General features: G+C 45.1%; 1 protein-coding gene across 1 annotated transcript; it reads left to right on the forward strand.

Moving 5' to 3' along the window:
- The first annotated feature begins 38,185 nt into the window (after positions 1-38,185).
- Positions 38,186-80,936, forward strand: TRIM29 (tripartite motif containing 29). Its single transcript, XM_032229924.1, has 9 exons — positions 38,186-39,028; positions 56,632-56,727; positions 62,051-62,284; positions 63,047-63,245; positions 68,026-68,112; positions 69,113-69,214; positions 72,445-72,546; positions 74,162-74,238; positions 80,874-80,936. Exons 1-9 carry the CDS (start codon positions 38,186-38,188, stop codon positions 80,934-80,936), a joined length of 1,803 nt encoding a protein of 600 aa, XP_032085815.1.
- The last annotated feature ends 27,720 nt before the right edge of the window (positions 80,937-108,656 follow it).

Raw genomic sequence — 108,656 nt, forward strand, 5'->3', positions numbered from 1 at the left:
AAATGCAACTAGCAGTCAGCTGCAGGACTGCACTCTAACCTCCACGCCACCCGTGGCTCTTAAGTTCCCTTGCTAACAATTTGAATGTAGGCCCCTCTTGATCTTGAGGCCCTAGGCTGAAGCCTAGTTAGCCGATAGGAAAATCCAGCCCTGCCTGCAGGCCACACTCATAGTAAGTGCTCTGGCCCACGTCAAGTTTGCTCCTCCATTCCTGGACACCAAGTTTTCCCCTCTGAAATGAACTTCCCTATTTTCCAATTCCAGTCCAGTTCAAATGTTCCAATTCCAATCCAGTTTCTATTGAAAAAGAAAAAAATTCCCCCTTATTATCCCCTTATATTAAACTGAGCTTGCTCAAATGCTGAAATATAAGCTAAGCGGAGAACATGGAAGGAGGGAGAGAAGAGGAGGGGAAGAGAGGGGAATAGGAGAGGGGGAAAGTAGAGGTGAGGAAAAGGGTAGGGAAGGAGTGGAAAGAAGAGGAGAGGGGAAGTAGAGAAGAGAGAGATGGCAGAGGGAAGAAAGGAGGTAGGGAGGAGGAGAGAGGGAGAGGAGGTAGTCTCGCGGTGGAACGGGATATAATATGGTGTATGGAAAGCAGAAGAACAAATGAGAATTATTGTGGGTAAATGGTGAGAAAAATCGATACAATATTGGATGAAATCTAATAGTCATTGTTAAGATTAATGGTATACTTGTGGATATTTATATGAAAATAAAAATTTAAAAACTTTGGGGAAAAAACGAAGTGAACTTTCCCAGATTTCAACTGGCTTCCAAGCCAACACCCCAATGGAGCACTCCACTCTCCTCTGGATAGTATCCTTGGAGACCTTATCAGCCGAGCCCCTGAGTATGTCTGGATGATTAAAACCAGACCCAAGAAATGTCTCCTCTCCTGTTTTTCCCAGGCTCTTCCCAGCCTGCCACCTACACAGGGCGACCAATGGCTGCCCTGCTGGAGAACATGTGGCCCGGGATCTCGTTGCTGTATTAGGTTTGGGGGAGTCCCTCGCCTCAACATCTGGATCCAACTAGCAGCAGCCAATGCGGTTGTGACTGGAACGGAGCGGGGCCTTCGTTCCTCCATCCTTACGCCCAACGAGGTAAATGCCTTTCCAGCTTCTAAGAGATAAAGGTGAGTTCCAGAGCAGATGCTTTCGTGGCTGCTAGTAAGGACACAACGGAGATAAAACACAGAAAGAGGAGGGGGTAAGAAATCCAATTTGGGGTGTGTGTGTCATGACGTGCAATAGAGAAGCAGTGCATTTTGCTGTACTAATTCCAGCCAGTTGGAAAATCTCTGGAGAATCACACACCGCACATTTACGACCAGTTGCAAAGAGGATGCGGTGAGCCAGAATGGCAACTTTGAATGCCACCATGAAGTTAGCCAGTTTGGTCTAGTTGTTAAGGCACCCGGCTAGAAATCATGAGACATCATGAGTTCTAGCTCTACCTTAGCCATGAAAGCCAGCAGGGTGGTTTTGAGCCAATCACCAGGAGAGAGTAAGTTGCAGTGCCACCTTAGGCATGAAAGCCAGTGCTGAGCCAATCACCAGGAGATAGTGAGTTCTAGTTCTGCCTTAGCCATGAAAGCCAGCTAGGTGACATTTGGTCAATCACCAGGAGATGGTGAATTCTAGTTCTGCCTTAGCCATGAAAGCCAGTTGAGTGAGCCAATCACCAGGAGACTGATGAGTTTTAGTGCCATTTTAGGCATGAAAGCCAGCTGGGTGAATTTGGGCCAATCACCAGGAGATGGTGAGTTCTAGTTCGTCTCTCTCTGTCTCTCTCATCTATCCATCTCTGTCCTATCTATCTCTCTCTCATCTATCCATCTCTCTCCTATCTCTCTCATCTATCCATCTCTCTCTCATCTATCCATCTCTCTCCTAACTCTCTCTCATCTATCCATCTCTCTCTCTCATCTATCCATCTCTCTCTCATCTATCCATCTCCTATCTCTCTCATCTATCCATCTCTCTCTCTCTCTCATCTATCCATTTCTCTCCTATCTCTCTCTCATCTATCCATCTCTCTCTCATCTATCCATATCTCTCCTATCTCTCTCATCTATCCATCTCTCTCTTATCTTTCTCTCATCTATCCATCTCTCTCCTATCTTTCTCTCTCTCTCTCATCTATCCATCTCTCTCATCTATCCATCCCTCTCCTATTTCTCTCTCTCATCTATCCATCTCTCTCTCTCTCATCTATCCATCTCTCTCTCTCTCTCATCTATCCATCTCTCTCATCTATCTATCCCTCTCCTCTTTCTCTCTCTCATCTATCCATCTTTCTCTCTCATCTATCCATCTCTCTCTTTCTCTTCTATCTTTCTCTTTCTCTCATGTATCCATCTCTCTCTCATCTATCCATCTCTCTCTCTCTCTCCTATCTTTCTTTCTCTCATCTATCCATCTCTCTCTCTCTCCGATCTTTCTCTCTCTCTCTCATCTATCCATCCATCTCTCTCTCTCTCTCTCATCTATCCATCTCTCTCCCTCCCTCCGTCTCTTCCAAAAGGCTACTATCCATTGTATTCGAGCCATGTTACCTGCCATAAAGCAAAGCCTGGGGTGTCAACGTCCATTTATAACCTTGTTTTCTGCTAGCTCAGGGGAGATTCCGGCTTCTCCATGAGGGCTGCAGTGGATGCATTTCTGCTCTCGATCCCTGGCTGCAACGCCTGACTGCTCCGCTGTCTGGAAAAGGGCTTTGCAGAAAAGCCACCAGTTGGACATTGGCAGGCTGCTTGGCTTAGAAAGAGCAGCTGAAATATTTGCACGTTGTTTTCCCTGGGAGAGTCCTGGGGGGTCTTTTGGTGTCTTTGGGGGCCACAAGAGCAAAGCAAAATGGGAGATGAGCTGGCTCAAAGGTGGTGGAGATTTTGGAGGCTTTGTAGATTGTGAGTTACTCATAGTTGCCTTGATGATTGTGTCACCGGGAGCCGGAAGGGAAATAACCCATTGTTTGAGAGATTTTGTTCCTAAACATGCTTAACGCAGCTGCTAATTTGATCCTTTCTTAGTGGGTTTGCACCATATCACAAGGTTTTTCACCCAGGGCAAACTCAAACACTCAAAGAGCCATTTGGACGCATTTCCCAGAGAAAATAAAACACCGGGAGCCACAAAGGTCCTAACCGGAAGCCCCCCGTTCAATTCTGGAGCTGACCGGAAGTTCAGTTCCCCCGCCATAGAGTCTCCTCCTAGCGTGACGTCCTTTTTCCTCTACCTGTCATAACCGAAAGCCCTATCAATTGTGGAGACAACTGGAAAACCCTCCCCTTGCCATAGAGTCTTCTCCTGGTGCACTCCCCCTCCCGGAAGCTCCTCTCAAAATTGTGGCACCGACCGGTGATGGAGCCACAGCAGAGGGATGAAAGAGCCACATGCGGCTCCAGAGCCGCAGTTTCCTGACCCCTGACCCAGGAAATAGATGGAATAAGTTTACTGTCAGTTGGAATGTACACTAATCGGCATGCGTTAAAATGAAATTTCTTTGCATAATACAATATAAAATAGAATATAGAATAGAATAGAAAATAGAAAATAGAATAGAATAGGAATTGGAGTAGAACAGAATAGAATGAAAAATAGAATAGAAAATATAGAAAATAGAATGGAATAGGAATAGGAATGGATAGCATAGCATAGCATAGCATAGAATAGAATAGAATAGAATAGAACGGAACAGAATAGAAAATCGAATAGAAAATATAAAAAATAGAAAATCAAATAAAGAAATCAAATAGAAAATAGAATAGAGTAGAAGAGAAGAGAACAGAACAGAATAGAAAATAGAAAATATAGAAAATAGAATAGAATAGAAAATACAATAAATATAGAAAATAGAATAGAATAGAATGGGAATGGAAATAGGAATAGGAATGGATAGAAGAGAACAGAACAGAACAGAATAGAAAATAGAAAATATAGAAAATAATAGAATAGAATAGAATAGAATAGGAATGGGAATAGGAGTAGGAATGGATAGAATAGAAGAGAACAGAACAGAATAGAAAATATAGAAAATAGAATAGAATAGAATAGAATGGGAATAGGAGTAGGAATGGATAGAATAGAATAGAAGAGAACAGAAGAGAAAATAGAAAATATAGAAAATCAAATAGAATAGACTAGGAATAGAACAGAATAGAAAATTGAATAGAAAATCGAATAGAAAATAGAACAGAACAATAACTTTATTGCCGCTTTGAATGTACATTAACCGGAAGACATTAAAATGAAATTCCGTCGCCCGCAGCTTCCAAGACCTGCTCCTGTTGAATGAGTTGGCTAAAAAGGGAGCACAGAGGCATCCACACCATTCATTCAGGGTTAAGTCAACTTCCTACAGATAGTCCTCAAGCTATGACTGCAACTGAGACGCACATTTATATCGCTAAGTGAGACATTTGCTAAGGGAGTTTTGCTTCATTTTATGACCTTTCTTGCCAGGGTTGTTAAGTGAATCCTTGCCGTTGTTAAGTTAGGGACACGGTGGTTCAGGGAATCTGGCTTTCCCACTGACGCTGCTGGTCAGATGGTCGCAAAAGGAGATCACGGGACCCCAGGATACTGCAACCGTCGTAAATATGAATCAGTTGCCAAGTTTCTGAATTTTGAACATGTGACTGTGGGGAAGTTGTAATGGTCATACATGTGAGGACCGCCTGTAACTTCTCAGTACTGCTGTTGTAACTTTGAACAGTCGCTAAATGAATGATTGTAAGTCAAGGACTACCTCTATGATTGAAATCCTCCCTCCCTCCACCCTTCCTTTCCTTCCTTTCATTTTCCTTCCTCCCCTTCTTATTCCCTCCCTCGCTTCCTTTCCTCCTTCCTCCCCTCCCTCCCTCCTTTCCTTCCTTCCTTCTTTCCTTCCTTCCTTTCATTTTTCCTCCCTTCTTCCTTCCCTCACTCCCTTCTTCCTTCCTTTCCTTCCTATTTTTGCTTCCTTCCTTTCATTTTTCCTCCCTTCTTCCTTCCCTCACTCCCTCCTTCCTTCCTTTCCTTCCTATTTTTTCCTTCCTTCTTCCTTCCTTTCATTTTCCTTCCTCCCCCTCCTACTCCCTCCCTCACTTCCCTCCTTCCTTCCCTACCTCCTTCCATCCATCCTTCCTTCCTTCCTTCCTTTCCTTCCTATTTTTTCTTCCTTCCTTTCATTTTCCTTCCTCCCCCTCCTATTCCCTCCCTCACTTTCTTCCCTCCTTCCTTCTTTTCTTTTGCTTCCTTCCTTCCTTCCATTTCCCCCCTCCCTTCTTCCTTTCATTTTCTTTCCTCCCGCTCCCCTCCCTCCCTCCCTTTCTTCCTCTCTCTCCCCCTTCATCTATCCTTCCTTCCTTTCATTTCCCTCCCTTCTTTCTTCCTTTCATTTTCCTTCCTTCCTCCCTCCCTCTCCTCCTCCCTCCTCTCTCCCTTCCTTCCTTCCTTCCTTCCTTCCTTCCCTCCCTCCCTCCCTCCCTCCCTCCTTCCTTCCTTCCTTCCTTCCTTCCTTCGCAAACTCCAGCCCGGGTGGCTCTGCAGATCTTCTCGGCTGAGCTCAGCAGGGTTAAGTTGCTGCAAGTGGGCGGCCCTCTGCCTGCTTCAGTTCCAGCTGGATCCTCTGCTTTCCTGCCCGATCCCAGATCTGAGTCCTCGTTTCCCCCCTCCATCCCATCCCGCTCCCTCCAGGTTATCAACTCTGTGCAGCCTCCAAGACCCCATCAGGGTAGCGGTGCCACAAACCGCCTCAAATCAAGCCAGAGGCAAGCAACTACCCCGGGGGGGGGCGGGGGGATTGCGCCTCTCAGCTGGCTTTGGACCTCTGCCCCCCCCACCCTCAGATTTGCCAGAGGCCCATGCTGATGCCATGGCAGATGTTTCTCCCCCACCCCCACCCCAAACCACAGCAGCCTCCTCTTCTCTCCTGCATCCAAAGCCCCAAGGACGGGCGCTGGAGGTCGGCCAGCAAACCGCACGCTGGCCCCATTACCCTCACCGGCCAGCTCGACGGCTCGTGGCCCTCGCTCTGCTTCTGCTGCTGCTGCTGATGTGGCAGTTCAGAGCTGGCGCCCGGAGGCCACTTGGCTGCAATTTGCTCGGCCCGGATGCCAAGTGTCCTATCCAGGGACGGATCGAAATATAAGCCAGGGTAGGAAAGCAGCACCGAACCAGGATCGCCCCGTCTCCTCCCTCCACCCCGCTGAGGAGACAAGCCAGGAATAACAACGTTTGCAACCATATTTCTCTCTCTGATTTTTCCCTCCCAAGGTTCATAACTCAGCGGGGGAGTGGAGCGTTCTCATGTTCTCTGCTGGTTTCCCGAGATATGCCCGCCTCAAATCAGTATTCTTTCTTTTGCCGTTGTCCGAAAATAATGGACGTTCCTTCTTTTGTAACCCAGAAGCCATCGTACTTATCAATAGCAATAGCAATAGCAATAGCAATAGCAATAGCAATAGCAATAGCAATAGCAATAGCAGTTAGACTTATATACCGCTTCATAGGGCTTTCAGCCCTCTCTAAGCGGTTTACAGAGTCAGCATATTGCCCCCAACAATCCGGGTCCTCATTTCACCCACCTCGGAAGGATGGAAGGCTGAGTCAACCTTGAGCCGGTGAGATTTGAACAGCCGAACTGCAGATAACAGTCAGCTGAAGTGGCTGCAGTACAGCACTCTAGCAATAGCAATAGCAATAGCAGTTAGACTTATACACCGCTTCATAGGGCTTTCAGCCCTCTCTAAGCGGTTTACAGAGTCAGCATATCGCCCCCACAGTCTGGGTCCTCATTTCACCCACCTCAGAAGGATGGAAGGCTGAGTCAACCCTGAGCCGGTGAGATTTGAACCGCCGAACTGCAGAACTGCAGTCAGCTGAAGTAGCCTGCAGTGCTGCATTTAACCACTGCGCCACCTCAGCTCTTGGGCAGGGGGTTGGACTAGAAGACCTCCAAAGTCCCTTCTGTTATCGTATGTAATTCATTGGTTAGTGGGACGTGTTTTGGATACCTTCACCCAAGTTACCTAAATTGGGGGGAAGCGGTTGTTGATTTTCTTGAAATGTGGAGTTCCACTTGGTGCCCTTTGAGATGATTGCTTGGAAGGCAGAGAAGTAGCTTCCTCCTAAGCCAAGGTTGACTGTCCTTTGCGAGCTCATCATTCTTTTTTTTTAATTTTAATTTTATTTTAAACACATAAGCACATCAACAGAAACAAACACATGACTTAAGAACAACATAGGAACAAGAAATTCCATCGTATATCATACAGCACTTCCGTATCGGTTTCTTTGCAGTTAGTGTTTTCCCTTCTATACATTTCTATCTTGTGTTCATAATCTCCTTCTTCGTTATCCATTTTTATGTACAATTCTTTATTTATTTAATATATATACATTCACATAGTTATTCTTTTTCTTTGCCATTCTTATATTATTATTACTCCATTGAAAAGGTTATAAGGTATAGTTTGGAATGCTTTGTTTACCATCCTTCGCACCTGCTATGACACCACCTTATTTTCTCTTTCTTTTCTTTTCTCCCTCCCTTCCTTCTCTACTTCCTTCCTTCCTTCCTCCTCTCCCTCCCCTTCTTCCTTCCCTTACTTCTCCCCTACTCTTACCCTCTGTCTTCTCCTTCCTCCTTCTCTTTCTCTCTCTTCCTCCCTCCTTTTTCTCTTTCTCTCCCTCCCACCCATCTCTCCTTACCTCTTTCTTCTTCCCCTACCTCTCCTCCACATCTCACCTTATTTTCTCTTTCTTTTCTTTTCTCCCTCCCTTCCTTCTCTACTTCCTTCCTTCCTCCTCTCCATCCCCTTCTTCCTTCCCTTACTTCTCCCCTACTCTTACCCTCTGTCTTCTCCTTCCTCCTTCTCTTTCTCTCTCTTCCTCCCTCCTTTTTCTCTTTCTCTCCCTCCCACCCATCTCTCCTTACCTCTTTCTTCTTCCCCTACCTCTCCTCCACATCTCACCTTATTTTCTCTTTCTTTTCTTTTCTCCCTCCCTTCCTTCTCTACTTCCTTCCTTCCTCCTCTCCATCCCCTTCTTCCTTCCCTTACCTCTTCCCTACATCTACCCTCTGTCTTCTCCTTCCTCCTTCTCTTTCTCTCTCTTCCTCCCTCCTTTTTCTCTTTCTCTCCCTCCCACCCATCTCTCCTTACCTCTTTCTTCTTCCCCTACCTCTCCTCCACATCTCACCTTATTTTCTCTTTCTTTTCTTTTCTCCCTCCCTTCCTTCTCTACTTCCTTCCTTCCTCCTCTCCATCCCCTTCTTCCTTCCCTTACCTCTTCCCTACATCTACCCTCTGTCTTCTCCTTCCTCCTTCTCTTTCTCTCTCTTCCTCCCTCCTTTTTCTCTTTCTCTCCCTCCCACCCATCTCTCCTTACCTCTTTCTTCTTCTCCTACCTCTCATCCACATCTCACCTTATTTTCTCTTTCTTTTCTTTTCTCCCTCCCTTCCTTCTCTACTTCCTTCCTTCCTCCTCTCCATCCCCTTCTTCCTTCCCTTACCTCTTCCCTACTCCTACCCTCTTTCTTCTCCTTCCTACCCTCTCTCCTTCTCTTTCTTTCTCTTCCTCCTTCCTCTCCCCCCTTTTCTCTCCCTTCCACCCACCTCTCCTTATCTCTTTCTTCTTCCCCTACCTCTGAGAATGAGCTCATCATTCTAAGGAAGAAAGCTAGGTTTCGACATTTACACAGAGCCCAGCTGAGGAGAGTTGGTTTTGGCTCACTACAATGCAGGGAATTTGTACAGGCAGCCTGCAATTTAAGAAGGAGTTTCAATACAACTCAAATTTATATGCAAGCCAGAATGGCATAATTGTATAATACTGTGAGTAAACTCCAACCATTGTGCAATTTGACCTGAATCATTGTGTAATAAACTCAAACCATTGTGCATTTGACCTGAACCGTTGTGTAATAAATTCACATTTTCTTATAATACGCTGAGTTCTTAACTCTGGTTGCCCTTAAACCAGAAGGTTTCCTAAAGCTGGGATTTGCTGCATTGCAACTCGTAAATTATAGTTTCTGGAGGCGGCTGCAAACTTGTTTTGCTTTCTAAAACTTCTCTGCAAATGATGAGAAGAGGGAAATTATTAAATGCGGGGAATTGTCATGTTTGTCTAATTAGTTATGTTGAAAAGGAAACTGGTTTGATTTAGTTTTTTCCCCCAAGAGTTGAGCCTAGAAAGGGTGGCTGGGCCAGACTCACCCAGCCGGCTTTCATGCATAAAGCAGGACTAGAACTCCCAGTCTCCTGATAAGTGGCCCAAAGTCACCCAGCCGGCTTTCATTCTTAACATGGGACTAGAACTCATAGTCTCCTGGTGATTGGCCCAAAGCCATCTTTAATGCCTAATGCAGGACTAGAACTCCCAGTCTCCTGATAATTGGCTCAGTCACCCAGTTGATTTTCATTCTTAAGATGGGACTAGAACTCATAGTCTCCTGGGGATTGGTCCAATGTCACCCAGCCAGCTTTCATGCCTAATGCAGGACTAGAACTTTCAGTCTCCTGATAAGTGGCCCAAAGTCACCCAGTTGATTTTCATTCTTAAGGTGGGACTAGAACTCATAGTCTCCTGGTGATTGGCCCAAAGCCATCTTTAATGCCTAATGCAGAACTAGAACTCCCAGTCTCCTGATAATTGGCCCAGTAACCCAGTTGATTTTCATTCTTAAGATGGGACTAGAACTCATAGTCTCCTGGTGATTGGCCCAAAGCCATCTTTAATGCCTAATGCAGGACTAGAACTCCCAGTCTCCTGATAATTGGCTCAGTCACCCAGTTGATTTTCATTCTTAAGATGGGACTAGAACTCATAGTCTCCTGGTGATTGGCCCAAAGCCATCTTTAATGCCTAGTGCAGGACTAGAACTCCCAGTCTCTTGATGATTGGCCCAAAGTCACCCAGCCAGATTTCATACAAGACAGGACTAGAACTCCCAGTTTCCTGGTGATTGGCCCAAAGTTACCCAGCCATCTTTCATTTTTAAGATGGGACTAGGACTCCTAGTCTCCTAGTGATTGGCCCAATGTCACCCAGCCAGCTTTCATACTTAAGACACGGACCAGAACTCCCAGTGTCCTGGTGAGTGGCCTGAAATTACCCAGCCAGCTTTCATGCTTAAGACGGGACTAGAACTCCCACCTTTCTGCTTTTGTGGCCTGCTGCCTTCACCGCTGGACCAAACCGGTTCTAATCAATGATTAAGTCAGCGGTGATGATGTCAACGAACCGGAGTTTGTCCCCGAAGTGTAAATCCGGCACTTTTGCAGAAGCGATAAGGTTGAAAGGAGAACGGGAGGCCGATCCAGGCGGGATCTGTATAACCTCTCAGGGAAACAAAAAAAATATATCACAAGACCTCGCAGTGTTCCCGAGCAGGGATCGGCATGCCAAAGTACAAAATCTTTCCCCCCACCTCCCCCTGTTGGGAAGTCTGGTTACAAAGATCGCCAGGCTGGGGGAGGGGAAAGAAAAAAGCCCACATATTGTTGCCGATGGCCAGAGAGCCTACAAGGAGTGGGAGAAAAAGGCATGAAAGGGAATGAACCAAGTCCTTTATTTGAAGATTATTTATCCCAGAGCTTGGAGAGGTTGGGGAGGGGGGGGGGGAGAGGGAAAAACACTGGCTTTATTTTATTTTTATTTTTTTTAAAAAAGGAGCTGCAACCGGTAGCCGAAGCGGGGAAGACCCTGTCCGAAGGGGCAAGAACCCAGATTCTTACGACCAGGAGTCAGAAGTTGGAATGTGGTTGTGGGCTGGGATTGAACGGAGGGAAAACATCCTATTTGACTGTTGTGTGTGTATAAGGGGGAGCGGGTGAGAGTCAGGTACCGAAGCGTAGTACATACAATTATCTACTACAGTGGTTCCCAAACTTGGCAACTTTAAGACTTGTGGACTTCAACTCCCAGAATTCTCCAGCCGGCTCTGCTTTAAGACTTGTGGACTTCAACTTTAAGACTTGTGGACTTCAACTCCCAGAATTCTCCAGCCGGCTCTGCTTTAAGACTTGTGGACTTCAACATTAAGACTTGTGGACTTCAACTCCCAGAATTCTCCAGCCGGCTCTGCTTTAAGACTTGTGGACTTCAACTTTAAGACTTGTGGACTTCAACTCCCAGAATTCTCCAGCCGGCTCTGCTTTAAGACTTGTGGACTTCAACTTTAAGACTTGTGGACTTCAACTCCCAGAATTCTCCAGCCGGCTCTGCTTTAAGACTTGTGGACTTCAACTTTAAGACTTGTGGACTTCAACTCCCAGAATTCTCCAGCCGGCTCTGCTTTAAGACTTGTGGACTTCAACATTAAGACTTGTGGACTTCAACTTCCAGAATTCTCCAGCCAGCTGAGCTGGCTGGAGAATTCTGGGAGTTGAAGTCCACAAGTCTTAAAGTTGCCAAGTTTGGGAACCACTGATCTACTACAACGTCCTACCTGTCAATGAATACTTCGGCTTCCACCGCAACAACACACCAGCACACAATAGAGCACACCGACCAGCTGGTCTTCACATGTGCCGCAGCACCGAAAACCCAAAGACCACATGCCTGTTTTCAGGCTGTTTTTCATGGCCCCAAAATGGCTTGGAAAACACCCTGTAAAATGGCCCATTTTGGGGGCATTTTCCAGCCACTTTTCAGCATGAGAAATGCCTGAGAAATGGACAGTTTTGGGACATCTTTCAAGCCATTTTCAGGCCATTTTTCAGGCTGTTTTTCACAGCTTTTTCTCAGCCCGTTTTTGGCCCCAAAATGGCTTGGAAAACACCCTGTAAAATGGCCCATTTTGGGGCCATTTTCCGGCCCATTTTCAGCATGAGAAATGGACAGTTTTGGGGCGTTTTTCAGGCTGTTTTCCAGCGCTCTGGTGCCCACGGAGACCAGCATGCATGCCGGAAACCAGAAGAGCAGCTGGCACCACCACCTGTGCCCACAGAGAGGGCTCTGCGTGGGACCTCCAGCACGCGTGCCATAGCTTTGCCGTCATGGGCCTGTAGGCTAATGAATAAAGCTGCCATATCAAAAGGAGGGAAACATGGTCTCCACATGTAGCCAAGGTTCGGGAGGTGAGATGAACGCCGGGGCCTCACTCACTCTACATAGCTCGACTTTCAACAGTTCACTTACTGACCGTCCAAAGTTACAACAGCCCTGACGAATGGGACTCAAGCCTGTTTTTCACACTTAGAGACCGTTGCAGTGTCCTACGATCCAAATTCAGACGCTTATCCTATTCATGACAGTTGCAATGTCCCATCCTTTCGTGTTGTTCCTGACAAGTTCCTGGGGAAGCCAAATTCCCTTCTCAATGGGTTGACTAATTTATCTACTCCACAGCGGTTCACGTGGCGAGAAAGGGTCGTAAAACGGACCGAAACTTCCTTAAACAGATGTCTCACTTAGCAGCAGGAATCTTGGGCTTCTCTTCGGGTTGTACGTCGAGGAATAACTTTGGCCCCTTCCATTCAGCTTTTTTCTTTCTGCAATCGGAGAGAGCAATTTAGACCGGCTGCAATTAAATTGCTGGACAAGGTTCACCGTCTTGAACACTCAACCTTTGTCCACCTCAAGTTTTTTCTCAGCCCCAGCTTAACTTGTTCAAGGTGCAGCGCCCTTCCCCCTGCCTCTTTTCTCACCCCCCCCACCCAAATCTCTTGGGTGGGGGAAGGCAAAGAGCAGCTCAGGGAAGACAAAACTGCTGACCCATTGCCATGGAGACATTAATTCAAGGCGAGTTCAAAGAAATTCACTTCCCAGTTGAAGCTAACAAGCTGAAATTGGAGCTTGGCCTAGGCAGGAGAGAGAGCGAGAGAGAGGGAGGGAGAGATAAATGGGGCTTTCCTTGGATAAAGACGACCCAATCTTTGTAGGTCAGGGAGGGAGGGGAAAGAGGAAGAAGGAAAAAAAAAAGAGAGGAATATTTGAAGGGTGGATTGGTGGAGCGAATCCACAGCTACAGAAGCCCAGAAGTTTGAAACTAGCAAAATAGTTTTGCGAAGCTTCTTCTCCAGTAACATTATACTGCAAACTTAGAGCGTGCAAAACCTTTGCCAGACCAATTCTCGAATACAGCTCGTCTGCCTGGAATCCACACTGTATTTCGGACATTAATACAATCGAGCAAGCCCAGCGGTATTTCACGAGAAGAGTCCTCCACTCCTCTGCTCACGACAGAATCCCTTAGGCCACCAGGCTCGAAATTTTGGGCTTGGAGAACCTAGAACTCCACCTAAGCGTAGTACCCAAAATTATCTGCTACAACTTCCTACCGGTCAATGACTTCTTCAGCTTCAACCGCAACAATACATCAGCACACAATAGATACAAACTCAAGGTGTCAACCGCTCCAAACTCGATTGCAGAAAATACGACTTCAGCCACAGAATGGTCAATGCCTGGAATGCTCTACCTGACTCGGTTGTTACATCCTCAAACCCTCATAACTTTAACCTTAAACTGTCTACCGTGGACCTCACCCCTTTCCTAAGAGGTCTATAAGGGAGGCGTGGATAAGTGCCTACCATCCATTCTGTTGCTGAAGTCGTATTTTCTGCAATCGAGTTTGGAGCGGTTTACCTTGAGTTTTGTATCTATTGTTTGCCCGAGTGTCATTGAGATTGAAGCTGAATTAGCTGTTGACAGGTAGATGCTACAGAAGAAAATTTTGTGTCCTGTGCTTAGGTCAAACCGTTCAGTTCCAGATTGTCCAAGCCCAAAATTTTGAGCCTGGTGGCATAAGGGATTCTACTGAGAGCAGAGGAGTGGAGGCCTCTTCTCGTGAAATGCTTCTGGACCTGCTCTGCTTGAGCAAAGGGTTGGACCAGAAGACCTCCAAAGTCCCTTCCAACTCTGTTATTCTGTTCTGGTTACCAATCCATCAGATGCTCTCCTTCTCCTTCTCCTTCTCCTTCTCCTTCTCCTTCTCCTTCTCCTTCTCCTTCTCCTTCTCCTTCTCCTTCTCCTTCTCCTTCTCCTCCTCCTCCTCCTCCTCCTCCTCCTCCTCCTCCTCCTCCTCCTCTTCTTCTTCTTCTTCTTCTTCTTCTTCTTCTTCTTCTTCTCCTTCTCCTCCTTCTCCTCCTCCTCCTCCTCCTCCTCCTCCTCCTCCTCCTCCTCCTCCTCCTCCTCCTCCTCCTCCTCCTCCTCCTCCTCCTTCTTCTTCTTCTACGTGTCAGCTACCAACAGGCTAGGCTCACATGTGCCCTGCAGGTTGATGGATTTTACACCTGGAGAAACTCAAAACTCACTCTCATCCACGAGTGTGGACTCGTGAGGACCAGCAGATGGCGCTCAAGAGACGCTCCTGAATGGCTTCCTTGTTTGTGTTGATTTTCTCGTTGGCGATACTTGATAATGCGGTTGCAAACAATCCTATTCCTTGACAAAAAGACCAAAAACTGCATTTTGGCTGCTAGTTTAGAAGAGGAAACAACTATAGAGTCTGCTTCATTATTCCCACAAGACGGAAGGACGAAAGCTAGATAGAGCCTTGAGTCAGAATGTGAAAAAGAACGGATAATGCGGAATCTTTAACTTTTAATAAATTTATATGCCGCCCAATCCCGTAGGACTCCGGGCGGCTTACAGAAACAAGATTAAAATAAGGAGTTAAAAATAGAAAAAGGGAAACAATTTAAAATAGAAAAAAGAGAAACAATTTAAAAACAACGCACCATACACTCAATCTGAGTGGGGCGGGACCTCATTCATGAGGTCAACAGCCCCAGGCCTGCCGGAACAGCCAGGTTTTAGTGGCTTTTCGGAAGGCCGAGAGAGTGGGAAGGGTCCGGATCTCTACGGGTAGATCGTTCCACAGGGTTGGAGCAGCTACAGAGAAGGCCCTCCCCCGGGGAGCCGCCAGCCTCATTGTCCGGTCGACGGTATCCAGAGAAGGCCTAGCCTGTGAGTTCTTATCGGCCGTTGGGAGGTATGTGGCAGGAGGCGGTCTCTCAGATATCCAGGTCCTAGGCCATGTAGGGCTTTAAAGGTAATGACCAGCACCTTGAAGCGCGTTCGGAGACCGATCGGAAGCCAGTGCAGCTCGCGGAGGATAGGTGTAACATGGGTGTATCTAGGTACACTCGATATCGCTCGCGCGGCTGCGTTCTGGAGTGCAGGAGGAGTAGCAACTTGTGAATTGGCTGTGCACATCGAAGACTCCAGATATGATTTCTGAACTACTTGAAAGCAAATTGCGTTGATGCAACTCTTTCCGCTTAAGGCACCCAGAATAAAGTGGTGGGAGGGATGGATGGATTTGGTCTGTAGTAGTTTCTACTCAGAAGGTGACAACGTATAACTTTTGTCTTGTTGTGGCCTGGGAAGCTAAGCAGGGTCAAGTCAGGTTAGTACGTTGGATGAGAGTGTCCAGGCCAACAGGTATTGGAAGAAATGTCCATCTGGGTTCAGTTCCAAGTGGGGGAAAAGACACAGGATTCATGAACGTTGCTTGGAGAGATGGTTTATCGATGATGGAGAGGACCACAGGATTTGAGGTCTTGGGGGAAAAGGGAGGAGATGCTGAGAGTATCCTGAGTTGTTTTTTTTTGTTTAAGATTTTTTTTATTGTTTTAGTTCAACAAAAACACACACACACAAAAAGAATCATCTTTCGTTACATCCTGTAGAAAGCATATCGATTGGTTACAAACATATTCCATGCGTTTCTTCCACAATCCTTACATATACTTCATTCAAATCGAGTTGTACATTTTAAGTCAAGAAAGAAAAAATATGTATTTTACTATCCCTGTACCACAATTCTCATTTGGTTACCATTATTTAAACATGTTTTTAACTAGAATCATTTATATTTAAAGATCCAACCACCTACTAGCATTCATTTGCAGTTTCAATAGATCTCCAATAACATTACGCCTTTATGACATATTCTAAAACAAATTCAGTTAAGTAAGATATCTAAGCATCCCCCCTCCCCATAAAACATATTATCCATGAACATTTCCTTGTTATTATTGTAGTTGACTAAATGTTATTTACTGTTTATCCTGGTTTTATGCCCTCTCTGGGGTTTTGAATTTGAGCTTGTATTCTGATTGGTTGCCAGACTCCCATGGGGCCATTCAGGAGCAACTCTGTAGGATGTCCTGTGTCCCAAGCTTGGTTGAGCCTTGCTAGATGATGATGTAATGAAAGGGCTTTGAGGTTCCTATTATGGCTCTGTCTGAAGGAGGTAGATCTTTCTTATGTAGAATACACTGGCTCAGGCCTTAAGGGTCCATTGACAAAGGTGGGGACGTGAGAGTTTCTGCCTGTCTTTTAGGGGAAATACTCTCCCCTTTTAATATATCCTAAAATATTTCATTCTTCTAGGAGAGGGGGTGGGTGCTAACTTCCTACATAGGTTAGTGAAAAAAACTCCCAAATCCATCTTGGATGAAAGGAATGGCAAACCATTTCTCTACAAACAGGTCCATGTGGTCATCAGAAGCTCGGGAGGTGCTTTCATTTTGTTCAGTAAGATCCACCACACCTTAATACGATCCCCAGTTTTGAGGGAGGAAGGCTCAGATAGAACATCACCAACATTATGGGTGGAGCTCAAGACTGTTTACCTGCAGGGCAGAGCTGTGTGGGAAGGAGGATTAAGTGGTTGGTCAAGGACATCTGAATGCTCAATCAAAGATTAGTGTCAAGGTTCCGTTCATTTCTTCCTGGACAAAGTAATCCACCTGGAGCTTTGCGGTAGCTCTGGTTGGTTCTTGCGTGGGTTCCCGAGAAGAAAGTTCTCAGCATATTCATAAGCTAAATATAAACAGGCTTCTGAAGGTGGAGCTAACATTCACTCTTGCCCCATTTCTCGTTACATAAATCAAGTAGCAATAATAATTCTCCTCCTTTAGCCAGCTCTTCATCCGATGATGGGAATTTGAAATCCAGAACATTTACATTTCTGCAAATCCTGAATGGTTCCCAGGGGAAGCGGCTGTCTCAAATTCTCGGGAGAAAGTGGAGGATCTCGTACCACCTTCTAGACAGGTTCCCCTCGCACATATGTGCTAGTCGTTCCTGACTTTAGAGGGTGTGTGTGTGCTCATCTCCGAAGGGCCAGCGCTGTCCGAAGACGTCTCCGCGGTCATGTGGCAGCATGACTAAACACCGAAGACGCACGGAACGTGTTACCTTCCCACCAAAGGTGGTTCCTATTTTTCTACTTGCATTTTACATGCTTTCGAACTGCTAGGTTGGCAGAAGCTGCGAAAAGTAACGGGAACTCACTCTGATATGCGGCGCTAGGGTTTCAAACCACCGAACTGCCCGTGGCACGACATAACCGCGAACGTCAAAAGCGCGCCGACAACACCGCGGTGCTAAAACAGCAATGTCAAAAGCGCGCTGACAACAGCGCGATTTAACTTAAGGTAAGGTTTAGGGTTAGGTTTAGGGTTAGGTTTAGGGTTAGGTTTAGGGTTAGGTTTAGGGTTAGGTTTAGGGATAGGTTTAGGGTTAGGTTTAGGGTTAGGTTTAGGGTAGATTTAGGGTAGGTTTAGCGTTAGGTTTAGCGTTAGGTTTAGGGTTATTTTTAGGGTTATGTTACAGCGCGCTTCTGTCGGCGCGCTGTTGTCGGCGCGCTGTTGTCGCACGGTTTTGACGGTGCGGTTTTTTAACCTACTTTAGTCACACGCGCTTTAGTCTACCGCGGTTTTGTGGTGGAACCCGAACTGCCAACCATTCTGATCGACAAGCTGAGCGTCTCAGCCCCTGAGCCACTGCTAGAATCGACGATTCTAGCTAACATATATCGCGCATCACAGCTGATCATCACCCAGCTGATCGTTGAAAATTACCAGTTCACGCAAACCGATACTATTTTATGCTACCAGTTCGGGTGAAATGATTCTGAATGGTACTATTTCACTCCTGCCCCCTCTCCCAGCAATGTGGAGGAATTTATCTCCATGTTCCAGATTTTTCTGTTTCTGCATAAGTGCTTGGCAGTTATGAATTTTTTTAAAAAAATAACTTTTTTTGAACTGTTTGAATTTAAAAGCCTTTATTTTTATTATTTTTTTTTAAAAAGACATTCTTCCTAGATTGCCCATGCTTGGCCATCTGTGATGATACGGAGATCCAAGCTGGAAGAAAATCAGGGAGGGCCAAATGCGATTCCTGCAGCCCAGTTGACCTTGGCAATTCTGAAGTCTTAGCTGCATAGAGCAGTGTTTTTCAACCTTGGCAACTTGAAGATGTCTGGACTTCAACTCCCAGAATTCCCCAGCCAGCAAATGCTGGCTGGGGAATTCTGGGAGTTGAAGTCCAGACATCTTCAAGTTGCCAAGGTTGAAAAACACTGGCATAGAGCAAACTCAATGTAACATAGACCTGGCCTGCAGAACCCATCAGAGGTCCAGAGGTCCTTCTTTTTGAGCTCCAACAGAGACAGGTTGCCCAGAGCGAAGGGCAGGTACGAAAAGTAGGGCAGATTTCCAGCCCAGCTGGTTCCCTGAATGAAAAACTGAACTGAGATCCTTTTAGAACTTTCCGTTTTGTCCATATATCCTGAAAACACGAAGAGGAAAACTGCCAGTTTCATAATGGAAGAAGGATTCCAAAGCGAGTAAATTCCCAGCAGCTGGATTCCTCTTTATTTAGCGCGACCCGGCTTCCTGTCCACAAAGAGTCCCTTGTGGAGATTTCTGATTAATACATGAGAAAGAATTTAAATGACAAATGAAGGCAGATCTAGCACGCCTCCTCCTGCAATTCAAAATATGGCCATGTGGAAAGGAACAAGAATTGCGACCGAAGTTTTTTTTTTAAACGTTCAGGTTGCTACGAAATACCCAAGTTGAGGTTCGGCTTAGCTTGTGGTGTCAACCAAACCATGATGAACATGGCATGCTGTCGTTCAAAGAAGAAATGGTTCCAAATAGCACCCAAAAGTAAATCAGAATCCAAGGCAACGTATTGCTCAAAGTTCCAATTTATTAAGAGAGCCATGCTGGCACATCTGGGAAACTCCGAATCTGAAAGCTTTCAAGTTTTCCCCACCTAGTTGAAAGTTCAAGATCTTGCCCCCACACCCCCAAGTCCATCCCATGGTCCAATCTCCCACTGCCAGGCTGGCAGTTCCACCCATCCAGTTCTGGTCAGGCGCAGAGGTGCAAAGACGAAAGATGACCTTGGCTTTCTGGAAAGGATTTTGTTATGGCTACCTATCATCTTAACTCCATACAATCCCCCCTCCCATTTTCCCACAATAGAAAATGCAAGTAGAAAAATAGGAACCACCTCTGGTGGGAAGGTAACAGCATTCCGTGCACCTTTGGTGTTGAGTCTTGCCGGCCACATGACCATGGAGACGTCTTCGGACAGCGCTGGCTCTTCGGCTTTGAAACGGAGATGAGAATCGCTCCCTAAAGTCGGGAACAACTAGCACATATTTGCAAGGGGAATCTTTACCGTTAGCCAATGTTTTGTTGTTGTTGTAATGAAAGTAAGATATAACCAGTTAAAGGCATATTTATCTCTGTTTTAAACTTTTGATTTGATGTATCTTAAGTAATAAATTGTAGAGGATATATGGATTTTATTTTATACTTATTAATGTTTCGGAGTTACCATCCAAGTAACAATTGTATGAATATAGCAATCAAAGAGTGAATGTTATATAGTGTGTTTTATTCAGGTAGTTGCTGGCATATTACTGTATTGATCTGCTTCATTCTATTTTTGTTTTATTTATTTTTTTGCTGATCAATAATTGAACAAATTACTGATTGATTGATCAAATTGGTGACTTTTCTAATGTGAAACCTGACTTTCCTCTTTTGGTTAATCTGTGCCAAGGAGGACACCTTGTGGTTGATGTGCAGCATTGCAAAGGATCTTGCAGTTAAGGAAGGTCCCTATCGTTTATGTGCTGGATCTATAGGAAGCCCTTGACTTATAACCATAATTGAGATTGGAATTTCTGCCATAAGGTCGTGAGTTGAGTCAAACTCAACTTTACAACAATTTCTATGCCAATTGTTAAAAAAAATCATGGAGTTGTTAAGTGAATCCAGTTGCCCCAGTGTTGTTGCATATCACAATCACGTGACTGCAGAACACGGCAATCAGGGCTGGGTTCCTGCCTGTTCTAACCTCTTCTATAGAAGAGGTTCCACAAATCTACAGTGCCATTTAGAACCGGTTCCAGCTCCCTCCCCCCTCCCGTCTGCACATCATCAAGATGAAGAGCGAGAGGAGGAATTCTGGGAGTTGAAGTCCACAAGTCTTAAAGCTGTCAAGTTTGAACACCCCTGGGTTTTTTTTTTCTAAAGCGTTAGGGATGCAAGGGTCTTGTAACTTGACAGCTTTAAGACTTTAAGCTCCCTCTCCCCACCTGTCTGCACCACACTGGCCCCGCCCGCCGCTCACTGATTGGTTGGCTCACCAATCACCCCGCCCACCTCTAAAAGTCCTATCTAAACCTTAAAGTCTTAAAGTTGTCAAGTTTGAACATCCCTGGTTTTTTTTCTAAAGGGTGAGGGGTGCAAGGGTCTTGTAACTTGACAGCTTTAAGACTGGCACACTTCAATGCCAGAGTTCCTGAGCCAACATGACTGGAGGAGGAATTCTGGGAGTTGAAGTCCACAAGTCTTAAAGCTGTCAAATTTGAACACCCCTGGGTTTCTTTTTCTAAAGGGTTAGGGGTACAAGGGTCTTGTAACTTGACAGCTTTAAGACTTGCACACTTCAATGCCAGAGTTTCTGAGCCAACATTTTGGTTGCTAAGCAAGAGCGTTGTTAAGTGAGAAGTTGGCCACGCCCACCCAGTCACATGGCTGGCAAGCCACTCCTACCCGGTCACATGGCCAGCAAGCCACTCCCACAAAGCAGGCCACACCTACAGAAGAGGTTCTAAAAATTTTTGAAACCCACCACTGACGGCAATCATGAGCCAAAGGTTCTGAACTGATGCTCCAGTTTAATGTATCGGGCCCATTTGATTTGCCAACATAATTCAAAGAATTGCTCTTCAAATGCACGGAGGTCTTGCCCTCAATCCAGCTGAATCAAACAGCCTCCTTCCATGGGTTGTTGGGTTGACATTCTTCTCACATCAAACTGGTGACGATGAAGGTGCGTCCTCAGCTGACACCGGAATCCGCACAGCTTAAATGTTTCAATTGTTCCATGCAAGTAACTGTTGAACAGAAACTTCTTAAAATCACTTGGGTATTAAAAAGAAAAATTCCAGGAGGCTCCAAAAAACGATTACCTTCTTTCAAGATGTGCTTATTTATTTTGGCGTGGCTTTTGAAGAAGTTCAAAAGGCTTGTCATTGATATTGACTTGGTAAGCTTCTGGGTTCACAGAACCTGTTAGATGACAAGGTCCTCTTCGAACACGATGGACGAACATCATTCTGGGTACAAGTCAAGGGGATGGTTGACACTTTGAAATCCTACGTGACCTGGGACCAAGTTACCTGTGGGACCATCTCTCCTCACTGGTTTCTGCCCTATTAACATCTGGCAAAGCGGGACATGGTCTTCTTGGGTGAAGAGGTCTCATAGAGGGATCTTGGACACATGTTATGATGTCTTCCTTATGGGACAGACTGTCCCAGAGATATAAGAACATAGAACAATATGGTTAGAAGGCACTTTGGAGATCTTTTAGTCCAACTTCCTCGCTTGAAGAGGAGAGGTCATGGTCCTCTCATACTGATAGTCCCTTTTAGGAAGTTAGCACCCACCCCTCCCTCTCCTAGAAAAATGAAATATTTTAGGAAATATTAAAAAGACCAAATATTATATTTCCCTGGATGAGAAAAGGAGAAACGTGTTTTAAAGACAAAGCAGCTCCTTGCCCCCCCTCCCTTGTCAATGGGCCATTAAGGCCTGAGCCAGTGTATTCTACAAAACAAAGAGCTACCTCCTTCAGGCAGAGCCATAATAGGAATCCCAAAGCCCTTTCATTACATCATCACCCAGCGAGAGTCAACCAAGCTTGGGGACTCAGGACAGCCTACAGAGATGCCCCTGCGTGGCCCCATGGGAGCTTGGCAACCAATCAGAATGCAAGCTCAAATTCAAAAACCCAGAGAGGGCATCAAACTCAAGGATTCTCAGCATCTCTTCCCTTTTTTTCAAGATCTTCAAGGCATGTGACTCCCTTTCCTCCTTCGCAGGACCTCAAGCCATGTGGTCCTGTCCACCATCAATACACCTTCTTTTCAAGAAACTTCCATGAATCCAGTGTTTTTTTTCCCGCACTTGGAACTGAACCCAGAAGGACACTTCTTCCAACACCCTGAAAACCGGCATTCAGTGGTCTACTCCTCCTTGAATCAGAGGTTCTACTTGAATGTTGAATGAATGTTTAATAAATTTATAGGCCGCCCAATCCTGGAGGACTCCGGGCGGCTTACAACAATAGAATTAAAATAGAAGTTAAAAAACACAAAAAACACAGCTAAAAAGACCACAACACACACTCAGTCTAATCGGGGCTGGAACTCAAACATGAGTTCAACAGCCCGGGGCCTGCCGGAATAGCCAGGTCTTAAGAGCCTTACGGAAGGCCATGAGAGTGGGTAGGGTCCGGATCTCTGGGGGCAGTTCATTCCAGAGGGTCGGAGCGGCTACAGAGAAGGCCCTCCCCCAGGTAGTTGCCAGCCGACATTGTCTGGCTGACGGCACCCGGAGAAGGCCCTCCCTGTGCGATCTTATCGGTCGTTGGGAAGTATGTGGCAGAAGACGGTACTTAGTGATGGTGACCAGCAGACCCATCTCTCTCCTTCTCCAATCCCTGATTGCCCTCAACAGGATGACCTGGCTGTCCTGCAGTTTTGTTATCCTCTCATCTCCAGGAAGAGAATTTCAGAAGCTAATGACAGGTTAGGGGGAAAAGCATTCTTGGTTTTGATGGTGCTGCCAGAGACCAGTGGTGGGATTCAAATAATTTAACAACCGGTTCTCTGCCCTAATGACCAGCTGGGTAGGCATGGCTCAGTGGTTCTGTGACCATGTGGGCATGGCCAACTCAACGTCACTCACGCCAATGGTTCTTCATCTTAGCTGTGACAATGTAATAAGGGTTAACCAGAGAGGCAGTTTCTGTAAGCAGAGCAATAAAGATTAGGCTAGAAACAACACCAGAATGTTTCCTTCCTGCCTTCCTTACAAGATTAGCCCTGTAAAGTGGGGAAAAAACTCAAAAGGAGATTTCTTCCAACAACCGGCTCTCCGAACTGCTTAGAAAGTTAACAACCGGTTCTCCCGAATAGGTGCGAACCGGCTGAATCCCACCAGTGTGCCAGACTGTTGGAAGGAGAAGGTGGGAAAAATATCTTGACCCAACACCAAATCAAGAGAATGGGACGACTTCCCTTCTCCTCCTTCTACAAAGAACGGCTGTTGAGATAAATCACGGCAGAGCAGGTATAACCCCGGGGGAGTCGTATAGGGGGGTCTGGGTGGATTCAGAAGCCGGCCCCTCCCTTGCCTTGATGTAGGCCAGGCGTCTCCCTGGGGCTATGCTAGTGTACAAATTTTGGGCATCAGCGAGTCCCATGACGCTCCGTGGAGTTGAGTCTGGACTTGATGGAGTGTTTAAGTGATTTGTAATTAGCTGCAAAAATAAAAAAAAATAGGCATCCACTCCTCTTCACACAAACACAGCCGGGGGACGAGGGACAGAGAAAAATAAATCAAGTGGGTGGTGGAAGATAAAGAGCAGAGCTATTTTTAAAAGTTTTTTTCTTGTTATTCTGCTCTCGGCTCCTGAAATGTCCAGCAAGTGTGAGATTGAAGGATGTTTTAGGGGGGTCTCTACTCCAACCCCAAATGTTGCAAAGGTCAACTGCAGGCCTTATTAGGCAGCGGGGACGGCAAGAAGGGAAGCTGCACTGTGAAGATGTGAAATAGTGAAGTTGCATTGGCACCGATGATGTTACCTAGTTGAGTCACGAAACAAGAAAGCAAGAAAACAACCAGCCTCAGAGAGCACCAAGGACTCCACCATCCTTCTCCTCCTTCTCCTCCTTCTCTTCCTCTTCCTCCTCTCCACAAACCCCACTCCTTTCTAGCTCTGATGATGTTACCAGGATGGGTAATGAAACATCTGTAGGAAAAGCACTAAGCTCAGAGAGTACCAGGGACTCCACCATCCTTTTTCTCCTCATCCTCTTCCTCTTCCTCTTCCTCCTCCTCCTCCTCTTCCTCTCCACAAACCCCACTCCTTTCTAGCTCTTATGATGTTACCTAGATGGGTAATGAAACATCTGTAGGAAAAGCACCAAGCTCAGAGAGTACCAGGGACTCCACTATCCTTCTCCTCCTCCTCCTCCTCCTCCTCCTCCTCCTCCTCCTCCTCCTCCTCCTCCTCCTCCTCCTCCTCCTTCTCCTCCTCCTCCTCTTCCTCTTCTTCTTCCTCCTCCTCCTCCTCTCCACAAACCCCACTCCTTTCTAGCTCTTATGATGTTACCTAGATGGGTAATGAAACATCTGTAGGAAAAACACCAAGCTCAGAGAGTACCAGGGACTCCACCATCCTTCTCCTCCTCCTCCTCCTCCTCCTCCTCCTCCTCCTCCTCCTCCTCCTCCTCCTCCTCCTCTTCCTCTTCTTCCTCCTCCTCCTCCTCTCCACAAACCCCATTCCTTTCTAGCTCTTATGATGTTACCTAGATGGGTAATGAAACATCTGTAGGAAAAACACCAAGCTCAGAGAGTACCAGGGACTCCACCATCCTTCTTCTCTTCCTCTTTCTCTTCCTCCTCCTCCTCTCCACAAACCCCACTCCTTTCTAGCTCTGATGATGTTACCTAGATGGGTAATGAAACATCTGTAGGAAAAGCACCAAGCTCAGAGAGCACCAAGGACCCCACAGTTCAACCCTGAGCTACGAATAGTCTCTTCTATAGGAACCGAAGTGCAAAGCAGGCTGGGAGCTTCTATTTTCTGGGGAGTGCGCGGGACAGGTCTCCGGTCATTTTTTGCCCCCCAACCCGTATCCCAACCAATCCCTGAAACTGGTGTGAGCCAAAACATGGCTGTTCTACTGTGAAACCGAGGACGCAGTGACCTGTCTTAAAGTTGGATCTGTTTCGGCGTGTTTAGACTGCTCTGCTTTGACATCCAAACAACTTTGATATGTTCAGATTGGCCACCCCCAGTTGGGAACAAGTTGAGTTGTTTGGAGCCTTGAAATGTTTTCAACACCTCTACAGGTTGGAAAGTAGGGTGTCGGAAGGAATTTTGAGAGGAGGGATAAGCAGGATGATACCTTTGAAGGAGCGCCAAGCAGAAAGGCCAATCAAAAGTAGGGACAATCATTCTGGATTCAAGAGTTTTCTTCAGGCAGAGGTGGGTTCCTACCATTTCGGGGTGGTTTGGCCGAACTGGTAGTGGTATGCTGGCCTGGATCACAGAACCGGCAACGACCCAGGCTGGCCATGGTTCCCCGCTCACCACTGTTGCCATCTTTTTTTTTGAGTTTTGCTCATGCACAGAACAATTTCCATAGAACTACACACCCACATGTGACACACCCACATGTGAACCGGCAGTAACACCGGAGAGAACCCACCTCTGTCTTAGGGTCTTTAGTAGTGGTCTACAGAAGTTTGATCTGTTGAGGTTCTCCAAGAGGAGAACACCCAGAGAGTGGCTTGGAATCGCTCTGCTACCATGTTCTCCCAAAAATAAGACAGGGTCTTATTTTCTTTTGAGCCCTGAAATAAGCACTTGGCCTTATTTTTGGGGAGGCCTTTTTATTTTTGAGGTGCAGGAAGTGGCGAGCGTGGTCACCTCATGGCTGCTGCCGTGTTGCAATATTTTCGGAGAGGGCTTATTATCCGGGGAGGTCTTATTTTCAGGGGAACAGGGTAGTATATAAGGCATGGATAAGATAATATGCTTGAACTACAGTGGTTGACTTTTCATTTCCATCTCTAGATGACAATAGATCTTCGGACTGAGGAGATAAGTGAGAAGACAGGAGACCAGAGTCGGATACCTCAGCAGCATTGGAAGCTATCCTGGCTCTTCTTCCCGCCTTTCACCATCTTCTTTAAAGGACAAGAGGACAACTCTGTAGGTTGTTATGGTCTGCCTGGAAGAAAACTGGAAAAAAAATTATGTAAATGTACGACATAAATAAATACATTTAAGAGGGCACGAGGGCACAGATTGGGATGAAATGTGCATTTTAATTAAAGGCAATAAGTGCACATTTAGAAATAATTAGAATAATTGGAACAGAAATAGAATAATGTCCCCGTAGCAGGGGAAACTATGACCTAGGTACCCACTCAGTTGACCGCCCAGGTGTTAGCTCTGAAATTATGTTTTTGCACTTTTGCTATTCATGGGGAAGTTCAAGTCTTCTTCTCTGGGGTGGCTTTACCTGTAAAGAGACCTTGGCTGGAAAGTCCTTCAAAATAGAAGAAGGTATTTAAAAGGATAAAGTTCTCTAGAAATAAACATCATCATCTGAAAAGGAGTACAATCTCCTGCCATCTTTATGCTAGCTACGGGAGGCCCCCCATGTCTACGTCTTCCATCCCCCTGGCCACTGATGTGCCCCAGAGATGGATAGGAGTTGGAGTTCAAGAAGACCAACAGGAGTTGGGAGTCCAGCAATATTGCAAGGACAGCAGGCTGTTCCAACTTGGGTTTAGATTCAACGAAGTTTCCAAAGCAACTCCAGTGTGCTCTCTTTCCCCATTCTTGCTACGTCTTCCTAGTCCTTCTTGCTTTGCTTATTCAGAGGTAGTTCAATATTATTTTCTGATTTAAGGGAGGGAGTCCCCCCCCCCCCCCCCCGCTGACTGCTAGAAGAGACCAGTAAGATCTGGGTGTTTTCATCCAAGGATGCTGCCTTGCTGGGAAGAAAGTCATCAGCCGTGCTTGCCTGCTCTTCTGCCAGAAGGTTTGGCCCGAACATGCTGTTTTCCTTTGATGAGTGCCGTTCCCACTGGAAGTTGGCTTCTCGGGAGGCTTGCTCTTGGGAAATCTCCAAATAACTGAACATGTGGAATGAGGCCCGACACATCTGAGAATTAGGGAGGTTGAAGGATCATCTAACACTTCTAACTGGTATCAGAAAAGATTTGTGATGAACCAGGCAAAAGCAATGTCTTTTCTGAAGCCCTTGATGGTCTGTGAGCCAGTCGATTGGCTTGCAGATGTTTCATGACCCAAAACAGGCAACAACAACAGTGCTCTGATGATGTTCCCAAGTTGGGTCATGGAACACCTGCAAGTCAGCTAGCAGCTGCCTTCCAGCATTGATGATGTTCCCTAGTTGGGTCATGAAACATCTGCATGAAAACCACTGAGTTCAGAGAGCACCAAGAACCCCAAAGTTCTCATCCTCCTCTTCCCTCTCCTCCCCCTCCTCCTCAACCCCCCTCCCTTCTAGCACAGATGATGTTCCCTAATTGGATCATGAAACATCTGCAAGCCAGATATCAGATACCTTCCAGCATTGGTGATGTTCCCTAGTTGGGTCAATGAAACATCTGCATGAAAAACCCAGAGCTCAGAGAGCACCAAGAACCCCAAAGTTCTCATCCTCCTCTTCCTCCTCTTCCCCTCCTCCCCCTCCTCCTCAACCCCACTCCCTTCTAGTACTGATGATGTTCCCTAGTTGGGTCATGAAACATCTGCAAGCCAGCTACCAGATATCTTCCAGCATTGGTGATGTTCCCTAGTTGGGTCAATGAAACATCTGCATGAAAAACCCCGAGCTCAGAGAGCACCAAGGCCTCCACAGTTCAACCCTGAGCTACAGATGTTCTCTCCCATTAGAATCTCTATTTTGATATCTAGATAAATGTTTTTGTGGGTTTAAATTGGTGCCAGCTTGGTTTTTCTTGGTTCATTGCATGCCGAGATCCTCAACCAGCCTTTAAAAAAAAAAAACGCATCTCTTTTTTTTCTGCATTTCTTATCATCTGCATCTCCTTCCCTTGATAACTTTCTTCTTCTACTTTCCTTTACTGTCATCTGCACCTCCATAACTGTCTGGTTTGGCTCTGCAACCCAACAAGACAGATGGAGACTTCAGAGGAGAATCAGAACGGCAAAAAATACAATTACTGCCAACCTGCCTTCCGTTGAGGATCTGCACGCTGCATGAGTCAAAAAGGGGGCTGTGAAAATATCTACAGACCCCTCGCATCCTGGACATAAATTGTTTCAACTCCTACCCTCAAAATGACGCTACAGAGCACTGCACACCAAGACAATTAGACACAAGGGCAGTTTTCCCCCCGAAAGCCATCACTCTGCTAAGCAACTAATTCCCACAACACTGTCAAACTATTCACTAAGGCTGCATTACTGTTACTATTAGTCTTCTCATCGTTCCTATCACCCACCTCCTCCCACTTATGACTGCAGGACTGTAACTTTCTTGCTTGTATCCTTATGATTTATATCAATATTGATTGTTTCCTGATTGCTTATTTGTCCCCTATGACTTTCATTAAGTGTTGTACCTTATGATTCTTGATGAATGTATCTTGTCTTTTTATGTCCACTGAGAGCATCTGCACCAAAGACAAATTCCTTGAGTGTCCAATCACACTTGGCCAGTAAAGAATTCTATTCTATTCTATTCTATTCTATTCTATTCTATTCTATTCTATTCTATTCTATTCTATTCTATTCCACTCTACTCTATTCTACTCTATTCTATTCCATATCCTATCCTATTCTATATTCTATTCTATTCATTCTTTATTTCTTATTCTATTCTGCTCTACTCTATTCTACTCTATTCTATTCATTCTTTATTTCTTATTCTATTCTATTCTATTCTATTCTATTCTATTCTATTCTATTCTATTCTATTCTACCAAAGACAAATTCCTTGTGTGTCCAATCACACTTGGCCAGTAAAGAATTCTATTCTATTCTATTCTATTCTATTCTATTCCACTCTACTCTATTCTACTCTATTCTACTCTATTCTATTCCATATCCTATCCTATTCTATATTCTATTCTATTCATTCTTTATTTCTTATTCTATTCTACTCTACTCTATTCTACTCTATTCTATTCATTCTTTATTTCTTATTCTATTCTATTCTATTCTATTCTATTCTATTCTATTCTATTCTATTCTATTCTATTCTATTCTATTCTACCAAAGACAAATTCCTTGAGTGTCCAATCACACTTGGCCAATAAAGAATTCTATTCTATTCTATTCTATTCTATTCTATTCTATTCTATTCTATTCTATTCTATTCTATTCTATTCTATTCTATTCTATTCTATTCTTCTGTTTCTTTACCAGACGATCTGTTTCCCTTTTCTCTTTTCTTCCTCCTACATCTGCTGGCCTTCTGAGCTTTATCTTCAGTCTCCTCTCTAATTATTTTATTGAACCTCAACATCAAAAAAAAAGCAGAGGAAGAAGAAAGAAAAGAGAGAAATTACTTAGAGAGAGAGAGAGGAAGGAGTGGGTGGGAACGCTGGTGCTTTGAGTCAACTGTACCGAGAACCGTTCTCTTGTCTGAACATGTTTTTCCCACCCAGGTTCCCAAGTATTTCTTTCATAGAGTGAAATTACCCCAACGAAGGGTGTGGCAACCTCATAGCCCTCTTTCTGCATCGTCTAATCGTTTATGCTGTAGGAAGTTAGCACCCACACCTCTCCCAGAAAAATGAAATATGTTGGGAAATATTAAAAAGGCAGAATATTTCCTCTGAAAGGGAGGAAGAAACCTTTGTCAACGGGCCATTAAGGCCTGAGCCAGTGTATTCTACATAACAAAGATCTACCGGCAGAGCCATAATAGGAATCCCAAAGCCCTTTCATTATATCATTACCCAGCAACAGCTCAACCAAGCTTGGTACTCAAAGTTACAAAGCCTACAAAGTTAGCTAAGACCTGACCACCAATCAGAGTGCATTTCTTGCACAGGAATGGGAACTAAGGCTCTCCCAGCATCTCTCCTTTTTTCCCCCCCTTTCAAGATCTTCAGTGCATGTGATCCCCATTCCCCCCCCCCCCGGACTTCAAACCATGATGTCCACCATCAATAAACCTTGGATACATGGGAAAAGATATGGGTAAGAAATGGAAAATTTACACAAGCCCAGAATTTGAGAGAAAACTTTTATAAGATGTTTTATAGATGGCATTTAGATCCTGAAAAAACTGGCCTTTATGTATCCGAATTTACAACCTAAATGCTGGAGATGTGATTGTCTCGATGCTACATACTATCATATATGGTGGACTTGTAAAAAAGGAAAAGCATTTTGGGTAAAAATATGGTGGATTATGCAAAATGTTCTTTAAAAAAGGATAAAGTTTACCCCTCAGTTATTTTTGTTAGGTATAATTACTGATTTTACAGTTATAGAGACTAACTTGATTTTGCATTTAATAACCGCAGCAAGACTGTTGGTGGCGCAATACTGGAAGAAGGAAGATTTGCCTACTATTCAAGAACGGACATTAAAAGTAACAAACTTAGCAGAGATGGCTAAAATATCAGCATATCTCAAAGGCCACTCAAATGAGAGATATAAACTGGAATGGAGAAGATGGATTGACTATACTCAAAATAAATATGAGACTAAGAAATTCCAGATAGTTTATGACTGAAGAAACAAGGAATGATATAATCTGTTTAGAGTTACCCTAGCAAAGAGGAGTTAAAGCTCAAATGAAAGATGATACTAACTTTTTTGTAAGTTTATTTTAGAATATCTTTGTTAAAGATTTATACCCTGTATTGGTTCTGGGAAGTCGGGGAGGGGGGGAGGTTGGGGGTTGGGGTTGGGGAGGGTAGGGGGGGGGAGATAAACATTTGTAAAAGTTTTTTTTTCCAAAAATTTTCAATTAAAAAAAAAACTTTTCCAAGCAACTTCCATGAATCCAGTATCTTTCCCCCACACTTGGAACTGAACCCAGAACAACATTTCTTCCAACAACACTTATCTTCTAAATGGCCCCCTGACCCGCCATCAGCACTTGAACCCGAGTAAGGCTGTGTGCCGCCCCTCTTATTTTTAGCACTTTGAGTCTGAGTTAAGCCCCCCCCTCCTTTCCGCTTTTCCTTTCAAATCAAACAGAAATGGGCAGCTTTTCCTTGGGGTACATTCAGACTCCCCCTTTTTAGCATTGGGGCTGAGCGCCGGCGATGGATGGGAGGGGTGTCAATCCGGCTGTATTAATACTCTGGTTAGCAGCATTCTGCATCGATCATCCGTGAAAGATGTAAGAGAGCAATTAAAAAAAGAAATATTCATATCTGTTTTCATTTACTACTTCCCTTAACCTATGGAGATTCTCCGTGCAACTGAAGACAAGCAGTTTCCCCCCATAAATTAGCTGAAACATGCAAATGACAACAGCAGCTTTTTAAAATATAATTTTCCTTGAAGCGAGTCTTAAACATGAACTTGGAGATACCTCCCTCCCTCTCTCGTTCTCCTTCTCTTGCTCCCTCCCTCCCCTTCCTTGCTGCCTTCTCCTCTCCTCCCCTCCCCTTCTCTTCCTTCCCCTTCCCTCCCTCCCTCCCTTCTCCATCACTGGAGGCTTTTAAGAAGAGATCGGACCATTTGTCTGGAATGGCAAAAGATTTCCTGCTTGAGCAGGGGGTTGAACAAGAAGACCTGCCAATTCTGTTATTTGTTATTCTGTTATCCCTTCCTTCCTTCCTTCCTTCCTTCCTTCCTTCCCACCCTCCCTCCCCCTCCTTCCACTCTCCCTTGCCTGATGGTTTTTTCTTTCTTTCTTTCTTTCTTTCTTTCTTTCTTTCTTTCTTTCTTTCTTTCTTTCTTTCTTTCTTTCTGTCTTTCTGTCTGTCTTTCTGTCTTTCTTTCTGTCTGTCTTTCTGTCTTTCTTTCTTTCTTTCTTTCTTTCTTTCTTTCTTTCTTTCTTTCTTTCTTTCTTTCTTTCTGAATATGCAAAGAAAAGAGCCACAACTTAAATATTCATAATCTGGATAAACATGAATGCAATTCTAACTGCTGTCAAGAAGGTCTAAAGTTTCTTCTTTATACTTTTTTTTCTTCCTTTTCCTCTTTTATTTCATATTATATCTTTTCCACTTTAAACTTTGCATTGTTTTTACCTGGTTAAAAAAAAAAGATATATATTTTGTACTAAAAGATAAATTAAAATTCAGAAAAGCCCACGTTCGACAGCCAGTTGAACGCAGCAAAAGCTGAATCCTCGTCCTGGGCCACAAACCAAGTAAAGGAAAAGTGAAAACAGGCCTAACGTGTTTGTGGGAACGGTTTTCACCAAGCCTAAAGCCTGGGTGGTTCTTGTGGGGAATTCCGGCAAAGATTGATGTGCGTTTGTAATAAGCAAAATATCTTCAGTTTTTCAAGGGTAGAAGCCCAAGGGATCCCCAAGAGAGAGAGAGAGAAACTTATGCAAAATTAAAACAATGTTAAAGTACAATAATACAATAGCAGAGTTGGAAGGGACCTTGGAGGTCTTCTAGTCCAACCCCCTGCCTAGGCAGGAAACCCTATACTGTTCCAGACAAAAGGCTATCCAATATCTTCTTAAAGACTTCCAGTGTTAGAGCATTCACAACTTCTGGAGGCAACTTCTGTTCCACTGATTAATTGTTTTCACTGTCAGGAAATTCCTCCTCAGTTCTAGGTTGCTTCTCTCCTTGATTAGTTTCCACCCATTGCTTCTTGTTCTACCTTCTGGTGCCTTGGAGAATAGTTTGACTCCCTCTTCTTTGTGGCAACCCCTGAGATATTGGAAGACTGCTATCATGTCTCCCCTAGTCCTTCTTTTCATTAAACTAGACATACCCAGTTCCTGCAACCGTTCTTCATATGTTTTAGCCTCCAGTCCCCTAATCATCTTTGTTGCTCTTCTCTGCACTCTGCACTAAAGTATTGTAAAGCACAACAACAAGGACCAGTAATAACAGGAAGAGTAATGGATAACAATAGCAACAGTTTGGATGGTTCTACACATAGTGCAGATATAAAGTCTTAGTAAGACCACACCAGTGGGGACTTGAGAGGCCGCCTGCTGCCAATTACCTCCCATAGACCCGTTAGATCGCACAAGGTCGGCCTCCTCCGGGTTCCGTCCACCAGCCAATGCCATCTGGCTACTACCCGGGGGAGGGCCTTCTCTGTAGCAGCTCCAGCCCTTTGGAATGAACTCCCCGCGGAGATCCGGACCCTCACCTCTCTCCAGGCCTTCCGGAAAGCCGTCAAAACCTGGCTGTGCTGGCAGGCCTGGGGTTGATGAGTTCCCCTCCCCTCTCGACTTGTATGGCTGTATGACTCTTGTGTATTTTAATTACGTGTATTGTGTTTGTATCCCCTTTTCCCCTTTTGAGTTGTTCGCCGCCCTGGGTCCCTCCTGGAGAAGGGCAGCATACAAATAAACTAAATCTTAAATCTTAATCTTAATCAGTGGTGAATTTCCAAATTTTTTACTACCAGTTCCCTTGTGTGCTCTGGTGCGTCCGGGCGGGTGGGCGGACCTCCTTCTGCCGCTACTATAGGTTCGGCTGATCCGGGCCGAACAGGCAGCAACCCGCCTCTGGATTACACCTAGAGTACTGCATGCAGTTTTGGTCATCACGCTATTAAAAAAAAGAAAAATTGTAGAGAAGAGCAACCAGCATGATTTAGGGGACTGGAGGCTAAAACATATGAAGAACGGTTGCAGGAACTGGGCATTGCTAGCCTAGTGAAGAGAAAGACCAGGGGAGACAGGATAACAGTCTTCCAATATTTGGGGGGCTGCCATGGAGAGGAGGGGGTCCACCTATTCTCCAAAACACCCAAAGGCCAGACAAGGAACAATGGATGGAAACTGATCAAGGAGAGATTCAACCTAGAACAAAGGAGAAATTTTCTGACCGTGAGAACAATCAACCAATGGAAAAGAAGTTGCCTTCGGAAGTGGTGAGAGCTTCATCCCGGGAAGCTTTTCAAGAAGAGAAAGTAGAGAAGGGAGGGAGGGTGAAAAGAAAGAGGTAAGGAGAGGAGGATGGAAAGGAGAGAAAGAGGAGGAGAGAGGGTAGGAAGGGGAAGAGGAAGAGCAGGAGTAGGAGAAAGGTGCAGGAAGAAGGGAGGGAAAGGAGAGGAGGAAGGAAGAAAGTAGAGAAGGGAGGGAGGGAGAAAGGAAAGGGAAAGGAAAGGAGGATGGAAGGGAGAGAAAGAGGAGGAGAGAGGGTAGGAAGGGGAAGAGGAAGAGCAGGAGTAGGAGAAAGGTGCAGGAAGAAGGGAGGGAAAGGAGAGGAGGAAGGAAGAAAGTAGAGAAGGGAGGGAGAAAAGAAAGGGAAAATAAGGTGGTGTTACAACAGGAGGAAGGGATGGTAAACAAAGCAACCCAAACTGTATATTATAACCTATTAAATGAAATAATAAATGTATAAGAATGATAAATGTTAGAACACCTGTAACCAAACAACATGCTGTATGTGATGATGGGGTTTTGTGTGTGTTTTTTTCATTGTTGTGTGTATGTGTTGTCTATGTAATAAAAATTAAAAATATTATTAAAAAAAAGAGAAGAGACCAGGCTGCCATTTGTCTGAAGTGGTGTAAGGTTTTCTGCCTAAGCAGAAGGTTGGACTAGAAGACCTCCAAGGTCTATCTTAGCAAAAGCGGGGAGAACGAATACAACTCTATAACCCCTTAGTAAGACTACACCTAGAGTAATGCATCCGGTTTTGATCAACACACGATAAAAATATGTTGAGACTCTACAAAGAGTGCAGAGAAGAGCAACCAGGATGATTTTATGGGACTGGAGGCTAAAACATATGAAGAACGGTTGCAGGAACTGGGCCTGGCTGGTCTAGGGAAGAGAAGGACCAGGGGAGACAGGATAGCAATCTTCCAATATCTCAAAGGCTGCCACAGAGAGTAGGGGAGGTCAAGCTATTCTCCAACTGATGGAGTATAGCTTGAAGGCCAGACAAGGAATAATGGATGGAAACTGACCAAGGAGAGATTCAACCTGGAAATAAGGAGGAATTTTCTGACAGTTAGAACAATCAACCAAGTTGCCTTGGGAAGTTGTGGGAGCTTCATCACTGGAGGCTTTCAAGAAGAGGATGGACTGTCATCTGTCGGAAATGGTGTAGTGTCTCCTGCTTGGGTGGCAGGTTAGACTAGATGGCCTAGAAAGTTCCTCACAACTGTTGTACTGTATATTCTGATGATCAAAACTTTCTGGAAGTTTTTTTTATTGTTAAACAGAGCAAAGGAGAAGAACTTCGAAGAATTTCATCTCTGAACTTTCCAACTGAAACCCCATCCCCCAAACAATGTGTTGGATTAGACTGAATTTACGGTATCTGATTTTGAACAACCCAGGATGTAGTGACCTAGTCCTCGAAACAAAGACCCTGAGAAACACTGTCTATTTATATTTGGGAATTTGAAAACCCCATTTTTCTGCCCCAGGAAAAAGACCTCTCTAAAAGATAGAATCCCCCAACCTGTTCCTTAAGCAACTGGGCTACTCTGAAACCTGTCTGGCATCCTTTGACATTCCTCAAGTAATCTACAGATGCCTTAAAAAAAATTGCAGCGCTGAGTTTAGTTTTCGGCAAAATCTGGAGGCAACCTTGACTGAAGGTTACACAACCTTGATAGACAACACCTCGCCTTGAAGGCAGCCCAACACAAAAGTCACACAGGTTTCTTTCACTGAAAGAAGGGCCGCGAAACACCCTTCTGGCTGACTACGCATCGGATTCCCACATGCTTTCTTCTGGCCCGCAGCCTGGCGTGACTAGGCTTTTATTGCCTATGATGATAAATGGAACATTTGCCCAGCGATTATGATAATGACAGTATTGTATATATATATTTTTTTTTACAAAGAGAGGAAGCTTCCGTAGCGCCACAACCAGGAGGCGTTGACCGGGGCATTTTGTCACTCTCATTCCTAGCACTTCACTCCACCCCACAGCGTCTAGACATGTCTGGAGTGGAAGGCAATGGGAAGAAGGAACATCAGCGCTGGCGGAGACGTGAGCCACGGGGTGGCGGTTGACAAATGCCTGCTCTTGGCAACGGGAAAGTCAAGCACAACGAGTGACATTCCTCTGCAGTGCTTCTTTGGCTAATTGTTCAGAGAAGGAGCAGAAGTGTCTCCCTGGACGGGCCCTCTAAATCTTAGGTGTTTTGCATACTTGACTGAGCCGGAAGATTAAGTATGACTTATAGACAATTCTCCCCACTTCCCCCACACCCATGGAGTGGGATGACGCAATCATTTGATAGGATGCTAGCCCGGTGGCACAGTGGTTAGAGTGCGGTACTGCAGGCTATTTTCTGCTGATTGCCGGCTGCCTGCAATTTGGCAGTTCGAATCTCACCAGATTTAAAGTTGACTCAGTCTTCCGTCCTTCCAAGTTTGGTAAAATGAGGACCCCGATTGTTGGGGACAATATGCTGATTCTGTAAACCATTTAGAGAGGGATGTAAAGCACTGTGAAGCGGTATATAAGCCTAAGAGCTATTGCTATTTCTTCCTTCCTTCCTTCCTCCCCCACTCCCTTTCTTCTGTGTTGGCACAGTGGCTAGTATTGCAGTCTAATTCTTCCAAATGCCAGAAGTTCAATTCTCACCAGCTCAGGGTTGACTCAGCCTTCCATCCTTCTGAGGTTGGTAAAATAACAACCCAAAATTGTTGAGGGCAATATGCTAACTGTGTGAACCACCTAGAGAAGGCTGTAAAGCATTGTAAAGTGGTATATAAGTCTGCTATTGCTATTGACTTTATTTAAAGCACTGCCTAAATCCACGTAGGGCTGATGTGTTACTTTAGGTGATGGCGAATTGTTGCGAGAGTTTGATTTTTCGGTAGCCAGAAAGTTGATGGGAAAAGACTTTGGTCTCTTCCCTCTGTGAGTACATTTTTTCAAGCTTTTCCATCTCAGGATAACAGGTGCTTTCTTTTCTACATTTCCCCTTGGAGGGCCTGATTCTGGCCAAGCCAGGATCAAAGAAAGTAATGCAGTGAAAGCTGATTCCTTGAAGCCAGTCTAATTTGGCTGAAGGATATCTTGATGAAGAAGCAGGGAAGGTCACCCCAGCTAATCCTAGGTATTATTTTCAGGAAAAGATGAATGTGTCTATGTCACTCATGAGGTCAGGGCAGTGGAGATAGAGGAGGTGAAAAGGATGCTCTTCAGTGTCTCTGCTGTCCCACAAGATGAGTCGTACCAGGTCTTTGTGGTGAACATGAAGCTATATTTTCAACCCTGCTCCTCTGTCTCCGGCCCTTCCTTGTTGATTTAAATAGAAACAGCATGAGAGCTTGCAATTATATTGCGGAAATAAAATAGATGAGGGTTAATTTTGAAGGTCTGAAAAGACAATACCTGAAGGAGAATATCAGAGCCTGAGATGATCAACTTCTACTAAGTTTTTGGTTATCGCGGAGAACCCTGATGGCATCTGGCGCTGAGGGTGCCATTCTCTCCTTCTTGATGTTTAGCAACTGGTTTCTTATTTTCTTCATGAATTTTAATTGCAAACTAAATTGCTTATGTTCATGCGTCCCGCTTAATAAAACTTGCCTGGTGGATATTTTCACCTCTCTGGCTAATTCTACTTATGCATTCCTGCTGTCAAGAAGTAGTTATTTTTCGAAGCAGGTAGAAGGCCTGCTGGCAGCCTCATAATGAAAATAATTTTTGAAAGAGAAGAAAGAAGGAGGAGGGGAAGGAGGGAGAGGAGGGGGAGGAGGGGGAGGAGGGGAGGAGGAGGAAGAGGAAGAGAGGAGAAGAAGAAGAGGAGGGAGAAAGAGAGAAAAAGAAGAGGAGGAGGAGAAGAAAAAAAAGAAGAAGAAGAAGAAAAAGAAGAAAGAAGAAAGAAAGAAGAAAGTAGTATGACACATAAATAGCTTTTCACTCCCTCACCTGGTTAGACAGGTATATTTTTGGGTGTGGAGCACCTTCTATAATTAAGCAGGATTCCTTGATGCCTTTTGTAATATCTCTTTGCCTGTCTTCTCTCTGGCACTACCTGTATAATCTAGGTGTTTCCTTCTCCTCCCCATTTTCCAGGTGTGGCATTTAGGTAATGCTTTCCCTGCCTTCCTTTTTCATTCCTCGCTGGGATCAAGGCCTGAGAACTTGACTGTTTCTGTATTAAAGGCGCAAATTAGGCTGCCGTTTGATTCTTCTATCCTTCACAGAGCTGTGGAGAGGAAGCCAGAAACCCAACGCAGGGGGATAAAGACCCACGAGATGGAAACGCCAAGAACAAACGGGACCACAGGCAAACAGGAGGAAGCCAAGACCCCCACTTCGCCCAAGAAAGAGACGGAAGAAGGGAAGAAATCCAGCAGTCCAAACAAAGCTGAGAAAGAAGCCAACAAAAACAATGTGGCACCGAACCAGGAGACAACCCAACTCAAGAATGCTATGTATGCTGGAAATGACTGGAAGAGACCCATCATCCAATTTGTGGAGTCGTCTGATGAGAAGAGGTCAACCTACTTCAACATGGACCTCGCGGATGCCAAGAAGTCAGGTTTTCCCGCCGTGGGGGAAGCTCGGAGGTCCCAGGTCACTTTTCCCGAGCGGGGAGATTTGAGGAAGCCCCTGTTCAACGTGGAGACCAAGAAAGCTTTCAGCGGCGAAGGAGAAGGGAAGAAGTCAATGTTCTCCAGTGGGCAGATTGCAGATCTAAGAAAACCCATCATCACCCTGGGGGAAACCGGAGAGACCAAGAGGACCAACTTCAACCGGGTCGGTAGGGTACCTACTGGAAGACCCCGGGTGGTTCTGGAAGAGGTCCTTTGCGACTCTTGCATCGACAACAAGCAGAAGGCGGTGAAGTCCTGCCTGGTGTGCCAAGCCAGCTTCTGCGAGCTTCACCTGAAGCCCCACTTCGAAGGGGCAGCTTTCCGAGACCATCAGCTCCTGGATCCCATCAAAGACTTTGAAGCCAGGAAATGCCCCATTCATGGCAAGACCATGGAGCTTTTCTGCCAGACTGACCAAGTCTGCATCTGTTACCTTTGCATGTTCCAAGAACACAAGAATCACACCACCGTGACAGTAGAGATTGAGAAATCGGGAAAGGAGGTATTGTAATTTTTCCTTTTGGCCTACGGTTAACCTGACTTTCTCTTTCTTCCCTCACCCCAATTCTTGCAAGGAAGCATTTTTACCCACCCGGGACCAAATAACCTAGGTTGAATGCTAAGTGGTAGTTAGCCACTTAGGTTTCCTGTCTCTGGGCTCTACAAAGAGCTAATTGACCTGGCCATATCCATCCCTGAATTGCTCAAGGTGCGCTGATTTCTACCTGGGCCTGGTGACATGGCTTGCATCTAGAAGCATTTCATTCCAGGTAATTTTACCCTGCGTGAATGGTGGCTTTGGCTTGTCCTCCTTCTCAAAGGGTGCCTTGAGGCTGCCATAGCCATGCAGAGGACATGCCTGTGCGAGCCAAACCTGGTTTTCAGGAAGAAAGGCGGCCAGGGCTCACTTTTATTTAAGCCAGTTAATATGCGGTTCTTGCCACAAAGATCCTGAGCTGAAGTTATGACCCTTGAGTTGAGGTGGAGGGAAATGGGGTGGGTTTTAGACAGCGTAGAGTTGCTTAAAACCGGAACCTCTTTGGAAAGGTACCAGCAATGTTTCGGGTGGGTTTACAAAGAAGTTGGTGGGAGACAATAACTCGGCTTGAAGAGATAAGTAGAGTTTTAGCAAGGACTGAATGAATAGAAAGTAGGTTTTTTTCCAATATTCCATTCCATGCCATGCCTCCCCTTCCCCTTCCTCTTCCCCTTCCTGTTCCCCTTCCCCTCCATTCCCTTCTCTTCCCCTTCCTTCCCTTCCTTCTGTTCCCTTCCATTCCTTCCCTTCCTCTCCCTCCCCTTCCCATTCCCTTCTCTTTCCCTCCGTTCCCTTTCTGTCCTCTCCCCTCCTCTTCCTTCCCTTTCCCTTTCCTTCCTTTTCTTTTCTTTTCCTTTCCTTTCCCTTTTCCCCCTTCTTTTCCCTCCCCCTTCCACTCCCCTTCCCCTCCCTTCCCTTCTCTTCCCTTCCCTTCCCCTCCCTCCCCTCCCTTCTCCTTCCCATTCCCTTCCCTTTCCCTCCCTTCCCTTTCTGTCCTCTCTCCTCCCCTCCCTTCCCTTCCCTTTCCCTTTCCCTTCCCTTCCCTTTCCTCCTTTCCTTTCCTTTCCTTTCCCTTCCCTTTTTTCCCCTTCCCTTCTGTTCCCTTCCCCTCATCATCCCAAAGAATCCTCTTGCAACCTCTGGGTTTCAAATGTGAAACATTCAACTTGCATAGGACAGAGGAGCCATGCATATAATATTCATTTGTGAAAAGATGGTTAGGGGGAAAAAAATCTCATTCCCCCTTAATCCCTACAGAGATAATCGACTGTGGACTAATTATTACTTTGACCTCTCGGCCAAAATACGCACCACTAGAAAAGTAATTCCAATTTTTTAAAAAATAATGATTATGATTATGGCTCAAATCATGAAAGACCCCATAACTTGCTTTTATTTACCCCCATATCCATAATCCCCTTCCCCCAAACCTGCTAGCAAGGCCTCCGCCCAAGGAGGCATGCTGGGACTTGATTCTTGCTGGATTGTTCTGGAAATCTATCGGTTGATAACGCAGATATGGACAGTGGAGGGGGGGAAGCATGGGTTGTTTTTCGCTTCATCCCATCTTGAAATCCACACGAGGGACATTTCCGTGAGCATCACCGCAAGCTGCTTGAGTGAGAGGTGCTTGAGAGGAGGAAATAATTTTCGGTTTCAGTGCTTCTTTCACGACGAGAGGCAACATGCTTGAACCACTTTAAAACAATCGCAGAGTAGATCTCAGCATGCGTCGTAAAGCCACAAGTATTCAAATTATGTCTTTCTTTCTTTCTTTTTTTTCCACTTTCTTCCCACGTTACATTTTCCGATTTGGCAGATGATCTGAGCGTCTCATTCTTTCTCTCCACTCTTTTCTCTCGTCCCGTTTGATTCTTAACAACGGCCAAGTTGAGAACCAGCCCACGCAGATGCATTTTAGGTATGGGGTATACGTTGGGCAGCTTTAAGGGGGCTTCATATCTTTTAAAGCAAGCACCTGCTTTAAATTGGATAACCTAGAACTATGCCGATTAAGGGCTGACCTAAGTGTGTAGTACACAAAATTGTCTGCTACAACATCCTACATCTCAATGACTACTTCAGCTTCAATCTCAATAATACTCGGGCAAACAATAGATACAAACTCAAGGTAAACTGTTCCAAACTCAATTGCAGGAAATACGACTTCAGCAACAGAGTGGTCAACGCCTGGAATGCTCTACCTGACTCCGTTGTTACATCCTCAAATCCCCATAGCTTCAATCTTAAACTGTCTACTGTTGACCTCACCCCATTCCTAAGAGGTCTGTAAGGGGCTGTGCATAAGTGCACCAGTGTAGCTATCGTCTCTGTCCCACTGTCCTTGTTTATTTGTACTCATTTCCTGTGTTCATGCCCATGTTTATACTTATACCTGTTATCTCGTACATGTTCGACAAACTAAATAAATAAATCTCCAACCTTGGCAACTTAAAGACTTGTGGACTTCAACTCCCAGAATTGAAGTCCACAAGTCTTAAAAGTTGCCAAATTTGGAGACCCCTGGCTTTAAAGAACCCATTTCTCTAGGCTTCGGTTGACTTGGCCTCAGATTCGGTTTGCTGGCGATTTATTTAGTAAACCACAGTTAAAGAAACTGGCTTGTAGTACGACCCGTGAACCCATTGACCCACTTGTGAAAAACCCATAAGTGTTTGCAATTCCACCAGACTTTTTCCTTTTCCGTCTTGTCATCAGTGATGGATGCTTTAAGGATTAGGAGAGGCAAATTACTCCAATTTGCTTGAATCTGGCAGGATTACACGGATTTTGGAGTCTCGTGGATGGCAGAGGAAGCATTTAAAAAAGTGTCATGTTACTGTACCAACCCAACTTACATTTGAAACATTTGTTGGTTTCTTTTTGCCTGTTTTCCATTCTTGTTGAGCGTATAACCTCCTTTGAGTTTTAAAAAGCTTTCAGCTCCACTCAGTTAAAGGAACACTGAATAGAATAGAATAGAATAGAATAGAATGGAATGGAATGGAATGGAATGGAATAGAATAGAATATGAATTATGAATAGAATATGGAATGGAATATGAATTATGAATAGAATAGAATATGGAATGGAATGGAATATGAATTATGAATAGAACAGAACGGAACGGAATGGAACAGAATGGAACAGAACAGAACAGAATAGAATATGAATTATGAATAGAATATGGAATGGAATATGAATTATGAATAGAATAGAATATGGAATGGAATATGAATTATGAATAGAATAGAACAGAACAGAACAGAATTGAATTGAATTCTTTATTGGCCAAGTGTGATTGGACACACAAGGGATTTGTCTTTGGTGCAGATGCTCTTAGTGTACATAAAGAAAAATAAAATGGAATACATTAATCAAGAATCTTAAGATACTTAGTGATAGTCATAGGTTACTAATAAGCAATCAATTTATACTAGGAAACAAATAAAACAATATAAATTGTAAAGATACAAGCAACATGGTTATATTCATAAGTGGGAAGAGATAGGTACTAGGAAGGATGAGAAGAATGATAGTAATACAGTCTTAGTAAATAATTTGACAGTGTTGAGGGAATTATTTGTTTAGCAGAGTGATGGCGTTGAGAAAAAACTGTCCTTGTATCTTGTTTTTCTTGTGTGCAGTGCCCTATAGTGTCATTTTGAGGGTAGGAGTTGAAACAATTTATGTCCAGGATGTGAGGGGTCTCTAGATATTTTCCCAGTCCTCTTTTTGACTCGTGCAGTGTCCAGATCCTCAATGGAAGGCAGCTAATGGAAGTTTTAAAAACTCTTCCTCCTCCTCTTTCTCTCTTTCCCCCCCCCCTCCTCCTCCTCCTCCTCCTCCTCCTCCTCTTCTCCTCCTCCTCCTCCTCCTCCTCCTCCTCTTCCTCCTCCTCCTCCTTTAAAAAATACTGCTAAAATATGACAAATCCTTAAGAACACACCCGTTTCTTTAAATAGCAAAGAAATTGTAGTACAAATCTGGCCAAATTTCATTTGACGGAGAAGTTTCAGATTTCCCCTCCTGCCCCTACATGTACTGCTAGTAGGTACACCTACGTGGTTTAGTCATGCACATCTAAACAAGCCAGGGCTCTCTACCTGTGGTGGACAATCTTATGTGGCTGTGGGGCACACACCAGGGAGGGGAAGGTGTTGATCACGCTGGCTAGACCTACAATGTAAATATCTCACTCACATCTAGCTTCGCCCAGCCTATTACTCATGGTTAATTGAACCTCAATTTGCTGAATTAATCCAAGATGCTGGGTTCACACACCACCCTGAACATTCAGCTTGAATCAAGCTTTGCCCAACCCAGCTGGTTGCCTAGTTCTGACATGGAGAGACTCAGTTTCTAGCGGGACCAGGATTTCCTCTATTTTGGGGAATTGGGGGAGAAGGACTTTGGGGTGTTTTAAGTTACCAACAGGTTTTTGTTGGAGCTATTTTTAAGAACTATTCAACCTTCTAACTTAGTCAGAACACCATGTCAATGATTTAACAGAATAACAGAGTGGGAAGGGACCTTGGAGGTCTCCTAGTCCAACCCCCTGCTCAAGCAGGAGACCCTACACCATTTCAGACAAGTAAGTTGCCCCATCTCTTTTTAAAAGTTTCCATAACTTCTGGAGGCAAGTTGTTCCACTGGTTGATGTGTCCTAACTGTCAGGAAATTCCTCCTTAGTCCTAGGTTGCTCCTCTCCTTGATTAGTTTCCATCTGTTGCTTCTTGTCTCACCTTCAGATGCTTTGGAGAATAGTTTGATCCCCCCTCTTCTTTGTGGCAGCCCCTCAAATATTGGAAGACTGCCATCATGTCTCCCCTAGTCCTTCTTTTCATCAGGCTAAACAACCTAAACATCCTTTAACCATTCATCATAATAACAACACTGAACTGAAACAAATCGAATAGCAGAGTTGGAAGGGACCTTGGAGGTCTTCTAGCCCAACCTCTTGCTCAAACAGGAGACTCTATGTTTTGAGACAAGTGGATGTCCAGTCTCTTCTTCAATGCCTCCAGTGATGGAGCACCAGATCCAAGTCATTCCACTGGTTGCTTGTTCTCACTGTTAAGAAGTTTTATCTTAGTTCTAGGTTGGATCTCCCCTTGATTAATTTCCATCTGTTGCTTCTTGATTCTTTGTAGAGATTTGAACGTAGTTTCCATCATGGTCTATCATGGGGTTGTTGTGTTGCACGAAGCATACCCCAATGTTTTGGTGATGAAAATTACTTGGAAATTTAATGGAGGACCCTAGAGGTGTAGTTTTCGCTCACCTCAGCAACATTCCCAGAGTTATTTTGAGAAAAGAGGAGGAATTTCTATGCAGGGGTTTCTGCAGAAGGATCGACAAAGTGAAGATGATCTCAGCAATGGCATGATGTGATGCCCCGATCCATTTTTGTTTGTCAGGGTCTATAACAAGACTGGAGGCTTCAATAGCATGGTCATAGCTAGCTTCTTTGTGATTTTTATACACAACATAGACACTGTGGATGTCACTTTTTTTTAAGATTTGCTTTTGGGGGAAGGATGGGGACAAATATAGAGCCGAGGTGGCGCAGTGGTTAAATGCAGCACTGCAGGGTACTTCAGCTGACTGCAGTTCTGCAGTTCGGCTGTTCAAATCTCACCGGGTCAAGGTTGACTCAGCCTTCCATCCTTCCGAGGTGGGTAAAATGAGGACCCGGATTGTTGGGGGCAATATGCTGACTCTGTAAACCGCTTAGATAGGGCTGAAAGCCTTATGAAGCGGTATATAAGTCTAACTGCTATTGCTATTGCTATTGCTAAATGTCAAGATAATGCTTACGGAAAAGGAAATCCATGCAGCATCATAATCATGAATGAAGGCAAATACATGTATCCCAAATTAATGTTGCAGCTTCCAATCTGGGTCGGCCACCAAGACCAGAAGTTTAGACTTTCAAACTTTCAGATTTGTGCTGGAGCCCAACCTCAGGGAATGTGTGTCTCTCTCTCCAGAATCTGTGGGGTTTTTTTTGGCTCTTCTGTGCATAGAATATGAACTGAAGAAGCTTCTTGGATGAGAAGCAAAACATCTTCCAGGAAAAACAGAGAAAGTCCAGGTGACTTTTGAAACCATGACCCGGATGACTGAGAATCTCCATCACCCAAAACAGACATTCTGGTGAGAGAGAATTCCCCTGAAGATGGACTTCAGAGTCCAACATCTCAGAAGACTAAAACTCTGGTCCAATGTGGCCAACTCACATGGGATCCTGTGTCCTAAATTAGCCTGTTGACTCTCCACCCCACCCCCCACCCCCAATTTTCTCAACCTGGGCTACTTTGAGATGGGTGGGGATTTCGGTGACTTGAAGCCCACCCATCTTAAAGTGGGCCAGGTTGAGTAATATTGCAAAGGCTCTCCAATTTCTGGGCTGCAGAAGGGGAGACAAAGAGCTGGAAGGCCACAAAAGGCTTTGGAAAGAGGGCCAGGGTGATGTGGGAATGTGTAGGCGGGAGGCCGTCAGGGTAGCAATTAAAAAAGAATTAAGTAATTGCACAGAAGGGAGAGAGAAAGAGAGATCTCGAATTTCTGGTTCCCCAACAACAAAAAGAGAGGCCCTCGCTTGGTCGTCTTCTGGGGCCAGGCGCTGGGGACGATGACCCAGCAAAGGCAGCTGTGGAAGTTACATTTTTAGGTAATTGGAGAAAATGATTCAAACACCCCAAAGGAGCTGAATGAATGAAATAGAAATGAAAGAGTATCCCTTTCTCTTCTCTTCCCCCAACTTCTTCTTCCAAAACAACTGGCTCAACCGAGGGCTCCTTAAGCAAGGAGGATTTGGCCACTGGGGACCTTGGAACGGAATTATGGTTGTTGTAGTCCAATGCCCTTGTTGAATGTTGGTAGACTGTCTAGTGGAGCGAATAGAAATCTCTCTCCCTCCCTCTACCCCTCTCTCTTCCTCCCTCTCTCTTTCCTTGCCTCTATCTCCCTGTCTCTCCTCTCTCCCTCTGTTTCTCCCTCCCCTCCCCTCCCCTCACTCCCTCCTCCTCCTCCTCCTCTGTCTCTCCCCTCCCTCCCTCTCCTCCCTTTTCTCTTGTTCTCCCTCTCTCCCTCCCCCTCCCTCTCTCTCCTTCTCCCTCTCTCTGTCTCCCCACTCCCCTCTTTCTCTCGCTCTCGCTCTCCCTCTCTCTGTCCACCTCTCTCTTCCTCCCTCTCTCCTTCCCTCCCTCCCTCTTCCTCCCTCCTTCCTTGCCTCTATCTCCCTCTCTCTCCTCTCTCCCCCTGTTTCTCCCTCCCCTCCCTCCCTCCTCCTCCTCCTCTGTCTCTCTCCTCCCTCCCTCTCCTCCTTTTTCTCTTGTTCTCCCTCTCTCCCTCTCTCTCCTTCTCCCTCCCTCCCTCTCTCCTCTCTCTTCCTCCCTCCCTCTGTCTCCCCACTTGCCTCTTTCTCTCGCTCTCGCTCTCTCGCTCTCCCTCCCTCTCTCCTCTCTCTCCCTCCGTTCTCCTCCTCCTCTCTCCCTCCCTCCCCTCTCTCAATCTAGTGGGCATGATAGACCTGATTCCATGGGAGTGTCAATTGCTCTTCAGGCTCCAGAGGGGACAATCTCCTGCTGAGGTTCCATCTCACTTGCTCTCCATGGGCTCAAGTTGCTCACTCGCCATTACAGGTTCGCCTTCAGAATTCCAATGCCAGGGTTGAGTGGGGAAAACAAGAGCCGCCTACCTGTGGCTCCAGTCTGTGACATCAAGCTCAGGGCATCCCCGTCTCCTCTTGATCCATCTCCTTGAATGAATCTACAGTTGGAGCGATTCCCAGGTTCTCAGGGATGGAAAGCAATAGCAATAGCAATAGCAGTTAGACTTATATACTGCTTCATAGGGCTTTCAGCCCTCTCTAAGCGGTTTACAGAGTCAGCATATCGCCCCCAACAACAATCCGGGTCCTCATTTTACCCACCTCGGAAGGATGGAAGGCTGAGTCCACCCTGAGCTGGTGAGATTTGAACAGCCGAACTGCAGAACTGCAGTCAGCTGAAGTAGCCTGCAGTGCTGCATTTAACCACAGCGCCACCTTGGCTCTATCTAAGATGGGAATCTGAATAAATGCACAAGGTAGAAAACAGCAGTGTCTCTAACAGGTGTACGTGGGGAAGGTGATGGACGATACAAGAAGGGACGTGGTGTTTGGAAGTGGTTTAAGCCATCATTTCTGGGTTCACCGACAAATGCGCGCTCGACAAAAGTGCACCGACAAAACTGCGGTGAGAAAACCGCGAGGTCGAAATCGCGTCCACAGAAGGGCACCGACAAATGCGTGCCGACAAAAGCGCGCCATCAACAAACAATGTGAAAACAACGTAATAACCCTAACCCTAACCCTAACCCTAACCCTAACCCTAACCCTAACCCTAACCCTAACCCTAACCCTAACCCTAACCCTAACCCTAACCCTAACCCTAACCCTAACCCTAACCCTAACCCTAACCCTTACCTTAACCCTAACCCTAACCCTAACCCTAACCCTAACCCTAACCCTTACCTTAACCCTAACCCTAACCCTAACCCTAACCCTAACCCTAACCCTAACCCTTACCTTAACCCTTACCTTAACCCTAACCCTAACCCTAACCCTAACCCTAACCCTTACCTTAACCCTAACCCTAACCCTAACCCTAACCCATGTGTGAGCAGGCCCAAATTGTTGGGGGCAAGAGGCTGACTCTGTAAACCACTTAGAGAGGGCTGTAAAGCACTGTGAAGCGGTATATAAATCTAAGTGCTACTGCTAAATGTATGAATGCCTGTTGAACAAACCATGGTTAAAACAAACAGGATCATGGGATGGCTGAACTAAATCCTGGGCCTGCTCACACATTTGTAATCTGCTTAATCTATTGCATAATGAACGGTTGTGAGGTCCATAAACCAAAATTAATCAAACAGGGCTTAGTGTGACATGTCAAGTCAATAGGATTTCAATTTGGACAACTTATCTCTAATCTCTTTGATATATTCTACAATCTTGAACTAGGCCAGGAGTTGGATTCTGCCCCCCCTTACCTTGGTAATGTCCCATTTGGTCCTTATTCATCCTTTCTAATATCTCTGAATTTAGTTACAATCCTCACAGCAGTTAGAATTGTACGTTTTCCCAGCAAACATACCTGGTGAACAATAGGTTGTTTTTAGTGCAAACTACTTTTGGGGCAAAATGGTTTCAAGTTGTAAATTGGGAGACATCAGTTTTCCGGAAAAGAAGTTCCTTGTAGTGATGAAAACCTCTAATATTAGATTTCCTTGTTTTTCCTCCTTCCTCAATTTAAGAGGCTGAAATGGTTCCTACAAAATTACACACACACACACACACACACACACAAACACACCCATTAGAGAATCTAGCAGAGCAGAAATCTGAAGCTAAGTGCAATATTTTAGAGCAACTAAGAAAACAGAAAACTGAGCTTCAAAGCAATGCTTAGAAGGGGAAAAAAATCCGAAACTAACAGAAAAATATTTTCATTTCCATCTTATTTTGAAAATAAGATGCCGTAGAATTCCGGAACGTTTATAGTGGCTCCAATGATGATTTCATCCCATTTCGGAATATCTGAAAATGATATGGAAAGATTTGGCTTTTAGACAACTTTTTTACCTCCATTCATTCCTTCAGGAAATTCATTCATGGAATGGAAGGGATGTGGCAGCTCAGTGGCCAAGACGCTGAGCTTGTCGATCAGAAAGGTTGGCAGTTTGGAAGTTCGAATCCCCAGCACCGCATAACGGAGTGAACTCCTGTTACTTGTCCCAGCTTCTGCCAACCTAGCAGCTCGAAAGCACGTAAAAATGCAAGTAGAAAAATAGGGACCACTTTCGGTGAGAAGCTAACAGCGTTTCGTGCGCCTTCAGCATTGAGTCATGCCGGCCTCATGATCATGGAGATGTCTTTGGACAGCGCTGGCTCTTCAGCTTTGAAATGGAGATGGCACCGCCCCCTAGAGTCGGGAATGACTAGCACATATGTGCATGGGGAAGCTTTACTTTTACCTATTCATTCATGCCCCATTAATTATTGGTCTCTTGCCTTGATCAAGGTAGAAATGAAATATGTGACAATAGTAGCATTCATTTTCTTGGAGGTGCTGTCTCTTTATGATTACTTACACTCATGTATATTATTTGCTGCTTCTGTGCTCAAAGGCCACTTATTCAGGAAGACACCTGTTAAAACCTGTGTGAAATAGGCATGCCAGATCCCTCCTACCTTGTCCTTCACCCACGGAGGATCTCTCTCTAAAGCTTGTGAACCAACACTATACCCCTGAGTGTTGCCTAGTCTTTAGAAGAATGGTAAGCCAACAGCTGACGTGTATGCCAAGGCTAGGTCACCTGATGTTCTCAAGAAGAACGGAGCTCCAGTTCCCACGATGGTGCTGTGTGAACATACCCTGGGAATCTGGCTAGAAAGAAATTCAATCCCGGTGAATTGCTAGGAGGAATTTCAAAGGCAGCCATTTTCTGCATCTCTTTGGGTTTCAGGAGGACCCCACGTGATCTTGCCGAAATCTCCTGCAAGGCCTGCTCATATATCCTCCCCATTCTGGAACATAGCAGCACGGAGAAGGCACATGCAAAGCTTACAGGCATTTGGGAGCACACCAAGAACTTTTCTGAGCATCAACCAGCACTGAGCATTGGCTGGCAGTCCAGATGGCTAATCTTGGTTTCTGCATGCAGCAGATGTGCTGTTTAACTAATCAAAGCGTTGACTGACTTCTAACCTTGCTGGTCCTCCCTCCTAATATATTCCAGATCTAATTATATGATACTGTGGCCAAGTTTCACTGAGATGGCTGGACTGATTCTTAATCAGTTGCTCTTCTCTATTTCTAGGGATGAATTAACAGGGAATTCATGAAGATGGACATTTCTGGGCTATTTGAGATTTACTCCTAACTATTCCCTTAAACCAGTGGTTCCCAAACTTGGCAACTTTAAGACTTGTGGACTTCAACTCCCAGAATTCTGGGAGCAGAGCTGGCTGGAGAATTCTGGGAGTTGAAGTCCACAAGTCTGAAAGTTGCCAAGTTTGGGAATCACTGCCTTAAACCTTCTGCAGAAGGTCCATTTGCTTAGTCTTCTTCTGCAACGTGTTTTGCCTAGGACAAACACAAGTTTGTCCAATGTGGCAACTGAATGGTGCCTGGTCCCATTTCCCGCCCCCCCTTCTCACCTTTGTTGTCTATAGTGGATAAGAAAAAGACACCATACAACAAGCCACTCTGTGGAAAACGTCTTCTCAGATCATCTAGGGAGGACAGGAGAGGTGAAAGGACACCACGGAGAAGGAGAGAAATCCAAGAAGCTGGGAAACTATTTATCCTAAGCTTTCAGAGACAAAGCTTCAAATCTGTTTCCACAATAAGTCTTCTGAAGTAGGAACCCAACTATTTGGAAGCTCATTTCCCCTAACCTACGCCGTCTTGAGGGACACGGTGGCTCAGTGGCGAAGATGCTGAGCTTGTTAATCAGAAGGTCAGCAGTTCAGCGGTTTGAATCCCTAGCACCACATAACGGAGTGAGCTCCCGTGACTTGTCCCAGCTTCTGCCAACCTAGCAGTTTGAAAGCACGTAAAAATGCAAGTAGAAAAATAGGGACCACCTTTGGTGGGAAGGGAACAGCATTCTGTGTGCCTTTGGTGTTTAGTCATGCCGGCCACATGACCAAGGAGACGTCTTCGGACAGCGCTGGCTCTCAGCTTTGAAATGGAGATGAGCACCATCCCCTAGAGATGGGAACGATTAGCACATATGTGCGAGGGGAACTTTTACCTTTACATCGTCTTGAATCTGTGCAACTTCAGTGTGTAAATGACGTTCAAAAGCAGGGACATTGTTGATACCTCCACAGAGCCAATCGTCAAACAAGACTGGATATGTAGAATTGTAGCCTAGGATGGAACCTATATACCTCTTACAGGTTAGACAAATCCTTGGTTGCTCATAGAAGTCATGGTCATTGGTCGTTTTGATGCTACAGAAAGATTCCAGGTTGAAGAAGGTTGTTCCGGAGTAAACATTGGACACACCCATGCAAACACGAGAGATCAGTGTTTTGCAATCTTGGCAAATTGAAAGTGAGTAGACTTCAACTTCCAAAATTCTCAGCAATGGCTAGGCATCCAGTTATATGACTTGGAAATCACCAAGGTTGGGAAAACCTTCCCTAGATAGATCTTGAAGATAGCTTGAGAATAGGCAGATGCTGGGATGGTGCAGGCACTCCTCATGCTTCCTGTCTTCTCCCCAACATGTGTATCTTTGGGCCGTTTGGAAACCTGTAGCAACGCAGTTGCAGAAAATCCACCGTGTCATTCCCAGGCTAGGATTCAGAGCATATTGAATGTGTAAATGATATGTAACTACATCAAGGGAGTGAATGAGAACATCGCTTGTGTTTGAAGGATAAGTAACACTTCTTTCCCAGATGGAGGAGAGCAGTGTTTTGAGAGCACTTTTGTTCAACTCAAGAGTGGTTCTACACAGGGTGGGGGGGGGAACCACTCTGTGATATTTGAAGAGCTTGGTTTCCAAGAGAGTTGCTATTGTGCTCCAGAGAGTTTCAGGTAAATGAGTATTATTAAGAAAGGACCTGAAGGACAATCTCATCACTTCAACAGCTCTATTGGAGAGAGAGACATCTTCATTATGTGGAATTGTGATGAAAGAAGGCACCAATTGTGTTGTCTCTCTTTCTTTTCTATGGAGATGTTCCCAAGAGAAGGTCCTTGGGTCAGAAAGAATTATTTGTGAACGATGGCCTGGGAGAAAGTTGTTAAAACTGGAACGACACCAGGCCTCACCAATAAAACATGCGTACATTTCGCCATCTCCCCGCTGCGTGCCTCCAGCCATAATTTTTGTTGTTAGTTGTGTCTGACCCATCGTGGCCCCATGGACAACGTTCCTCCAGGCTTTCCTGTCCTCTACCATCCTCTGGAGTCCATTTAAGCTCACGCCAACTGCTTCGGTGACTCCATCCAGCCACCTCATTCTCTGCCGTCCCCTCCTTCTTCTTTTGGCCTCCATCGTTCCCAGCATGAGGCTCTTCACTAGGGAGTCCTTCCTTCTCAACATGTGGCCAAAATATTTGAATTTCATCTTCTGGAACTGGCCCTTCTAAAGAGCAGTCAGGGTTGATCTCCTCCAGGACTGATCTGTTTGATGGCCTTGCAGTCCAAGGGCCTCGCAGAAATCTTCTCCAGCACCAGAGTTCAAAGGCCTCCATTCTTTGGCTCTCAGCCTTCATTATGGTCCAACCTTCACAGCCATCCATTGCAACTGGGGAAACCATCACCTTGACTATGCAAACTTTTGTTGGCAGGGTGATGTCTATGCTTTTTACTATGCTGTCTAGAGTTGCCATAGCTTTCCTCTCCAGGAGCAAACATCTTCTGGTTTCTTGGCTGCATTCCCCATTTGCGGTGATCTTGGAGCCCAGGAAAATAAAATTGGTCACTACCTCCATGATATTAGTTTTCTTAATGTTGAGTTTCAACCCAACTTTTGCACTCTCCTTCTTCACCCACAACAAAAGGCTCTTTAGCCCTAATTAAGACTGCCCCAATTAATCCATTATACAAGCCTGACCCTGGAGTCAGTAGAAGTTCTACCTTCTGAAGCAGAAGTTAGAAGAGATTATTTCTTAGGCCTGGAGCAGGCCATCAGAATCAAGGTGAGATTCCACCTGACATGGCCAGGACCAAGTTTAGACTTCCATGGAGCTTCACAGGGCCTCCAGGTGCCCCTCTGTTTTTTTTTCTTTACACGTGGAAAGTGTCAGGATTAGCTGGAAGGGAGACCCTGTATTAATACTTCCATTCTGTCCACAATTTATTTGCACAGTTTTTAATAATCCCTTCTACTTATGCGCTTCACTGGTTTTTTTCTCTCTCGCTGGTTCACATGTTGTTGAAAAAACAGGACACGCAAGCCAGCTCTTCAGGGAAGGAATAGTTTATTTGCACAGGTTCATAGCAAAGAATAAATGGCCTGAACAATGAGTGACAGGCAGGAAATCCCTTATATAGTTTATCGCTTTCAGATAAAGCCATCTGCTAGTTTTGGATACACCCCTCAAGATTTGCCCCTGAGTTACAGCAATATTATGTCTACAGGAAGTAATAATACATACTCAGCCAATGGTCAACTATAGCATACATTTGGGGAAGTAAATTGTGTCTTTCCAGACAGATTTTACAGTCAACCCAGCAGATATATTAAAATAGAGACTTTTGCTTCAACAGTTTTCATGTGCATACTTCCTAAAAGCAAACGTTTGCAATTTCTATATATGAACGGTTAAAGCTTAATATCACGAGACTCTAGTTTGGTTCAGGCTTGAGGCCTACTTTGGTTCAGCCTGCCACCTCACACACATCTAACAAAGTCATAACGTTGGGTAAGTAACCCCACTCATTATGGCACCCCAGAACAGGATGGTTACAATCTGCTCAACAAACCTTTCTTTAAAACTCCTGCCTAGATTGGAAGGATGCCAGCCGTTGCAATGCCTCCGCTGCGTGCTCCTATTGTGCATTATTTTGTCTTTCACACCTCCTATAAGAGGATAAGTCATTCAAGTGCTTTGACTGTTAATGGGAATCAGGGTGCAAACCGCTTGTGTAGTGACGGAGCATGGAAGAAGAGGAGACCTTCTTGTAACCTGAAATATAGTCCCTCCACCTTCCTCAACTGCCTCCTGCACCTCAAAAATAATAAGACCTCCCCGAAAATAAGGCCAAGCGCTTATTTCGGGGGTCGAAAGAAAACAAGACTCTGTCTTATTTTCAGGGAAACACAGTAGCTATTAGTCTATACACCAGCTCTCAACAAAAGCCTTTTGATATATTGTTTTTTTTTTTTTCAAACAGACAAGAAATGTGAGAAAAGGCACTCTCATTAATGGTGTCAGGGTTGCTTCAGGCAGGCCGAATTTTGCAAGTCGTCCAAATGAGTGAGAAACGTTTTTTTTTCCAACCCATCCCATCCTTATCTTAAGGGAGAAACGTTCAAATATTGCCTTTTATGCTCCTGCCAAGGCATCGTCTGATCCAAGACAGAAAAGAGATGGTGCTTGGCTTGGAGATCTGAAGTCTGGAAAGGTCCCCATCCTGAGCTGATCCAACTTTTGAAGGGCCTTGGGCCACCTGAAGAGGGATGGGTGGAGACTATGAAAGCAAGGTGCTACCAGCAGGAGCTCGGTCAAGGCCCAGCATTAAACGGCCTGTAATTTAATTTCCATGCAAATTAAATTATGTTAATTTCATACAGTTCACATGATTACCCTCCGTGCCTTTCATCTCTTTTTCCTCTCCTGCCAAATTAAAAATTACAATGAAGCAACTTTTGGAGTGGTTCCTGGGGGGCGGTCAGGTGCAGCCTCGGGGACCTGTGTAGCTGAAGCAAAACCTGAGCCATTCCTTCAGCAAAAGTTGGGATGTTACCTGAGGCTGGAAGGCCTGATTTGCATGGAGGAGGTGAATGCCGTAAGTGAAGCCTGAGCGCTAATGAATTAATTAGCTATCGCATACGAAATGGCACCTCCTCCTTTATACAAAGTGCATTTCTGTACATTATGAACAAAGCCGATCGTTGGCCTTCAGATATTCAATTTGAGCTCCTCAGGAACCTTCTACAGGTGTCTCTAAATGGGCCTCCTTCGGATGCCGTCAGCCGGACAATGTCGGCTGGTGGGCCCCCGGAGGAGAGCCTTCTCTGTGGCTCTTCCGACTCTGTGGAACCAGCTACCCCCAGAGGTCCGGACCTTACCCACTCTCATGGCCTTCAGAAAAGCTGTTAAAACCTGGCTGTTCCGGCAGGCTTGGGGCTGTTGACCTTATTGTTAAGGTCCAGCCCCGATTAGAAATGTATGCATGTTTGGGAATTTTTAAATTATTCTTTTATTTTTGCTTTTCTTTTTTCCTTTTTCTCTCTTTCTTTGTAAGCCACCTGGAGTCCTCCGGGATTGGGTGGCCTAGAAATTTAACAAATAAATAAATAAATAATAAATGGAGGCTGGACTGTATCAACTTTGTTGGTGCAACTAGATTGTGTTGGCTTGTCTGTGAATCCAGGGGTTCGTTTGGAATTGAATACCGTAATTTTCAGAATATAAGACGCAACAGAGTATACTGTAAGACGCACCAAGGTTTTGAAGAGGCAAATTAAAAAAAAAAGTTTTTGCACTCTGCAGACCTCCCAAAAATGGCACATTTTCCACAAAAACGGGTCCATTTTTGTCAAAAAAGGGCACACATAGCTTTTAGGAGGCTTATAGAGTGCTCCTGGGGACTAGGGGGTCAAAATGAGCAAAAAATGTCCTGTTTTTCTATCATTTTTGCCCTCCCCAGCCCTCAGGAGCACTCTGGAAGCCTCCTAAAGGCTCTGCATGGCCATTTTTGCAAAGAGGGGTGAGGTTTCAGGAGGCCAAAAATTCTGTATTCAGTGTATAAGATGCACCCAGATTTTCAGCCTCTTTTTTGAGGGAAAAAGGTGCATCTTATACTCCAAAAATACGCTACATAGAACTCACTAGGACTAAGTGTTAACAGGGTACACATCCAGGGGTGAAATGCTACCGGTTTTCATTGGTTCGCACAAACCAGTAGGGACGATTGTCATTGGTTCCGCGAACCGGTAGTTAAAAAAAAGTTTCTGACGATTGCGCGGCTCTGTGAACCATTCGTTCATCGGAAGTTATTTTTTTAGCTTTTTAAAGCATTTTTTTCCTTCTCGTTTCTCCTTCTCCTCCTCCCTGCTCACCCCATTCCCTTCTGGCACTGATGACATTCCCTAGTTGGGTCATGAAATGTCTGTAAACAAACAATCCAGCTCAGAGAGCACCCAGGACTCCACAGTTCAACAACCCTGAGCCATAAATATTCTCTCCTAAGGTCCTTCGTGTGTTAGAAAACTGTCACTTGGCTCATGGACTTGCCAAGGAACCCATCACCCCTTAAAACGGGGAAGGGGCAGGAGCATGGATGGATTGAGGTCAAGCTCAACAACAGCCTCCCTTTCCCTCCTCCGCCTTCTCTTGAATCCATGCCAGGCCCAAATCCCCAAGCATTGTTGCAACCCTGTTCCTACCAAAGGCATCTCCCGATCAATTGCAACATTAAGGTGACATCACCTGTAATTACACGAAGAAAGCATTTGAGTTGTAAAGGCGCACCCTAGGCACAGTTCTTTGATTCAAGCACAACTGGGGTTTTGAAATCTACTACTTCTCGTTGCCCCTCTTGATAAACAAGTCCATTCCTCTCCCTCCCATTTCTTCCCAAGCGATTAATAAAAAAATATAGATCTGATGGCTTCTAAGCCTCTTTATTCTTCACAGCTTTGCTCGGGAAGCTCAGAGCTTTGGGCTCCACCAGAGAATGATCGGAACGTGGGTGGTTTCCAAGTCCAACTCAGCATCTGCCAAGTAGCGATAGCTGGAGGCACTTGTGATTCGGGGCCAAAGATAAGAGAGTTAACTGGGGCTGTGCGGTTTCATCCCTCTCCTTCTCTCCTTTCTCCTGTAGACCGAACTGTCTTTGCAAAAAGAGCAGCTGCAGCTGAAGATCGTGGAGCTTGACGATGAAGTGGACAAGTGGCACAAGGAGAGAGACCGTATCAAGGTGAGTGTGGCGGCCCCAATGTCCTTCCTCTTCGGCAGTGGTGGGATTCAGCCGGTTCGCACCACTCCGGGAGAACCGGTTGTTAACTTTCTGCGGAGCTTGGTGAACTGGTTGTTGGAAGAAATCATTAGGGCAGAGAACCGGTTGTTAATTTATTTGAATCCCACCACTGCTCTTCGGTCTTCTTGTGGTCGTTAGGGCAGTGGTGGGATTCATATTATTTTTACTACTGGTTCTGTGGGTGTGACAGGGGAAGGATGCTGCAAAATCTCCATTCCTGCCCCAGTCAAAATTTCCGCTACCGGTTCTCCGGAACGTGCTGAATTTCACCCCTGAGATAGGAGTGTATCAGTGGTGGGTTGCAGGGGGTATGCCCCAGTACACACATACCAGAGCCAGCCCAGAGTATTGGATACCATCCTGGTATGGTGCTCCGGAGGGCCCACCTGCCCGGCCGAGCTCCTTACTGGAGTTTAAAGGCTTTTGCGCTTCTGTGCATGTACATGGCACATGGTGCATACAGCACCTGCGAGACACTCCGCGGAGCAGCTGGAGCATCATGGAGGCACTTGAATGCATGCGCACACTGTGCGGGTCCATGAGGATGCTGCCGGCCCCGTTGATGTTAAAAGCACAAAAACATAGATTAAAAAGACCACAACATACACCCAGTCTGATCGGGGCTGGAACTCAATCGTGAGTTCAACAGCCCGGGGCCTGCCAGAATAGCCAGGTCTTAAGAGCCTTACGGAAGGCCATGCGAGTGGGTAGGGTCTGGCTCTCTGGGGACAGTTTATTCCAGAGGGTTGGAGCGGCTACAGAGAAGGCCCTCCCCCGGGTAGTTGCCAGCCGACATTGTCTGGGTGACGGCACCCGGAGAAGGCCCTCCCTGTGCGATCTTATCGGTCATTGGGAAGTATGAGGCAGAAGACGGTCTTGCAGATATCCGGGTCCTAGGCCCTGTAGGGCTTTAAAGGTGATAACCAGCACCTTGAATTGCACCTGGAGACCAATGGGAAGCCAGTGCAGCTCACAGAGGATAGGTGTGATGTGGGTGTACCTTGGCACACCCAATATTGCTCACGCGACTGCATTCTGGACTAGTTGTAGTCTCCGAACACTTTTCAGGGGCAGCCCCATGTAGAGTTCAACTGTACCAGTTGGAATGGGATTTGCAACCCATCACTGCAGTGTATGTGGTGTCCTGACATGTGGCAGAACATTCTGTTCCCACATAGGCCTTACCAGCTACCTGTGGACACACTGTGGACAGCCCACAACCCGTTAGTTGATGAGGTCCTCTTCGAACACGAGGGACGAACATCCTTATCCTCATCTCATGGTTTCCCTTGGCTTCCCATTTCGAGTTCGCTTGATACCAATCAGATCATCCATGGCAACTGAGCCTTGGCCCATGTTGGTTGGGCACCCATCCTACGTCCACATGGTCCTTTGGGGATTTCATGATGCTGCCTCAAGGGCCAGGGAAATCAGACAATCCAGGCAGTTCAAATGAGTATGAAGATTGATTGCAAGCATAAACTCTCTACAAGAATCTGAACTACTAACAGTCCAAGCAAATTGGCGGTAGATAAATCCATGGAATTCAGGGTGGGATGGAGTTTCAGATCTCTTGTGGGAGCGAAGGTACTCATGACTGATTATGTGCTTGACCCCTCCTTCGGGTTTATCCTGGTCATCTCCTACATGCTGCTTTCTGCTCATAAGCTCCATCAAGGTCTATTTGACCCAGTGCTGAAGCTCCATGGAACTTGGCATGGGTTATTTTCTCTTGGTTGGAAACACCCACTTCTTCACTCCTTAGTCTCCTCTTTCACCCTAGAGGTGATGGATCCCGAGTGACATCATGCAGAGATGCTACCAATCACTTTTTAATTTGTGCCATGTTGGCTATTCCCCATGTAGGAACAGGATATAACTGGTTTTGTGGTCCATAACTTTTTTGATAGGCTTTCCCCACCCCAAGTAAGAATTTGCTGCCCTGTAGCTGAAATCCATTTTTCCAAATGATTCACCCCAGAACAATGAAGATTAAATTTGAATCTTTTGCTTCTTCAGGTGTTTGATCTCCCCTCTACTCATACTTCTTTTTATGTTTCCATATCCTTTAATCTTTTTGGTGGGATGTCATTGTTGGTCTTTGACAAACTTGTTCCAGTTTTCTACATGCTTCTTAAGGTGTGGTGCCCAGGACATACCTCTTTCCATGAGATGAGATCTAACCAAAGTAGAATTAATCCAGATCTCTTATTACTATTATTTCCTGTGAATTTTATAATAGTGAAGTCTCTAGACTGGGGCTATACACACCAGGGGTGGGTTCCTGCCAGTTCTGACCTCTTCTATAGAAGAGGTTCCACAAATCTACCGTGCCATTTAGAACCGGATCCAGCTCACTCTCCCAACTTGTCTGCACCACACTGGCCCCGCCTGCTGCTCACTGATTGGCTGGCTCACCAATCACCCTGCCCACCTCTAAAAGTCCTATCTAAACCTTAAAGTCTTAAAGTTGTCAAGTTTGAACATCCCTGGGTTTTTTTCTAAAGGGTTAGGGGTGCAAGGGTCTTGTAACTTGACAGCTTTAAGACTGGCACACTTCAATGCCAGAGTTCCTGAGCCAACATGACAGGAGAAGGAATTCTGGGAGTTGAAGTCCACAGGTCTTAAAGCTGTCAAGTTTGAACACCCCTGGGGTTTTTTTTCCTAAAGGGTTAGGGGTACAACGGTCTTGTAACTTGACAGTTTTAAGACTTATGTGCTTCAAATGCCAGAGTTTCTGAGCCAACATTTTGGTTGCCAAGCAAGAGCGTTGTTAAGTGAGTTTCACCACATTTTACAAGTTGGCCACACCCACACAGTCACATGACTGTCAAGCCACTCCCACTCGGTCACATGGCTGGCAAGCCACTCCCACAAAGCAGGCCGCACCTTCAGAAGAGGTTCTAAAAAAATTTGAAACCCACCACTGATACACACATACCTAAGAATCCTGAATTCACTCACACCCACACCCACACATAGGTCCCAGAATTTCACAACATCATTTCTATATGGACTTCTTGTTGTGACCGCAAAGAAACCGTCTGCGTTTGGGGGAGAAATTTAGCAGAAGAAAAAAAGTTCTCAGCAGAAACCTATCCCAACTTGAATGGGGGATGAGAAGCATTACGAATGAACGAGGAAGCCACAAGGGGAGGATTAGTTAGATCTCGGCTGCAAGTTGTGGCATGATTTTGGCAGACAACTTCTGCGGTTTCCCCTTGCTCGGCAAATTAAAAAAATTAAAAATGCAGAGTTCCTTCCCTGGCATTCTTTTTTAAATTTATTTTTATTTTTTTATTAACAAACATGTAAATTACACACACACACAAAATTAGACATACACCACATTTATACAATGCAATACGAACAGGAACTTCCTGTTTTTTATAATAGCAATCATCAATCGATACCGCTCACCTTATATTATTTCCCCTTCTATTGTGTTTCATTTGGATTTCACCATTTTAAACCCTCTTATTTTACTCATAACTATTATTTTTGAGTTTTGTTATATTCTTTCACTGATTTTTAATTCTTTCCTCCATCCACCTATATCATTTATCCCATATCTGGTAGAATTCTGATTCTTCATTTCCCTGGATTTCTTTAGTTAGTTTATCCATTTCGGCACAGTCCATAACCTTTCTTATTATTTCATCTTCATTTGGGATTAATTTATTTTTCCATTTCTGGGCAAAGGCAATCCTGGCCGCTCTAAGTATATGTACTATTAAATACTGAATTTCTTTTTTGTATTTCACCTTCCCTGGGATTCTACGCTGCTCAGAAGTGGTTGTTCCAACGAAAGCAGCCAGAACAGTGATTTTTTTTCAGCGAAAAACAGCCGAAAATCAGCCGGCCAGCACATGTATGCACATTGGAGCTGACAGGGCAATGCCTTGTATGCGCTCAGAAATGGTTTCAGGTGCCATCACAGATCTAGAATGTGAAAATGACAAAATTGAAACGACCACCTCTGGATTCTCTATTTATCCAATATTTACCCTGTTTCCCTGAAAATAAGGCCTCCCTAGATAATAAGCCCAATCGGGCTTTGGAGCACATGCGCTAAAATAAGCCCTCCCCTGAAAATAAGCCCTCCCCAAAAATATTGCAACACAGCGGAAGCCATGAGGTAACCATGCTCTCTGCTTCCTGCACCTCAGAAATAATAAGCTCTTGTTTAGATTATGTATAAAAATGAATTTTTTCTTGAGTCTGATGAGTGGAGATGTGATATATATAGTAAATAATTTTTAATTAATTACAATAACATCAAGGAAATGTTAATGGATAATGTTTAATCGGATCTACATGTGCTGGCAGTAGTGGGGGGGAAATGTTTAGATATTTTATTAATTGATTTCTTTGTTAGAATATGTCACAAAGTGTAAAGTTACAGGAGGTTTATTGAAATTGCTAATAAATGCCAGTAGATAGTTATGTTTTTTAAATACAAAGGATTTCGGATAAAAAAGCACGTTCAAATAATTTTAGTTGAATTAGAATTGTGATACACTGATGGTAGTAGAATATATGAAGATTCCAGATGTAAATTGTATAAGTCAATATGAAGGAAGTACATGTAATGATTGTGGTTGAAATGCACAAAAACTATTTGTAACCAATCGACATGCTTTCTACAAGATGCAATGAAAGATGATTATTTTTTTATATTTTGTTTAATTAAAACAATAAAAAACTTTAAAAAAAAGAAATAATAAGCTCCTCAAAAATAAGGCCGTTTATTTCAGGGGTCAAAAGAAAATAAGACCCTGTCTTATTTTTGGGGAAACATGGTAAATACATGACTATGGAAATGAAATTTTGGTGAACCTATTACTGGAAAAAGAAGCTAACATGCTCTTTTATCTGAGAGCCACGCTCCAAGAAGTTGCAGTCATTTGCTATTAAGATTACATCCAGTTAAAGATTACACCCGGCCCTGTGTTTAATAACTTTTCCTGTATGAATACTTTGAAATTATAATTTGATAGCTACTTTTGGAGATCTCTGGGAATTATGCCCCAAGTCTTCGGGGACTTTGATTTATGGTGAGAATTTTCAGAAAGGATTAAAATCCCTCGGTCTCAAGTGAGGATTTTTCATAAAAACAGAGGTTCACGTCCTTCCAAAACACGGAACCCTGTCCTAAAGGCAGATCTTAAATTAATAGTTGCTGTGCAATGCCCGTTTCAGATTTTTTTAAATGGAAAATGGGTTTTCTCTTCTCCCTTTTCGGTTTCGGTCTCCATTTTAGAATTTTACTGCCAACGAAAAAGCCACGGTAGACCAGCATTTCAAAGAGCTGATCCGTGACATGGAGAAACAGCGGGATGAGGTCAAGGCTGGTCTGGATCACCGGGAGAAGGTGGCGGTGGAGAACATCAAGGAGATCGTGGAGGAACTGGAAGAGAGAGTAAAACTGTTGCAGGAGGACAAGGAAACCAGGGAACAGATTGGCCTAATCAGCGACTCTGTGCTCTTCCTACAGGTACAGTTTTCTCGGTTGCTCGGGACAACAACGTCCATCAACAAGCATGACTTTCAGCCTGATCAACTGCTAATGGCTTGACTCCATGACACAATCTTAGACCAGGGGTCGGCAACCTTAAACACTCAAAGAGCCACAAACGGAAGCTCCCCATTCAATTCTGGAGCTGACCAGAAGTCTGGTTTTCCCCCACCACCACCACAGAGTCTCCTCCTAGTATAGCATCCTTTTCCCTCTGTCCTAACCAAAAGCCCTATCAACTGTGGAACCAACTGGCAACAGGGAGCCACAGCAGAGGGATGAAAGAGCCACATGCGGCTCCAGAGCCATGGGTTTCTGACCCCTGCCTTAGACTAAGAAAAGCTTCTATTTCCATGTCAATGTGTCTGGTTTTTTTTAACCTGGTAGCAATGTTGCCCTCCTACCATTAAAATTGTTGATACATATTAATGGGGATGCATGTTTACTCTGCCTGGCAGTAGGGCAGGATCCACCTAGGATAGCTTTAATAACGTTAATTAGCCAAGGGAGAATTTAATTTGGCTTGCATTTCAGGCAAACCTATCCCATTAAGTATGTGTTGAAATTGGCAGCCTCTTATGTTTTTGCAATATAGCTTGACATTGGAAATGTCTCCTTCTCCTTCTCCTCCTCTCCATCATCAACACCACCTCTCCTCCTTCTCCTTTTTCTTCTCCCCCTCTCCTTCCCCTCCTCCCTCTTCCCTCTCCCTCCTCTCTCTTCTCCCTTTTCTCTTCCCAGGAATTTGGAGCCATGATGAGAAGCTATGTTATCCCTCCATCTCTGCCAACATATAGCATCTTGCTTGAAGGAGAGAACATGAGTCCAGCAATGGGGATACTCAGAGATGACCTCCTGAATGTATGCATGAGGCACGTTGAGAAAATCTGCAAGGCAGACCTTAGCAAGAATTTCATTGAGAGAAACCACATGGAAAATGGTAGGGGGAACTGAGAGCAGATGTCCATTCAACTGTGAAAAGGGGCCACCTTGTTCACACAGGTTGGGAGGGGCAAGTAGTTATGGTGAAATCCAGGAGGAAGCATCTGTACCATGTTGATCCATTGTTCCCCATAACCAGGAGAACATTGTTGAACTTGTACTAGTTAGAAGCGCCTCAGGCAAGCTTGAGGATGATATCATGGGTGGCATCACATCAGTTGTTTTTTTTAATGTAGATCTAGTAATAATCTTTTATTGCTGAGTCTTTCTGCTTTTACCTGTGTTGTGCAATCACTCATAATCCCAGCTAACATTTAACATAATTCTTAGTCAGATTGCTATCCTGAGAATCACAATTAGGAAAAGAAGAAAAATGCTGAATGCAATTTTGATCTCTCATTTTTGAGATACTTATCTGTAAATTAGAGATAAACATTCACCACCTTGTAAGGGGCAGTGAGAAGAAACAATGAATTCCTCCAGATACAGGGATAAGAAATCTTGATAGATGCTTAGCCCAGGACAAGGGGAGGAGATGACCAAGGCATGATTTTTATCATCTTTTCATTTGGGAAGAAGAGGAGAGGAGACCGCTTGTACTTGCTGAAAAAGTCTTTGATCCATTACTAGTTGAAAGTCACTGTGGAAACCTCCACCCTGATTCTTTCATTAAGATTTTGATCAAACCTACCTTGAGTTATTACCTGGGCAAAAGAAAGGTCTCAGAATTCTCTCTAGACTTTAGATGCACCTAAGCAATGGAGATTTGGAGACCCCAATGCATCTGCAGAACTGACAGACAGACAGATGATAAATATAGATAGACATACAGTTAGATATATAGATAGGTAGATGATAGATAGATAGATAGATAGATAGATAGATAGATAGATAGATGAGAGATAGATAGATAAAGAAAGATAGATAGATAGACAGATAGATGAGACACAGATAGATGAGATAATAGAGATAGATGGATAGTAGAAAGAAAGATAGATAGACAGATAGATGAGAGATGAGATAATAGAGATATAGATAGTAGGAAGAAAGATAGACAGATAGATAAGATAGATAGATAGATAGATAGATAGATAGATAGATAGATAGATAGATAGATAGATAGATGAGATAGATAGATCAAAGATAAGAAAATATAGATTGATGATAGATAGATGTTAGATAGATAGATAGATAGATAGATAGATAGATAGATAGATAGATAGATAGATAATAGATAGATATGGATGGATGGATGGATGGATGGATGGATGGATGGAAAGAGATGATAGGTGATATATATATATATATATATATATATATATATATATATATATATATATATATATATATATACACACATACATACATACATACATATATATATATATATATATATATATATATATATATATATATATATATATATAGAGAGAGAGAGAGAGAGAGAGATATGATGGATGGATGGATGGACAGAGATGTGTGTGTGTACATGAGCACAATCAGTAGCACAATGCACGCTATGTTCCAAAGATAGATGAGATAGATAGATAGATAGATAGATAGATAGATAGATAGATAGATAGATAGATAGATAGATGATATCATTCTGATGTTTTCCCAGCCTCACCTTTTTTTCCTATAAACTGGGGAGGGGGAGAGGGAATGCTGTTGTGAGCCTACATTACAAGGCTGTTACACTATGAGTAGAGATAATGCATGCAGAGCACTGGAGATACATCTTTTTCAAAATACGCAAGCTATTAGGAATGAAGAGACAGATGGTGGGAGTATTAAATAGCCCCCCCAGCGTATATTACATTCCTCAAAGTGTTGCTCTTAAATAAAGCAAGTCCTCTCAATTTTGACTGCAAGGGGAATACCTTACATTAGGCAGGGAAGGGAAAATAACCTGATATTTGTATTGTGTATTTCTTTATCTGTTTGGCTAATGATTTTGTGATCCATGAGCCTCTGCAAAGAGGTCAACATCTGCACGATGGCAGGTGCAGCACTGCGACAAAATCTTCTCCCCTCCCCCATTTGTCCCTGTGTGCAATGTTGCTGCGTAAACAAAAAACCAGGATTCTGAACACAACACCGTGCTTGGCATTTTGTAAACTTCAGTCTCTCCATCCCTGGACACAACTGCTTTGGGGGCATGTGTAGCAATTTCAACAATGAAAATGACCTTGACATTTTCATCCTAACAACAAGGACAAAACCAAGAACGATAGAAGAGAATATTTGTAGCTTAGGATTGAATTGTTGGGGTCCTCGGTGCTCTCTGAGCTGAATTGTTTTCCCTACAGATGTTTCATGACCCAACTAGGGAGCATCATCAGTGCTAGAAGGGAGTGGGGTGTGCAGAGAGGAAGAGGAGGAGGAGGAGGAGATGGAGAAGGAGAAGGAGAAAGGAGAAAGAAAGAAGAAAGGGGAAAGGAGAAAAAAGAAAGGAGAAAGGGGAAGGGGGAGAAAGAGGACTGTGGGGTCCTTGGTGCTCTCTGAGCTCGGTTGTTTTCTTGCAGACATTTCATTACCCAATTAGGTTACATCATCAGTGTTAAAAGGGAATGAGGTTTGCAGAGAGGAGGAGGAGGAAAAGAAGGAGAAGGCAGCTGTGTGGCCCTTGGAGCTCTCTGAGTCTGGTTGTTTCCTTGCAGCTGTCTCATTACCTAACTAGGTAACTTCATCAATGCTAGAAGGAAGTGGGGTGTGCAGGGAGAAGGAGGAGGAAGAGGAGGAGCAGGAGGAAGAAAAGGAAGAGCCTGATTGCTTTCTTGCAGATGTTTCATGACCCAACTAGGGAATATCATCAGTACTAGGAGGGAGTGGGGGTTTTCTCTCTGTTTACACACTAGTGGCTTCTCCTGTCCGTGTCGGTGCAAGTGTTCTTGTGGGTTCTTTGATTAGGCTGCAATTTAGGGCTTGAGTGTTTGTCTGAGTTGGTATTTCCTTGACTGGGTAACTAATTAAGGAGCCAAGGTGGCGCAGTGGTTAAATGCAGCACTGCAGGCTACTTCAGCTGACTGCTAGTTCTGCAGTTCGGCTGTTCAAATCTCACCGGCTCAAGGTTGACTCAGCCTTCCATCCTTCCGAGGTGGGAGAAATGAGGACCCGGATTGTTGTTGGGGGCAATATGCTGACTCTGTAAACCGCTTAGAGAGGGCTGAAAGCCCTATGAAGCGGTATATAAGTCTAACTAACTGCTATTGCTATTGCTAATTGTTTATTGTTTGTTTGTTGATGTAGTATTAATCTTGGCGTTAATCCGTCCTTATGTGGATGTTGATTCCTGCGGAGGAAATCTTTTGGCCTTCTTGTTTCCTTTCCAGCTTTTTTTATTTTTTTTATTTTTGAGTGGTGTAGAGAGCAAACCTCGTGTCCTTGTAGCACTGATGATGTTACCCAGATGGGTAATGAGACATCTGCAAGAAAATCCCAAATCTCAGAAAAGCGCCAAGGACACAACCGTTCAACCTTACACTACAAATATTCCCTTCTACAATTAATATCGGCCACACCTAGCCATCACAACACCTTGCTTACCTCACCTACTTTTGCCCACAAGGGGAAAACGGAAGACCTTAATATTCACCTCTTTAATTGGCATCTCATTTAAAGGCAACTACGTTGCAGTTTTGATACAGGGTGAATCTAATGGGCGATGCCCAAAGTGATCACTTCCTACCCTCTGAGCTGTAACAGGAGGAAAGGCACAGGAAGGGGGTCAAACTATAAAATGCCAGCTTCCAATGAGATTTCTGCTGTCTCGTAAATCCTTGCAGGGCACCAACATCTGCATGCTGGAGTTTGAACAAGTAATGCTTGGTTCTCTTCGTGGTTAACTTGCCACCTTTTCCCGACTGATTGGGACACTTGACTAAACGGTCAGAATAACTGGAGGTCATCTAGCAGGAGACATACTATTCCAGCCAAGTGGAAGTCCAGTCTCTTCTTAAAAGCCTCCAGTGATGGAGCTGTTATGGCCCGACACCAGCAAGCAGAGCTGGCAGCAGATTCGGACAGTGAGGAGATTGGGGAGGAACATGGGCCAGTCCTGGAGTCTGGGGAAGGCTCTGAGGAGGGCTCTGTGTCGGAGGCAGAGAGGGGGCCAGAGCTGTATGCCAGTTATCAGCTGCCTTCGGACATCATTGAGGCAGAAGAACATCTGGAACCTGTTCCCAGTGTGCGCATGCGCAGAGTTGCCAGACGAAGGGAACAGCTAAAGAACAGGGATTGACTTGGGAGTAAGGCGTCCACAGGTGGACGATGAATGGTCCCTCCCAGAGGAAATAAAAGAGGAGTGAAAGGGGAGTGGAGTTTGCAGGGGACAATTAGTTCTCTTCATTGGTTTGTGACTCTCCAAGACTCCTTGCCAAGTTCTGCAGATATCACCCTGTCAGCTCTCCAAGCCAGATAAGGTCTGTGACCGTAAATCCTCCCTTGAAAGACTTTGCTAGATGTGAATGAGCAGAATTCACACTCAATTAACAATAGGGGTTTTTTTGTCGGGACAAGGAGTTTGCTTCATGCTCTTGGGAAGCCTCGGTCAGAACAGGAGCCGTTCTGACTGATGGCAGTCCACATCATCTTTCCCATTGATGACCCACATCAACTGTTGACCTTAGATTTCCACGTGAAGGAAGAACTCCATCTTAGCTAAGAAATACAAATTGCCCTGCTTTTACAATACTGCACCTAATCCTTCTCATTTTGTGGTGGTTGTGTATCTATCCCCTAACAACTATGATTCTTTCTTCGGTGTCCTCATTTTGTAGGCGATCACCGTTACATGATGAACAACTTTTCCGACTGGAATCAGCCAGATAACCTGAAGAGGTTTTCCATGTTCTTGTCACCAAAAGGTAATGAAAACTACCCTTTCTACACAACGTACCCCATTGTCCATTTTGGGTGTTTTGGAGATGGTTTTTCTTTTTCCTGACTTTGATCTGAAGCAAAACTTTGCTCCAGTGTCCCCAGACTAGAAACCAGGAGAGGATAACTTGATTCTCCTCACTTCCTCCTCTGCAAGCCACGATTAAATAGACAGGCTAAATATTTTAAAGAGAGACAATTCTCCACTTTTTTTTTAACCTGGCTCACGAAGAGCATTTTGACCTGTCTGCTTCTGTCTCCCACAATGTAAGTGCCCACCTAATTGGTCCAAACCTATTTGGACACGGTGGCTCAGTGGCTAAGACGCTGAGCTTGTCGATCCGAAAGATCGACAGTTCAGTGGTTCGAATCCCTAGCGCCATGTAATGGAGTGAGCTCCTGTGACTTGTCCCAGCTTCTGCCAACCTAGCAGTTAGAAAGCATGTTAAAAAATGCAAGTAGAAAAATAAGGACCACCTTTGGTGGGAAGGGAACAGCGTTCCGTGCGCCTTCGGTGTTTGGTCATGCCGGCCACATGACCACGGAGATGTCTTCGGACAGTGCTGGCTCTTCGGCTTTGAAATGGAGATGAGCACCGTCCCCTAGAGTCAGGAACAGGTAGCACATATGTGCGAGGTGAACATTTACCTCTACCTCAATATTGTAAATAGAGACAATTCTCCAATTTCCTTACCTGGCTCACAAAGAGAATCTTGACCTCTCTATTTCTGGCTTCCGCAATGCAAGTTCTCGCCTAATTGGACCAAGGCATAAATCACGAGTGAGTCATTAAATGCCCACTCAGAGGAAGCCATTATGGAGAAATGAAAACATGTTTTCTGAACAAAATTCCTTCCCCCAAAGAGTCAATTATCTCCTTCCGATCTCCCGCTTACCCTTGTTTCAATGACGACCTCAAAAGAAGCTCACCCATCTTGCTGATGGCTGCCTGGCCTGAATTCTTTCCTTTAGGAGGAAACCTGGGAGGAAATCTCGGAGGAAATTACAACACTCGCGGCTGGGAGTTTTCTTCCATGCAAACTGCCGAAGAGACCATTGCAGCTGCGAACTCGGCGTTCTCCATGAAAGGTAATTGGTCATGCCTCACCCCCAAATTTGTCCATCCTTTTGGGAGGTTTTCACCTTCCCTCCAACTTTGCTTCTGCGCCCAGGTCTGTAACTTTTTTGCAGTCTGCTTTTCCCCTGTGTCAGAACGGTAGCATTACCGTGGCGAGCCAAGGTGGCGCAGTGGTTAAAGTGCTGTACTGCAGCCACTTCAGCTGACTGTTATCTGCAGTTCGGCGGTTCAAATCTCACCGGCTCAAGGTTGACTCAGCCTTCCATCCTTCCGAGGTGGGTGAAATGAGGACCCAGACTGTGGGGGTGATATGCTGACTCTGTAAACCGCTTAGAGAGGGCTGAAAGCCCTATGAAGTGGTATATAAGTCTAACTGCTGTTGCTATTGCTATTGCTATTACAGTATAAAGCAATTGCCTAGAGCTGGGATGGCGAACCTATGGCGCATGTGCCAGAGGTGGCCCGCAGAGCCCTCTCTGTGCGTGGGCACCCCGTTGCCAGCTGCTCTTATTTCTTTATTTCTTTATTTCTTTATTAAATTTTGTATGCCGCCCACTCTCAAAAGAGACTCAGGGCGGCTTACAATAAAAGGGAAGGGGGATATATAAAAAAAATAAACAACAGTTTAAAATTACACAACAGTCACAAACCTGAAGTGGGGCTGGACAACTCAACAGCCCCAGGCCTTCTGGAACAGCCAGGTCTTAGTTGCTTTACGGAAGGCCGGAAGGGTAGTGCTCAGCAGGGAGATCGTTCCAGAGGGCCGGAGCTGCAACAGAAAAGGCCCTCCCCCGGGGTGTCGCCAGCCGACATTGGCTGGCAGATGGGATCCGGAGAAAGGCCTAGTCTGTGCGATCTAATCGGTCTTTGGGAGGTAATTGGCAGGAGGCGGTCTCTCAAGTAGCCAGGTCCGATACCATGTAGGGCTTTAAAAGTAACGACTAGCACTTTGAACCTCTTCTGGTTTCTGGCACATATGCACGCCGGCGAGCTGGTCTTCTTGGGTGGCAGAGCACTGAAAAACAGTCTGGAAATGGCCCGAAAAATGGCCAAAACAGGCCAAAAAAACCCAGGGCATTTTGGGGACATTTTCAGGTTATTTTGGGGCTGTTTTCAGGCTGGTTTTGGGGCCATTTCCAGACCATTTTTGGCCCGAAAAACAGTCTGAAAACAGCACAAGAAAGGACCTGAAAATGGCCCATAATCGCCCCCCAAAACAGGCATACGCATGCTGTCCAGCTGGTCTTTGGGTTTCCAGTACTCCGGCACATGCGCGCACATGCAGACACTGAGCTCGTTGGCTGGAAAGTCAACAGCCCAGGTTCAAGACCCAAATGATGCATGATGGAGTGAGCTCCTATTACGTGCCTCAGCTCCTGCCCACCTCCCAATTCGGAAGCATGCAAGTGTGAGTAGATAAATAGGTACCACTTGGGTGGGACTGTAGCAGCGTTCTGTAAACCTTTGGCATACTGTATGCTGGCCACATGACCATGGGAATGTCCCAATGCTGGTTAGGTTACCCAAGGGAGCTTTCCTATCTTCCTCGGCTAAGAACCGGAGATGAGCAGACACAACTGAGCAGGGGAAACTCTTACTTCCACTTATGTTCTTTCAAACCTTTTGTCAAACCTGTCTTGGGTCAAATGGTGGGTTTTGCTGCTGGAAGTGGATTGAGACTAGCTGGTGCTCCATGCAAATGCCGAGGCTTGGCGGAGTTTAGCAGTTTAGACCCAGTGATGTTGTGACTTTAGGCAAGGGGCTCCTCCGTGTTGTTGCTTCATTTGCTTAGCAAAAGGAAAAAAAAATTGCTCTGTGCTCTGGAAGATGACAAAGAGAAATTGCAGCTGAATAGAACCGCAGGGCACCTGGGTCAGGCTGTTATGTTTGAATGCCTTCGCAAATACAATTCAGTGGGAGTCAGGAAAAAAAGGGGGGACAGAGATAAAGACAGACAGACACACACACACACAGAGGCAGACAGAGAAAGAGAGAGAGAGAGACAGACAGACACACAGACTCTCTCTCTCACACACACACAGACACACAAAGAAACACACACAGAGAGAAACACACACAGACAGAGACAGACAGTCACACACACACAGAAACAGAAGAGAGAGAAACAGGAGAGAAACAGAGAGTAACAGAAGAGAGAGAGAAACACACACACAGAGAGAAACAGAAGAGAGAGAAACAGGAGAGAAACAGAGAGTAACAGAAGAGAGAGAGAGAAACACTCACAGAGAGAGAAACAGAAGAGAGAGAAACAGAGAGTAACAGAAGAGAGAAACACACACACACAGAGAAACAGAAGAGAGAGAAACAGAAGAGAGAGAAACAGAAGAGAGAGAAACAGAAGAGAGAGAAATAGAGAGTAACAGAAGAGAGAGAGAAACACACACACACAGAAAAACAGAGAGAAACACACACACACACACACACAGAGGCAGACAGATAGACAGACAGACAGACAGACAGAGACAGAGACAAAGACAGAGACAGACAGACAGACAGACAGACACACACACACACACACACACACACACACACAGACCACTTCAGCCCAATTTCAAATTCAACTTTGCACCATGTCAAAACTTCAACCAGCAGAGCCAGTCAGGGCAAGTTGGACACAGGCAAGAGAGAAACGTTGCTTGTACCCTGCCTAAGACCTTTCAACTGAGGGCAAAAAGAACATTGGATGTGCTTAATTGGTGGATTTCTTTTCTTTAAAAAAGTAACAATGCGAGTTAATGTAATATTTATCAGTTAATATTTTTGGAGGGATATGTGTACGATTTCAGGCACCCTGGAAAATTTGAGGAGAACTTGGCATCTGGGCTTATGCCAACGGAAACCCCCAAAGTTTGAAGGGCTGGAGATTTCCCCCCCCACCTCCCCACTGTTTCCTGATCTCTATGGAGCTCAGGTGTTCAATTTTCCTCTTCTTGATGTAACAGATTAAGATCTTCAGTGCTCCTGAGCAGAAAACTTAATCTGCTTCCTTACATGGTGGTCCTCACGCTAGACCTGAACCATTCTTGATCTTCTCCTGGTGTAGACTCCGGGATTCCTCAAGCCAAATTTGCCTCTGAGATGGGCGACACGTAAATTGAATCAATCAATCAGCCAGTCAATCAGTCCTTCTTGGTTACTTTTGGGGGATCACGGCCAATGGGCTAGAAGGCTTGGAGGATTCTACCCATCTCACCATCATGTCGCTTCTTCTATTTTCCAGTTGGCAATGGATCCAAGATGCCATATCAGTTCCCCCCAATGGGCCAGAGTTCACCTGGGGATTTCAGCAAGCAATCTGACGGCAGCCTCTATACTAAGAATGGTATTTGAGGGCTTCTTCTTCCATTGGCCCCTTACTCCCTATCCTGTCTTTCCCTCTCCGTTTGTCTTCTTGGTTACAGGTAGTTCTCGACCACAATTGACTCCGGGAATAGCGGGGATTGGATATATCTAGTTCAATGAAAAGAAGGACTAGGGCAGGGGTGGATTCCGCCAGGCATTACTGACGATTCACTCGTGCGCACGCTATGTGTGCATGAGCAGTACAATTGAAAAACAAGATGGCGGCACCAATGACGCCACCAGGGGAACCATTCAGGGGCATGGCAGGCCTCGGTTGCTGCTGGTTCCAGCGACCCAGCCCGCCAAACCACTACCAGTTCGGCCAAACCAATCTGAAACTGGTAGGAACCCACAACTGGACTAGAGGCAATAGTGGGATTCAATTTTTTTTACTAGCGGTTCTGTGGGCGTGGCTTTGTGGGCGTGGTATGGCTTGGTGGGCGTGGCTTGGTGGGCATGGCAGGGGAGGATACTGTCAAATCCTCATTTCTTCCCGATCAGTTGGGACTTGGGAGGCAGACAATAGATACGGGCGGGGCCAGCCAGAGGTGGTATTTACCAGTTCTCCGAACTACTCAAAATTTCCACTACCGGTTCTTCAGAACTGGTCAGAAGCTGCTGAATACCATCTCTGACTAGGGGTGCCCTGATAGCAGTGTCCCAATATCTCAGGGGTTGCCACAAAGAAGAGGGAGTCAAGCTATTCTCCAAAGCACCTGAGGTTAGCACAAGAAGCAACAGATGGAAACGAATCAAGGAGAGAAACAACCTTGAACTAAGGAGAAATTTCCTGACAGTTAGAACAATTAATCAGTGGAACAACTTGTCTCCAGAAGGTGTGAATGTTCCAACACTGGAAGTCTTTAACAAGGTGTTGGGCAACCATTTGTCTGAAGTGGTGTAGAGTTTCCTGCCTAAGCAGGGGCTTGGACTAGAAGACCTCCAAGGTCCTTTCCAACTTCATTATTCCGAACAATTTTCAGCAATAATGGTGACTATCTAGACTTTACCCATATGCTTTTGCATGTGGGAAGGCCTGTTTGTTTGAGTTTTCAGGCTGGAGAAATGAGAATTAAAAAATCATTTATGATCAGAATGGGGACCACCATTTCCGGTGCTCAGTATAGCAGTTGAGAAGCGAGTCACACTCAATCGCACGACCTTTCTCGCCACCCTTATCCCTGCGGTTTTTAAGTGAATCAGGCAGTCATTAAGCCAATCTAGTTTCCCTAGTGTATCTTGCTATTCGGAAGCTGGTTGGGAAGGTGACGATGGGCGGTTGTGTGACCACGGGATGCTGAAATGGTCATAAGGTGAGGACAGTGAAAGAAACACATGGTGGCTTGATAGTCCCCAAATTTGGGGGATTCTTGTGATCCTGTCGCAAGTGAGGGGACCGGTTCGAAGTCACTTTTTTCAGGCTGTCACTTTCAATGGTCAGTAAGTGGTTGTAAGCTGAGGACTATCTGGATACCAGTCTTGCTCAAAAGCTCCTTGGGATTGCTTGACTGGGCTAACTTCAGCAAAGCACACCAGTGCGGGCGAGAAAGCACATTTTTGGAAGTAACCAAAGCTGCCTTGTGTCTCCCTCCCAGCTTATCCGTCCATCGTGAGGCACCAGACGGCCAAGGCCCAGCCACAGACATGGAAATCTTCCAAGCAAAGCATGTTGGTAAGGCCCTGCCAGGAGGTGGGTTCCTGCCAGTTCTAACCTCTTCTATAGAAGCGGTTCCACAAATCTACAGTGCCGTTTAGAACCGGTTCCAGCTCCCTCCACCCGCCCGTCTGCACATCATCAAGATGAAGAGCGAGAGGAGGAATTCTGGGAGTTGAAGTCCACAAGTCTTAAAGCTGTCAAGTTTGAACACCCCTGGGGGTTTTTTCCCCCTAAAGAGTTAGGGGTGCAACGGTCTTGTCACTTGACAGTTTTAAGACTTGCACACTTCAATGCCAGAGTTCCTGAGCCAACATGACTGGAGGAGGAATTCTGGGAATTGAAGTCCACAAATCTTAAAGCTGTCAAGTTTGAACACCCCTGGTTTTTTTTTCTAAAGGGTTGGGGTGCAAGGGCCTTGTAACTTGACAGCTTTAAGACTTGCACACTTCAAAGCCAGAGTTCCCGAGCCAACATGACAGGAGGAGGAATTCTGGGAGTTGAAGTCCACAAATCTTAAAGCTGTCAAGTTTGAACACCCCTGGGTTTTTTTCTAAAGGGTTAGGGGTGCAAGGGCCTTATAACTTGACAGCTTTAAGACTTGCACACTTCAATGCCAGAGTTTTGGTTGCTAAGCAAGAGCATTGTTAAGTGAGTTTCACCACATTTTACAAGTTGGCCATGCCCACCCAGTCACATGACTGGCAAGCCACTCCCACCTGGTCACATGGCCAGCAAGCCACTCCCACAAAGCAGGCCACACCTACAGAAGAGCTTCTAAAAAATTTGAAACCCACCACTGGCCCCTGCGGTTGTTAAATGAACTGTACAGTTGTTAACTTGACTTTTTATCATTCTTTTATTAATTGATATCCCGCCTTTATTATTTTTTACAAATAAGATGGTGAACATATCCAACCACATCTTCCTCCTCCTATTTTCCCCGGTGGAGGTGGGTTGGGCTGAGAGAAAATGACTGGCCCAAAGTCACCCAGCTGGCTCTCATGGCTAAAGCGGGACTAGAACTCACAGTGTCCTTGTGATTGACCCAAAGTCACCCAATTGGATTTCATGACTAAAGCAGCATTAGAACTCATGGCCTCCTTCTGATTTGCTCAAAGTCACCCAGTTGGCTTTCGTGGCTAAGGCGGGACTAGAACTCCCGGTCTCCTTGTGATTGACTCAAAGTCATCCAGTTGACTTTCATGGCTAAGTCAAGGCTAGAACTCCCAATTTCCTTATGATTGGTTCAAAGTCACCTAGTGGCAGGACTAGAACTCCTGGTCTCCTTGTGATTGCCTCAAAGTCACCCAGTTTGCATTCATGACTAAGGCGGGACTACAACTCCCAGTAACCTGGTGATCAGCCAAAAGTTACCCAATTGGCTTTCATGACTAAAGTGGAACTAAAACTCCCAGTCTCCTTGTGACTGGCTCAAAGTCACCCAGTTGGCTTTCATGGCTAAGGCAGGACTAGAACTCCCAGTCTCCTTGTGATTGGCTCAAAGTCACTCAGTGGCAGAACTAATACTCCTGGTCTCCTCGTGATTGGTTCAAAGTCACCCAGTTGGCTTTCATGGCAGGGGCAGGAGTTGAACTCACAGTCTCCCACTTTCTAGCTCTCTTACTTGTGAGACGTCAGCTGGGAAGATTGCATATGGTGACCACATGACCCCCAGATGCCACAAACCCACACAGCCCCAGGGGATGCTCCCACGGTGTGAAGACCAGTCAGAACTCCCTAGTTTCAGGGCTGTCGTAACTTTGAACGGTCACTGAGTGAATCGTTGTAAGCCGAGGTCTGCCTGTACTTTAGAGACACCCACCTCCTCCAGCCTCAAGGGCTAATATCCCAGCAGTCTCCTGCCCTGAGATTTATTCTCCACTCCCCTGTCCCTAAGGAAGAAATTGTAGTCAGGAAGAGGGCTTAGGGCAGTGATTCTCAACTTTGGCGACTTTAAGTCTTGTGGACTTCAACTCCCAGAATTCCCCAGCCAGCTGTGCAAAAAGGGTTTTTTATTCTGCTGGATCCCTTACCTGCCTCAGATGGATGGCAAATTGAACTAAGAGCCCAGTGGTCAGATTCAGCCGGTTTGCACCTATTCGGGAGAACCAGTTGGTAACTTTCTAAGCAGTTCGGAGAACCGGTTGTTGGAAGAAATTTTTGGTTTTTTCCCACTTTACAGGGCTAATCCTGTAAGGAAGGCAGGAAGGAAACATTCTGGTGGTGTTTCTAGCCTAATCTTTGTTGCCCTGCTTATAGAAACTGTCTCTCCAGTTAACCCTTATTGCCATTGTAACAACTAAGGCGAAGTGCCCATCGACCTGAGTGACATTGACTTGGCCACACCCACAATCACATGACCACAGAGCCCCACCTACCCAGCTGGTTATTAGGGCAGAGAACTGGTTGGTAAATTATTTGAATCCCACCACTGCAAGAGCCACTTCTAATGGAAGGCAGTGCCTTCCTTATGTCCTATTCTGCATTCTAGCAATTTCCCCACAACCTTACGTTGTTCCTGTAGAGAGCAGACCAAATGCACTAGCTTTGTCAATATTCAGAAGCGCTACCCTGTCTTTGCAAAGTCCATTTATATTCCCCAGTTAGACACCACAGCAAACAATCAGATGAATAAATAAACAACACTTAAGCGTTCCTAGACAAAACACACTTGAACTGGATTTTACAAAGCTGGCAGAAGCATTGGTGGATTGCTGGGCCAAATCACTGGGCTTTTAAAAACCACTCGAAGTAGGTAAACCGTTGAGTAATCTGTATTCTTAAGGTAAGATCTGTACAATGTGAATTCCAGGGGTCAAGCCAGGGAGAAATTAGCTCATTAATGGTGATTAAAAAGTAGTTTGTTTTACTAGTATGTCAACTGGTTACAAAACTTTCTGGCGCTTCAGCCAGGGTGAGGAGTTAGCCTTTGGAAGGAGTGTCCAGAACGGCAGGTTCTGGTGTAAAAACGTATCGTAGACCTGTTCTCATGGCTCTAAGGTAAGGATCTCCAAATCGGGCAACTTTTAAGACTTGTGGAATTCTGGAATTCGGCTGCAAAGTTTTGGGAGCTGAAAGCCCACAAGGCTTAAAGTTGCCCGATTCGGAGATCCCTGCTATGAGGGGATTGGAGATAAAGCCAAACAGATTCTAGATCCCTCAAGATGTCTAGAACTTCTTGGATGGTGCCGGAGGAAGAGAGAGAACGCATCAGTGCAAGTAAAGATGGCTTAAAACTGCCACATCAGCACTTGGGAATGAGATAAAGGGGTGTTGGGTGCGGTGACATCCGTGGGAGTTCACCATTTTGTCATTGTGAGATGTCACAATCCTTGTAGAAAAAGGGAGGAATCATATTGGGGTGCTTCAATATTGCTGATGGCAGAAAAAAACCCTGATTTTTAAGGGACAAAATTATGCTGATGTCATGTATAATTGAGGGCAGGGCATTCATGCCTTTAGACTGACAGTATTTCAAAGCACTGATGATGTTACCTAATTTGGATGATGAAACATCAGCAGGAAGAACAAAAAACAAATTCAGACCCCTCATTTCAACCCTGGGTTACAAATACCCTGTTTATCCCGAAAATAAGACCTCCCCAGATAATAAGCCCAATCGAGGTTTTGAATCCGTGCGCTAAAATACCATATTTTTCGGAGTATAAGACGCACTGCAGTATAAGACACACCAAGATTTTGAAGAGGTAAATTAAAACAAAATGTTTTAGCACTCTGCAAGCCTCCCGAACCCTCTGCACACCTCATTTTTTTGTGAAAAATGGGGCATACCGAGAGTTTGAGAGGCCTGCAAAGTGCTCCTGGGGGTTGGGGGGGAGGGGAAAACGAGCAAAAAATGCCCCATTTTTTGTGAAAACAGGCCCATTTTTTTCCATAAAACAGGGCATGCATAGGTTTTGGGAGGCTTGTAGAGTGTTCCTGGGGTCTGGGGAGAGTAAAAACGAGTGAAAACAGGCCATTTTTGTTTTCTTTTTGCTCCCCCCAGCCCAGGGAGAGCACTTTGCAAGGCTCCCAAACCCCCTGCATGTCCAATTTTTCGAAGGGCGCGGGGTTTCGGGAGGCCAAAAATGCTGTATTCAGCACCCAGATTTTCACCCTCTCTTTTTAGGGAAAAAGGTGTGTCTTATACTCCGAAAAATGCGGTAAGCCCTCCCTGAAAATATTGCAACACAGCAGCAGCCATGAGGTGACCATCCTCACTGCTTCCAGCACCTCAAAAATAATAAACCTCCCCCAAAATAAGGCCAAGTGCTTATTTCGGGGGTCAAAAGAAAATAAGACCTTGCCTTATTTTCGGGGAAACATGGTATTCTCCTTTAATGAAAAGATGTTCTTGGGTTTTGGCCATCTTCTTTAGAAGGAAAGATTTGCATCAGCTCAGGGTTGCAAAAAGAAATAAATTGGGGGCCAGATGTAATTTAAATTTTTAATGAGACCCTCTCAGAATTGATTTGCTGGAGCCTGGCATTAGAAACAACAATAGTATTAATTTTATAATGCACAAAGCCCATCCCTGCATCTATCATCTCTTTGCTCTACAAGAAGCTGCCTCAACTAATTTTTGGAGGGGCTGGCCGAGAGTTGCTGGAGTGTAGGCTTTCTTCAGGCTGGGTGGGAGGAAATCAAGACAAAAATGAAATGGACTTCATTTCCTTGACATTTAAATTTAATTAAAAATAATATAGGCCGTGCGATTACTCTCCAGTCATGCATTTAATAACTCCCTCCTTCTCTCTCATTCACAATTCGGAATCTGCCACTGGGAGATTTCTGGAGACCGTGATCGGGCTGTTGAGGGGCCAGAGGAAGCATTGAGGATTTAGGCCATGCCTCTTGGAGTTACAGGGACCCCAAAAGTGCTCTTAGAAAACCCAAATGGAAAATGAGGCTAGATCAGAGCTTCATTTGGAAGTAGGTCCATTTGCTTGGAGCAACATAAGAAGTTCTGCATGGCTAAGGAGAGTGGGAGATAGCACTTAACCATGATGCTTTGTCTCTAGGCAATTTAATGTGCTGTGACTGGGCACAATTATTATGTTTAGTATTAGTATTAGTATTTATTAATTTTGTATGCCGCCCACTCTCGGAAGACTCCGAGCAGCTTACAATAATTGCGTAAGAACTTCCAAAAGGGGTCTATCTTAAGAAGATCCAGGACTTCTTCTTGGGCCCAGGGGCTCCTCAAATGTTCATAGAGCCAGTTTGGTATAGTGGCTAAAAGTGGTAGGGTAGAAACCAGGAGTCGGTGAGTTCTAGTCCTGCCTTAGGCATGAAAGCCATCTGGGTGACTTTGAGCCAGTCCGTCTCTCTAAGCCCCATCCACCTCACAGGGGGAAATAGGTGCAGGAAGGAGTATTAGATATGGTTGCTGCATTAAGTTTCTCAAAATAATAAAGGCAGGATAAAAATTGAATTGGATGATAGATAGATAGATAGATAGATAGATAGATAGATAGATAGATAGATAGATAGATAGATAGATAGATGATAGATAGATAGATGTAGAAAGATATAGGTAGGTAGATGATAGATAGATAGATAGATAGATAGATAGATAGATAGATAGATAGATAGATGTAGGTAGATGATAGATAGATATATAGATATATAGATATATAGAAGATAGATAGATAGATAGATAGATAGATAGATAGATAGATAGATAGATAGATAGATAGATAGATATAAGTAGGTAGATGATAGATGGGTGGATGGATGGATGGATGGATGGATGGATGGATGGATGGATGGATATATATATATATAGAGAGAGAGATAGGTAGGTAGGTAGATGATAGATATAGGTAGGTAGATGATAGATGGATGGATGGATGGATAGATGGATAGATAGATATAGATAGATAGATGATAGATAGATGATAGATAGATGATAGATAGATAGATAGATAGATAGATAGATAGATAGATAGATAGATAGACAGACAGACAGACAGACAGACGAACGGATGGATAGATATTGTTGTTAGTTGCAAAGTTGTGTCTGACCCATCACAATCCCATGGATAATGTTCCTCCAGGCCTTCCTGTTCTCTACCATCCTCTTGAGTCCATTTAAGCATATACCTACTGCTTCAGTAACTCAATCCAGCCACCTCATTCTCTGTTGTCCCCTCCTTCTTTTGGCCTTTGCCTTTCCCAGCATGAGGCTCCTCTTCAGTGACTCTGTCCTTCTCATTAGGTGGCCAAAGTATTTGAGTTCCATCTTCAGGATCTGGCCTTCAAAAGCGCAGTCAGGGTTGATCTCCTCTAGGACTAACCAGTTTGATTCCTTTGCAGTCCAAGGGGCTCGCAGGAGTCTTCTCCAGCACTAGATAGATGATAGATGATAGATAATTGATAGATGATAGATGATAGATGATAGATGATAGATGATAGATGATAGATGATAGATGATAGATGATAGATGATAGATGATAGATGATAGATGATAGATGATAGATGATAGATGATAGATGATAGATGATAGATGATAGATGATAGATGATAGATGATAGACAGACAGACATACATGCAGGCAGACATAATTTAGTGCCGCAGGAACATAGATTGATGGAGATCAGTGGAGACCAGCCCACTCACTGCTTTGTTTCTCTGTTTTCTCCTTCCAGTCCCATTACCGTCCCTTCTACGTCAACAAGGGCAATGGCGTCACTTCCAATGAAGCCCCCTGAACAAGACGGTGGTGGAAGAGGAAGACATCTCACCAGAATGTCCATGGATATTCCTGCTATTGTATTAATCAAATTGTCCTAGTTCTTTCTTTCTTTTTTTTTTAAAGTGGGGGGTGGGTGGGTGGATGCTCTAGAGGAAAGGATGTACATCTCATTCTGGGCGGAAGTGGGTGGCACCCTGCTCTTTTCGATCCATGCTTTGCAGCCCTTGAGAAGTAAGTTGACTCCAAATAGATGTTGGTTGACTAATGAATTCCCCTTTCCTCATGTAACTGCTTTGCTCTTACTAATGCCTTGCCAGTGTTTACTCAGAGTATTCCCACGAGACGTTGGGTTTAAGCAAACAAGCTGCTGCTTAAAACTGTGACTTTAGCAGCCCACTTCTAGCTGCAGGTCCAACTCTTGCTGACATTAATGGAGACTTGGTTGGCCAACACTGTTCTAAAGTCATGTTCTGACCTAGGCTTCCTAAGCAGGGGTGGGTTTCAACCGGTTCGCGGCGGTCCCTGCGAACCGGTTGGTCGGCGAACCCGGAAGTAAGTAACTTCCGGGAACGGCGAAGGGCCCATCCGCCCGCGTGCGCTCCTTACCCGGTTTTGTCGAGTTCTGCGCTTCCACGCATGCGCAGGATGCATACAGCGCCTGCGCGATCCTCCAGGAGCAGCTGGAGCATCGCACAGACGCTAGTACGCATGCGTGCACCGCGTGCGTGCACGAGGACGCCGCCGGCCCTGTTCCAACCGAACCGGTCGGAACGGGGCGAGAAACCCACCCCTGTTCCTAAGAAAGCATAAATCACAATCTTAGTACCCTAAACCCTCTTTTTATTTCTTATGGGAGAGGCCAATCATCTCCAAGCCTTACTGTCAGGGCTGCTTCCCTCAGTAACCAAGAAAGAAACCACTCAACTCCATTTTGCAGAATTAAGAGTACTTTTACTGGCCATGAGTAGATAGCAGCTAAGCAAAGCAAGATCTGAGGCAAAAGCGCGCGTAATCACAGATATCAATATGTGACCCAACCCCCTCCCCTTGTTAACCCCAACCCATAGTCCAATTCGTACATCCCACAGGTGTCATGTGGGAGACATCGTCAAAAATCATCATCAGGTTGGTATGCCGGACAGTTGGCCTTGGCGGCAACTCCTCTCTCTGCAGCATGCGCAGTAGATGGTGTGAGAACAAACTCCCTTCTTACAGTCACTCCAGCACTGAACAATTTCCCCACCCAAATACCATGCCCCCATCCCCATTTCAACGGCAGCCGAAAGCAAGCAGCAAAACAGAGGGTGACACTTGCTCCCAAGTCGACCCTGTTTTCTTAATTGGTCTTGTCTTCTGGCAGCTCTGCGCATGCGCGCACTGGGAACAGGCTCCAGCTGTTCTTCTGACTTGCTGATGTCAGACTCTGGAGGCTCCCGAGGAAGTACATAATTACCAGATGGCCTTGGCCCCCTCTCTGACTCTGATGCAGAGCCCTCGTCTGAGCCTCCTCCAGACTCCAGGACTGGCCCAGGTTCCTCCCCAACCTCCTCACTGTCCGACTCTGTTGTCAGCTCCGCAGGCCTCCGGCAGACCACAACAGGCCATCTGCTTTGACATAGCAATCAGAATAGGAGAATAACAGAGTTGAAGGCACCTTGGAGGTCTTCTAGTCCGACCTTCTACTCAAGCAGGAGACCCGATACCATTTTCGGGTCAAGGTGGCGCAGTGGTTAAATGCAGCACTGCAGGCTACTGCTAGATCAGCAGGTCAGCGGTTCAAATCTCACCGGCTCAGGGCTGACTCAGCCTTCCATCCTTCCGAGGTGGGTAAAATGAGGACCCAGATTGTTGGGGGCAATATGCTGACTCTCTGTAAACCGCTTAGAGAGGCCTGAAAGGCCTATGAAGCGGTATATAAGTCTACTGCTATTTTCGACAAATGGTTGTCCAGTCCCTTTTTAAAAGCCTCCAGTGATGGAGCACCCCTAGCTTCTTAAGGCCAGTTGTTCCACTGGTTGATTGTCCTCACTGTCAGGAAGTTTCTCCTTAGTTCTAAGTTGCTTCTCTCTTTGTTCAGCCTCCATCCATTGCTTCTTGTCCTGCCTTCAGGTGCTTTGGAATCAAAGAATCAAAGCACACTAAATATTAGCTGCTTCCCTCTGGTCACTAGTCATGTGACGGTGATGAACCTGTAGCTAAAAAGGCTACGTCAATTGCCCATCATCCCAATTTGTCGTCGTCCTCCTCCTCCTCCTCCTCCTCCTCCTCCTCCTCCTCCTCCTCCTCCTCCTCCTCCTCCTCCTGGTTGTTCCAATTGCAGAAGAAAAGAGGAGAGAGAGAGAGAAATCCATAGAAGATTGATTAGATGTCTTAGCTATGTTCTTCTTCACCACTGATGATACTGTCTGATGTGCTTTGATTCACTGCTTCGGTTTACATTTGAGGGGAGTTATTTTTAAAAGCGTGGGCATGCGGGTGCATCTTCCCTTTGGTGTCTTTCTCATTGGACGCGAAGAATCAGGCCAAGGATGAGTGGAATGCCTGTGCAGTGTTCCAGATCGAAAGAATGTCTTAGAGTTGCCAGGGGAACCAGATTGTCTGATCTCAAAATTGGTATCTAATCCTCAACATCTCCCACAAGATTGAGAGGATCTCAGGATTTGGGAGAGCCGGAGCCAGTTGTGGGTGCATCAAGAATTTCTTCCAAGGATAAACTTTGTAAGAAGGTGACAGGGTTGAGAAGTGAATGTGATGTTGGGTTTCATTCCAGACTGTTATTTTGGGGGGCCTTTCACAGTAGACTTCCTTGTCCATTCCAATGTATGCAATAAAAATAAACACACATCAGCACCCTTGGATGGCCTACAGTATATGTCAGAATGTGGGGGACCTGTTTAAAATGACTTGAAGGAATATTCCTTCCTTCCTTCCTTCCTTCCTCCCTCCCTTCCTCCCTCCCTCCCCCTCTTCCCTTCTTCTTCTTCTTCTTCTTCTTCTTCTTCTTCTTCTTCTTCTTCTTCTTCTTCTTCCCTCTTTTCTTTCCTTCCTTCCCTCCTTTCCTTACCTCCATCCATCCATCCGTCCATCCATATTCCTTCCTTCTTTCCTTCTTTCCCCCTATCCATCTATCTATCTATCTATCTATCTATCTATCTATCTATCTATCTATCTATCTATCTATCTATCCATCCATCCATCCATCCATCCATCCATCCATCCATCCATCCATCTGTTCTCCGAAGACACTTCCATTGTCATATGGCCAGCATAACTATATGTTGCAACACTGTTACCTTCCCACTGAAGTGGGAAGTACCTATTTATTTACTCACATTTGCATGCTTTCAAACTGCTAGGTGGGCAGGAGGTGAGCCAAGGAACGGGACCTCACCCTGTTGCCCCTAGCCCAAGTTCGAGACCTGGGCGACTGTAATTTGCTACGACAGCATCACAAACCAAAACAACAACAAAATTGGGAGGTCTGCAGAGACGGAAATGGACAGCAGATGTCACTGCCTCACTGCAGTTCACACGCCGTTCTCGGCTGCGTTCTGCCGCTTTCTGCCCCTGAATATCGCTAGTTTGGATATTTGGGCTGTCACGTTGGCTGATCTTTTTTCGGATCAAGAGGAAAACATCCCATTTATAGCTGGCGGAGAATGAAAACATGCAGGCAAAGGACAAGAGGAGGATGACAGTGATAGGCGGGGTGTGAAGGTCATAGATTCCATTATTCAGTCTGTAAGAGCTGTTTTTTATGCTCCGTTCTAGGCTGCTCTGTCCCTTTAACACTTACTGCTACCCTCGATGGATTATTATCAGCAGCATAAAGCATCCTTAATGTATCAATAATAATAATACGGGGAGTCCTAGACCAGGGGTCGGCAAACTTAAATACTCAAAGACCCATTTGGACCCATTTCCCACAGAAAAGAAAACACCGGGAGCCACAAAGGTCCTAACCGGAAACCCCCCGTTCAATTCTGGAGCTGACCGGAAGTTCAGTTTCCCCACCATAGAGTCTCCTCCTAGTGCAGCGTCCTTTTTCCTCTACCTGTCATAACCGAAAGTCCTATCAATTGTGGAGACAACTGGAAAACCCTCCCTTTGCCATAGTGTCTTCTCCTGGCGCACTGTGCTTCTCCCCCCCCCCCCCAGAAACTCTTCTCAAAATTGTGGCACCAACCAGTGATGTAGCCGCAGCAGAGGGAGGAAAGAGCCACATGCAGCTCCAGAGCCGCAGTTTGCTGATCCCATATCCTAGACTTACAACAGTTCATTTAGTAACCGCTTGAAGTTACAACGCTCCAGGAAAAAGTGTGTCATGGCCCCTCGTTGGAGTCTGAATCTGCAGGGGAAGATGAGCTGGAACAAGAGCCGACAGAGATCCAGAGGATGGCTCCATTGGCCTTGGAGGAAACCAGGGAAGGGCTGAGTAAGTCCGGGTGAGATTAGAAAGACTTGCAAACAGGGAGGAGCAGGAGAGACAGAGCTCAGGCAAAGATCAAGGACCACTCCCTCCAGATCCTAGAGCATGGAGAGAAGAGAGTAGGCGAGACCAATGCAGACTGAGCCGGCTGTGAGGGAGGAGAGTGCCCCGCCCCCTTCAGAAGGCACACCTAGGGACTGAGATATAAGGAGGTGCTGGTGGGAGGGGCATTTGTCAGGGACATGTGCATTTGTTGATGCCCAGGAGTGGGTTGCTGCCAGCATTACTCCCGGTTCGGTGCGCGGGAAAAAAATGACTCTGTTCGCATCCTCATTTGCAAATAAAAAGATCTGCGCATGGGCCAAATCTTTAAAAATGAAAAATATATATAAATGTTTGCAATGAAAATTGTTCATGGAACCGAAAAACAAGATGGCGCCGCTGTAGGAGAACCAGCTGAGGGGCGTGGCAGGCCTAGGTTGCTACCGGTTCTTGTGACCCAGGCCACTAAGTTACTACCTATTTGGGTGAACCAGTCCGAACCAGTAGGAACACAGCTCTGCTGACGCCTGGAAATTACTGTGCTCTGTCTTATGCTGGCCCAGTTTGTCTGCTTCACTGAACTTCTTGCTCTGGTTACTGTTTGGTTAACCTGGCTTACAATCTCTTACAAACCAGAGATTGCCAAAGGTGTGTGAGAGAGCTTTGCTCCAGGACTTGTACTAAACGTGGGGACATTTGGGGTCAAAGTTGGAGCAATAAAGAGGAGTTAGAGCTGTTCTATGTTGCTTTTGTGCCATACCCTAGGTCATCACAAAGTAACCTATAACCATTGCTCATACTTATGACTGTTGCAGCATTCCCATGATCACCTGGTCAAAATTCGGACACTTGGCCATTTTGTAAAGGTAAAGGTTCCCCTCACACATATGTGCTAGTCGTTCCTGACTCCAGGGGGTATTGCTCATCTCCATTTCTAAGCCGCTGTACAAAGACGTCTCTGTGGTTCTGTGGCTGGCATGACTCAACACCGAAGGCGCACGGAACGCTGTTCCCTTCCCACCAAAAGTGGCCCCTGTTTTTCTACTTGCATTTTTAACATGCTTTCGAACTGCCACGTTGGCAGAAGCTGGGACAAATAACGGGAGCTCACTCCATTATTCGAACCGCTGAACTGCGGACCTTTCTGATCGACAAGCTCAGCGTCTTAGCCACTGAGCCACCGCTCCCCTTGGCAATCTTGATGGGGATCCAAATTCTTTGAGTTTCCCCACCCTGGCAGCAAGGTTTTCAGCTTGCATGAAATTGGTCTGGGATGGTGGTGAGGAACCGTGACCCGTTAAAACCACGCTCGACTAAGCCGCGCCCGATTAAACCGTGTCGCTGACGTCATCAACAGGGCGACAACAGCCAGCGCGGAGAAAGAAGGGTGCTTTAAATAGCGCTTTGAAAGCAAGCCGATTCAACTTAAGGTAAGGGTTAGGTTTAGGGTTAGGTTTAGGGTTAGGTTTAGGGTTAGGTTTAGGGTTAGGTTAAGGGTTAGGGTTAGGGTTAGGGTTACGTTAAGGGTTAGGGTTAGGTTTAGGATTAGGTTTAGGGGGGTTAGGTTTAGGTTTAGGTGTTAATTTTAGGTTTAGGGTTAGGTTAAGGGTTAGGGTTAGGTTTAGAGTTAGGTTAAGGGTTAGGATTAGGTTTAGGGTTAGGTTAAGGGTTAGGTTTAGGGTTAGGTTTAGGGTTAGGTTTAGGGTTAGGTTTAGGATTAGGTTTAGGGGGGTTAGGTTTAGGTTTAGGTGTTAATTTTAGGTTTAGGGTTTACAGCGTGCTTCTGTCTCCGCGCTGTTGTCGCCCTGTTGATGACGTCAGCGACGCGGTTTAGTCGGGCGCGGTTTAGTCGAGCGCGGTTTTATGGTGGAACCGTGAGGAACAGTTAATTCTTGTCCAAAGAGACTGGGCCACACTTAATCGATGAAGCTCGGTCCTCCTAAGAGAAGTGGGGCGATGGCTGATTGACAATCGAAGAGATTAGTTCTTTTAATTTACATGGGGGAGAAAGCAAGGAACACGTAGAAATTAATTACTGCAAGTTCCAGGCATGTATCGGCTACATTGCTTGACCACTTCCTGGAGGTTCGACTACACATTAACCTCCTGCATTTTCCAAAATGAGTTTATATCTGTTTAAAGAGATTAAGGTTAATAGAATGCTCTTTAGAATGATTCTTGCTAAGCCCAGGGAGGTAGAAGAGAAGATTTGGTTCTCAGTTGTTTTAATAGCTCCCTGCTGTGTGGATTTGGAAATGCCTCTGCAATTTAGAACTCCTTCTTTCTTTTGAGCTGACCATTACAGATGCCATCCGCTGTGGCCCAAATTTCGCAGGAAAACGTAGAATTGGCTTAAGGAGTTACACAGAGAACTGTGAGCTTTATTTATGCATTGCACTCAGACCAGGTTGGAAAAAAAATAAGAGGTCCCAGGTCATGCTAAGCTAAGCCTGCAAAATAAATCACCATGGACTCCCTTTGGGTAACACTCTAGCATGATTTACAAGTCATAGTGGGGTAGATGGGCTCACAAAACATGCCGATTGTGGCTTGGTGGTGTGAACTCACTTAATAGGGGTGACATGATAGCAGCATTCCAGTATTTGAGGGGCTGCCACAAAGAAGAAGAGGGGTCTGTGTGTGTCAAATTATTCTCCAAAGCGCCAGAGGGCAGGACAAGAAGCAATGGTTGGAAACTAATCAAAGAGAGAAGCAGCCTAGAACTAAGGAGAAACTTCCTAACAGGGAGGACAATTAACCAGTGGAACAAAAGTGGCCTTCGGAAATTGTGGGTGCTCCATCACTGGAAGTCTTTAAGAAGATGTTGGATAGTCATTTGTCTAAAGTGATGTAGGGTTTCCTGCCTAGGCAGGGGGTTGGACTAGAAGACCTCCAAGGTCCCTTCCAACTCTGCTATTGTATTGTATTGTATTGTATTATCCCATCCCATCCCATCCCATCCCATTCCATTCCATTCTCTATTTATTCCAATATCTCATCTCATCTCATGTCTCTTCCTTTCCCTTCCCTTCTTCATATTTTATTCTATTTTATTCTATTCTATTCTACTCTACTCTACTCTACCCTACTCTATTCTATTTATTCGAATATCTTCTCTTCCCTTCTCCATATTCTATTCTATTCTATTCTATTCTATTCTATTCTATTCTACTCTATTCTCTATTTATTCCAATATCTCTTCTCTTCCCTTCCTTTCTCCATATTCTATTCTATTCTATTCTATTCTATTCTATTCTATTCTATTCTATTCTATTCTATTCTATTCTATTCTATTCTCTATTTATTCCAATATCTCTTCTCTTCCCTTCCCTTCTCCATATTCTATTCTATTCTAGTCTAGTCTAGTCTATGCTATGCTATGCTATCTTATCCTATCCTATCCTATCCTATCCTATCCTATCCTATCCTATCCTATCCTAATATGTGTGTTAGGAAGGAGCAACGGCGGTACTTCCTAATATGCAAATTTACAGCAGTTTTTAAAAATCGGAAGAATAAAGAAAGAAGGAAGACACAAAACTCATCTGTGACCAGAACAGCACAAAAGCACGATCAAAGAAGATCCACTAATGCATCTATTTCACAGATGAGAAACATGGAAACAGAGAGATTGATGATTCACACAAGACCAGCGCTCTGGGCAATTTATATTCTTGGACATTTGGGTGTTACGGGCCCCTGGCCGGTCTCCAGCAACCTTCCAGAAATCTCTTTTACTTTTCCAATGATGGTGGCATTTCCTCTGGAAATAGAAGTAGGAAGAAGGGAGCTGTAAAGCTATTTTACGTCAAGGCTCTCTACTTAGATATTTGTGTAAATCAGCTCTATGTCCTGAAGTATCATCAGGTTCCCGAAATGATTTCTATCTTATTTCCTTCTCCTGCACCTTGAAATCCTTACTTCTCAATAATTTTGAATGTAGCTCCAAAGACAGAATGACAAAAAGAATCATAAAATTGGAAGGCATATCAAAGGTAATCAAGTTTTAACCCTTTCCTGACACAAAAATATTTTGCTACATCATTCTGCAGAATTGCTTCTGCATCAAAAGGTAGGATTGTCTGCTGATACTTTCTAAGATTGAAGTAGTATTCTACTACTAACTGTATCACATGTATATAGAGCCAAGGTGGCGCAGTGGTTAAATGCAGCACTGCAGGCTACTGCTAGATCAGCAGGTCAGCGGTTCAAATCTCACCGGCTCAGGGTTGACTCAGCCTTCCATCCTTCCGAGGTGGGTAAAATGAGGACCCAGATTGTTGGGGGCAATATGCTGACTCTCTGTAAACCGCTTAGAGAGGCCTGAAAGGCCTATGAAGCGGTATATAAGTCTACTGCTATTGCTATATACAGGTAGTCCTTGGCTTATGAAACACAGCGGAGCCCCAAATTTTATGTTGGTAAGTGAAACGTTGGTTAAGTGAGTTTTGCACCATTTTACAAGGGAGCCATCAAGGAGAAGGCCCTGGTCCCACCAGATGGACCTTCTTAAGAGAGGAGACCCATTACATCCCCGACCTTTCGACTCTGACCACTTGACCCCAGGCCATGGAGGGCTTTATAGATGACAATGGTACTGCTCTGACATGGTTGTTGTTAGTTGTGAAGTCATGTTCAACCCATCACGACGCCATGGACAACGTTCCTCTACCATCCTGTCCTCTACCATCCTCTGGAGTCCATTCAAACTCATGCTGGCTGCTTCAGTGACTCCATCCAGCCACCTCCTTCTCTGCTGTCCCCTTCTTCTTCTTTTGCCCTCCATTGTTCCCAGCATGAGGCTCTTCTCCAGGGAGTCCTTCCTTCTCATTAGGTGGCCAAAGTATTTGAGTTTCCTCTTCAGGATCTGGCCTTCTAAAGAGCAGTCAGGATGGATCTCCTCTAGGACTGACCGGTTGGATCGCCTTGCAAACCATGGGAGTCTTCTTCTCCAGCACCAGAGTTCAAAGGCCTCCATTCTTTGGTGCTCAGCCTTCCTTTTGGTCCAACCTTCACAGCCATCCATTGCAACTGGGAAAACCATAGCCTTGACTAGACACACATTTATTACCCGGAGGAGAGCCTTCTCGGTGACTGCTCCGACCCTCTGGAACGAACTCCCCGTGGAGATCCGGACCCTCACCACCCTCCAGACCTTCCGCGCCGCCCTTAAAATCTGGCTATCCCGGCTGGCCTGGGGTTAAAAACTCTAACCCCTACTCGAATTGTATGACGGCGATGTAGTGCCTTTATGTTGTAAATGATGTAGTGCCTTTATGTTGTAAATTGTTTGTCCTTCCCCCCCCCCTTTTGAACTGTGAGCCGCCCTGAGTCCCCCCAGGGAAAAGGGCGGCATACAAATAAAGTGAAACTGAAACTGAAACTGAAACTAAACTATTGCCAGGGTAATGTCTCTGCTTTTTAGGATGCTGTCTAGATTTGCCGTCGCTTTCCTCCATAGGAGGAAGTGTCTTAATATCTTGGCTGCAGTCCCCATGTGCGGTGATCTTGGAGCCCAGGCTTCACCAAATCATGAAACAGACTCCTTGTGCTGTTCCCCTCCCCCCAAAATCACTTTTTATTTGGCTAATGTGAATTTATAGCATTCTAGCATTCACATCCAGCAAAGTCCCGGCAAACAGAATTGTAACCACAGACCTTATCAGTCCTTGGCTAGTTGCCAGGTCAATAGCTTCCAGACCCAATGCTACACAAAGAAATATTTGGCAAGGAGACTCTCAGATGAGTAAATCTTCACACTAACAAACGAATAGTCTCCTGCAAACACCATTCCCCTTTCACTCCTATTTATTCCCAATGGGAGGGGTCATTCAGCATAGGTGCGAATAGGTGTGAACTGGTAGGAACCCACCTCTGATTCCCATGTTCTAAAAACTTCAGATATCCTCCTGCTATCCTTGCGAAAAGAACTTTCAGAGAGAAAGAAACTCTGGAAACTTTTCCCTCATTTTTTAAAAAAATGCTACAACATAAATCTCTGTGCCACTCTTTCATTTCATGGGTGAATTCAGCTCGTGGCTTCCGACGCTTTTCTATTAAGGAGTCTTAGACCAGAAGTGATCTGACTTGGTACAGCTGTTCTTTCTGTTCTGCTACCCATGAGAACAGAACTGAGCAAAATTGACCCCTGAGTGGAATTAGCGCTATTTCCCTACCCCCTCAAGAAACATTGCTGGGAATAATTCGGAGTTCTGTCTTTTTCAATCCTCTGCTTGGGTTCACACCGCATTTGTTGTTGTTAGTTGCGAAGTTGTGTCCAACCCATCACGACCCCATGGACAACATTCCTCCAGGCCTTCCTATCCTCTACCATCCCCCGGAGTCCATTTAAGCTCATGCTTACTCCTTCCATTCAAATAGATATTCAATCTTTAAGGTGTAGATTCCCCTCGCACATATCTGCTAGTTGTTCCCGACTCTAGGGCGCAATGCTCATCTCTGTTTCAAAGCCGAAGAGCCAGCGCTGTCCGAAGACGTCTCCGTGGTCATGCGGCCGGCATGACTCAATGCCAAAGGTGCATGGAACACTCTTACCTTCCCACCAAAGGTGGTTCCTATTTTTCTACTTGCATTTTTACATGCTTCCAAACTGCTAGGTTGGCAGAAGCTGGGACAAGTCACAGGAGCTCACTCTGTTACACAGCACTAGGGATTCGAACCGCTGAACTGTCAACCTTTCTGATCAACAAGCTGAGCATCTTAGCCACTGAGCCACTGCATCCCTAACTCAATCTTTAGGTCAATTTAAAAGTCCATATGATGGTGGGTAGTTGGTTACTCAAAGAAAAACTACTTTTTAATTCAATGTGGGGTAAAGTTTCCCCAGGTTTGGAAAGCACTGGCTTAAAGTTACGGCCTGATTCAAATACCTGTTGTTGATGAACAACAAACCACTCTATTCTCATTTTAGCTTAACCTGGCCTGTCTTTTGAGGCTGCCCTACACTTCAACATCATATTGATCATGATAGAGATGTTTCTGAAAAATCTTCCTGCATTCATTCATTGTCTGTGGCTGAAAGGCTGTTTGTTTTATGGTTGGCTGGATTTATGGCCTGTTTCAAGCCAGCTTCTGGATGGCTGTGATTTGATGAATGGACTGTGGTGTGAATCTCCTTTAGAAGAGAGAAAAAAAAAGGTGGGGTGGAGAATTCAATCTCTCAGGAGAAGCATTTCCATTTGTGGTTGTATTTTAGCTGGGAAAATGGTGGAATCCAACAGCAGAAAAATAGGCTTCCAACTTTGCTTTGATCTAAGGATCAAAAATCACATGTGAATCTTGTGAAGCATATTGAGAAGTGTGGTTAGGATTTGGGTGTGTTCAGCCTAAAATCCAGTGAGTTGTTCTTCTTGAGTCTCTTTCCTTATCCACTACACCAGGGGTCGGCAACCTGCAGCTCTGGAGCCGCATGTGGCTCTTTCATCCCTCTGCTGCAGCTCCCTGTTGCCAGTTGGCTCCACAATTGATAGGGTTTTCGGTTAGGACAGGAGAGGAAAAAGGATGCCACGCTAGGAGAAGACTCTATGGTGGGGTAACCAGACTTCTGGTCAGCAGAGGAAAAAGGATGTCACGCTAGGAGGAGACTCTATGGTGGGGGAACCGGACTTCCGGTCGGCTCCAGAATTGGACGGGGGGCTTCTGGTTAGGAACTTTGTGGCTCTTTGAGTGTTTAAGGTTGCTGACCCCTGCACTACACCATACTGAACGTTAAGTAATATTAAAATAAAAGATTATTGTAGTCCCATCTGGAAAAAAAATAGAACCACAGTATCAGCAAAGGCTCTAACATTACAGCATCAATCATTGTGTATGAACTGGGTGTTCAGATAAACCTATTTAAGGGGCTCCATGGCTCAGTAGCTAAGATGCCGAGCTTGTCCATCAGAAAGGTCGGCAGTTCAATGGTTCAAATCCCTAGTGCTGTGTAACGGAGTGAGCTCCCATTACTTGTCCCAGCTTCTGCCAACCTAGCAGTTCGAAAGCACGTAAAAAATGCAAATAGAAAAATAGGAACCATCTTTGGTTGGAAGATAACAGTGTTCTGTGCACCTTCGGTGTTGAGTCATGCCAGCCACATGACCACGGAGACGTCTTCAGACAGCGCGGGATCTTTGGCTTTGAAACGGAGATGAGCACTGCCCCCTAGAGTCGGGAACGACTAGCACATATGTGGGAGGGGAACCTTTATTTTCACCTTTCTAAGTCTATTTAATAAATAAAAGCCGAGCTGGGCAGCATAAATCTAATAAATAAAATAAAATAAATATATAAAACCAAATGGGCTGGAAACCACTCAGAAAACCTTAAAAGGTTGTTTACTGATAGTTTATTTCAAAACCTCTCTTTCTCTGTTAGACCTTTGGCTTCTGCATTCCAGACAGGCTGGCAAAGCTGCCCAAACTTATAGTTTCTCCCAAATTAAGACCTCATCTGTTTTCTTTCCGCCCCTCTCTTTCCTTAAATATAACCTACAAATGCAGAAGGATATAGTCAATTCCTAGCCTGCTTGTGCCCTCCGCTTTCCTTTTGAATATCTGTGAATCCTGGTGGATGCCCATCCCGTAATCTGTTGGCACCGACAACAGACATTATCTCACAAGTCTAATTTATGAGACATGTTTGCTGCCCACCTGGCCTTCTGTTTGTTATCTTAAACTGAAAATGGGCGAATCTTCCTTTTCCTTTTCCCTTTTCAAGAAGAGATGGGGCTTGTGGTAACTCAGCGTAATTTTGCTTGCCTGCTAATTAAAAGATGTCCATCAACTGCTGGATGACTCATGTTGCAGGCCCTGAAAGGCAGAGCAGGCCATGAACATTAAATATCAAGCATGGAGACAAGAGATAGAAGAAAATATTTGTGGCTAAGGGTTGAACTCTCTATTACATGTCCACTATTATATAATGCGGAGCAAACCTGACTGTCTGCTAGCACTGATATGTTTTCTAGTTGGGTATTGAAACATCTGCAGGAGCCGAGGAGCCGAGGTGGCACAGTGGTTAGGGTGCAGTACTGCAGGCCACTACAGCTGACTGCTATCTGCAGTTCAGCGGTTCTAATCTCACCGGCTCAAGGTTGACTCAGCCTTCCATCCTTCCGAAGTGGGTGAAATGAGGACCCAGACTGTGGGGGCGACATGCTGACTCTGTAAACTGCTTAGAGAGGGCTGAAAGCCCTATGAAGCGGTATATAAGTCTAACTGCTATTGCTATTGCTATCTGCAAGAAAACAACCAAGTTCAGAGAGCAAGAAGGACTTCACAATCCTCCTCTTCCTCCTCCCATACCCCACTCCAGTGGTGAAATTCATTTTTTGTTTTACTACTGGTTCTGTGGGCATGGCTTGGTGGGCATGGCAGGGGAAGGATACTGCGAAATCTTCATTCCCACCCCACCCTGGGACCAGGAAACCCTATACCATTTCAGACAAATGGATATCCAACATCTTCTTAAAAACTTCCAGCGTTGGAGCATTCACAACTTCTGGAGGCAAATTGTTCCACTGATTCATTGTTCTGTTAAGAAATTTCTCCTTAGTTCTAGGTTGCTTCTCTCCTTGATTAGTTTCCATCCATTGCTTCTTGCTCTGCATTCTGGTGCTTTGAAGAACAGCTTGACTCCCTCTTCTTTGGGGCAGCCCCTGAACATAATGGCCCTGTGCCAGGCACCAATTTCCAGCATGTTTATCTGCAACACTATCTTTGGGATTCACAAGTCTTCAAACATGGCAATGTTAAGACCTGTGGACTTCCAGTCCCAGAATTCCCCAGCCAGCCATCCCAACAACCAGCTAGGTTAATTAGCTGAGAAAGAGGAAGGAAGAGCATCTGTCTATAAAAAGTTTTGTTTTTTCCTTTCCATATACATTCACAAATGTACATTCTCGTAAATGCTATCAACATTTATCTGTTGACTTCTAACGGTCAGGAAATTTCTCCTTAGTTCTAAGTTGCTTCTCTCCTTGATTAGTTTCCACCCATTGCTTCTTGTCCTGCCCTCAAGTGCTTGGGAGAATAGCTTGGCTCCCTCTTCTTTGGGGAAGCTCCTGAGATATTGGAAGACTGCTATCCTGTCTCCCCTGGTCCTTATTTTCATTAAACTAGACATACCCAGTTCCTGCAATCGTTCTTCATTTGTTTGAGCCTCCAGTCCCCTAATCCTCTTCGTTGCTCTTCTCTGCACTCTTTCTAGAGTCTCCATGGTCTGCCCCCTTGGAGACCGTGTTGGTGATCACATGACATTCCTTCTTTCTTTTATGAACATGGAGATCTTTTTTTTAAGATTCCTTTTTCCACCGGCTCTTGGTCTACTTTGGAATTCTTCAGAGAAGGAGATGATGTGTAATTGGGGCAGAACCTGTTCATATTCCCACCTGGATCTCTCCCCTACCCGAGGTGGCACAGTGGTTAGGGTGCAGTACTGCAGGCCACTTCAGCTGACTGCTATCTGCAGTTCGGCAGTTCAAATCTCACCAGCTCAGGGTTGACTCAGCCTTCCATCCTTCCGAGGTGGGTGAAATGAGGACCCAGACTGTGGGGGGGCGATATGCTGACTCTGTAAACCGCTTTAGAGAGGGCTGAAAGCCCTATGAAGCGGTATATAAGTCTAACTGCTATTGCTATTGCTTTGCTTGGAACCTAAGCCTCTCTGTTTGCACCAAAGGGAGTTTGCTTTTTAATGCTAAGAGGCAAATCTACTGATCTGGTGAGGTTCCACCGGGGTGAACAGAATTAACATCTCCTGCCTCTTCCATCATTAACCTGATCTCCTTTGGGCCTGCAAGCCTGCTAGTTCTACTTTTGAAGTGTAAATGGGATTCCAAATTGCAGGGAGAGCCAGGCGGGTAGTGTTTGCTTGGCTGAAAGAAGACGTCATCTCAGTAAGAACTTTGGAGGGCTTGCAGTGATGCCAACCGGACTTAAGTATTAGGAATGTGCTTAGCATGGTCAAACCAGGAGAGCTCGTGGCTGAACAAGGGTGTGGCTCAATTCAGTTTTTTCCCCAAGCCAATCGATCAAGTAGATCACTGACAGTGGAATGGGACAGGAAAGGATAGTGGGGGTCCTTTGTGGTCTCTGTTGCCCTGCAGATGTTTCATTACCCAATTACCCAACATCATCAGTGCTAGAAGGGAGTGGGGTTTGCAGGGAGAAGGAGAAGAACCATCCTTTAGTGATTTCTTGCCTTGGTTGTTTTCTTGCAGACATTTCATGACCCAGCTAGGTAATGTCATCAGTGCTAGAAGAAAATGGAATTTGTTCTCTGTTTATATACAAATGACTTGCCATCTGCTGAGCAAAAAGCTTGGCTGCCTTTGTCTACGGCTCAGTGGCTAAGACACGGAGCTTGTCGATCAGAAAAGTCGGCAGTTCGAATCCCTATTATGGGTCTCCTGTGTGAGCAGCGGGTTGGGCTAGATGACCCCCAAGGTCCCTTCCAACTCTGTTGCTGTTAACAGATGTCCTGTATCTGTGGTCTCAGATAAAGGATAAAACTTCCTTCAACCCAGTCACCTGTATGGTAACTTCATGGATATGTCTACCTTACTCTCGTGCAACAATTATGGAACGGTGGTTTTTTTTCTTTTTCACTGCCTTCTTCTGGAACTTTCGTTCTTCCTCATCAGGCCCATGATTTGGGCAATAGCAGATGGTCTCCTGTTCTGACCCCCCTCGTTCCACACCAAGGCACACTCCGAGCCAGAGATAAATTACAGCATTTAATTAACAGACAAACAGGTCCCCAGCAATAAACACAGATAAGGCTTGGCAGCAATCCAGCCTGCCAAGCTCATACAAAGTTCTCCGACATTCGATTCTGTGTTGACTTCTGCAAAGAGGGACGTGTGCACAAGTAGCCTTTTTATAGTCTGGAGAGGAGCCTAATGACCATCAGCTGAGCACAATTACCTCCTGTAATTGCGTAATAGTTCCTGACGCCTAGTAGCTCTTCGATGGCGTGCATCCAGGAACAACTCACTGCTGGACTCAGGCTCACTCTCCCTAGTCTCCTCCCCACTGGTCCAAGGCTCAGGTGCCTCCTGGTGGCCAAACAGCCTCTCTGCGCCCTGCTTGGAGTTGGAACCCTGTCCAGGGTCCTCCACATCCTCCAGAGCTGACTCAGAGGGCCCCTCACTCTCGGAGTCTGGTGGCAGCTCCAACGGCTCCTGCTGGGCCACAACAATCTCCTATCCTAGTTCCACCTGCTCAGCTTCTCGAAATCTTCCAGGTTGACTAAATGCTACTGCCTCTGTCTAGGGCAGCTTTCCCAACTTGGCAGCTTTAAGAGGTGTGGACTTCAACTCCCAGAATTCCCTAGCTGGTATGCTCCAGCCATGAAGTCCAGTTGGGGAAACCTGGGAGTTGAAGTCCACACATCTTAAAGTTTGCTAAGATTGAGAAATACTTCTCTGGGGATTATAGGGACATTTTTTTATATAGAGAAGTGATTTGCTCTTGTGCTCTTCCTGGATTATTTTCTCTCTCTCAATCTTAATCCAATGTGCAGCTCCAAAAGAAAATATACTATAAAGAAAGTGATCAGAAATACCCCCCTCTTTCTCTCCCTCTCTCCCTCCCTCTCTCTCTCTCTCTGTGTGTGTATCCTAGGTGTTGCAAAATTCACCTGCTTAAAAGCCAAAGAGAAAATCCACTGAAATCCTTCTATTGATCTTAATTGGCTTTTGGCTCCAAGCCATGTGGAAGAAGGAAGGGTGATTAAATCCATAAATGGGATAGCCTAATAGATCAATTACACTAATGCAACTGAGGCTTCCATAAAGATGTAAGAGCGAAGTAGCCTTTCGCAGCACGGCGAAGAAACACGGCCCAGTTGAGCCAGGAGGGCAGGTGGAAATGCATTTGCATCCAATCCAGGGAAGGCAGGACTTTCAGCTGTGCTGTTCAAACCTCATTTAAAATTGATGGCCCGATAAACACCGTCTGGGAGGAAGTTGGGCTAGAAAATTGATTCTGGAGTCTGGCGTCACATATGTTGCATTTGGAGGGGGGGCCTCGATGCTGAGTTACACCCCGTGCCGAAGTCCTCACTTGATCCCAGAGCTCACTGGGTTAAAGTGAGTCAGATGCTCTTGCTTCCCGAAGAGGAGGGGAAGAAGAAAGGGTAAAGGAGAGGAAGCAATGAGAGTAGGAGAGAGGGCAAGAAGGAGAAAAAGGGAGGAGGAGTGGGGGAGAGGGAGGGGAAGAAGAAAGGAGGAAGGATGAGGAGGGAAAGAAGAAAGGGTAAAGGAGAGGAAGCAATGGGAGTAGGAGAGAGGGCAAGAAGAAGAAGAAGGGAGGAGGAGTGGGGGAAAGAGTGGGGGAAAGAGAGGGGAAGAAGAAGGGAGGAAGGATGAGGAGGGAAAGAAGAAAGGGTAAAGGAGAGGAAGCAATGGGAGTAGGAGAGAGGGCAAGAAGGAGAAGAAGGGAGGAGGAGTGGGGGAAAGAGAGGGGAAGAAGAAAGGAGGAAGGATGAGGAGGGAAAGGAAGAAAGGGTAAAAGCAGAGGAAGTAAGGGAGGGGAATTAAGAGCAAGAGAGAAGGTAAGAAGGAGGAGGCGAGCGGAGGCGGCGCCAAGACAGAGGAAGAAGACGGGAGGAAGGAGGAGGAGGGAAAGAAGAAAGGGTAAAGGAGAGGAAGCTAGGAAGGGGAAATGAGAGTAGGAGAGAGAGTAAGAAGGTGGAGAAGAGAGGAGGAGTGGGGGAGAGGGAGGGGAAGAAGAAAAGAGAAAGGAAAGAAGAAGGTAGAGAAGGGAAGTCGGGAAGAAAGAAGGAAGGAGTAGTGTTGTCGCAAAATGAGATGGAGATGTGGGGTGGTGGTGGCAATAAAGCAATCCAATTGTGTGTTTTTTATATTTTTAAGCAGATTGTGATAATTGCTAGAAGTCAATAGATAAATGTTGATAGCATTTACGAGAATGTACATTTGTGAATGTATATGGAAAGGAAAAAACAAAACTTTTTATAGATAGATGCTCTTCCTTCCTCTTTCTCAGCTAATCAACCTCGCTGGTTGTTGGGATGGCTGGCTGGGGAATTCTGGGACTGGAAGTCCACAGGTCTTAACGTTGCCATGTTTGAAGACTTGTGAATCCCAAAGAGAGTGTTGCAGATAAACATGCTGAAAATTGGTGCCTGGCACAGGCCCATTATGTTCAGGGGCTGCCCCGAAGAAGAGGGAGTCAAGCTGTTCTCCAAAGCACCAGAATGCAGAACAAGAAGCAATGGATGGAAACTAATCAAGGAGAGAAGCAACCTAGAACTAAGGAGAAATTTCTTTTTTAAAATTTTTTTATTTCTCATATATGCATTCACAATTATATGATCTCATAACTGTTATTAATAATATGTATTTGTAACAATTTTTCTCCCCTACAGTTGACAATATACAACAATCCTACTTCTTCTTCCTTCCTTCCTTCCTTCCCTCCTTTCTTCTCTCCTTCTCTCCTTCCTTCCCTCCTTCCTTCCCTCCTTCCTTCCCCCTTCCCCCCCTCCTTTCTTCTCTCCTTCTCTCCCTCCCTCCTTCCTTCCCTCCTTCCTTCCCTCCTTTCTTCTCTCCTTTCTTCTCTCCTTCTCTCCTTCCTTTCCTCCTTCCTTCCCTCCTTCCTTCCCCCTTCCTTCTCTCCTTCATTCCCTCCTTCCTTCCCTCCTTTCTTCTCTCCTTCTCTCCTTCCTTCCCTCCTTTCTTCCCTCCTTCCTTCCCCCTTCCCTCCCTCCTCTCTTCTCTCCTTCTCTCCCTCCCTCCTTCCTTCCCTCCTTCCTTCCCCCTTCCCCCCCTCCTTTCTTCTCTCCTTCTCTCCCTCCCTCCTTCCTTCCCTCCTTCCTTCCCTCCTTCCTTCCCTCCTTTCTTCTCTCCTTCTCTCCTTCCTTTCCTCCTTCCTTCCCTCCTTCCTTCCCCCTTCCTTCTCTCCTTCATTCCCTCCTTCCTTCCCTCCTTTCTTCCCCCTTCCCTCCCTCCTCTCTTCTCTCCTTCTCTCCCTCCCTCCTTCCTTCCCTCCTTCTTTCCCTCCTTCCTTCCCTCCTTTCTTCTCTCCTTCTCTCCTTCCTTTCCTCCTTCCTTCCCTCCTTCCTTCCCCCCTTCCTTCTCTCCTTCCTTCCCTCCTTCCCTCCTTTCTTCTCTCCTTCTCTCCTTCCTTCCCTCCTTCCTTCCCTCCTTTCTGGAGAAATTTCTTAACAGAACAATGAATCAGTGGAACAAATTGCCTCCAAAAGCTGTGAATGCTCCAACACTGGAAGTTTTTAAGAAGATGTTGGACAACCGTTTGCCTGATGTGGTGTAGGGTTTCCTGCCTAGGTAAGGGGTTGGACTAGAAGACCTCCAAGGTCCCTTCCAAATCTGTTATTCTACTCTATGTTCACCAAATAAATATTTTGAAAAACCTAGAGGTTGATGAGTGCCCATTTTTTTTCCTGGAGAACCTCATCACGTTTCCCCAGATATGAGGGCAAGTAATCTTATCTTCCATTTTGGGTTGTCTTCTTATTGCGCCATGGCCTAGAACAGAAATAAAATATCAGCTGATTCAGGGCAACTTTCTCTCCCTAGCTGTATAAAAACATGAGATACACGACATGAAGGATCCTCATTTATAATTTCTTCCTTCATCTGTTCCATGCTGGGGCCCTGCAGCTACATTAATCTTGGAGGAGAGGCTAGGAGAAGCTACTGTTTTCATCCCCCCCCCCCCGCCCCATTTCAGCTGCCATAAGCAAAGCAACTTGGTTTTTCCCCGGAAATCTGCACTGTTGAATTTACAAGCAGTTCCTTGGTCATGGGGGTCTCATTTATCATTCTAATACTCAGACATGGCTGTACATCAGACGACAGAGTGCTTGAAGGAACTCAACTCTGTCTCCAAGGATGGTCTTCTGATTTGCTTTGGTGGACCTCTGGGTGAGACCCAAAAAGAAGTTAAAATAGCCTTTAATTAGGTCGAATTGGATTCTACAGTAGCCTGGAGTGCAATTTTTCAAAGCCCTTTCTTTTTATAGGTCTTTTATCTGATGGAGAACCTCAAGAAAGGTCAAGAAAAACCTGGACCTCTGCTGAGACACAGACAACAGCTTCTCTGCTAGACTGAGATGTGTTCCCTTGTGTTCCTGTATACATTAGTGGCCAAAATTGTGGAAAGTTTTTTGGGGAAAGTGTATTTTTGAGGGTTGATGGCTAATAACACCATTTTGTTTATTTATATATATATATCTGGGGAGAGAGAGAGACACACACAGACACAGACACAGACACAGACACAGACACAGAGACACACAGAGACACACACACAGACACAGACACACACACACACACACACACACACACACACACACACACACACACACACATATATATATATATATATATATATATATATATATATATATATATGTATGTATGTTATATTTATGCTGATAAATAAATAAAGGGAGACTAGTATAGATCTATTTCAAGCTATTTAGCTCTCATCAGCTAGCCATACCCTTGCTGGGAATCGAACCTGTGCTCTATTGCCTCTTAGGCAGATGTGTTAACCATTGAGCTACAGGGCTCGACTCCTTATCAGCCAGGCCAGGGTGAAAGGTATATATTTAAAGTCACAACCCCTGGTATGCCCAAATATGGGAGGAAGGTCACACTTCCATTCTCTGTCCTTCGGCTCGTCACAAGAGACCATCCAGACAGAAACCCAATATTTTTTACTGTTGCCATATATATATATATATATATATATATATATATATATATATATATATATGTAATATTTGTGCTGATAAATAAATAAAGGGAGACTAGTATAGATCTATTTCAAGCTATATTTTACAGTTGTGACGAGCCGAAGGACAGAGAATGGAAGTAGTGATCTTCCTCCCATATTTGGGCATACCGGGGGGTTGTAAAATCTAAATAGATACCTTTCACTCTGGCTGGCTGATAAGGAGTCGAGCTCTGTGGCTCAATGGTTAACCACAATACCGCAATATTTCCATTCCCTCCCAACTCTGGGGCCAGCTGGTTCTCTGAACTACTCAAGATTTCTGCTACTGGTTCTCCAGAACCTGTCAGAACCTGCTGGATCTCACCCTGGTGTCAGGGTATTTGAAGCCCCCTCTCCACCTGGAGATCCACTCAGGCACCTTGCAATATTTGGAGAGCAGGAAGCCACGAAAATTATTTTGTTCTCTCTGGCTGCTTCCTTCTTTCAGCAAGGCAGAGCGAGCAAAGATGCAAAAGAAAGAAAGATGCCAAATAAATTATTGATCCCGAGCAGAATTAAAATGAATATTTACCGCAGCGGATCAAGTATTTATCCAGACAGTGTTGTCAGGCGATTTTGAGCATGGTGTGAAAAAACAGCAAACATGCCTCTTTATCTTGCAAGGGATCATTTGCAAGAATCCTGCTCCAAGATATGCACGTTGGTGGGCTAAAGGGGTGAATGGCCACCCCAGATATAAATGCTGCACATGGGGAGGATAGCACACATTGCTCCTATTTCTCATATGGGTGACGATTCCTGCTAGCCGGCATGTGAAAAGATGAGGACAATTCTGCAAAAGATCTCAGTCTTCTGATGGGCCACCACAAAATCCAATTCACCATAACATTGTTATCAGTGTAGCTCACAAATCTGCATTCTGGAGCCCAGCTTCGTTGCCTTAAGGGCTAGAAACTAGCTTTCAAAGAAGAGGCAGAGGGGAAGGGAAAGGAGGAGGAATGTGAAATGTCTGCAGAGATGAATTTGTCACTGCTATTGTCTATTCTACGCTCATCCTGTGCCAGATTTGGTAGCGGGTGTAAACTTTAATCCAACTGGGCTAGACCAAGATAGATCCATCTAGGACAGGGGTGTCCAATCTTGGTAACCTTAAGACCTGTGGACTTCCTCATGCTGGTTAGGGAATTCTGGGAGTTGAAGTCCACAAGTCTTAAAAGTTGGACAGCCAGTTGTAGAATGTCATTCTGCATCTTACAATGGCAATCTTCCATTCAGAACGAGGAGGAGGAGGAGGAGGAGGAGAAAAAGAAGAAGAAGAAAAGAAGAAGAAGAAGAAGAAGAAGAAGAAAGAAGAAGAAGAAGAAGAAGAAGAAGAAGAAGAAGAAGAAGAAGAAGAAGAAGAAGAAGAAGAAGAAGAAAAAACCCATTCAGTCATGCCTGATTCTTGGCGATTTTATGGGCCAGGTCTCTCTACATCTTCTGTTCTTGCACCATTTGTTTGAGTCCTTCTAGGCTCTGGTTAGTGAACTTTGATAGTGAGATGAGCAAGAAGGATCTCCTAATCACATCTTCTTCCAGATGTCTTGGACTTCTGCTTTCATTGCCTCCTGGCTACCTAGGCATGCTGGATGGAGATTTTGAGTGCTGTAGAGCATGGGTTGGCAACCTGTGGCTCTGGAGCCGCGTGTGGCTCTTTCATCCCTCTGCTAAAGCTCCCTGTCACAGTCGGCTCCACAATTGATAGGGCTTTCAGTTAGGACAGTAGAGGAAAAAGGACGCTAGGAGGAGACTCTATGGTGAGGGTACTGTACTTCCCTTCGACAGAAGAAAAAGGACGTCATGCTAGGAGGAGACTCTATGGTGAGGCATCCGGACTTCTGGTCAGCAGAGGAAAAAGGACGCCATGCTAGGAGGAGACTCTATGGTGTGGGAACCAGACTTCTGGCTCCAGAATTGAATGGGGGCTTCTGGTTAGGACCTTTGTGGCTCTTTGAGTGTTTAAGGTTGCTGACCCCTGCTGTAGAGTAACACTTCCAAAGGACACCACTGTACAAAAAATCTTCTTGGCTTCTTCTAATGTCCTGCATTCCACTCATTATGAGCCACCTCCATTTGGAAAATGTGCACCTATATGATTCATTCCATAGTAAGCTGAACTCCTTCCATTATTTTCTTCTCTCTGTCTTTCTCTCTCAAAGGGAAGGAAAGATTAGCAGCCGGCTTCTTTGTAAGAAACTCAAGATCATCCTTAGAGCTTAGTTGCTAAATACCAGGGGGAAGATCTGAAGATACGCAGCCAGACTAGTGCCTAGACTGCCTAGAAGATCACTGGGCCCCTGCTGGGGAAACAGAATTACAAGCAACCTCCTGTGGAGCGAATGGTTGGAACAGCAGAACCACAACTCAAGGGAGAAAGAGCATGGTGCCCCATGTTGCACACCAGAGTAAATTTAACATGGGTTTGGTGGGGGAGGGCAGGTCTAAATGAGAGGCAGAACTTACAAGGAGAGAAGCAATGGATTAACTGAGGAAGAAGGGGCAACGAGGAATACTCCACTGTCTGAAAACGGAGCCTCTGATCGAGGTATAGAGCAGTCAATCATGAAATCAAAATCATGGAATCATAGAAATTTCAGAAGAATTTCTGAATGCCCTTTGTCTTAAAATATGCTACATATCTCACCGTCTTAAAACAGGGTCTCTGATCAAGCTATGGAGCAGTGAATCATAGACCCATGGAATATGAAATCCTAGGATCATAGAATCATGGAATCATAGAATCACGGAATCATAGAAATTTTGGAAGCATTTCTGAATGTCCTTTGTCTTGAAATATGCTACATATCTCACTGTCTTAAAACAGGGTCTCTGATCAAGCTATAGAGCAGTGAATCATAGACCCATGGAATATGAAATCCTAGGATCATAGAATCATAGAATCATGGAATCATAGAATCATGGAATCATAGAAATTTCAGAAGAATTTATGTGAATGCCCTTTGCCTTAAAATATGCTACATATTTCACTGTCTTAAAACAGGGTCTCTGATCAAGCTATAGAGCAGTGAATCATAGACCCATGGAATATGAAATCCTAGGATCATAGAATCATAGAATCATAGAATCACGGAATCATAGAAATTTCAGAAGAATTTATGTGAATGCCCTTTGCCTTAAAATATGCTACATATTTCACTGTCTTAAAACAGGGTCTCTGATCAAGCTATAGAGCAGTGAATCATAGACCCATGGAATATGAAATCCTAGGATCATAGAATCGTGGAATCCTAGGATCATAGAATCATGGAATCATAGAAATTTTGGAAGCATTTCAGAATGTCCTTTGTCTTGAAATATGCTACATATCTCACTGTCTTAAAACAGAGTATCTGATCGAGATGTAGAGAGATGCAGATGTAGAGATTCCACTGATCATGGAATCAGTGGAATCATAGAATCAGTGGAGTCATAGATATTTTGGAAGAATTTCTGAATGCCCTTTTGTCTTGAAATATCACTCATCTCACTGAACTTGCTAGATCTGTCACACCCGTTCCCTCCTTAATTTCCTCCAGGTGCCTTTGATTTAATTCCCTGTCAGCTGTAGGTGATACACATCCCGCAGAAGTGAAGCATCCCTACTTCGAGCCACAATCCCTCCTGCAACTCCCAGGGACATCAGTTTGGGTTATGCTGTCTGCATCTTCCCTCTTCAGAATGATTATGAGCATATTTGTCTCACTTAACTTGGCCGTTCAACAGGGTAAAGAATCTCAGGAAGAAGAATGAAGAGTCTGCTTAGTCATGGACACGCCATAAAACGAGCCATTTTTATTCCCCCATCCTGGTGTTTTTTGTTATTGTTTTTTGCAAGCTTCACATACAAAAATATTGGCATTGTGCATGCATCTGCATAAATTAAGGAAATTTCACTGCCCTGTTCTTCATCAGCGTAGCCTTCAACTCGGTATACAGTAGACAAAGAGGGAAGGAATGCTAGCCCAGTGCAATTACTCATTAGGAGGCACAAATTAGCATAGTGTGGCTAAAAAAAGGGACAGGAATTGCCAACAGGGAAACTAGAAATATGTACACAAACACCCACCCACACATACAGACTTTCATGCTTCCTTTTAATGCTTCATGATCGAGTCACGTATATTTCCCACTTTTCCTTTCTCTTTTTTTTTTAAAAAAAGATGCACTGCATTATAAATGATAGCCGAGCTATTAAAAACAACCGAAAGCTTTGTTGTTGCTGTTGTCCTGGGATTCTTTTCAGAAAGTCTTTCATTAATCAAAGTTAATTGTAATCAGCTGTTGGGCCCTATAAATAATCATCCGTGTCACCGAGGTATGGAATGAATCCACCCAAATTATGCTAACGAGGATGATTAGGTTGTATGAAATCTAAATTTTGGGGACAGCCGAGCAATCAACGGGAAAAAAATAATAATAATTTCCAGGCCGTGTCTCTCGTGTGTAGGAATCCACAGGGCAGGAGGTGAGCCGATTAAATCTCTTTTTAAAGAAAATAATTGTAGTAATTGAGCTTTTGAAAGATTCTGCAAGCCTGCGTTGGGGGTAGACTCAATGGTACGGTCAGGTGCTTAAACAAGGACAATCTCACACATGTTATGAATACTCCATGGCTATATATGTGTGCACATATGTGATTCAATCACCATCGGGACTTCGGAACTGCATATTGCATGAGAGGGACAGAGGGGTTCTCTTCAGTTGTGGAAAAGGAATTGATCCTAGAGTCACTCTGATTAGGGGTGGGCTTCAATAATTTCAGCAAGGGGTTCTCTGCTTGGTTTTTGGGTGGGTATAGCAATAGCAATAGCAGTTAGACTTATATACCGCTTCATAGGGCTTTCAGCCCTCTCTAAGCGGTTTACAGAGTCAGCATATTGCCCCCAACAACAATCCGGGTCCTCATTTTACCCACCTCGGAAAGATGGAAGGCTGAGTCAACCCTGAGCCGGTGAGATTTGAACAGCCGAACTGCAGAACTGCAGTCAGCTGAAGTAGCCTGCAGTGCTGCATTTAACCACTGCGCCACCTCAGCTCTTTATGGCCATGGTGGGCATGGCATAGTCAGTCTACTGTACCATAGTGGGGGTACATTTTCACCTTCACCAGGCTCCGGAGCAGAGATGGGTTCCTACATATTCGGTCCGGTTCGGCCAAATAGGTAGTAAAAATCTGGCGTACCTTTCGGAACTGGTAGTAATGGCAGCCTGACCATGCCCCTGAACCTGGATCTGGCCTGGCTCCAGCAGTACTCGCTGCACCCGGACCGCATCAGCCCCTGACCGCAGGTGGGAGCTGGCCGAGTGCGATTTCTTGAAGCAACACACCACTCTGGATCACGCGCGCCCCAAAAAGACAGTGAAGAGCCCCAGCCTGCCCCCCCCCCCGGTCAAAACTTTTTGCCACCATTTCGGTGGGCATGGCTTGGTGGTGTGGTCATGTGACTGAGTGTGCATGACTGACCTCAAGTTGGCCACACCCACCTAGCCACGCCCACTGAACTGGCAGTAAAAAAATTTGAAACCCACCCCTGCTCTGGAGGCTTTCCTTGAACCTCCGGGAGGGCGAAAACTGCCTCCTCTGGGCTCCGGAGGCTTTCTGGAAGGCCCATTTTTCCCATTTCCCCAGCCACCGCATAGGCCCTGCACTTACTTCGCATCCAAAATGGGCCCCATGGATACTCCTGGGAGGGGAGGGGCAGGGTGGGAGGGGTGGGATGGGGTGGGCAGGGCCAGCCAGAGGTGGGATTTGGAAGTTCTCTGAACTGGCCATAATGTTAGCTACAGGTTCTCCCAAACCCAGGCGAACTTGTAGCAACTCACCACTGATTAAGTTGCCTTGAATGGGTTCCCCGGTTCCATGCCCTTCCATGCCAAGTAGGTAGTAACTCATCCGGACACGCGCCCAAATTGGTTCTATCCCTGACGCCGCCATCTTGATTTTATGTTCTGCGCAAGCACAGAACAATCTTCATTGCAATTTTTTTTGCGCGACGAACCAGCACTGATGCCGGTAGCAACCCACCCCTGATCTGCAAATACATTGTAGGTTGTAAAGTATCTGTTCCATATAATGTATACATCAAAGTCATTAGTGATACTTTATAAAACAAGGACAGCCACAGAATTGGCTCCTTGACACCCCATGAAAAAGTAATCCTTAAATCCTGGTTTGTACTTACCACTTTAATCATCACTGTCCTTGATTTGTTGATACAGGATTTGTCCATACTTGAGTTGTGGTATTAAGATGTCTGCTTGTCTCTAAAAACTCACCAGCAGCTTCAAGGAGCAATGAAGGAGATCATCTAGGTCACCAGGAAGATCATTTCTAAGGCATAAGATCCTATCTACTCTACCCGGAGGGGCTCCATCCACTCACTACTTCATTTCTAGGTCCTGCATCATCTTCCATTGTATTATCTGGGACCCTTCTCTGTTCCCCATATTTCTGTAACCTGTGGTGTCTTTCATCTTGTCCAAATGCCCATTTTCCAAGC

Source organism: Thamnophis elegans, chromosome 13, assembly GCF_009769535.1.
Source record: "Thamnophis elegans isolate rThaEle1 chromosome 13, rThaEle1.pri, whole genome shotgun sequence".
NCBI lineage: Eukaryota > Metazoa > Chordata > Lepidosauria > Squamata > Colubridae > Thamnophis > Thamnophis elegans.

Coding starts and splice junctions, on each gene's coding strand:
- TRIM29 (XM_032229924.1), top strand. CDS start 38,186: ATGGAAACGCCAAGAACAAACGGGACCACAGGCAAACAGGAGGAAGCC. Junction 56,728..62,050: donor AGGAGAGAGACCGTATCAAG/GTGAGTGTGGCG, acceptor TCTCCATTTTAG/AATTTTACTGCCAACGAAAA. Junction 69,215..72,444: donor CTCGGCGTTCTCCATGAAAG/GTAATTGGTCAT, acceptor TCTATTTTCCAG/TTGGCAATGGATCCAAGATG.